Source organism: Cyprinodon tularosa, unplaced genomic scaffold (assembly GCF_016077235.1).
Source record: "Cyprinodon tularosa strain WSP-4 unplaced genomic scaffold, ASM1607723v1 ctg1089, whole genome shotgun sequence".
NCBI lineage: Eukaryota > Metazoa > Chordata > Actinopteri > Cyprinodontiformes > Cyprinodontidae > Cyprinodon > Cyprinodon tularosa.
This window is the reverse complement of record NW_024037881.1, coordinates 32,213-176,391: the sequence shown is the minus strand read 5'-3', so window position 1 is coordinate 176,391 and position 144,179 is coordinate 32,213. Positions and strand designations below refer to the sequence as shown.

Genomic DNA, 144,179 nt, shown 5'->3' with positions numbered 1-144,179 from the left:
AATTAGCCAATAAATACATTTCAATAAAACAACAACAACATTTGTTCTTTGATCCAAAGCAACTTAAAATGGAAGAATAACTAATGAGCATCAAAGCAGCACAGATTAATTGACATAAAAGGCAGTCAATATTTGAGGGAAAACGGTAGTTGAAAACAAATCTTGAAGTCGGTACTGTGTTTAGTTGATACATTTTTACTTTTAGTAACAATCTAAGTTTATTTATTTCATCTGTGCTGTGACCACCTGTTAGAATAATTGTATATAAATGTATCTGTGTAGCGTTATAATGCATAAAGCTGTGTGCTATGTGCATGTGTTTATAGCCACCTTTTCTGAAGTATACTGTGATTTGTAGATTTACGAGCAGCACTCGACCTGCTGAACTTTGGTGAACAGGTTCAACAGCTTAAACTTTGACTGAACCCTGACATTTATAGGATGTTTACTGAGATTGCAAGTCTGAATTCCTCATGTTGTTTCTAGTCTCTAGAGCAGTCTCAGCTGTTTTAACCAGGGACCCCTGATTTCAATAAATAGCAAGGAGAATGCTGGGACTGCAGAGTGGGTTGAAGATTTGTAAACTCCGTAGTCTCTTCCTACTCTCCTTGAGAGTAAACTAAATTAATTGTCTCTGTGCCTTCCCTCTTTCCCTGTATGATGTTTTAGGTGCTTAGACCTGACACCACCCAACACTGGTGTTTGATTCTATTAGTTATAATTCACAGACTGCAGCTAAATGGTTGAAACAAAGAGTTACATTTATAAAGCCATAGATAGAGATTCATCTACCAGTCACACTGAACCACTCTATGAAACAAATTTCACCATCATATCAAAAAGGAGTGTAAACATGCTGGTATCGGCCTATAGCTCTATTTATTGGCTACATTATCAGGAAGTTCCACTCGCAACAGGGAAAGGTGACCCTATTGTTCGTCTAACTAGGGAGATGTGAACCGAAGCTAAACAGTATACAATCGAAGCCACTGGCATAAATGTACCAGGTTGTTGCACTAATTGTTGTATTTACCAATATTCTTGGAAAGGGCTGAAGTTCTACCACATACCAAAAGGTAACTGGCTATTTCTGAGCTACCAAAGGGGGCCTTGGCTTCAGACTATAAGTTTTGTAGGTTGGACTGAAAACATTATCAGAAATGTTTTTGTCTGTGGGGCTCATTTTAGATCAGGCAAGATTCTCTATTCTTTAGTGTCAATAGCAAATTTATTATAAAATATAGACATGCAGTTCTATGCAGTTTAATTGGGATACATAGTATTAGTTTGTGGCTAATTAAACACGTATATGTTTGCTCTACATACTGTATATGCTGGCAGAGTATATATTTTGTGCCTTTTGTTTTTGTATACACTACAAAAAGCAAGAAACCAGAAGTCCCATCTACATAAAAGAGGTCTATACTATATACCAGCTATATCATTCAACATGTGACAATAAGGACCGGTATGAGAACCCCTACAGCACACAGGATGGTAAGTGTGCTCTATGCCATTTCCACACTATATATGCTTAAATAACTTTCTTTAACACTAAAGCTCAAATCTGGTGACATTATGAAGTGTGTCAAATTTAATTTTTTTTTTTTTTTTTCTCTATAAAATTTAAACGTTTATGATATTTTCACTCTTGTAATACAGCATTACAGGAAATAGCTCTAATTGTAAACTGACAGAGCAAGCCTGTATTTCACATTAAATGGTTATCAATTGTCATTGCTTTTTCATTCCAGACATGGATGATTTGAATAGATTGATTTTACAACTTTTATTTCTGAGGAGCCAGGATTAAATCGTAATGCTGAAGTTCCTGCTGTTGAGGCTCTTGCTGCTGCGGCTCCTGAAGTAAAGGTTGGATAATTAGCCTTGGCCTCTCCTATTGTATTTCAACTCACTGACTCTTATAATACCATCATATGGATCATTCAATGCTGGCTTTTGTAGAAAAAAAACAAGGTATCCAATCCAATCCAATCCACTTTATTTATATAGCACGGTTTAAATAAACACAAGGTTTCCAAAGTGCTGCACAAAAAGATAAAATAACTAAAATAAATAAAAGTAATAAAATAAAATAAAATAAAAGCACTGCCCGCACAGGATAAAAAAATGCATGTGTATACATAAAATCAACATGTGTACATAAAATCAACATGTGTACATAAAATCAACACTCTACATGGTGTTAAAAGCCAAAGAAAAGAGGTGGGTTTTAAGAAGAGTTTTAAAATGAGACAGAGAGGTGGCCTGTCTAATGTGCAGCGGCAATGCATTCCAGAGTTTTGGAGCTGCAACAGAAAACGCTCGATCCCCTCTGAGCTTAAGCCTTGCTTTAGGCACTGTCAGGAGCAGCTGATCAGCTGACCTGAGAGATCGGCTGGGAGTGTAGGGGTGCAGAAGCTCAGAGAGGTAAATTGGGGCAAGGCCATTCAAGGCTTTAAAAGTAAATAAAAGAATTTTAAAATTAATCCTAAAATGGATGGGCAGCCAGTGGAGTGAAGCTAAAACAGGTGAAATGTGCTCGTACTTGCGTGTGCCAGTTAAAAGACGTGCAGCAGCATTTTGAACAAGTTGAAGACGAGCAATTGAGGACCCAGCAATCCCCACATAAAGTGCATTACAGTAATCCAGCCGAGTGGTCACAAAGGCGTGGATTACTGTCTCAAAGTGCCGTCTCTGAAGGACTGGTTTGATCTTTGCCAGCTGCCTTAGCTGGAAAAAGCTAGATTTCATTTCAAGGTAGCTAGATAACTACAGTGAAAATGTTTGCTATCAATTTTTTATTTTAAACACTAATTTATCTTAACTTCAGGTGTCATAGGAAAAGAAAGAGGAAAGGCTAACAAGACACCAGTTCGACTCAGTCCTTGTAAAACCACAGAACAGCAAGTGCTGGAATCCAGCATTAAACCTGTTCTAATAGAGGTGTATAGACTATCGCAAAGGTTTTACTCTAAAAAGATTATCTCATCTTTAACATCTTAATTAAGTAAAAGTACCATAGAAGTAAAAGACTTCAGATTGGAGCTGGAACTAACTAACTTTTGCAACTCGCATTGATATTTATTACTTATTGGGCCTAATCTGGAAAGATCCCAAATCAAAGGGGCTAAATTGCACATACATTTTTTTTATTAATTTTTTTGCCAGTGCAATATGTGGGCATGTTGAGGGGGAAATGCTGGGCCAATGCTAAGACATGCAAACCAGTTTGGTTGTGCCCCATTACAATGACCATTTGCATGTTCTACTGGCAGTTTGAGAATTAACACAAAGAAAGAAGAGGTTCAAAGCCATGGAGATGAAGACAGTAATAACATAAATAATAACAAATACTAGTTGTTATTTATGATGCACTCTTGTCTTTGTTTGCTGATTCAAATGCCCATCACTTCACGCCTGCTTTAAAGATCAGCTCAATGCATTCTAACATGCATGTATATGTTTTCGAGAGGAGCAAACCCTCTGAAAATCAGGCAATAATTGATTATTATTGCTTCCTCACAGCTGGAGTTAACTATGCCTTCCATGCTGAGGAGTTACAGGGATAGACTGGATTTAAAGTGAAATGGGTGAAATCCATAAGAACAATTGGAATTAATTGCACTGATCAGGTTCCCTTTACTCTATGAGTTAAAGGAAAACTGACAGATATATTTATCATAATTAAGTTAGTAATGACAGGTTGTGTGATTTATTTAAAATCATATTCTGAACAAATTATATCACATTAATGGGCAATTATTTGTAAAAAAATAAATAAATAAATAAAAGAAAAACTAAATACAAAAAAACACTAAATTAGTTGGCGGATGGGTTCATTGAGAACAGCTTTGGGAGGCTTCAATTCCCCTGAAATAGTCCTAGGGATGGTACAAAACAATATTATCATTTAAGCATGACAATGTCTAATACCATCTTTTTTTTAGCCATCTTGTTTGTTCTTTAAATTATTTCTATGAAAGCTGGTCTCTTTAAAGTAAAAATTACATAAATAATTTGAATAATTTTCTCTTACCTTTCATCCAACAACAAAGGACTATGAGCGCTACTACAACAAAAACTACAATGGCAGCCACGCAACCATGTCCCCGTAGACATTGAGGTGGTTCCTTGGGACCTGAACACAAAAACACATATATTTAAAAAGTGGTTTAAACATAACATAGGAATAGATGTATATTAGCAGAAGTATCAGTATTGGCAAATGTTGGTTCTTTTTAAGCTTATCTGTGTCAGTTTGATAAGAGAAACTGGGCGGATATTAAAAAAGCAAACATGTATTTCCATGTATTTCAACGGGGGAAGAGATCGGGTTAATCATGTTGTATTTTTTTCTTCATGTGACATTGATTGTGGTAAAACTCAGCATTGTGGGCATTTCGCTAAAATAATGTCAGTGCTGTTATCTGCCTTTCATTATATCCAAAGGGAAGAGAAACATATTGGTAAATATCAGTTATCAACAAATCATACAGTTTAAAACATAATTTTTTAAAAACTGAGAAGTAATTAATGTTATACAATATTAAGAAAGGGAAATCAATTATACATTTTTAATGCAAAACTAAATGATCAGAAATGATAAAAAATTACTTCTTTGACAGTTATTAACGTAAATGGCCTTAAAAACCTAACCTGGTTATTATGTCTTTTTAGGCTTTGGTTTATGTTTTTCTCCTACACTTATAAAAAGCAGAAAACTCTGATTTCCAGCCAAATCTAAAAATGTTTGATCTAAATACTGTTTCATAGCAAAGATCTTTGTTATGGTGTTGTAGTGACACAGGGCCGAAAGTCCCTTGATTATGTTACTGATCTGGGAGTTGTAGCCTAGTGGTTAGGGCATAGAGCTTGGAATCCAAAGGTTCTGAGTTTGAGACCAACTCCCACAGACTGACACTCTGGCTCCCCGAGCAAAGACCCTTATCCCCACAGCGCTCCCCAGGTGCTGCACAATGGCAGCCCACTGCCCCCCAAGGGTATGGGTTAAATGCAGATAGTTCATGCTCTGTACTTGTGACAGTGTAATGACAATAAAAAGCTGGAAGGTAAAAAAATAAATAAATAAACGGCCATGGAAAACATCCAAAAGAGGCTTTTAAATTTTCAATCTTGGCTTACAGCTAACATACATGATATATGGTAACTGCCCACTTAACATACATCCTACAGTATACAGCATTTGATTGTCAGCTAACTTATTGATTTTCAAGGTTTTGACACCAGGTGGTGCTAGAGGAGCTCAGAAGAGTAAGGGAAAAGTTGTGCTTATAAGAAATGTGTAATAAGATTTTTTGTAATTATCATTAAATATATTATTTTTAAATCTGTAGTATCAACTATAACTTGTAGTAAAAAAAACATGTATTTTTAAAACCTTCTAAACATAAAAAACCCCCCAACATACTAATAGTAATAAAATACCTTTTCACTTTTGCAACAACATACTCATTTAAGTCACTTTTCAAGCTAGAAGCAGCTTAAATGATGCAGTGAATAAACCTTGTATCCAACTGACAGTGTTATTTTGACCTCTTAAAGTTAATTATTTTATTGGTACCTGCCACAGCAATGTAATTGCATGAAGGCACCTATTAACTGACTCTTTATTTCTATGTTTATTATGTTTATTCTTTTTCTGTCAACATTAATGCGGCCCGAACCATAGGACAAACCCACACAATATAGGTATCAGAACGTCCGGCTTGGTCTCAGCATGGGTGCCGGTTCTTTTATAGGTGATTAAGTTACAATACCATACATTAACCTAAAAACACAATTTAAAGCTCCATTTGTATATAAATCTTTCAAAAACTGGAAACTGTATATTGATCACTGCTACAGTTTTTCTAAAATCAGCCATCAAGTATGGCCTCAAACTCCTGTCAAATGTACTTTGCGCTTGTAAATCAGATATGTAGTTGTGATTAGGTTTGCTCACACAAAATGACAGAGAATTTCATTTTATAGATTCACATATATTTTACAAATTTGAAAGATATACAGAGATTAAATTAAGCCAAATCAAAGAAGAGGAATGGCTCTCACTCACGTTAAAACCATTTTTTGAATAACATTTATGGTTTTTGTAGGGCAGTAATTTGTGCAGAGGGGTTTTTACCCACCTGTTAACATACATCCCTACGAGAGATGAGCACAAACACAGGTATGACAAACTATATTTACATTATTCTAAATATTTTTCTATAGACATACAGGTATCAAATGAAGTAAAATTGAGGACATTCTTGGTTTTTGCAAAGCACTGATTTGTTTGGAGGGGTTTTAGAGTATCTGATCGGTCATCTCTAACATGGAACTCAATGTAATCTAACCACACAAGGATTTTTGAAAAACTTTTTGATTTGTTGTTCCCATTATGCTTGTGAATGAGCTACAGATATGAAATTAACCACAATCGAAGACAATGGATAGCTGTCACACTGACTGATTTTTTTTTAACACCATTTTTGAATGTTCAAAAGCCTACAGACTTAGGGGACCAAAGTGACTGCACTTTATCCTCTGTTATGCTGCTTTCACACCGGGCACATTCTTGGCATTAAAGCATCTGATTTACATGCATAGTCTACGGGAGACAGCGTTTAGGGGTCCAGCGGAGCATTCGAGCATTGGGAGGGGCGTATTTCAAGAGTTCTGGCGCCCAACCTTATAACCATGGAATTCACTAAATTGAACTTTTGCCGCTGGACACAGGAACATCAATCAATCAGAAAAGCTGATCCAGAGGTTTTTTTTTTGGGAGACAGACAACACCTGCAAGCTGTCATCGCTTCTGCAGAATTCTGTATATGAAAGATAAGTTCAATTCCAAAGGTTAAATAATAAAAGCCCGAAGAATGGATTGCTGTTGTCCATGAAAACTTTTCAATTGTATATTCCGGTACTTGCAGCTTTTGACTACAAACCTTAAAAACTCTATTAACTTTCAGCCACTATGAATGGCAGAGTGAAATCCTCAACAGGCTGGCAGTTGCAGAGAGCTCCCAGCTGGGATTTCCAGCACTGCATCCCGGTGGTATGCTGGAGATGTGGCACTCCGAACAAGAACTGCATAATTTAGTATGGTCATAATCCTGATGAACTTACTACACCCGAGGTTACTCTATGTCAGGAGGTACGTATAACGCTTAAAAACATGTTAAAATAATTTTTCCAACTCATAAAGTTAACTATGAGTTGGAAACTTTATGAGTTGGAAAAGCATGAAGCTACAGAACAGAGCATATAAACAGCGCCAAGCAGCCAGAGCAATCAACTATCAAAGCAACTTCACCACAGTTTGACAGCATCTGACCTAGCATTCAGATTTCCTGTTTGAGCATTTTTAATGCCTGTAACACCTTTGGTGTGAATGAGCATTAGAGTTCCGCTCGTTTTGATGTCATCAACAAGGGGAGCCGGGACCTTTGAAGTCAGTTTAAGCTGTTCTCTATTCATCAATAGCGCTGCAGCTGATCCTACCTAAAGTAAATGGAGGAATCTACTATATTCTGACACCTGTATGAGTTTACACCATGGCAGTTGACGCAGAATGGTTGCCAATTTAATAAAGCATCTCTTAGCCCCCGTCCACACGAAGTCAAAACGAACACGAAACGCTGATATTTTCCAAAACGTTTGCCGTAAAGACGGAGACGTAAAATAAATGTGATCGTCCACACTTATGCATGAAAACGCTGCAAAATGTATGCCAGGCCTGTAAGTGGCGCTGTGGTGCCAAAGCAAAAATAAGCGACGAAATGTTGGGCATGGCACTAATATTTATACATGGTTGCCCTGCGGGTCCATTTTCGTGGTTAAGTCAAATTCAGGTGCTGAACTATGTCGTCGATATTGCTCTGTTCTTCCTGGAGATATTCCAGAAGAAGAAGATTCTGTTGTAAGCCCGACAGCAGGGTGAGTAGCATGAGCAGCAACGGCGCCATTGTTGTTGTGATACTGTGTCGCGCATGCGTGTTTAGAGGCGACGCTATGACGCATGCGTGTAAAAAAAAAAAAAATGCGGTTAGAGCTTAAAGATGGAAACGCAAAAACGGCGTTTCGAAATCTTCCCACTCTGAAGGCTGAATAAAAAAAAGATCGTTTACAGACCCCCGAAACGCCGACTTCGTGTGGATGAGAGGCTGGTTGGTGAAAAATTTGTGCGTTTAGGCCAGGGTTCGTCTTCTTGTGGACGGGGCCTCAATCTAATTGTTGGGAAGAGACTTTTACAGTAACTCTCCAGGGACTCTAAGAAACAAAAGCCTCACATTATAGACATATTAATTGCACCATGTGGCTCATCATTATGACCCAAACTTAACCAGCTTTTTTATTCAGACTAAAGAAGTATTTTCAAAACACACCCCACTGCAAATTTCCCAATAAATATTTCCCATTTCTATTGTAATAAATCTGCTTTTGACCTAATAACATGGAGAGAGAGTGATTCAACAATTTGAGATGAATTCCATATCACTGTCTGACCTTTTCCTTCACAACACACTTTTGTGCACATTTAAAAATAAAGCTCTCCCAATTATGCTGTAATGGAGCATCTACTAACCTAATATAAAGAAAAATAGATTAAACCATCGTAAATAGATTCCCTTATGTTAAAGACACAGCTCTGATTGTCCTTCAAAATAAGACACAAGATACTCTACAAAATAAAAGCCTGAATAGTATAATCACCAATTTATTGTTTTATAGGGAGCTTTATTATGAACCTAGTCGCCACTAGGTCTGGCCACGTCAGTCAGCAGTAGGTTTGGAGATGCCAGTCGCCAACAGCTGTTTGACGTTGGTCGCCTCTAGGTATGGTGACTCAAGTGGCCATCAAGCCTGAACAACCAAGTTTCCTCCTGGCATGGTAACGTATGTCATCACATGGTTTCATGCTATTACCCGATCTCAGGTTAACTCAACTAACCACATGACATCTTTGGTGCCACCCTGGCTTTGCCACAAAACCAAGTGGCAGGCACCACCAAAATTGCCTTGGGGAATTTTCTAGTTATTTGATGTTGTGTCAGTGAAAGATTGGTGGAGTTGGGTAGCAACTACTTTTATGACTTAAGTCACCATGTTTGAAGTAGCTTTACTGTATTTATCCATATTATCACTTTATTAAAGATACAAGTATAAAAAATGTGACTAATATAATTGGAAAGTATATATACTTTTAGCTGAATAAAATCTCAGGCTACTCTATCCAACATGACCCACTTCATTGAACAAAATTAGTAATCGCTACATAAGGTTTACTTTGAAAAATAGATTTAAAGTTTTTCGTCTGCAAGAATGTTTCTTTTATATTTGTCTATTTCATTTGGTGCACAATGTATATTCTTTTCTGCTTGACTGCATAATTTCAAATAATACATCTGATGATATGATCCGTTACTTGGTGCTTAAGAAGCCCTTTAACTCTTCAAGTTTTGCTCTCCCTTTATTTTAAGTTTTTTTCAAAGAACACAATGTGTGCATATATCCACTAGTATGTTGTGTGTTTCCATACATTGTGCAAATAATGTTGCCTGCTCTGACCAAAAATCAGGTTTCTTTCTTTTATGTTTAAAAAGTGTGTTATTCAATGGGAATATAATAGACTGTCAAAACAAATGTAGTTGTTACTCGTATGCTTAACAAGCATAATCACATCTAAATTGAAACAAAGTAAGAAGGAACTATTGTAAAAGTTAAATTTTCTATACATATTTTGTATCCTTTTCTGTATTTTTACAAAGGAGGATCCTCAGCCAGAAGCTAAAGGTGTTTGGGGTGCTGCAGCATGAGAAGTTTGGGAACTCTTGTCCCAACATAAACACTCACCGTTACAATTTGATTGCCAAACAGCTGTTTTGTTCTCCTCTTTTCTCCTGGCAGTGCAGGTGACATTTACAAAGCTTGACGATAATACTACAAGCTCTGACGCACCAGTTTGGGAACTGCTCCAATGACGACGTGAAGGTTTAACATCCCAGGTGAAATCAACACCAACATCTGGAGAAGAACACTTGAGGGCGAAAGTACAGCCTTCTGTTGTTGCTGGAAAATGGATCTTGGTGATATTTGGTTGCTGAAGGTGTTCTGCAATTATTAATTAAAAGATTGATTTTTTTTAACCTGAACCTATTATCATAACAAAACAAAAATCACATTAATATGTGAAATAATGCAGTAATTATAAGAAAGTTTACAAGGAATCTTAGGATGATGTTTAGAAAAATATAAATATGACAAATTAAAATAGGCCAAAAAAGGCGAAACTGTTTTCCCTCAACAATTACCTTTCACAGTTAGAATAATCTTGTTGACTTTGTCCACATTGTTTTTATTGACGAGATCTACAGTGTAAGTCATGGCATCTCTTTGGGTCAGGTTAGAAATGGTTAAATCGCCTGTCAAGAGACAAAACATTGTAAACAGGAATGAACATTTCTTTGCATTGTGTCAAAATATAATTTCCATTTTACCTGAGATGCTATTAAGAGTAAGCCTCCCTTTGTATTCTGCACGACGTTCAGTATTTATTTTGCCGTTGTCAAAGGTGGCAATCCAGGTGTTGTTCGTGAATATTGACCAGTCAACTTTGGATAAAACCCAGGATGGGTCGGCTTTTGATGGCAATGTAACACTCTCACCTATGTACCCTGAGATTTGGATTTCCTCAACCATCACCCCTGGAGGAATAGATAAAAAATTATCAGTGAAGAAGCTGCATGTGCTTTACTTTTTACTTGGCAAACAATAAAAAGCAATGTTTTAAAAGCTTTTCTAAATACAAACATTCTTAATGGATCATTTCCTTGACAATACAGTCTCACTATTAAGTCTTCAATATTAATTCTTGGCAAAGTCCCCTCTGGTCATTTATTGATGCACAGCGTGCACGACAGATAGTGGCAGGAAAGATGGAATGAAAGATTTTCAATGAACTGTAAAGTAAAACTTCCTACTAACCCAAATCTCTAAGCCTGAAGAAACACTAGTACACATGTTACCATAGCCTTCTAAAGCTGCCAAACCAACATTGTAGGCAAAAAAAAAAAGTATTTGTTCTTGGACATGTGATAAAATGTCTACAATCTGCCATTTTCCCTTCCTGTCAATATATGACAAGAGGCCAAGTGTCAGTAGTTGGTATTTTACGAGTTGCTAGTGAGGATGTGTTGGTTAAGAACATGAAAACAATGCAGGCCATTTCGTCTGCATATCTCAGAATTTTTTTTAAACAGAAAAGAGCAATTGGTGAAACAGTATTTATGAAGTTGGTGTATAATTAGTAATTTCATCAATTCCAATTTGAATCATTTTAAAGCAAAAACATTATCTTTGGTATCACCTTCCCAGGGACAAACCAAAGTAAACAACATAATCTCTATCCACAAGGAAACAAATCAAACCTATCTATACATTATTCTAAGGGACACATTTCTTAACTTAAAAATCACTCCTTGGTCTTTATTCAAACATCCCTCAGTTTCTGTATTCGTTAAAAAAGCTTTTCTATTTCATCCAACAAATGAGCAACACCCACTCTTCAGACACTTGGTTAGGCACATGGGACGCAACTAAATTCTTTTTGGAAAAGATTTAACTAAGTATTGGGTACATTTCCCACCGAATTTGATTTACGTCGACATTATATTTTATCAATCACAGTGTTGATGCAGACTTGCATATTTTATCATTTTTATCCACTTGAACAGAGTCTTTTGGTGGTAGATGCTCACATAGAACACATATTGCATTAATTAACATGTTAAATGTCACAGAGTTTAGAAAGAACACAAGAGGAAGAAAGGGAAGAAGAAAGTAAGCAGTTATATCATAAATGAAATATGACTAATATTTTTTAATGTGCAGCTCTGCTCCAGTAGGAAGAGATTTGGGAACTTTGTTTGACATTGGAGTACAGTGCACTCACAAACATGATCAACAATAATTCTGATGTAATCAGAGCTTTGTATATGATACATTAACCTGCTGGAGGCAACCATCAAAATATGGGTGTATGAGGGCCTTTAAGACATGTACTTGCTTAGCAAAAATCCTCAGGTAGTCTGAGGTGTTTACACAAGCTAAGGATATACATGTGCTAAAAAAAAAAATCTTTCACACCATTATACTATCCCCATCAGCCGAAATCATTAGTACAAAGATGGTTGGATCCATCATAATGCCTTGATTAGGTTTGTACCAAATTCCGACCCGGAATTACGTATTTGAAATCAATATTCTTTGGGCAAATTATTTGTCATATATGTTCTTATGCCTAACTTTTTGGAGCCTATTTATATCAAAGCGTTACATTCCACCATCCTTTATACAATAAAAATTGTAATATGTTCAATGTTATTCAATATATCATTAATAATATTTGAATAATATTAATATAATATTAATTAGCAAATTTATAATATAATAATATAATATAATTAGTGTTGTATCGATACCGATACTGCACTAAAATGGTGGTATCTGCGAGTACCAACAAATGAGGCACCCATACCATTTTGAGAGCCAAAAGTTTATTCAACTATTGTCACCCATTCCAGGTAGGCAATAAAAAGTTCTACTTGATTCACTTTGTATTAGTCTTTTTCCTGCTTCACAAAGGTAGGCAGCAGGTTGACAAAGCCATGATGGCAATTATTTTACATCCAGGTAGTATGCAGTTCTTCATATACACACACACATCAATTTCAAGCAGATGGTATCGGTATGGTATCAGTAGCGGCCGATACTGCATAGCCAGGTATCGGGTATCGGTACCGGGCCCAAAACATGGCATTGGTGCAACACTAAATATAATAATATAATACCATATTATTAATATATTCAATGTTAAACAGAGTCTAAAGAACATTGTTTATCCATAAAAGAAACTTATAAAGAGCAGAGATGGATAATCCAAGTTCAGAAAGTAAAAAGCTTCTACAGAGATTACTTTTAACATTTGCATTTCCGGCTCTCAGGCCTAGGCCTTATCAGCTGGTTAAGTGAACATAATGAAGAACAATAAGGCTGGGTTTTTACTTTCTGGACCTCGATTATCAGCCTTTCCTAAAGAGAAAAGTTGTCACAATTAAGTGCAGAGTTATATTTAGTTAACACCAAGGCAGTCAAAGGGAGAAATCCCAGCCATGAAATTATCTATCTAGCCATACCAGGAACCACCAAAACTACCACAACCAAGAGGAGACTTAGCAAGCAGGAATCTTGCTCTTTAACTGGAATCCACGTCTCTCTGCTATAAATAGAGGATTTGTATTTGTTGGACCAGAGAGGTTTGCTTTTTGGCTCATCTTAGCATTGATATCTGTCATGCCCATACATGCAAAATAACACCACTATACTTAAACATCTTTACTAAACCAGAATTTCAGTACCAGATGTGGTCAAGTTGATTTTTTTACTAGCCTGTTGACTCATGAAGCTTAAGCAAAAATTCAATTTGGAAGAGGGTAAGGGATTGCAGAGTGCTAATTAGTTCTCGCAATGAGCTGGTTTTCCTTATATAGAAATATTTTTGAAGAATATGATTGTGCTACCTGTATCAATAAATGTAATTCTTTTTTATTTGTAGCTTTTTACTGTGTGACTCTCTCCAGGTTAAATTGGCTGCAAACTGGCAATAATTATGGGCTATAATTTGCAGGTTTCGCACAACTGTGTCTTGGATTGCGACAGATATTCCTCACAGACATGTGTTTTTAATATGCTACCTGACCTTTTAACCATAACAAAGCAAATTCAAGACCAACCAAGACCAAGACGATGACGATGGTTCAATAGTCACAACATGCCACTTTTTTAAAGCCAGATCATGGGGTAGCATTAGGCTTTCCTGTACAACATTAGTAGTTTTGATATAGAATTTTACACATCTGTTGTGTTAGTTTTCAATGTTCTATTCACTCGAATTAGATTATTTAGCAAAACTAATAATGGTGGTTCAATCAAAAATAAAAACAGCAAAAAGAAGGTGATGCTGTAATAACCTTTAGGCAGTGTTGTTTTTCTGTTCCATCATTTCAGACCTAATAGAAGACTTTGAGAGATCCTACTAATATAACTTAATGAAAATCTAGTTTGCCACTTTGTAACACTAGCATAGGTAACAATAGTATGTCTGCAGGAATATTCTTTATGGAACTACTGTATATATATTAATTTCATTCCATCATGAAACTCAGTGGCCATAATCTCATATTCATGTTTCCATGGAGTGCCAAAAGTGAGAAAAAGCTATTGGTTTATAGCTGTGCAAACTAAGATTTTGTTCTCTGAAAGCAGTATAAACTCTAATTAGAAATACATTAATAAATGTAAATATTTCAACTGCTAAAAATCGTTTTATTGATTCCCACTTGCACAATGTGCCGTTCATTTCATCAGATTGTGTTATTGTCAACATATATAAACATTGAAATAGAAAACAAATTTAAAATATAATTAAATGCATCCAGATGTAGCTTGTTTAATATAATTGTGATTGTGCTTAAAGTTTTTGGCATGATCTTGGCACTCATCCCTGGCATCCCTGGTTTCTCATTGCTGTTCATCTCATCCACCTGCTCCTGCCTCTATTTAAGCTGTTTTCCCCCCTCGGACATAACTCTAAAACCAAAGATTCCGGCATCTTTCGAGTCACAGATTCGACGTGTTGTCAATAAACACTTTTGTAGATAACCTCAGTCTGTCTGCCTAAAATTCTGGGTCCAAAGTTCTGACAGTATTAGCTTGGTTATTTTTTAAATGTTTCACAGGTCAAACTGTCAAAGCCAAAAACATTTAAAGCTGTATTGCAACTAGTGTAAGTGCTGATTTTGTAAAAAAAAAAAAAAAAAAAAACTTCTATGACAATACTTGTTTAGAATTTCAGAATTGCATACTCTGCCCATGACACGGTTGTGTTTTGTCTCTGGAAATTAAAGACAGCTGAAAACAAACGGACCTGTTGAGACATCGTCCAATTCAGAGTTTGAGTACTTAACAGGTTGTGAGTATGACTTCAAATTAGGTCTTTAGGGTTCAGGTTGGCATGGTTAAATATTTCCAAGAAGTTTTGAATATATGAGTAGTTACCGGGCCTTTGCTAAATAATTTAATTCAGTTTTTCACAGTTTTTCATGCTACATTCAAAGGCCTCAATTAATTTCAATTTCATAATCTCAGTATAAACTCAGCTATACTGTAAAACAGCAGTCCCCAACCACCGGTCCGCGGGTCATTTGGTACCGGGTCGCACAGGAAAAAAGTGTATATATATATATAATTTATTGACGATCAGAGTCTGAGTGATGTTTTTTTTATAAAAAATTGCGGTATTCTCTACCAATTACATCAGTCGGTGCATCTGTGCCTCTTGACACAGGTTAATTCAGTTCATGCCTCATCCTATCTATAACATCCTATCTTTGTGAAGAGAGATTTTCTGCGGTTACAGCGACCAAAACAAAGCTACGGAACAGACTGGACATCAGGAGCACACTTCGTCTGTCATTTTCTCCGATTACACCTAGATGGGACCGGCTTGTTGTTTTATTTTTATGCTGTTTTTATTTGATTTTATGCCCCCCCCCCGGCCGGTCCGTGAAAATATTGTCTGACATATAGCGGCCCATGGTGCAAAAACGGTTGGGGACCGCTGCTGTAAAAGACTCAGAGGCTTTCACCGAACATTGGTTTGCACAGCAATCTGAAAAAAAACAACAAGAACTAGCACTCCACCTGAACTGACACAATCTAATATAATCTCTTACTATAAATCCAAACTTTAAACAAGTGGAAACAGGAGAGCAGATGTTGTGACAAATCTATGAGAAGCCACAAGTCAGAAGCCATGTGTTAGACGGAACAAATATGCGGAGCATGAGGATGTGGTCAGGTTATTCAGTTAGGCAGTTGTTTATTTGTAAAGCACTCTCCCAATCAACAATAAATAGGACTGAAGTGTTGAACAAAGTCAATATATAACAAAAAACACAGAGGGTGAGAAAATAAAAAAAATCTGGTTAAAAACTGTTGAACGGAATACTGTGGTTGGCAAAAACTGTGGTTGAGGCTGCCTCAATTGGACTGAACCATGTGCTTCACTTCCCTTTAGCCTCATTGTTGCCAACTCCTCAGCAAGAAGCGCTCCTATTGGCTGTCCTTAAAGGTGCTAGATGATGTCATTGTTGAATTTGCCTATTTAATGTCATTCAGCTGCCAGTGGAGATTCAATTCCATTTTTTTTGGGATGTCTATCAAAGCAGGGCACATAGATATTAGGATAGTTGGAAGGGAAAAGTTGTGGATTGTAAGAGTAATAACCAGTGTAGAAATAAGTAAAAAAAAATAAAAATAAAAATAAAAAAGAACTCAGCTATTTAGTTCCAAACTCCATTCTGGTTAGAAAAGTATTTTCAAAAATCCCAGCTTGCAGTATAGTGCTGGATTAGCAGCAGCTTTACACATGCTGTATTTGAAGTGGAAAGGTTATCTCTCTGCTGCTGCAGCATGCATGCAGCCTGTCTTGTATGAACAACAGCAGAAAGTGAAAAGGACAGAGTGCAGGAAGCAAGCTATAGGATCCACTCGCTAATTGCTCAGGGGGACAGAGTTCAGTGATTTTATGTGTTGTCTCTAAAGTCTTCATTAACACAGAAGAAAGTTGTTAGATTTGGCGCTAGGGGCTTTTTTGCAATAGATATGTCTTGGAGTAACTAAAAGTAGTGAAAAGACCAATAAGTTGGCAGCACTGTTTAGCTTTAATTTCAAAATCAATATTCACTTATAAATCACCAATATAGTGGATGTCAATTTCAGTGTCAAGGTGCAGTCACAGAAAATGATTGGTCCCCAAAAAGTTGCCACCTTGAACAAAGTGTGACTGCCTGACCTGAAGGAGCTGATGAGAATCCAATCTAATCCATTTTATTCATACAGCACATTAAACAAAAAATGTTTCCAATGTGCTGTTCAGAAAAACAAACAAACAGAACTCAACACACACAAAAAATCAGTAAGTTTGAAATGAGTAAATAAATAAAAAGGACACAGATGACCACACAATTATGCCGTGTACAAAAAGTGGGCCTTAAGATGAGACTTAAAACACTCCACTGTGGAGGCTGTTCATATATGGAGGGGCAAAGTGTTCCAAAGTCTGGGGCCAACTACAGAAAAGGCTCTGTCCCCTCTGCCTTGTCTTAGGCACTGTTAGCTAAAGATGGCCCCTTAGACCTCAGAGAACTTGCTGGAGATTAAATCTAGAGGAGTTGGTAATGTAGTGAGGAGCCATCCCATTCAGAGCTCTAAACACAAACAATGAAATCTTAAAATTAATTCTAAAACAAACAGTGCAGAGACGCAAGAATTGGTGCATTGTGTTGATGTTTTCTGGTCCCCCTTAAAAGACGAGCTGCTGCATTTTGGATCAACTGCAGACGGGAGAGGGCCTGTTGGCTAACCTGAATAAAGTGCATTGCAGTAGTCTAGACGGCTAGAAATAAAAGAGTGCAAAACCTGCTCAAAGAGGTTAAAAGATAAAAATGGTTTTACCTTAGATAAAAGACAGAGATGATAATAAGACAATTCTAAAACGCTGCTTACTTTTTTGTTCAGTTTAAAGTCACTGTCTATAGTGACACCAAGGCTGGTTACTTTGGAAAGTACAAAATCCTTGAAAGATCCCAAGTCAGAGATGGCATTACCGAACACCATCACCACTGTTATGCTCTCATTTGGTTTTAAAAAAAAAATGGTTTGATAACCAAGCCTTAACATCAGCCAGAGTGTCAAGTAGGGGTTTCATGGGGCAGTGGCTGTTTTTATCAATTGGCAAATAAATTTGACAATCATCTGCATAGAATGGGTACTCTATACCATATTTAGTAAAACTCTCATTGAGAGGGAAGTGCTAAAGCACAAACAATAAAGGTTCCAGGATAGAACCCTGACGTACTCTACAATAAAGTGGGGCAGATGGCTACGTGGTGTCCCCCGCCCTGACAAAGAAAGACCTCTTTGACAGGTAGGATCTAAACCACGGCAGAGCAGTCCCCCTAACACCCACCCAGTCCCTCAGGAGGTCTAGGAGGTCTTAAAAAAATGTGTAGACCGACACAATTCCGACCAACCCAACACAGTCCAACTTTCAACACCAATTTCTGGACTAAATCAACACTATGAATGACCAACCAGATTTAGCCTAAAAACCAACATCTACATGGCACCTGGTGTTGTGGGAGGACCCACTGGGCAAAAATTGGTTTAAAAGACATTAAAACAAGGACATGATTTACTTCCAAACAATGTTTACATTGGGTTGAAAAGCAAAAAAGGGAAAAGCTGTAATTTTCAGATTGTTGAGAAGACTTTGAAAACTGGGTTTGAAACTAAGCACCAAAAAACAAGCTCTATTATCAATTATTTATAACCAGCATTGATACTGGAAGCAGCCCAGCTTCTCCAAACGAGCCTAGATTCGTACTCGTACTCGTCGTCTCCCGCTTTATCCGGAACCGGGTCGCGGCGGCAGCAGACTAAGCAGAGACTCCCAGACTTCCCTCTCCGCTGACACCTCCTCCAGCTCTGTTGGGGAAAGCCCTAGGCGCTCCCAGGCCAGCCGAGAGACATAGTCTCTCCAGCGTGTCCTGGGTCGTCCCCTGGGCCTCCTCCCGGTGGGACATGGCTGAAACACCTCCCGGGGGAGGCGTCCAGGGGGCATCCGAAGAAGATGTCCTCAACTGACTCCTCTCGATGTGGAGGAGAACCGGCTCTACACTGAGCCTCTCCCGAATGACAAAGCTCCTCACCCTATCTCTAAGGGAGAGCCCAGCCACCCTGTGGAGAAAGCCCATTTCAGCGGCTTGTATCCGGGATCTCTTTCTTTCGGTCATGATCCAAATTTCATGACCATAGGTGAGGGTAGGAATGTAAGACCGACCGGTAAATTGAGAGCTTTGCCTTTTCGCTCAGCTCTCTCTTCGCCACCACAGACCGGTGCAGCGTCCGCATTATTGCAGCAGCCGCACCGATCCGTCTATCAATCTGCCGCTCCATTCTTCCCTCACTCGTGAACAGGACCTCAAGATACTTGAACTCCTCCACTTGAGGCAGGGACTCTCCTCCAACCTGAAGGGGACAAGCCACATTTTTCCGGTCGAGAACCATGGCCTCGGACTTGGAGGAGCTGATTCTCATCCCAGCCGCTTCACACTCGGCTGTGAACCACCCCGGCGCACGCTGTAGGTCTTGGCAGGAGGGAGCCAGCAGAACTACGTCATCTGCAAAAAGCACTATTCACTATTTCCCAAACCAGACCCCCTCCGGTCCTTGGCTGCGCCTTGAAATCCTGTCCATAAAAGTTATGAACAGGACCGGTGACAGAGGGCAGCCCTGTCGGAGTCCAACATGCACCGGGAACAGGTCCGACTTAATGCGGCATGCGAACCAGACTCTGCTCCGCTTGTACAGAGAAGATGGATGGCCCCCTAATAAGGGCGCCCCCAACTCCAGCCTAAACTCCAATGATGGCCGACTCCTCTCCAGCACCTGGCATAGCCTTTCCGGGAGGCTGAGAATGGATTCCCCGTAGTGAACAACCTCGGTCCCCTCGGAGAACACCACCCAGTCTGCAATCCAGGAACTGTCCCGACTCCACGCGAGTTGAAGAGATGTGTCACCAGACAGCCCACAACATCCAGAGCTTGAAGATACTCAGGACGGATCACTTCCACCAACTTGCCGAAGCCTTGCCACCGTGGAGTATTGACCACCTCCTGATGAACATTTGGCCTGTAGTGATGGACAATCCAGCCCTCTAAGCACCCAGCTTCTTCTCCCCACGGGAAGGCGTGTGGTCCTGGTGAGGAGATCTCAAAGTATCCTTCCAGACAAGACATCTAATATCCTCGCTCAATATGTGTCAGCATGTCTGCCTAGCTCAATAACATCGAAAAACAGAATGTAGAAGCACTTTTCCCTCGTAGGCTAGAACACGACGGTTGAGATGATGATCACATCAAAAGGCAATTCCACGAGGTATTGATGTTGAAAGGGCGAATAAAAAGGTATGCCACACTTTTCAGATTTTTTGTTTGTCTAAATGACTCCCAAATTGTGTATTATTTCCCCTTCCACTTTTTAATGGGTTTTGAATGTGATTGTTAAATCGGATGTTTAGTGACAAATGACCTTAATCAAAAAATATTTAAAAGAACAAAACATTATGAGAGCATTTTTTCAATTCCAAAAATCTTAGCATTTATCAATAATGATTTGGACCAGCATTGAAGTTAAAAATAACAACAACAAAAAAAAAACAACACTTTTTCACCCACAGAGAAAATGAAGAACAGTATCATGGTTGAAAGAGAATTAGACACTGACACATGATTTTAAGATACGACTAACATGGAAAACAAGAGATAAATCATATTATATGAACATTTTTTCTCTTTTTTAATCGGCAAATTATTTCCTCTATTTCAAAAAGGCAGTCATACTACACTTATGAAAATATCAAAGCAAGTAAGCCCAGACATCACGAGATTTAAGGTTAGCTTCACAATTCAACTTCCGTATGTCTAACCTTTTTATTCTGAATCATTATTAAATATTTCTTTGACATATATTTGAGAAATGACATTTAAAAAAACCTGTTAAGCCTACCTACCTTGAAATGTCAGAAAAAAGAAGATAAAGAATCTCATTTCTGTGCCGTATAACCGATCGCTTATAGGAAGAACGAAGTTTCCCTGTTCAACTTCCTTTATATTACATATGCATAGCAACGACTTCCCCAGACGAAAACCGTCCCTTTGCGTTTCACACATTTAACATTTTAAACTTCCTTTTATCAGGACTATTTTTGTAATTCTTTGAAATGTGTCACACTCATGTCACCACTTGTCACAAGATTGTCTTTCTAATAAAACATCTACCGGTATTAAAAACTGTTAACATCAACTAGACACTAATACTAACCTAAGGTATAAAAGTAAACACACTTGGTTTCATCAGAAATCTTCCTCAGGAGGGTGTGAATTAGTGTTTGTGGGGTAAATTAAGTTGTTTGGAGCTTTAGGCTTGCAGTTACCTTAACTGGTAACTTCTGATTACCCAGACTCTAAAACAACGATAACTTAGTTTATTATGTATAATATATATCAAACTGCTTTGTAGGGTTTAAGCACCATAAATGTAGTGTACATCTTATTTACCAATATAGCTTTATATTGAAAAAAAAAGTTCAAAGATGGATCATTGCCTGGTTGTTTAACCCTAATAACAGTGATATTTAAAATGAGTTACTTTTTAGAACTCTTGAAATTACTTCAGTATATTTTAAAACTGAAGAAAGGTTAAGTTCTGCCTCATGTGATACCATCAATACTGAGAGCCCCACCTACACACTTCCTCTTCTCTTACTTCTCCAAAATGTTTTCAAAGCTGTTAGTTTCAGAATAACTTATGTTGTCAACAGAGTGGAAAACCAGGTCTAAAAAGGTTTAACCCTAGAACTTCTTAAGAAATTGCAATGCAGTATTAAGTTGCATTATCTTGGTAAAGAAGCACCATCTAAGAAACTATCTTTATATTCAGTGCTTCACAGATAATTTAAGATGAATCATTAGTTTCCTTGTTTAACTTCCTTTGTGACAGCTTCCTGCCACATGGTGGAAGGTTGGTTTGCGCAAAGAAATGAGGATAAATGAACTACTATCTTCGGTGCTGCTGCTTTGAATAAATAAAGGCAGTCACACTTTTTAAACTCAGTTTTGAACTGAAGTCCCTAGAGGGTTCAAAAAAGGTCATATAAGGTGTTGTGTAATATCTTGTGAAAGTTTTCTTTTTTTGTGAAGTTAGCTTATGAAAGAGAAAAACAATGAATTGGAATATTAGGTAACATATTTTGATGAAGTGACTAAAGAAAGGGAGGTGAGGTGTGGCCTCTGTCACTTCCCATCACAAATGCTTTGGTTCAATGTCATCTTGTTCTAAAATGATCAAATTAGCCACTCTCATAGATTCTTATCGCTTCCTGGATCGAAGTGTTTACTTCAGAAACAGTCAAATCTAGCATCACAACGCATTTGCTCCTCTGTCAATAGAGTAATTGAAGTATTGACTCACTTAAAATATTTGCACCCTCCTCCTGTCCATTAAGATCAACAGCAAATTGCTGCATATAAACCCTTAAAAATTTCAATATAAATTCAGTCTATTTATATAGCACCAATTCACAACACATGTCATCTTAAGGGTCTTTACAGAGACAATTCAACGATATCATGCAGTCAAAATTATTCAAAGTTTTCTATCTAAGGAAAACCATCAACTCATTGACTCGAAGGCAATCCCTCACACTAAGCATGCTTGCAGCGGCAGGGGAGAGGAAAGACTCCCTTTTAACAGAAAGAAACCTCCAGGAGAACCAGGCTCAGTGTGAGCGACCATCTGCCGAGGCCGACTGGGGTTAAAGCAGACATAGCAGATATACAGAAAGAAGTAGAGATAAAAAGGCAACTGTCAACCAGCTTTACAGGCGACCCCGTCCAGGAAACACATAGCAAGGCAGACGAGCTCCAAGCCAGCTCCAATGTCGGAGGAACAGGACTACACTGAAAAACAGGCCCAGCTCCTACATCTACAAACAAAGGTATTTATGGCAGTAGTCCAGCTGATATTTGTCCCCCGCATGGTGTCCCACCCATACAGCTAGAGATTGAACTAACAAAATTTGCAGAGTGGGAGAATAGAAATAAAATGAAGTAGAATGAGGAAAAAAGGGATTCCTATGTCCTTCAGCAGTCTAAGCCTATAGCAGCATAACTATAGAGATAGCTCAGGATAACCTGAGCCACTCTAACTATAAGCTTTATCAAAAAGGAAAGTTTCAAGCCTAGTCTTAAAAGTATACAGGGTTTCTGCCTCACTGACTAAAACTGGTAGTTGGTTCTACAGGAGAGGAGCCTGATAACCAAAAGATCTGCCTCCCATTCTATTTTTAGAAATTCTAGAAACCACTAGTAAACCTGCAGATTGAGAGCGCAGTGCTCTGTTAGGAACATAAGGAACAATCAGATCTCTGATATAAGATGGAGCTTGGCTATTTAAGGCTTTATTTAAAAATTGTTGGTAGATAGCATTTACTTAAGACATGCAACCGTGGGCGGTTCTAGACAGGAGCCAACAGGGGTCATCAGATGCCAACAAAATCTCCTTCCCACATATAAATGTGACTCAATGACCCATTACACCCCCAACACAGACTGTTATCCCTGCTGCCTTCCGGGAAGAGACTTCGAAGCATCCAATGCAGGATCATAAGATTCTGTATCAGCTTCTTCCCCACTGCCATTAGACTGCTGAATGTTGTATAAATAAATTACATTCATAACTATAATTTTTATTATATGATTATATATATATTATCTTTATCAACTTAAAGTTTGTGGCTCAGAGGTTTATCGTTCTGTTATGGCCGTTCCCAAACTGCCAGTATCATGCAGCTTAGCATACTTAGCATTGGCTTTAGCTTTAATTTTCTCAACCGATAAACCCTATATTTATTACTTTATTTTGTTTTCCTTTCCGTTTTATCTTTACATCGAACATCTCTCCTCCAGTTAGGGAATATTGTTAAAAAACTGACTGCATTCACAATGACTTTTAAGCACAGTGCTGCAGATATCATGCTTCAAACCAATCCTGTAATAAAAAAAATACCTGAATTCTGTGTTTTTAGATTATTTAGCTGTACTGTCTTTAGTTGTAATTTTAAAAACAGACAAACAGGAGTGGTGGTCACAGATTATACTAGTTTCAACTAATTTAGCAGCCTCTCTGCTACTAATGAAAAACTCCAACCTAAGTTAAACAAAACCTTTACCAGTAAAGTCCAGCAACAAAGATAAAAGAAAGGCCTAAACTAAACCAGCATTTGAACTTTTTGCTAGTAAAAGGGTTTAAACTGTTATTTTTATTTTTTTTTGGCCAGCAAAATCTATTAGCTTTACTTTCTTTTAAAGATTATTTTAGGCTCAGTTGGCTTATTTTTGATAGTGTGGAGACAGGAAATAGGATAAAGAGAGGGGGAGACATCTGCCAGGACTAGAACTTGTCCAAATTTATTTTTTTCCTCATTTTTCTGAATGAGATTATGTGTTGTCGTCTATTATGGGTCAGATTTTGAGAGCACATAGCCCCATTGAACAGCAGCTGAATAGCACAACTAACCACAGCCCCTTAAAAGATTGAGTGCAGCATTTAAGTCCAAGAAAAGCTGCAAACCTATTAAAAACCACAAAGAAACCATTGAAATACAGACACACTTTTATTTGCAAAACCACACTGTGAACCTAAGCTGCCAAAGTGCAGAATTCAGATGCAATGGACACATTGAATAAAATCTTAAAAATACCAAAAATCCACTGAAGTCCTTTGACCAAACCATTATGAATTACAAAACATATCATATTGTAAAAATAGAGTCAATTCACTTCCCTGTGGAAGTAAAGTAGGTCTGCTAATTTGATAAGGCAAAACTGGGAAAGCCATTTTTGACATTTCTCTTTGCCCTTTCCTTCAGACTGTAACACTAGATACAGGGTGTCTCAGTCTCTTTCAGTAGCATTTTACAAAGATCATTTCTGCTTTTTTAAATTTGCGCAAAAAATGGCTGAAAAAGGAACAAGGATCTGTTCAGCACAACAGATTTGATTAAAAGCCTAGAATCAGCTTCATAGACTGAAATGGTCAGTGTTAATTATAAAAAAAGAAAGATGATGCAGTATAAAAACACTCAGATCAGGATAAAAGCCTGAGGAACATTTTTCCACCAAAACTCTGTGACATTTGTATAAAAAATACGACTAGAGAACAGTGACCATCAGCAGGGACTATGACAGGCAGCAAGGACTCTTTGTTTTACCTCGCCATAGTCTATTTTTTTTCTTAGTATGGCTTCTTCAAATTTAAACTACAATGTTTTTTTTTTCTAAATACTTTAGAACCATGTATAAAACATGGTAATACTAAAAGGTATATTAAAAAAATGTCTTGATAGAAGCATTGTTCCACTTCCTCTTCTGTCCAGCTGTTTTCGTCCTTCTACACCGACGTCTCTGACTGAAGCTTCATGACAAACTTGTGACTTTTTGGGTCGATGAACTCTTCAGTCAAGCGCAGGAAGGGGAGGGGCATCACCTTGATGACCAGCGCAAAGTCGAGGCGTTTCAGGCAGAAGACCTGGCCTTGGCGCAGTGAGGCTGTCACCGGCTCCTCGCTCACTAGTGTCCACTGGCGCCCCCTGTTGTTATCCAGATACTGGAGGGTGGGACCAGGGCTGAGGTAGCGCTCCAGGAAGGCCTTTTAGGAAAAGAAAAGATGGATTCATTAACAGGATCCTAAAAATCTGAGCATAGCATGTCTATTGAAAGTATTCATACCCAGGGAACCTATTTTTTAACATTAAAAAGAGATTTATGTGTATTTTAATTCAATTCTACACTATGGACCAACACAAAGTAGCACATTATTATAAATTTCAAAGAAAACGATAAATAATTATAATAATAATAATAATATAATAATAATAAAGAATCTAAAACATGTATTTGTGTTTTAATTACAGCTGCGTGTCAGTTTTACACATTCATAGACCATTAAACTTCTTTTCTAAACAGCTGCGGCTCAGTCGGTCAGGCAGAATGGAGACACTGGCAAACATCTGCGTTAGTGCTGTTTAACAAATTATTTTTGTCCGAAATTTTGAAAATGATGATCCCCCTTTCTAATACAACACAATTGTGTATTTTTGTGTTGGTCGGTGACATGAAATCCCAATAAACTCCACTGACATTCATGGTTGCTATTTGAAAAAAAAAAGTGAATAAATGATTCTGTAAGAGACTGCTAACTTTTAACTCTTTAATATTGCAAAAATGATTTGTGATTTTTCCTTTTTTTAAAGAGGTTACAAACAACCTGGCAAACATTGATCATTTGTAGCACTCAGGTTTATTTCTATACATTATTCATCTGGGACTGCTCCCATTGAATGTGTTCGGGGAAAGAAATTACTCTCAGCAGAACATCCAGAACTAATTGGGCAAAGCGGCGACTCAAGGCCAGCCTGCTTAAGTTTGGTTTTAGCCAATCACAGTAAAAACTGAAATCGCAGCAGACGCTGTGACAAAAACACAACAACTGACGCTTTTACGTTCTTGCTGCTCCTTTTTCAAAGATAATATTGTAGATTTTAACAAACAGATTTGACAGCAGCAGCTAAGCCTATATCCTCCTGCGCTGCCATATTTATTTGCAGTATTACTTGCAATTTTGGTTCCGCCTTGAGCCCGAAGCAGAACCAAAATTGCAAGTAATACTGCAACTTGAATGACGCCATTGATTTAAGCTGGAGTGGTACAAAATGGATTCTTCTTCTCAGTTGCAGACAGTCTGCAGCATAGATCAAAAGAGGAAATCTTTAATCAATCCCACATCCACTAGCATATTAAATGAAGCCTTTTTGCAAGCAGACTGTTTCTAGAAACCTTTGTCAGTGAGCTCCAGAACAAGTCCTGTTGTGAAATTTCTTTTCTCCTAAATATTCTATGGTCAACTGTTAGTATCATTATAACAAAGTGGTAGCACAATAGATGCTGCCAAACATTTTGTGCAGAGATTGCCAACTCTCCAGAGAGTCAGCCGCTGCAGACCACTAAACTTCATGTAGCCTTTAGATTAGCTTAACCCTTCATAGGTACCTCAGTGAAATACTGAAAATCTAAATTTCAAGCCAATAGTGTTATTGGAATCCAGGACAAGACCTTTTTACCTTTGTAACATTCAAAAAATATGGATATTTTGATGGCAAAAATGTATGTCAATGTAATAACAAGAAATGCCAACTGGCCCAAATATATTAAGAAAAATAACAAATGTGCTTCTATGAGAAATTCATGAAAAACACTCTGAGGGTGAAAGAAACAATTTTTTTGGTACAACATAACCTTAGAGGCCTTAATGCTGATACGGGCCCTTACATTTTTTTTAGTTTATAAACCTAAATACCATTGTTAACTAGGCTTATTAACTTTACTTTTTAGCTTTTCAATTAACGTTTTACCTTTTTCTCTTGATTTTTCAACTTAATTTCCAATAGGTAATATATGATCAGGGCTCATTTAATTGGTAAAATGCCAGAATAAGATGTAAAGTCATGTAGCAGTATCTTAGCTGAATGGCTGGATATAGATCTTGTGTTTCTAGACCTCACTGAGGGACGGGGGGGGTGTGGGGGGGGGGGGGGGGGGGGGGGGGACTCCATTTGTACGCAAGGGATCAAAAACGCTAACTTGGTTTCTCCGACCCATTCAAATATCTATGTTTATATGCATCTCAAGGTGGGACAATATAGTGAATAAGGACATAGAGTATGATATAAAATAAAACTTCAGTCCTTCTTTTTCTGGTTTTATTTGTGCAGATCTTGTTTCTGTGCAGCTCTTAAGAAGCACGCCTCCTAACCTTGGGCGTCATGTTGTGTGTGATGCAGAACTGCAGATGGTTGATGATGCTCTCCATGGTGTGATATGACTGCTGCCTGGTGGCCCGCAGGTACTTCTGCATGGCCCGAGCCATGGGGGCGAAGATGGCCTGGGCGGCTTCCCTGGGATCCATCACCTCCCGTGGGTGTTTGGGAGAGGAAGACGGCAACTCTTCATCCTGGTGGCGTTTGATATGTGTGAAGGCTTCTTCTACTGCCACCACCAGTCTGAAAGTAAACATTGCAGGATCCACGTCATGTGGAGTTTTTTTCGGTTAGTTATGACTAATTAAGATGAATTTAGATACTACTTTAACTTTTTAGGTCTATAGGACTCATTGTCTATCAGTACAGTAAGACATCATGCATCTCTATAACTACCTGGCTCTGCGTTTGCGGACCCTCCTCTCAATCTCTGCCTCCTCGTAGTAGTATTCATTGTGGCTGTTGTCTCTTCTCCGAGCAGCGGCTGCTATCATGGCTCTAGACTGGCCTGTGGAGTTGTTGGTGTTCTCTTTTGGAGAAAAAGACTTTTAAATTAATCCGGCTAAGGAATGAGAGCCTCTAGGAGCATAAAGTAGAATCATGTATTATATTTACTGATTTAAAAATGACAAATTAATACAAAATTGGCTTAAAGTTATCCAGCGAGGACTTATTGTGTGTTGGAGGGGAAAGGTTACCTTCTTCCAGGTTGTAGACTTTAAATGAGGAGATCTTTTTGGTGAGGATGGACTTGGGAAGGTTAAGCAATGCAGAGTTATAGACCGGGAAGTCACTGTAGTACTGATCCAGAATCCACACTGCGGCCCTCTGGATGCTGCATAGCAGCAGAAAGAGGAAAACATGAACGTTTAGCAGCACAGCAGGAAAACAGAGTTCGTTTCAGAGTGTAGCATTGTGAGCTGCACACTAGTAACATGTCAGAGGAAATGGTAAACCACAGAGAGCAAGAAAAGGGCTTGGTAAGGCTGATAAGAGGTCACAGGGAAGTCCAGTTTTACTACAGGATACGAGGTACTTTAAAACACAAACATTTTTATTTCTTATATCTACACTTATAAGCTAAAATACTTTGTATGTAGGTAGTGCTTAGCTTGGACGGTTAAAACTCTTTTTTTTCTTCCCAGTACTGATGTAGGTGCACAGTTCAGAAAGAGGTTTCAGTTGCTCTGATGGTGAAATTTCATCATCTTCCTGCTGCAGCAATGTTGACTTAAAAGATCAATGCAAGGAAATCTGGTGCAGCGTCTTTCAAACTGCAAATACGAGGCAATAGTTTGGTTAATAAACACCTGCTTCACTGATGAAGCATGCAAATGAAGATGACGATGATGATGCATGCAGTGGTGGTTTTAGATGAAATCTGTGGGGGGCTGCTTTCTGCTTTTTTTGCATTAATGAAGCAGGAAGCAGCCCCTAACAGCAATTTCTAAATAATTGTGGAGGTAAATAGTGGAGATGAAACATTAAATTGGTCCAAGGGAATAATTAGATAATGATTTAGTATTACACTGCAAAAAATAATCGACAAAAAGTTAATATTTCTTCAAATAAGTTGATTTGCTCTTAATTTGAGCGGGGAAATAAGATGTTCTCCCAAAGGAATGAGTATGTCTGATTTTAAAATAAAATTATTAGATTTGATGCACTTGAAATAAGATAATGAAGATTAAATCATCTTATTTCCTCTGCAAATGGTCTTACCTCTTTAAATTAAGGGAAAATATACTTACTCTTATGTAATGCTTACAGTACAGGGGCCATAAAATGGGGGAGGACCCTTTTAGCCCCTGTTGGCTTTTGTTGGCTTCTTTCTAGAACCGCCCATGATTGCATGACTTACGTAAATGCTATGTACCAACAAGATGTCTTTTATTTCAATGTCAATCTGGTTTAAAATCTCTTTGTTTAAACGCCCCAAATCAGAACCCATGAAGTTTTGTTTTTTATTAATTTAAAAAATGTGATAAAGCAATATGTGAGTGGATAGCTTATATGCAAGCGTGCAAAAGGGATGTTTGTTCTGATGAATTGCCAAAGCGTTTGCATGTAAAGGTGTTACAAATGGCAAGAAGTTCTGCATTAATCTGCGTGTTAAGTAGAAGTTCATTGTTGCATATATAGTTTCCGAGTACAATCTGGTTTTGCAGACTAATTTCTGATCAAGGCGTAGACATGCTATTGGTGGCCTGAAGAGGAACTATCAAAAAGCTTTTCAGAATCCTTTAGACATAAATAATCTTCTTAGAGCTAGCTAGACATCTGTTTTAAAAATAAAGTTTGGCCTCTTTACTTCCCTCATTAGAATATATATTAAATAGAATTAATCAAAAAGATAATGGGACCGAGTCGACCTCAATCAGACTAAACTGTAAACTAATTTGGTTTCAGACGGAGATAGACCAACCTGTTATTCTAACCCTGGCTGCAGCAGGAAGGACATTTAGCATAAATATTGGCCAATTCTGAAGAGCAAGTCAGGATGACTGAATAAAGGATGTTACAATCTACATTGGTTAATATCACTGAGAATTAGATCAGCACATTTAAGGAAATCAGCCACATCTGGGTATCACATGGTTTGTTTTATTTGCACTAAATTGGCTTAACATCCATAAAAATGTTCAGTATGAAATAAATGCAGCCTTTTTCACATCCGACTGAAGCTATATTTCTCCTCTATCTCTGTATATCTATATTTTATTTAGGAAATATACTCCAGTTCTTTAGATTGACCAGTACAATACTCAAAAAATGTTTTTGTCACTTTGTTATATAAAACTATTCTTAGTAATACCCTCAGTTCCCAGAGAGGAATAACAAGTTAGAGCATCTCTTTTGGAGCTCAGCAGTTACCAGGTTGAACCTTTCTGTTTGTTCTTATTCTGGCAAGAATTTTATACTTAGAGAGCCCCGTTGATTATTTTTTTTTAGATCTCCTTTGTTAATTTAATTCATTTGGGTGCATTATTTTATTTTCCATTTACAGGGAGCAGCAAAAATAACATAAACAAACAGTTTATTAAATGCTGCTACAGGGGTTAGCCCTAATTCACAGTACTTTTGGTTTATTAACATCTTATTCTAAACCACCCTTTGGAATTAAAAATATTAAAATGTTTAGAATTGGCCGGTCCGATCTTTAACAATGTGGAAACTGCTGTCCTTCAGGTAAAGCCTCAATGGTGAACTTCCAGCGTAAGTCAGATTTTGTTCACTGTTAATGGTTTATGTTTAGGTGTGAATACTTTCCTGTCTGCAGGATGAATTTATTTTATTTACATATAAGTCAAGTGTATCTTTACCGATACTAACCTAAGATGCCCCACATTGTAGAAGCGGCTGACTCCATCAGTGGTCCTGACAACTTTCAGACAGAAAGCGGGTCGAAGGTGTCGAACCTCCAGCAGAACCAGAGCCAGGTACTGAATGAAGAGCAGCGCGTCCACCAATGATGCAGCGTATCCCACAATCCCCCTGTAGTCCGTCTCTCGAGGCTCCAGGACTCTGACGCCATAGAAGAGCCAATAAGACGCGACGAAGAGGAAGACCAGCGCCAGCAGCAGGCAGCGGAAGACAAAGAAGCGTGGTAGAGTGGCTCTGGGCGGGCGGAGAAACAACGCCCACGTGGAGATGAGGAGGATCAGGAGTTTGAAGGCCAGAGAAATGTAAAGACCCTCACACGGCGTTCCACAGGGGTCCAATGTTTCCCGCCACAGGAGCTGCGGGAGGGCAAGGAAGGCCAAAGGAGTGATAACAGAGATGAGGCCCAAAATGCCTCCTAGAACAGGGCTGATGTAGCGGCGACAGTCTAAAGGTAGAGAGTCCTCCAAGTCTTTAGAGGTCCGAGTCAGATCCTCATTGGAGACGCTGTCCACAGAAGTACCAGTGACCACAGTGGTAGTTTCCCCCCAGTTATCATCCTGTGGAAACAGCAGAGGAGGTGAAGGTGAGGATATTTCCACCTAGAACAACACAGGCAGCACCAAAAAATACATAGATCTGACCCTGTCGTCCACTATAGTCGACTCAGGATCCAGCAGCGGCTCCCCCGGAGCCTGGATCATCACAGATTTATCTCCACGGACCGATCCATCCCGGTTCTTTAAGCGATGACGCTCCCTTCTTTCTCTGAAATACAATCGAACAAGTGGAAAAGCCAGGAGTGGTTAATTATTCCCCAATAAAGGTTTCAGCTTAAAACAAGTATTTTCAAAGTAATCATTAATTGTTACTGCAGGGCCATACAGTAATATGACCCTGGCTTAGTTTAAGGTTATCAGGGAAATACAGTCTTGATCCGAATAAAGACCAGTTATGATGTTGTCCTACAAATATTCTGGATCATCCCTGCAAATAATTCTTTAGTGCTCATAAAAATATGAGGTCGATATGATAACCATGTGCCATGGCCAGTGAATACATAGCTTTTCTACCTTATTTGCATATTATTTTACTTTACAAAAATATATAATATATTTGGGAATCTGATTCTTGAAAACCAGTCCTCTCTGAAAATACAGTTGAAGAATACAGCTGTAAGTGACTGTAAGTCTTTTTACACCAGTGCCTCTGGTGGCAAAATAAAGTATTACAAAAACAAACAAAATTGTATTTTTTTTTACTTTTATTTCTTTTTTTTTTTTCTTTTTTTTTACTTGCCTTTCAGGGCAGAAAATAGGCCTAATACAAGAAAAAAAAAAAGAAAAAAAAAACCTTCCAACTTTGTTTTCCAGATTATTTTTCCCTCCTGCCTTTCAGGCCTACCGTAGAAGACGTTACGTCTAATCAGAAATATAATATAGATTACCTCGCCTACCCAGAATCAGCTGGTTACATTTACACTAATCCATTACTAATCCAAACTTACTTAAAGTAAGAAATTAACTTTCACTTCTTCTAAGAGGAACTTTGTTTTCTATAGAATAAACAAAACTAGAAAAGGGCTGTTATAAAAATCAAAAATAATTAAAAGAAATTAAAATGTAACATTAAAACGATTCAAAAACCTGAATTGATCAAAATCAAAAATGCCTGATAAAAGTTTGTATTAAACAAACGCTAAAAGAGGTTATAGTGACCTTTTATTGTAAATTATTGTAGAATAAACTTTAATGAGTGACAACGTTAAAGCCTTAATATAAGGTATTATAAAAACAACATGATAGACTCAAGAGCTGCCTGAGTAAAAAGTCTATAGAGTAATTTTAATCTAAAAAAAAACAGAAAGGACTTTTCATTTATCAGCAGGTTGTGTTGCTGTAAGACAGGAAGTTCTATAAACTAGAGTCACCTCAACTTTTGTCGGGTCAAAGACCTAACATATCATTCTATGATTTGCCTCCAAAGGTTTGCTGTGATGCCTGGATTTAGATAAAACCTAAATCTAAACCTACATTTTATCTCATCAATAATCTAAACACACAAATATTGAAAATGAGAATTTTTTTCCTTCTATTTAACCTTTTCTTCTTTACTTTTACATCAAATGCGTTATTCTCAGCTGTTCTATTTGGAAATTATTATTTAACTCTGGGATTTTCTTCTCCAATGTCTTCCATGAAGAACAAAAACTGAAGTCATGGTAGTTTGATCCCATTTTAAACATTGAGGATTTTGTGCTGCAGAGGTGCGGATCAACTACATTTTATTTGGTGACATCTAGTGGAAATTATATAGAATGCAAACATCCAGATGAACCCATCACTGTATCTTCTACTTCCAATGCTGTAAAGTGGTGGTATTTGGTAAATACTAAGGGAACCCAGTCATTTGATACAGGTGTGCTAAACAAGAGACTCATAAAATATATACGGGGTCCAGAAGGTCTGAAAACCACTGCTGTAGAGAAAAATCTATTTTCTAAACCTTTTGTTTAAGGCAAGGCATCTTTATTTATATACAAACAAAAATAACAGGTTACAGTTTATCACTCAGGATGTCCAACTGTACCCATTCAGCTGACACCTAAAGTAAATCTAGAACAGCCCAAATTACCCTAAAAGCATCCAGTAGTTCTGCATGGTGGTTAAAGGATTCTACCAGCTTTGTTCATCCTTTCTTTTATTTTTAATATTTATTCACAAAAATATTTGTTAAAGTTGAGTCAGGTTGGATGAGGTGTCTTTGTAAACATTCATCTTTTAAGGTATTGTGGAGGGTTTTTGCGAATCTTTAACAAGACCCGCCCACTCCACTTGTGCGAGAGCACGCACAAGCCCATTTCTCCCCGTGCACGCTGTGTTTAACAGTTGCTGTTCTCATAGCTCATACAAGCTTACTGTGACTGAATGTCCGCCCTAACCCCTAAATCCCTCAGTCCCTCCACTATATAGAGCGGGGACTATATAGTGGTCTTTATAGTGAACTCAGGTAACTGACTATTCGGACAGATGATCACTGCTTCTTGCTCTGTTGGTCACGTAACTCCTCTCCCACCGCACGTGCCTGCGCCATCTTTGTTATTAGTCGCCATTGTCAGGTAGCGACAGCCTGTGGCGACAGTGGGCGACTGTGACAGTAAATCCCATCATGCTTAATGAGGAGAGCTCTCCTTTGGATATATTTGCCTCTTCTAAGGCTTCTCTTTTCTTCTCATACACCTCATAGACACTTTTCTCTTACGACCCTCTGCCACTTTCAAAGAACCACGGTGAGAAAGGTGAGCTTCAGTGACTGAAACCGCAGCTCACCACAGATATGAGCCTGAAAGCGCGCATGTGCAAAAAAAGATAGCTAACGGGACGAGCATGTAGGACGGCCTTACGTAAACATATCACCAGAATGACTGACAATTAGGAGGTACACTTATGATGATCCACCCGCAAAGAAAGATCGTCCTCTTTACCTTTAAGTATTGTTACATAATGTTATTTGACTTTAAGTCTCTATTATGGCCAGGTTATTCTAAGGTTATTCTTCTCTAATCTAATTTTTCATTCTAGCTCTGGCTGTCTATGTAGAGTCGAGAACCTGCTAGAAGTTAAAACTTAATATCTCTCAAGTTTTCTCACAGCATTGTCCTTTATTTAGCTGCATCCACCCTAACTAGTTTAACTGTCCTTTCTAAACAAAAGCAGCCTGACTGCAGGATGCTGCCACCTCCATGTAGCATGGTACAAGTCTGGTCAAGGATATATCCAATATTGATCAGTCAAAAAGTTATATTTTGGTCCAATCTGAGCATTAAATCTTCTTTAACATCTCTGCTTCACAGGTTGTGGCGTATTACTGCTGCTAATGCATCTCACTCTAACGTAACAACAACAAAAATCCTCCCTTACCTGTTTTTGCGGGAGGTACGCGAGTGCGACGACTTGTAGGAATAGCCCGAATACGTTGACTCGTTGTCCATGTCGGAGGCCAGCGGTGGGGGGAGTTTCCGTGCCACTCCTGTCCCCGAGCCGCCGCCCTTCTCCCAGACCACACCCAATTGGCTCTTACGGTTGCTGATGGACTCTGAGGAAAGAACCAACGGGAGACGCAGCAACTCCACTTTACTCCTGAGGGAATCTATCTTGGAGGCCTGCGGGAAAATGAGCAGCGATGAGAGAGGAAGAGAAGATGTAGAAGCTGTATAGAGCACACTGTGTGAACCAGGAGACAGAGGAGAGATTAGGGAGACAGGAAAAAGTGCAAAGGAAGAGGAGAATTTGTCATGTGAGACAAGTAAAACTGTCTTGAAAGGGGCACATACCAAGCAGGAGCAGAAAGAAGAGAGACAGCATTGTGAAAATGTTGGCACCGTGCGCTCTGTTGAAAGGCTGTGTGCCGTCTGAAGCACAGGACATAGCTGAGCCCATTCGTCTCCTTTATGGGAGACTTTTTCATGAGAAACCATAAGGCCATTGGCCCCGAGTGTGTTCTCAGCTTGATCTCACCTTCTATTCTGGCCCCAGCATCTCAAACAAGCTGCTATTACATTACATTTCCATAGATGGAAGACCAAAAAAAAACCAACATTTGATATATTTTCTAACATTTTTCAGTGTAAAGTTGATGCCAAACACAAGCGTCACATTCCAAAGGGTCCCCTGTGGTTTCTCAGGGCAACACAGCTCAGCTACAATGGGGATGAATGGGAGTCTAGGGGTGAGAAAAGACAAAGGAGGGAGGAGGTGCTGGGGTGTTGTCATGGAGACCAGAACAACAACTCAGCGCTCCTTCTCCTCCTCGATCCCTCGGCTACACACCCCAGAAAACAAAAACAGGCAATCCTTTCACCAGAGCTATGAATCTCACTTCAGTTTAAAGATGTTTTCTACTTTATCTGGAATCTGTTTTCTGTTCTCAGTCTTCATCAGGACAGGACCGTCCTTGTCTTCTCAGTACTTCACCGTCCAGCCTTTTAATGTAATAACCACTGTCCTCGTGCTGTCTCATTTGGAGCTCTAACCTGCTGTCTCTGCTTTCAAAATCAGACACTTCAATTAACTCTGAGGGATTTCATGTGGTTTCCACGTGGAGTTGATTATCTCTAACAGAGGGATGTGCTGCACAGCAAAGAGGCGCAAACGCTCAGCAGATATGCATTAAGCAGAAAGATTGGTGTCTAAAGTGCTACATTAATATCAGTGTGGTATATGCTTCCTGTGTCTGTCCTAAATAAAAATATCAGAGGTTGTCCTCAGAATCAAATTAAAAAGATATATTTTAATAAAATGTGGAATATTTTTCCCCCTTTGAAACCTATTTAGGCAGAAAAATAACAAATTCCTGTCAACACATTGCTAGAAGATAATTCCTTTATCTGAGCAACAATTTTCATTTTAAATCAAACTTACACCATTTCACAAGAAACAATCATCTTAAAACTGACAAATAAGCTAAACTATTCATCACCTTCATGTAGAAGGCTTTTAATCAGAGGTGTCCAAAGTATTAATGTTTAATACTCAAGTAGAAGTATAAATCCTACTGTTTAAAAACACTTTTTAAAGTATCAACTTAAGCTTTTTACTCCAGTTAAAGTACCATTTTTAAAACTACTTAAAGTACAAAAGCAAAAGTAAGACAAGAAAAACTGATCAGGACAGATGCTTTGCTGCAAATCCCTATTGAAGAATGATTTCTACAATTCAGGGTGATAACTTCATTATACTTAACATTCTTAGTTTTATAACTGATGGTAACAGTATCCAATTTAACTTAGCATCATCATTTATTTTGGCATTGTCGAACAACATGTTGGTGCAAAACCGAGTCCAACTACAAAGAACTTAATTGTCTGGATGAAACAAGTTATTTTGATGGTTTTTATCTTTTTTTGAATACCAATAGGGGCTGTTAAGTGCGCAGTGGGTAGCACTGCCGCCTTGCAGTTCCGTGTTCCGGGGTCTTTCTGCATGGAGTTTGCATGTTCAGTCATGTTTTTTTTTTGGGACTGTGTGCCGGGATCCACAGTCCCCCCCCAAAAAAAGACTATTGGGTTAATTGGCTCCTCTAAATTCTCCTTAGGTGTGAGTTTGTCCTGTTTGTGTCTGTGTTGCCCTGCGATGGACTGGCGACCTGTCCAGGGTGGACCCTGCCTCTCGCCTGTAGACAGCTGGAGATAGACACCAGCACCCCTTGTGACCCCAGCAGTGATAAGCGTGACAGAAAATGGATGCATGGAAATACCGACAGGCCATAATGAAATGAGCTTAGATGAAACAAAACTAACGGGTCTGTTTCTAAAATGTAAGACGTAGAAAGTAGAGATAATTCCAAAATAATGTAAGAAGTAGAAGCAACACGTTGTCTAAACAATAATCACTCCAGTAAAGTATAGATAGCCAAAGTGTCCACTTAGGTAAGGTAATTACAATATTTGGTAAGTTTTTGTTCTTTGTTACTTTACACCGCTGCTCTTAATAAATGGTTCTAATCCTCAAACTTATATAAAATTATGTTCTTAAGAACTACAAAGGGCAAAGTTTATTAGAATAACAAACTTAACGAGTTCCTCTTATACAGAGAGGGACAGAAAACGAATGAAACAGAAGCAAAGTACTAGCTATTGATAGAAGTCCACTTTAAACTGTGGTCTGTTAAAAGTCGATCCTAAGTGCTTATATTAAAGGCAAATGGATTCCTGCACTTATGTTCCAACCAAGAAGCTTTTGTAAGATACAGAGCAAAAACGATCTAGAAATAAGTAACATTTTTTTTAATCAAATGTATTTACCCTTAAGCTGAGTAGGTAATTATGATGATTTTCCAATGGAATGAGTATTTTTACTTTTAAAATAAGGTCATTAGATAATGAAATAGTTTTTTTTTTCTTATTTTAAATGTAAATTGTCTTTTTGCATTGGCAAAGATTCTCACTTACCTCCTCATTTTAAGACAAAAAGGCCCTTATTTTAAGAAAAAAATACTTTTTGATTTTTTTCCAGCGTACATGTTAGAAGTACCAGGCTAATTTTCCAAAGTAGGAACCATCAGTACAACTGCAAACATGTCCAAAACAACAATAGTTGATGGTTTAGACCATCTAGTGACAATGAACCAAACACCAAAACAGAAGGTAAGGTTAGTTATTCATGACCTTTACCGCCTGATTATTGACCTTAGCAGCCCTGTGATGTGGGTTAGCTCTTTTATTGCAATAAAATTAGAGATTTAAGGTTTTATGGAAAAATATTAGAAGATCTAATGATAGAGACCCATTGACCTGCATTCTTATTAGGAACATGGGGATTATTTTTAGAACTTTGCAGCTATCTGCCAAACACTATCAAAAAAAGAATTAAAGCCTTTTTTTTAAAGATTTTAAATGTAGTCATGGAAAAAAAGGCAGCAACTTTTAACAAGTCAAAACACTTTTAAGAAGTGTTTATGGCTTGGTACCAGAAAAAAAGAGCTATTTGACATGTCAAATATCTGCGAACATAAAAGAATGTTCTGCAGAAATGAAACAGCGCAGCTGAGAGAGCAAATATCTGAGTAGAGAAGAGAATAAAAAGGAGACCAGATGTGTCCATCTTTCTCTTTAGTCAGGAGAAGGTAAATCCTATTGATTGAACCAACAAGCTTTCTCCTCATAATCCAATCAATGCATTGATTTCCTTTAAAAACCAGGGTTAGCTCAATGTGGGGCATGATCCTCACATGTAGTCAGAAAGTGTCATAGAAATAACTGTTAACTGTTTTATTTCTTTTCAGTCTGGAATTAATAAAGTGGTTTGGAATGGAACTGAATTACAGATAAATGTTCATGATTCTTATTGACGGAAACTAAAGTTTCAGATCCTCCTTCAGTCAGTGAATGCATCATGCATAAGTGCTAGGTTGAAGGGAAATGGAAAGAGGAGAAGAGTTTATTATTTTATAAAGGAAATTTGATCCAAGCAGTGCTCCGTGGAGGCATTAGAAAACGAATCATAGAAGAAATATGTTTAAAAGAAACTAAACTGTTTTCTGTGCAGCCATGTTGCTGCTATAACATTGTTTAATTCAATTTAATTCAATTAAGTTGAATTATATAGCGCCAATTCACAACGCATGTCATCTCAAAGCACTTTACAGTTCACCAGATCATACATTCAGATTGATTACAAGTTTTGATCTAAGGAAAAGCAGTTGATTGCATCGTCTTATTGACTCAAAGGCAATCCCTCACACTAAGCATGCTTGTAGCGACAGTGGAGAGGAAAAACTCCCTTTTAACAGGAAAAAAACCTCCATTAGAACCAGGCTCAGTGTTTAGAAGAGTCTAGTTCTGCTGTTCAAGCATCCAGACAAAATTATGATGAAATGTTTACAAATTTTAGGAGATTTCAGTGCTAAAGTTCTCCAAAGAGCTCACATTGGAAGGTCCTGGTAGCAATAATAAATATATTAATTAATAATGACACATTCATTATCAGGCTACAAACATTTAATTATGAAGAATGACTGTTAAATGTTCAGTTTATCCACAAAGTACAAAAACTGTTTTACTTTTATTCTTAGATAAAAGATTGATTAAAATAATAGAAATTATGTTAGAAAGCCAAAGTTAATAAAAAAACAAAATAATCTAAAATCAGCCAAAGTTATCTCTGGAATCTGCATCTCTAGTTACAACTCTTGTCATTAATACCTTATATAATAACTAATTAGTTACTTACTTAGGTCAAAAAATGTGAAAGCCTAATTATCATTTCAAGGAAGTAAAATGTTGGAAATAACTGTTTTTTGCATTAGATGTTGGTGCTGCTTTAATAGCAGAATTGGTGGTTCTTTTTTAAAGCCTTTCACACAGAGTTTAAATAATAAACTAAATAAATACAATAAATAGCAACTTTGATTACTTGTCAACACAGTCCAGAGCCAGATGTGGCCTGAGGTGCAAGGGGGGGACCGAAAGGTCAGAAGTTTTATGACGTTGTTTCTGGATAAAAGGGGGTTGGGGGGGAAAGGGTCTCCTTCTACGACAAAGAAGAGGGTTTGATTTATATTGTAAAATAACAAAAAGAGCTATTTTAACAGACGGCCATGGTGAGCTGTTTTACCGCTGATCATTTAAACTACGAAACTGAATCACAAAAAAAGATGTTATAAAAATATGCTCACATGACTCATGAGAAATTATTTTTTTTTTTTATCTAATCTCCTTGCGTTTGGTTGTTAGAAGCTTGTTTGCTCTGCTGTTGTCTTTGCCAATAAACCTCATGGGAAGAAATTTCAATCTTAGTGAGACTTCCCTGGTAAAGTAGATTTTAAAGAAATAAAAAATGATGCTTAGCTACAAAAAGTTTCAGTGTTTTTAAAGGGATCTTTTTAAAGATTTTTAGATTTAAGATTTTTAAAGGGACCAGATAAATGAAAGATGTATAACCTGTGAATTAGGCTTTAGTTTTCTCCATTGCTTTTATGCATTTACAGGTAATAGGGAGTGGGCCTAACGTTCTTATTGGAAAGAAAACAGACTCTTTATCCAATCTATCAGGGCAGCAGTGTATTTCATCCCACCCCCCAGGATATACATGATTTCCTATATATTGATTTTTCAGAGGGAGCAGAAGGAGGGGCCCGCTGGGCCGCCAATCATGTATCACCTCTGACACTTGACACCATTGCATAAATAAATACACATTTATATACGCAGAAATAAATCCATCTGTGGGTCCCCTCTGGTCCCCAGGAGCCATGGTTCTTCAGCACCTGAGCTGAACTTTAAACAACAGACACTCTTTGGAATATGATCCAGCTGAGGCTGTATCTCCTGCTACAACTCAAAAAGGACCAACTTCAACAGGAGCAGGAAGTCATCTTCTACAGTAGCATTGTTCTGATCACTCCATGTTTGTCAGTCACTGTGTGGTTTGACTTGGTGAAAAGGCAGTGAGAACAAGAAGAAATCAGGTCTGCAAAGAAGATCATCAGTAGGTGACCTTCCCTCCATCCTGTAAAGCTCTAGAGTCAGGAGGATGGCTGTTAACATCTCTGAAGACCACACTAGGCTTGTCCCGATCCGATACGTGGATCGGATCGGGACGCCGATATTGGCAAAAAAATGCGTATCGGCAAAGCATGTAAAATGCCGATCCAGACTGCCGATCCAGTTTTAAAAAAAAATCCGGTGCGTATTTTCCAGTTTCGCCGATTGAAACGATCCATTCCACTATTTTGCACCAGTGTTCCCCTGTTTTGCATTTTTATTAAAACTTACAGTAATACTTGCACCTTTAACTGTTTACGGTTTTACTGTCCACTGTGCAATTTCAGATTGCTATTCATAATTTCGTCCAGTTTGTGTTTATCTCTTAATAAACAGGTAAGTTTGTTGTTACCAAGCATTGTGTTTTATTCAATCTCACCTAATTCAGCTGGCTAGATGTTATCAAGAGTACTAAAACCCTTTTCAACATGAGTCTTACAACTAAAGCTAAATACTTTAACTTAAACTTAAATACATGCTCGGATAGGCTGGTATCGGCCAGTATCGGTATCGGATCGGAAGTCCAAAAACAATATCGGTATCGGATCGGAAGTGCAAAAACCTGGATCGGGACATCTCTAGACCACACACATGCTGGACACTAAAGGGTTGGTTATCCTCCCGCAGAAGTGTGTCGCAGTGAGCTTCTGGAGATATTTTTGATTTATGCCAATTATTGAAGCATCGTCTGCGCTATGTTATCCCAAACCGCAATGCAAGAGGGACAATCACGAATTAACTGGGATCCAGGTGGAGAAAGGGTCCCAGTGTTCTCGTGCACCTCGCTCTTCTAGCTGGTCCATCTTCATGAGTCGTTTTCCACAATGATGGTCATACAAACCAAACAAGCCGGTAAGCATAGGCGGATCTACTGGGGTGGCATAGGGTGGCAACTGCCACCCTAAATGACAGCCTTGCCACCCCAGCTGCCACCCCAGTTGGCGGTAGGGGTGGCGAGGCTTATAAATTATGGATCATTTGAGAATTACGACCGCTAATTTCCAATGTCGGACTGCAGTGAATGCAGCACGAGATGACACGAGAGCGACTGAGACTGATTGTTTTGAAAACCGAATGGGGCAAAGCGAGGGAGCACGGGGTGATGGGGAGAGGAGAAACGGGATGAAACAGGTAAAAACTGATTAACTATCTATAGAGAAATGAAATCATAATGAAAGCACAATGTTGCTAGCATAGCTGCAATGCTGACTTTGAGATGATAAAAATCAGGTTGGAGAACGTTATTTCTCTAACTATGATGTTAGTTAGGCCTGACGTCTCAGGCTCATAAAGACGTATTTGCGGTCAACTATGACAGAAAAGAGACTATCAAGTTTGGTTGTACTCAAATCAAAACGCACAAAGGCATTGGATCTAAATACATTTGTGAAGCGTTTTGCTGAGCAACATGGAAATCACTGCATTCAGCTGTTATAGTCATGTTAACTTTATGTTATGCTCTCTGGTGAGCCTTTACAGAGCTGCTACATTTTGCTTTGGCACCTGAGAAAATCTGATATTTCCTTTAATAAAACCAAAAGTGTTAAAAGTTAAAAATGTGATACTGGTGTGAATCCTGCTTAATATGAAGCAGTGTTGTTGTTTCTTTTTTTGTATATATAATATGAAACTATCCAGAAATGACCCGTATGAACCTACTCACAAGCAAAATGTATTTTTATGTTGCTTCTTTTCAGATTTGTGGAGATTTTGATGTAATATACAGAACCCGCCTTTTTGTTGATTTGTTGATACAGCAGTATGGAGGACCAACTCTGCCATATTTAAAAATAAATACAGAAATAAATAAATGCTCAATAAATAAATAAGCATACAATTGATTGCCACCAAAAATACAAACAACAAATAAATGTAAGTAGAAATTAAATTATACAGCTAGTCATAAAGGTATATAACTCTTTTAATTGGCTTATTTATTTCTTTGCCTTTTTAATATTTACCTTATTTATTTTTTTGTCATTTATTATCTTCAACTTGATTTTTTAATTACTTATATTTTTAAGTATTTATTTATGTGCATGTTATCATATTTTTGTCTGTTTTATTCTTCCTTTGTATTTTTTTACCCTAGTTATTTCTTCGCCGCTATTTCTTTCTGCATGCCCTTTTAACATTTCTGCCTGCCATTATAATATAATTTCTACTTACATTTATTTGTTGATTGTATTTTTGGTGGCAATTAATTGTATGCTTATTTATTTATTGAGCATTTATTTATTTCTGTATTTATTTTTAAATATGGCAGAGTTGGTCCTCCATATACAGCTCTATCAACAGCATATTTACATGCATGAAATGTCCCTTTCATGTTGCCTTAACTGCTGTATGTCAAGTTACTGAGGAACAAATGGGGTAAATGTGTGTTCAGAGTAAACAATACATAGATGTCCAGTACCTTGTTCAGGTGCCTTGACCCATTTATTTCTACTGTGTAGTGATGCTCACTTTAGTACAGCTCAGTCCATAGATCTCTGATAGGTAACTTTTTCTTTCTATAGTTTCTTCTTGTGCAAATGCTGCAAAGCTGCTTCTCTGACAGTCAATCTCACACATCTGAGACTCAGCACCTGTGTCTTACCTTAATACCTTTCCTGTCATAATGCCCCTCTAGAAGTAGTGTCATCATTCTTCTATCTCCTATTAAGTGAGATCTCATTGTACGATGTATTATTAATATGAACTGCTTCACATGAAACACTAGTACTGTACATACTATTCTCACCAAACTGTGATAATTGTGATTAAATTCAGTGTAAACAAATGCCATATGTTGCCACCCCTAAAAAATTCCTGCCCCCCTCTTGCCACCCCATAAATATTTTTCTAGATCCGCCCCTGCCGGTAAGGTACCAAACAGGAAATATGCATAGTGTAAAGCGGATGTAGATTTAACCAATCAGAGGCCTCCTGTCTGTGGTTACCTACAATTTTGGAGAGGTGCAGCAGAGTGTCTGTGGAAGGGATGGAGGCATATCTGCTTTAACTGCGACACACACGCAGACAACCTGGTTTCTGAGCATAAATCAGCCTTAATGGTTTAGATTTTACCTTCAGATCAACAGGCAAAGAGCTACTTGCTTAAAAAAAACAAAAAAAAAAACAAAGAAAAAAACTCTGAAGAACCCAAGGAAGATCTAAGAGCCATAGCAGTCAGCCAGTTTTCTTTGAAACAAATAAACTCATTAACACCATCACAACCTGTCATTAGATATATATGAAAAAGATGCAGCCTACATACACATATATGTATGATTAGCTTTTGTTTTACTTTATTCTCTTAAATATATATAACCATTCCTTACTTGTGCAAAAAAAATGTTCCAATCTGATTTGTTTCTAAGGGCTGGAGGATTGCCCCCCCACCAGCCCCCCATAGGGACGGCACTGGCAGAGGAGCAGGTTTAAACAAAGCAAACACACCCAGCATGCAGAGGAGCGGCTCGGTGCAGCCAAACGCTAACTGCTCATATAACCCAAAGTTAAAGTCACTGATGAGACCAATGAGTCCAGATTTCACAGATGCGCGTTTAAAGCTGCGGTGCGTAAAGACGCACAGGCTGCGCAGGAGTCAGGGGGAGGAAAAAGCGCACAGAGTTCAAGCAGGAAACAGAGATTATTGCCAGCCCATTTGCTCAACTGGTACAGAAAATGAAATTAAACAAATGTTGAAATGAGTCACATTTATACACTGGTAAGATGTATTTATATTAATTATAAGGGTATATAGAATGACTGTGTGACTGCAGCCAAACAGAGTTAAAGTCGTGCCTTTAAATCCTGCATGGTTCTTACCTTACTGCCCAAAAGAGGAGAAAAAAACGCCTCCAGCACAAAGAGTCAGTCAGCAGAAGAGTCCCTGACTAAAAGTCCCTTCTCTGTTTCCTCTTTCCTCTGATCTCTAATTAGGGCAGAAAATTAAAGATCTCCATCAAAGCTCTAGGCGCTGAAAGTTTAGATTTTAAAGCAAAATTCCCCAAATCGCCTCAACAGGCTGCAGCTGAAACCCTCATCCTGGCTCCGCGCATCTGTTGTGTCCCGGAGTCCCGCTGAGATGGGATGGGAAGGAGATCCATGGCTGAGGAGGAGGAGGAGGTGAAGGAGGAGTCAAGATAGACAGCTTACAGGCAGCTTCCGGCGAGGGCCTTTCAAATTAAAAGCCGTTTTCCTTTTGTGTTTCTTATTTTCTAAATTTCATTCACATTCCTGGGTATATCCGTTCTAAAACATCCATTTTTTTAAATAAAGTAAAACTATTGCTGTATGATGTTAACTATTTGATCTAATGCAACAACAAAAATAAAACAAAATGAGTAGGACATCGTTTAAAAGGAAACAAAAATTGAAGATGAATGAAATTAAAATCTTGACTTATTACAAGAGTTTTATTGATGTGATGCACTGAAAGCTGTTTTCTCAAAGCTTTACAGGCCTATTAGAGAACATTAGTGAACAAACAGCATAATGATCAATGCTCACAATTGAAGCTGGTTGTATGAAGCAGGGTAATAATCGGTTTATTACGCCTATCCTAGCTTTGAACCTTTAACAGACCACTGGACAAGTCCAAAGGAAAAGAGTGTGACATGGAAACATGAACATCCAACTAACTTAATGATTAATGAGTTGCTACAAGCATGCTTAGTGTGAGGGGTTGTATTTGAGTCAATGCAATCAACTGGTTTTCCTTAGATAGAAAACTTTGAATCAATTTGACTCTATGATCTGGTTGAACTGTAAAGTGCCTTGAGATGACATGTGTTGTGAATTTGGCGCTATAGAAATAAACTGAATTGAATTCCAGCTCCAGTCTAGAGCTGTTGCTCTGCAACCTTTGGGTTTATTTCTGCTCCAAACAGCCCAATCAGATCATCTATTATCTCTTATTAAATTGCATCAAGAATGGCAAAGGCCTGATAATGAGCGAATCATTTACCGTATATTTAGGTTTTCTGGAGCATCTGTAAAATGCATGGCAGAGGCTCTCAGTGACTGGAGTCTGACACCACTGGGCTAACTAGACTAACCAGGAAATAACCACAGAACCTGAGTGGAAGCAGCAAATGAAAGATCTGGAAACACCTCCACTGTGAAATGACACAAATAAATCCTTTTTCCAGTTTCTCACTGTGTTTCCTCTATCCTCCATGTTTAAAATGCGTTTCTGTTCCTGCACATCTGATTAAAAAACTGACCTCCACAGCAGTGTCGTGCTGCAGAATCCTGTTAATCACTCCATATACTGCGAGCCCAGTGATTAGGAAACACCTAAAACATCCAGGAAATCGGTGCTTGAAGAGGAGGTTTGGAACCACTGATGTGGGATACGCAGATGATCAATCAGATGAGAGGATGATGGAACATTTTAGGAGATGTGAAATATGTCAACACCTTGAACACATTATCCCAATAGTAAAACACGGTGGTGTTAGCATCATGGTCTGAGCGCGCCTCAGTTCAAGGAGATCTAGATACAGGATAATAAGACGTATAATGACGCACTTTAACCTTAACAAGTCCGTATTTAAAAGCACAACCAGAATTGCAATGGTTCAGGTATAGGCAGAGGGCCTGAAGTCCAAACCACAACAAAGGCTAGAACTTATATATTCCCCAGATGCCTATTATACAATCTGCCTGGAATTGAGCTATTTTGCAACAACAAATGGCAAAAAGAAGGAAATCAGTCTGTAGATGTGTAAAGTTAACGGATACACACCTGACAGACATGAAGCTTTATCTGCAGCAGGTTCTACCAAGTAGCCCACTGACACAGGAGACAATAAATGCATCAATATTATAATTGTTACATTGCTGTTTATTATATAGAATATGTTTATTTTCATGTTTGTAATGTAATTCAATGTTAACTTTAGTGCAATAACGAATCTATGTTTAAATTTTCCTTTCTTTACCAATGAAATAGCAACATTGTTGGACTGGAGCTTCATTCACCATCGCCCTCTAGTGGCTGCCTTAGCTAAATGCCATCATTTCAAATAAAAACACAATTACTGTTCTGAAGGTGTAAATAATTAGTCCTACATCAAAATACGATAAGGCTTAGATTGAAAAAAAAAACATTTCCTGTCAGTAGTTAATCTCCAGATGCGATTAAAGATATTCAGCTTTTAGTTTGAAGGTGCATGTCAGTTTTTTGCCAACGCTGTGGATGATTTTCTGCTCTGTTGAGCAATCGGCTCATCCCTGGTTCTCTCCTTAATTAGCCAGCAGTAGAGGACACACTGGCTAATCAAAGAATAAAGCAAAATAAATACAAAACATTCCATTAAAAATATATGATTGAAAATCAAAGCCCACAAGGAATGTTCTTATTCCAGTTTCTTCTTTTTAATCTCAGAACACAAACCAAAAAAAAAAAAAAAATCCAAAATGTGTTTGCCTTCTGTGCAGCTAACTCACCCTTCTTTTAAAACAAAACAGGAAATAATTTATGCATCCTTTTATTAAAATCATGTCTACAAAAATAAAATCAAATACGAGGACTAAGGCTTTACAGAAAAAAAATGAACATTATAAAACAAGTGGGCTGGATTTCTCTATATTACACATGACTGAGACCAAATAAAAAGATCATGAGATGGAAATTAAAAATGTGTTTATGCATACAGTAGTTTGCACTGTGCAGGGAAATCTATATGTGCAACATATATATTTATATATATATATAAAAAAAACAAATGTAATCATTTTGAGCTGCTTTTAATCCAGCCAGTTAGGGTCACAACATTGAAGTCAATGTACAAGTTAATGCTTGAAAAGGAAGATGCACGAAGTGTAGAGGTAGAAACAGGAAATACAACCACTGTAGTTGACTAGTAGAGGAGGGGAGGAATAAAGAAGAGATGGAAGGTAAGAGATTTAGATAAACTGATCCTGATTCATCTGATCCAGACCAGCGATGATATTTATTGTGCTTTCAAACTGACAAAACAGAAAAAAAAACATCTCTGCTGGTCTGTGGTGCCGAAAAATCAGCAGCCGAAATGGTAAATAAAAGATTTTCCCTTCAAAGCCCCACTTTGGTAGATCTCTGTTCAACTTTAGCAAGTCTCTTCAGGATCAGCTGTGAATGTGATTTTCTGCTGTTTTCCTGTCCCTCCTTCAGAGAATGTAAACACCTATTATTTTCATTTTCTTTCCAACAGCATAGAGATAGGCTGCTAATCTGGCAGCCTATCTCTCAGCCTATCAGCCTATCATTACCAAGAAATCAGCTGAGATTCATTAAAATCTCAGTAATAAACAAAGAACTTAGTGAAATTTAAACAAAAAAAATGTAGCTTGTGGTGTTTTAGTAAAGATAAAGTTAAAAGAAGGAGAAAAGTACTTGGATTTAGTGTTCCTTACTGTAACCCAGGACTAACAATAATATGTAGGTTTAACAACAAAAAAACAAACAAAAACAAAACAAGCACCCAAACTGGGAGGAAATGGGACTGATGGGGCGTACTTGGGGCTAGCTCAAGATACAAACCGTTAGCATGACTCTAAAGCTATGCTAACATGGGGCTTAGCTGTTTTTATTAAGTTTTACTCTCTTTTAACAAAAGAAGCCCACAGTCGGCTCAATGTTTTGCCTCTTTGCCATTTCGTACTTTTTATTTTAGCTGTGAGCTCCACTTTTTTGGAGGCATTTTGTACCGAATACATTCAGAACAGTTTGTCAACCAATTCTTTGTAATGAACTTCTATAACCTCATTAGAATTTACTACAAGAAAAAGGCTTTGATTAATGAGACTGACAGGCAGGATTTCTTTTACGTTGTTTTGGTTTGATCCGGTGGAAATTAATTATCTGCATAAATGGTCCAAATGCGGATCTGAACCGCAGTTTTAACGGATATATAAAATATTTAGCAAATAATATATTTTTAATTCAAAAATATATTAGATTTAAACATTTCAAACCTATTTTTATTAAATCCATTTATCATTTTAAAAGTACAGTTATAGAATGATGTCTTTATGGGCAGAAACTAGAGTTAGGCAAGAGAGAAATGGGCTTATGTGTTAGCGAAGGTATAATAAACCATTACAGATTTTTACTAGTATGTTGCCAAACCTTGATCCAAAATAACTGACACACCAATAAATTGAAAATAAAAATCTATGCTGGTCATCTTCATCCCTTTAAGCTTAATGTATGTGTAGGAAAATGGCAGCCATTTTTTTTCCCTCTTTTAATGGTTTAAAGTGGGCTTCTGTGAGGCGTCTGTAAGTAGTCATTATCTGACTGCACCTACATGAAGTTTTTGAGTTAAAGTGAGTCTGCATCGTATGTACAATCTAACGGTTAGTTTCTAGCATTCATGCAAACTCATGCGAGGATGACATGGAGGGGTTCGTGCGTTTCTGATGATGTTCCATCAGAACGCCGGCTTCCGCTCTGCGTTACTAACAACCCAACAGAACCCTACTTTAGCTAACCAGAACCACGGCTTTAAAGAAAGGTTCTAAACAGGTTCTGGTTAAAATCTACAGCTATTTGTAATCAAATAACGACTTGTTGGCTGATGTAAAATAGATGACTTTTTGAAGTGGTTGTAGATGAATTTCATTACTTTTTACATGGGATTTTGTTCTAGTTTTATGCTAAGCTAACAGGCTAACATGCATGAAAGCAGTTGAGTTTACCAGACGTTTTTTTCTGGACTTCTTCCTGACACTTTAAACTTAAAGGCGGTCCAGCACAAAATGAGACGTAAACATCTTGTAGTTTTCTACCTACTTGAACCAAACACTGAGTTACGACTGAGGGTTGTAGCATGAAGCACCGCCGGTGCTCAGATTTGGTTGTGACTTGTTAAACCTCCGTAATGATGAAAGCTGGCATGATGTGAGCAGCTGTGTGTCTCTGCAGAGATCCCTCCAGATAAATCAAACCTACCTGCTTTTTCAGTAGTAAACAGAGCAGTAGTGTCTCCCAAAGTAAAGTAAAATGTGACGTTAGTAAAAGTTCTGCCGTGGGGAGCAGCCTTCCTGTAGCGCCTGTAGAAGCTGAAACCACAGTGATTCAGTGAGTTTAGTGGTGCTCGTGTTTCCTTACGCAGTGCAAATCACCTGAATTAATCAGACACAGTCCTTCGGCCGGGTTGGAAGGTGAACGTGGTGTCCGCCGCTCCCCGGTCAGGGGGAGATGCATTATGGGTAAAGTGCTGGGGTGACGGGTCCCTCGGAAAGTTTCCTTAAATTAACATTTCAACACTTCTCTGCTCCGTTCCTTCAACCAGCTCACCAGAACCAAACAAAAGTCTTTTTTTTTTTTTCCTTCACAATAATCCAACTTGTCTTTTTTTTCCTCCACTTCAATTTCTCACACTTCCTTCTTCCTTTTCACCAGCAAACTCTTCATTTCTCTTAGCTCTCTTCATGCTTTTTCCTTTAAAGTCAACCATCAAGCTTTCTCCCATGTAGTCTGGATAAGCGGCGCACAGACCTGCATTGGAATCCCCAGACTAATTAGTGTTCAACATCTGTGCATGTGGAGATCAGCTCAGAATCCAGTCGACAGGATTTTGGGCTCCGCTGTCGTTCCCTCGTTCCCTGTTTGGTTCAAATCCAAGCAGAAAACAAGAAGTTAAACATCTAAGAACTAAAACTGGGTTAAATGGTCAAAGATCCAAATAGAGGTTTTTCTCACAAACCGTCTCCTGAGCTGCGGTCCATGGAGGGCGTCCTGGAGACGGTTGCAGAGGGACACGGTTGGTCCTCTGCCTCATCTCTGAGCGACTCTAGCAGCTTATTATGGGCCGTCTCGATCTCCTGCAGAGGCGTCAAAACATCAATAATCAGCAGAAACACTAAGAAATATTCTTCTTGTCATCCAAACCACCAGTGGAGATTCTAGATGAGTTTTACAAGGAAGGCCAGTGATTCGTCATGGAGGCAAATAAAAGAATAATAGAAAAAAATATATAGTGAATTTTAGTTAATTAAAGGATCCACAGATCTGTAGCTTCTTTAGCTTTAAATGATTAAATACATTCTAAAGTCGTAGGGAAGTGGCGGTTCCAACCATTGCATTTCTGAATTCTCCCGAGTGTTGCAGATTGGTTGTTTATGTGGCGGGATTGTTTTGGCAGAAGGTTCGCAAGCAAGTTTGGTTGTGACCGGTTTGTCTGAAGCATCTTGCTAACCAGTTAGCAACGTGCTAGTAGGTTCCCAATGCGAAATTCCATTGAAACCAAGTAGCACTAAATTGGTGACTTAGCAACGACACTGTCAAGGAACGCTATGGACAGCGGAAACATGCAAGAGGAGGAGAATTTAGTGTCGGAGGTCGTGGATGAGTCTCCTCTGTCGTACATATTTTATTTAGAGGAGGAAAGCGGGACAAAATTGTTGTTGAAAAAGACGCCAGGGCGGCAGAAGCTTGGTTTGGTGTAGAAGGCTTCCAGCCGTACATGTTTGAGCCCTCGCCTCGCAACGTTGCCAGTTCTGTTAGCTCTACGCCTGCTGAAGACACAGACGTCCATCCCTGTTAAAACTGGGACGGAACTCAATGGGAAAGGAAATGATTCTTATTTCAACCGTTGCGTATATTAGCTGCGACATATGAATCAAGATGCTATGACCTAAAAAATCTGATTGACAGGTGACCGTTGATATATGATTGGATGAATTTAAAGACAGGATTTTTTTTTTTTTAAGTAGAAATTTTCTACATTTTGGGACAATATGGTCTGATAAAGAGTATATTTATAGATACATGTTTAAACCAAAATGATTTGACATTTAAAGATGATTTCCCTATGACTTTACAGGAGAAATATAAATATTTGCTCTTAGCAGCTAAATAAGATGATCGACAGGAGGATTCTGAACCTTAAAACTAGATAATTAGATAATAGTTATTTTTTTTTCTTTTTTAAACAAAAATAATTTTATTCCATCTGCAGATGATCTTTAACCTGGCAGTAGCCAGAATGAAATGTGTAGAACTGAGTTGAGTTCTACATTATCAATCTATGATGGCTGCCGTTTGGTCCCCCCATGAAAAGGAGAGACGTTTAGTACAATACTTTGAGCTGATTGGATGACATGCCAGCTAGTACCAGCCTTCTATTATACGCTTTCAGCCAATTTATTGTGATTTTATGTTATTGGCATCTTATCTGTTTGTGTCCACTCTGTTCTCTCATGTAGTGTCTTGTTTAATGTTCACTGTTTTTACCTGCCTTAGGACTAGGGTTGTCACGATACTAAACTTTTCAACTCGATACCGATACTAAGGAAAATATTCGATACTCGATACCATTTTCGATACCACAAGGATAAAAACAAAGACTCCAAAATTCAACAGAAATATTTTCATTAATAAATAAAATACAATAAATAAATACAATAAACAATAAGAACAATGTTTTGAGGTTGTATGATGTGCACAATATTAAGCAAGCTTGATAAAAAACGTATAAAATTAAGTGTTCCTTCCTTGTCTATGCTTTGCACACATAACAATGACACTAGCCAAACCGGTTAAGAAACAAAAATAATTCTCAGCAGCTGCACCTCATACAAAAAAAAAGTCTGAAACTGAAAAGTGCACAAAATTATTCAATCACACAGTGTTCTGAAAGTGCATTGTCATCTATTCTGCACTTAAGATGAATGACTGCTTAGGTGCCACTAGTGGTGGCACTGTATCCATACTTTTAAAAACGAGTATTGTATCCGGATACAACATTTCAGTATCGATACTTTTTTGAGTATTGATACTTTTGACAACCCTACTTAGGACAGCGGATGCAAACTAGCTGTTGTGCTAATCCTGACATATTTACATTGATGCTTTATGCTGACATGTTGATGAATGTACATTGTCCTAATTCAGATTAAAAAAAATAAAAAAATTGTAGCAGCGAATCTTCATGTTTTGTAAGCTGATTAATCGAACTTTTTCCAAATTCTGTCAGAAGAAAAGCCCAGACATCTTTCCCATCTAAAATTTCACAAAGTGCTTCTCTTTGTTCCTTTAAAAAAAAAAGAAATTGTCGCTATTTTAGCTAAAACAATTGCGGTGTCAAGTGAGTGAGTCCTCCAGCTGAGTCCTCCAGCGTAGCCATGTTTGTTATGCCCCAGCAAGGCCTTTTTCACTGTCCAACCCATAAAAAACACTGCTGGCATGTCATTGGTCCAACTCGTTATGAGATGGACGTATTAGCGGGAATCTTTCAAGATGGATTTGTTGTGAGACTGAAACCTCAGATCTCGTGACAATCCAGCTTTCAGCGCAAGGTTAGATTATCTGACCTTCCTGCCTAAATCACAGTAATAAACACCTATTTCAAGAAAAAATTATTTTTCAGTTTGGTGGCAGAACCAGTTTTAGATATTTGATTCTAGTTTAGTTTTATTTAGCTGTAACTTTTTATTAAATAACTCAGACCTCAATTTCAGTCAAAATAACAACGATCATATTGAACAGCCATAGTTTTAGTTAGCTATAGTTTTATTTATTTTTTTGTTTGTTTGAGTTTTAACTATATAACCCTGGTAAAGGCGTGAATATTTTAGCAAGGATCTAAATGATCAAGCTTTCTGCTTCTTAGAGACTAAAGAAGAAAAAAAAGAACCTCACCTTCAGTTTGTGCAATTTGCTCATCAAACCCTCGATGGTGAGAAAAATCTCATCCACGTTTTTTATCACGTGGCTTTGCTGTGCAGCTTCTGCTGGGCCCGTTTCTTCTTCTTCTTCTTCTTCTTCTTCTTCTACATCTAATTCCAATTGCATAGTTTCTGTCTCTGATTGGCTGAACTCTGAGCAGCAGGCTGCTGCTTCATCCTCTGGTTGAATCTGTGCCGACAACACTTCCTCTAGACGCAGAGGGACACCGCGGTTGGCGGTGGGTGTGGCAGGGTCACGGACGTCATCGGTGACGCTCTCTCCCTGCTCTGAGGGTAACACCAGATAGAACATGTTCCCTGGAAACCAGAGAGGCGATTTTAGTTTGACATTTTCACCTCAGCTGCAGGTTATTTTTGATTACTTCAGTAATTTAAGTTTGTTTGTGTCATAAAACTGAAGCAGGCGACTCATTTTGCCTCCATTACCCTGCTGGTTGACCTCGCCTCTAGACTGGGACGGCAGGTGGGAGGGGAGGCTGACATCATCAGTGATGCCATCAGGGGCAGAAGAAGAAGGAGTAGGAGGAGGAGCACCCGCAACCACAGCTACACATAGAGGACCAACGTGTGACGAAGAGTGAAAGAGTGAAAGAAAGCGGAAAGGTGAAGAAGAACAAAAAGTTTGTTTTTTTGATTTTTGCAGGCAAATTAAATTTAAAGAATAAATAATCACAGGTTGAAAAGAAACATGCAAAGACTCCCAGAATTCAAAGACTAATCATGGTCAGATAATAGCAGCGTTTCCATTACCCCTCAGATTGCGTGAATTGTTAATTTAATGGACGTACCGCAATTGCGAAACTCTGAATCTTTCAAATTAGAAGAATATTATCATAGTTCTGCGCACATTTGCATCGGAAATGCAGCTAATATCTTTAATTTTAGTCATCATCACCAGTGAGGATTAAAGGATTAAATATAAGAACAAGATCATTTAACGTTAGACCTCGCAGCAGTTTTTTTTACCTTTCCTCACAACCTTGACACTGGTTTGCCTGCTGAGTGTGGGCGGATCTTCTGGAGGCGGAGATTCTGGAGGCCTAGCTTTTGGGGGCGGAGCCTCTGGCTCCAATTCATTGATGCAGAAGTCGAGCACCGTCTCCAGGGACTCCTGTCGTCTCCTCTCGGCATTTCCGTTGCTCATGGTGTTGGTGGGGGTGTCGTCTGTATCGTGGCTCCACCTGTCCTCCTCTACATGCGGTAAAATGAGCCTCCGTAGAGTTTCCACTGTGGAGGAAACGAAAAATAAGAAGGATTGAAAATGTTTATCATCATATAAAACCTTCAGAACTTCCGGTTCTGATTCTTTCTCACCGTCGTGTAAAGCTGCTTCCGCTACGCCGACTGCCTGGTCCTCATCGCTGCCATCAGCGTCAGGTTGCTCTGTAGGAAGGTCGCCCAGCTCGTGGTCATTATGGGATGGAAGGCTCTCCATGAAGTCTGACTGCTCCTCTACAGGATGGACTGATGGATTAAAAAAGTAGAAGCATTAAAAACAACCATAGAAGCTTCAGTCGCAAAAGGAAGAAACACAAAGTTTTATCTATGGAGAGAGAATAAAGTATTAGAGGTAAGGAAAGGAAATCCTTACATTAACACCTGAACTAAACAAAAATTAAATAAATGAGTAAAATAACAAAAACGATTCTCTTTAAAACTTCATTTAAACAAGGTTTATACAGGAACGACTAACTCTAATTTAATGTTTTTTAATGCTCTTAGAAATAATTTAATGCCATCAACAAGTACCCATGATATATATATTGTATATATATATATATATATATATATATATATATATATATATATATATATATATATAAAACATAACGTATGTTATTTGCTTTTAGTGTGAACATTTGTTCTCTTGAATAGATTTATTTTCAAAATTATTTTCCCCTTTCAGATCACTTTTTTCTTAACTTTAATAAAAACCAAAAAAACAACTTCATATTCCTCTTTAAACAGTGAAAAAAAAAAAAAAAAGTTTCTCTGGATTCTTTTCTTGAGCAAAACAGATCAGTGTTTTTTTTTACCTTCAGTTAAAACTGGTGAACTTCTGTTTGAACCAGGAGAACTAAAAAAAACAACCAAACAAAAAAAAAACATAATCAATTATTTCATAGAGCTGTGCTTTAAAAATGTAGCATTAGAAAGTAACTGCCAAACCTACAGTAATTAAAGATATTTTCAGTGACAGCAAACATTTAATCACAACCTGATTCTGAACAGGAGAAATACTCACGGAACAGGAAGTGATCTGTGATTGCTCTCTTTCAAACCACTGGTCGTCTTTTCAAGTAAATCTATCCAGCTGTGAAGCAAACAGCAAAAAGTCAGAAACTCATTCAGATACAGTGAAGAAAAAGTTAATTTTTAAAGAAAAGAAGAAGGAAGCTGGTCTGTGATCTGAAAGAGTCAAAGGAACCAGCTTACGTGTCTTTCTCAGATGGAGAAGCTGCCACCAGCTCATAGATCTGTGTCTCCGTGGTGCTGATGATGTACAGAGCTTTTTTATCTGGGACCAAAACAAACAAAAGCAGGTATTTGATAAAAAAAATGAACGAGACGTTCATCTAATTTGGTCCAACTCCTCCTGCAGCGTACCTGTAGCTACAGAGCGGACGATCAGAGAGTCCAGCTTCACCAGAGGGCTGAATGAGGTCTTGTTGTCTATGCTGCCCCCGCCTCCTCCTCCCAACCAGCGGGACGGATAGCGCAGCTGCAGCCGATCATCCGGGCCTTTCTGGAGGAGGAGCAGGCAGTCTGTCAGCAGCAGCGCCTGGATCTCTGTAGGAGGAGCACAGGAGGGGTTAGCAGGTCTGACGAGGCGGCGCTGCGCTGATCGCCGTCAGGAAAACCCACCTATCTGCTTGTCTTTGTTTATCTTCCAGATGAGCGGACCTTCGTGGATCATCGTCTTGGCGGTGAGGTCCAGACTCTAAACGACAGAGAGGCGAAGTTGTCAGAAATATCTGGTGACAGAACGCCGTTGCCAGGCTGAATGAAGGCCTTCTGTCCCACCTTGAACTGAGGTGCGGCATCCAGTCGGCGCTGGTACTGACTGAGGCGCTGCCGGTGCTCCGTCTCCCTCACGTCCTCGTTGACCGCCTTCAGTATCCCACGGAAACAGGCCTGGGCGCGCTGAAGCGACGGGAGGTCCGACGACCCGGCTGCAGGAGAAACGGCAGCAGGTTTCTTTGTAAATCAGATTGTTTCCATGGAAACGGCGTCGCTTAGAGAGCGTCTTGCTCACCCTTTGTGTGTTTGATGATCTTGTCGAGCAGCAGAGGGTATTTGGTGAGTCTCTGCATCTCAGACACCAGCAGGTCTTTCAGCTGCAGCCTACGACACTGAGGACTCGCCTCGCACTCCTGATTTGGAAACATTACGTCAAAAAGACGCAAAGCTTCTACGTTATTATGCTTTTCATTTATAACCAGTCAAGAAATATTAACTTTATAGGATAAAGAAAAACTAATAAGATAATATTACATAGAATACATTTTATCACTGCTGCACTTTAAGAAATGGAAATGTCTTGAGAACGTACTGAACAAAATCTGTTTTTTTATACATCCTGTGTGTACAAAATGATGATAAAGTTTGTCTAATGCTACGTTCACAAGCAGCAGAGGCAGCAGAAGCAGCTAGTTTACATGCAAAGTCAACGGTTGACGCGCATCTTGGCGCAGCAAAAAGTCTAGAAGCGCGTCTGAGCAGCTTATGAAAATTCTCATGAGCTTCTGAGCATCTGATGAACACGACCTGCTGCGAACGCAGCAGCTGCTGGAGTAAAAAAATTAAACTTTTTCTGCTCGACACGCCACATCAACCAATCAGAGAAGCTAATCTGGGAGCTGGAGGAGAGACAGACACTGCTGCTGTAGATCTCTGTGATCACTGAAACTGTTGATTAAAGTCGTAGGGAAATGGCCGTTCCAACTGTTTCTCCCAAGTGGTGCACGACTTTACAAGAGTGAAGTGTCAGAGGTCGTGGATGAGTCTCCTCCGTCATACATTTTTTATTTAGAGGAGGAAAGCGGGGATGAAGTTGTTGTGGAAGAGGACGCCAGGGCAGCAGAAGCTTGGTTTGGTGTAGAAGGCTTACAGCCGTACATCTTCGAGCCCTTGCCTCGCAACGCTGCCAGTTCTGTTAGCTCTACGCCTGCTGAAGACACAGACGTCCATTCCCGTGAACACTGGGACGGAACTCAATGGGAAAGGAAATTATTCTGATTTCAACCGTTGCGTATATTAGCTGCGACATATGAATCAAGATGCTATGACCGAAAAAATCTGATTGACAGATGAACGTTGATGTATGAATGGCTGAATTTAAGTGCACAAGCTGACGTATAACTAACTGACCAGCATAAGATTACAAAAAACCCCCACAGATTTAAAGACAGGATTTGTTTTTTAAATAGAAATTTTCTAAATTTTGGGACAATATGGTCTGATAAAGAGTACATTTATTTACATTTTTAAGCCAGAATGATTTGACATTTCAATATGATTTCCCTATGATTTTAACTTACAACCTGCCAGCAAAATATGTTTGATTTTATTATCCTGGTGCCTGCAGTTTGGGTTATGTACGTGAAAAACCCCTTCCAGCCGCCGTGAACAGTAGCGGAAAACCGCACAAAGGTGACCGGGCCAGAGGCTATTGAACAGGATTCCTAGTGAAAGCGCACCGCCGGTGTACGGAGGTCTGAGCGGCCACAATAGCGAAATATTATTTGAAGCTAGGATTGTAATCTGGATGACTTTCTCACTTAAAAACATTAAAACTACTTTTATTACCCACTGATCAAAGCAAATATAGCTGCCATTGTTACAGGCAAAGAAATGATAGAGTAGCTCCACCCAACGAGCATCACACCTGCTTTTCCACCGCGCAGCTAGAGCAGCAAAGATGCTTCAGCTGCAAGCAGAACTAAACTTGTACAAGCATCAAAAATGAAGCAGCACGCCTGTTTTTGCATCTTCTGCTGCTTGTTGTGTGAATGCAGCATAAGTGTCTAATATATGTAAAAATACAAAAAACAAATAAAGTTTTATGCCAAAGATGCACACCATACACCTTACAGGTTGAAATAGAAATAAAATCAATGCATTCAGATATGCTAATAGGAGCTGGGCTAATATAGGATGTCTGAACTCGCTAACATGTCATTAATTCAGACGGTGCAGAGTTTGAGGGACGCTGACCTGGATGATTTGAGCAAAGCGCGACTCTTTCCGTTTTTTGTTCTTGATGAGCTCCAGAGCCTGAGTCTGCTGGCAGCACAGCTGCGACACCTGTTCCTGAAACTCGTGTCCGGCTGCACCTTCGACCTGAAAAAAACAGAAAAACCGCAGTTTCAAAGTTAACGATGGACGACGGCCTTTAAAGAAGAAAAAGGCCCAGAGGATTATTCACCCTCCACCTTACTTAACAATGGGAATGCACGGCAGTTTTCTAACAATTATCCTTTTCTGAACACTCAGCCTGTAATTTACCCACATGGAACGTTTGTCACAGAAATACTGAATCTATTTTAAGGCTGAAACAATAATTGGATTAATCGATTACTGAAACAATCACCAAGGGGAAACGTTTTAGTCTCACCTGGTTTAATTCTGTAAAAAAAAATCTTCTTTAAGGAACCTTTTGCTATCTGATTAATCAATTAATTGAAAACGCTAATCAACAGAGTAATCAATTAACAAAATAATCATTAGCTGCAGCCCTGATTTAGGCTCCATTAGCGTTTAGAGAAACAGCTCAGCTGGCTCACCTTGGCCAGCAACACGTCTCCGATGTCCTGAACGATGGGACTCTCTCTCCTCGTCTTCATCTCCTCACAAAGACTCGCTGCAAACAAGTCAATCACAGAAATAGATCAGCCAGAATGTACAGGTATAATTCCCCATCAGTGGTGGAAGCATCAACACAGACGATGCTGCAGAGCCGCTGATTCCAGACAGCCTTCCTGCAGTGAAGCTCTACTGAAGGCTAAATGTTTCTGTGATTTATTCATTACGAGCAGAAACAAAGATTTTCCTCACATCATCTAAACACTGATGGATCGCTGGCTGCCTTTCATCAGGTTGTTCTTTACTTTCTCAGATCAATTTTACTTGCATGGTTTTACATTTTCTCATGCAAACATGGTGGGATCATTCATCCTGCTGGGGTTTTCCTTTTTTCTGGAATAGTGTTTATTCCGCTGGTAATTTCAATAACAAATGATATATTTTATCTTTGTTAAATTGTCTGAAAAGCACAATTTTTCAGCTTAAAACCTATTTTATAGCCAACTGAAGGTGGCCATTTTCAAAAATAGTTTTAAAATCATATTTTTCCTTTATCAAAAACAAGAAACCATCACATCCGACGTGTTGAACCACAAACAAACAGAGTGCGGATTAGTTCTCACTGTTTTTAGATGTGCAGACCTTTAACTGAATTATTTAATTCATTCATTAAATAAAGCCAGGCACGCACTGTGTGATTTTTTTCAATCGTTGCACGCAGCTATAGCTCACACTGTACAACAAAACCCTGCAGTTTCGTGGTATAGTCAGAGTTAACAGCTCACTATATATGTTCTCACACTGCCGCCAGATGCTCTGATGTGATCTACACTACCGTTCAAAAGTTTGGGGTCACAAATACCTTGTATTTTTTTATTTTGTCTTTCATTGTGTGCGATACATGTACACTGGCACCTTAACCCTTATTTATCTTGATATACTGTATATACATGGATATACTGTATATACATGGATATACTGTATATACATATATATATATATATATATATATATATATATATATATATATATATATATATATATATATATATATAGTTTATTCTTCTTAATGCACCTTTTTCCTCCTTGTTTGCACATTCTTTTATTACCATGCCAATATGTGACAAGTGAATTTCTCCGCTGTGAGATCAATAAAGCTCATCTAATCTAATTGAAATGTCCTTATTTTTGAAGGAAAGCACTGTACTTTTCAATGAAGATAACTTTAAACTAGTCTTAACTTTAAAGAAATACACTCTATGCATTGCTAATGTGGTAAATGACTATTCTAGCTGCAAATGTCTGGTTTTTGGTGCGATATCTACATAGGTGTATAGAGGCCCATTTCCAGCAACTATCACTCCAGTGTTCTAATGGTACAATGTGTTTGCTCATTGGCTCAGAAGGCTAATTGATGATTAGAAAACCCTTGTGCAATCATGTTCACACATCTGAAAACAGTTTAGCTTGTCACAGAAGCTACAAAACAGGCTACTGCGGGTACTATTTAATGAAGATGCCAGTTAGGGACCTGTAAGGCGTCTGTTTCTCAAACTAGAGACTCTAATGTACTTATCTTCTTGCTCAGTTGTGCAACGCGGCCTCCCACTTCTTTTTCTACTCTGGTTAGAGCCTGTTTGTGCTGTCCTCTGAAGGGAGTAGTACACCGTTGTAGGAAATCTTCAATTTCTTAGCAATTTCTCGCATGGAATAGCCTTCATTTTTTAAGAACAGCTAGAATAGTCATTTAACAAATTAGCAATGCATATAGTGTATTTCTTTAAAGTTAAGACTAGTTTAAAGGAATAGTACACCCAAAACATGATTAGCCTTCATTTTCTACTCACCCCCATGCTGAACAAAACTCTGGAGTACTTTTTTGATATCTCAAATGCATCTGGAGATCTGGGAGGCTTCTTGCTGTCTGCTGACATTCAAATAATGGAGGTCTATGGTGCCCGAGACAGAAAGGTCCATAAAAGTCCACAAAAACGTGTCAATATTCCTCCATACTGCTCGTCCAATGTAATCCAAGTGTCCTGAGTGGGTAGCATCCAGAATTTACTCGAAACGAAGTCATTTAGAACGTTTTAGAGCCTAAACAGTAGTGTATAGGATTTCCTAATAGCGCCCCCATGCGCGCTCACGATTCTACGGAAGCCGGCAGACCAAACCAGCGCATTCAGCTCGGCAAAGAACTCATGCTCTTCCTCAACACTGAAGTCCTCAGACATTTTTCTTTCGTTGTTTCTTTCTTTGCACAGGTAAACAGCACATTTCTTCTTCTACGCTTGCATTATCGGCAGAGCAGACGCTGAATGCGCACGTTCTTCCGGTTTGGTCTGCCGGCTTCCGTAGAATCGTGAGCGCGCATGGGGGCGCTATTAGGAAATCCTATACACTACTGTTTAGGCTCTAAAACGTTCTAAATGACTTCGTTTCGAGTAAATTCTGGATGCTACCCACTCAGGACACTTGGATTACATTGGACGAGCAGTATGGAGGAATATTGACACGTTTTTGTGGACTTTTATGGACCTTTCTGTCTCGGGCGCCATAGACCTCCATTATTTGAATGTCAGCAGACAGCAAGAAGCCTCCCAGATCTCCAGATGCATTTGAGATATCAAAAAAGTACTCCAGAGTTTTGTTCAGCATGGGGGTGAGTAGAAAATGAAGGCTAATCATGTTTTGGGTGTACTATTCCTTTAAAGTTATCTTCATTGAAAAGTACGGTGATTTTCCTTCAAAAATAAGGACATTTCAATGTGACCCCAAACTTTTGAACGGTAATGTATCTGCTCACACTGCACGTCTAAAAATGAACAACAATGTACAACACGCTGCCAGCCAGACTGACCGTGGAGTTCGTAAACCTGCGGCAGGTTTGGGAAGATGCAGGCCAGCTCCTCCGGGTTCAGCACGGATTTCAGCTTGCGGTAGAACACCTTATCCAGAACCCGTAAGGTCCGCAGGTGGGACACCTCGGTGGTGAAGAGCTCTGAATGGCACAGAGGAAACTCATAAATGAAAGACGCCTCAAAGTTTAGCCTTAGATCTCGCTAAAAGTGAGCCGTACCGTAGATGACGGCCTGCCGCTCCACCTCCTTGGGGCTGAGAGTTGCCAGGAGCTCAGGAGCAACCGTGTCCCTCCAGTTCTGACCGTCACACACCTCGTCCTCCAGCAACGCACCGTCCGGAAGCAGGGCCTGCTGGGAGTCCACACTCCTGATGGAGTAACATGTAGAGATGAGAGCCAGGATGAAGACACAAACAGGAAAAAAAAAAATTATTGACATTTTTAAATTCAGATTAAAAAGTGAAACAAAAAGCTGCTTAAAGACAGAATAAATAAACCAAATCCCCATTTAATTCTCTGTCTCTATTTCCTTATCTTCTGTGATTTTCATTCATCCTGAGCGAGGATGATGGGGGGGGACTCACCTGCGCCTGGACCGGGGGGTGTATGGGGGTGTAGGGTTCTCTAGAGACCTGAGTGTAGGAGAGCGGAAATAGACACGGCGTGAGGAGAGACGCTAAACCTCAGGAGCGGAAAGAGAGCGGCTGTGAGGCTGAACGTGGCGCCTGCAGTCTGAGCTGATCAGGAAATAAAACCCCAGCAGGGTTCAGACTGACGGATCCTCACCGAGCCGAGCTGCTGGATACGGATGACGAGGCGCTGTGATGGAGCAGCGGCAGGCCAGGCTGCTCCCTCTCCTCGCAGTCCTCCATGTCCACGTCGCTTCGAGAGCGAGGCACTGAGTCCCCGCCGGGGACGGCGCCCCGCCGGCGGTCCTCTCCCTGAGCTTTTAACGAGCCGCTGCGTCTGGGACGCACTGCGACCTTAGGACTGTGGGAGAAACCAGGGAGACGTTAATGTCCTGCTTCAGGGGCAGGAAGGACGGGACGGACGAGCGGCTTCACCTGTCCATGTCTTCCTCTCCCAGGCTGCTGGAGGACAGCCTCTGGGGGTCCGCAGCATCCCCCTCGTCCTCTCCTGGAAGGTCTGTGTGGTTCTCAAACTGCTGAATGATGTTCCTCACGCTGCCAGAACGCACTGCGAACACAGCAGTCATCAGCGGGACAAGAAAAACAACAACACAGATCAACTAGAGAGAAGATTTTTAGAAAGGGACAATCTGAGATTAACGGTTGAACTTTAATGGATTTGAAAAATTAAAGAAATTGGATTAAATAAAAAAAAGAGGAAACAATAAAATACCTTCTGTGGGTGACAACGGGATGTGGAATGCTAAAAAAAAAAAACAAAAAAACAAGCCAAAAAGAAAGAATCGAATTATGAGTGATGAGATTTGAAGACCCTTAAATTAAAAACCATTTTAAAAGAAAAGGACGACATGATTGACGCAGGCAAAAATCAAAACAACATGATTGGAGGTGAAGAGACAGACAGAGGGAGCTGTGACCTGGCAACCGTTACTAGGATACAACATGCTTAGAGCATAATACAGCAAACATCAACACACTGGAAAAAATTGAAATCTAGATAAGTCAATTTTTCTTAAAATAAGTGAATTTGTTCTTGGATTGAGGAGGTAAGTGAAACACTTTTCAAACGGAGCAAGACAATTTACATTTAAAATAAGAAAACACAATTGCATTGTCTTATTTCAAGTGCATTTTATCTAATTATCTGATTTTAAGAGTAAAAATACTAATTTCACTGGCAAATCATTTCATTGACCAACTCAAATTAAGGGAAAATACCCTTAATTTAAGAAATGTTTATTTATTTCTAGATCGTTTTTTCAGCGCATATGTGGCTGCGGACTGGAGGTCAGCTGGCTGAAAGACGGGTGCTGCACTTTTACTTCACCTGCTAAATCTGATGTGTGAAAATACTTCCAGGTTTAGAAAAACAAACTTTATCTTAACAGTAACGATAATAGAAATTTTTTCTGCATGAATTAAATCTAACATCAGGTTTGACATTTTCATTCAATGTTTGGTTGTAATTTTTAGAATCTCTCTCAGCCATAAACACTTAAAGACAACAGAAAGGATAATATATGTGTGTGTGTGTGTGTGTGTGTGTGTGTGTGTGTGTGTGTCTTTACTGGACTGGGATGTGCTCCTGGGTTTGCCGATGTACTTCAGGATGGGGTTCCTTGTTTTGCTTTCTCCATCTTTCTCTTTCTTAACGCTGCTTGGCTGCAGAGGACAAAAACAAAGAAACATCAAACACATTTTGTCTTTTTTCTTTTTCTCATACTGACAATAAAATTTCCCCTTTTACATCAGAACGCCTCAAACGTCTCCTTAAAACATTTAAATGCCAGAAAATCCTGCCTTTATAAGTTTCTCCTTCATGTGAGAAAAAAAAAAAAAAACTGAAAACCACCATAGAAAGACTGAAAACAGCAGAATATCCAGTTCCGCCCTTCATGCTGCATTTGTTAGTTTTATAAAGAAAGAATCATCCAGACTGGTTTTGTAACCAGCAGAGCTTAACTGGCCTCAGGAAACAGGAGATCTAAAGTGGAAACTTTGACATGAACGGTTAGTTTTCCTTCCAAAGCGCTTAAAAATGTTAGGAACATCCTAACTGATGAGTCAGTGTAACTATGCACATATCAACCGTCGCTAAAAAAAGAGAAAAGCTGCTAATCGTGGTGAAAAATGTGCGCTGGTTGACGCATCGGTAGATCTAAATAAAAGCTAGCTATTAATGCTAACCCCACAGCACCATAATGTTACAACTAGTGTTGCACCGATACCGATATCAGGCGGGGCCCTGATCCAGTACTAAAATGGTGGTATCTGTATCAGCGAATACCAACAAATAGAGCACTGATACCATTTAGAGAGCCAAAAGTTTAGTCAACTATTGTCATTTATTCCAGGTAGGCAATAAAAGGTTCTACTGGATTCACCTTGTATTATGCTGTGTACACACCCAACGCAGCAGGAGCAGCGAGTTTACATGCAAAGTCAATGGTTGACTCGCGTCAAGGCGCAGCAAAATGTCCCGCAGCGCGTTATGAGCAGCTGAAGCAGCGCGTCGGGAGCATTTAAGCATCTGACGAGCGCCACGCTGCAAACTCGTTGCTGCTCGAGATAGAACAATTGAACTTTTGCTGCTTTACGCGCCGCATCAACCAATCAGAGAAGCTGATCTGGGAGCTGGCAGGTAGACAGACACATCGCTGATGATGCAGAGCGCTATGATCACTCCTCTGAAACAGTTTATTGACGCATAAATTAACTTAAAATGCTGAAACCTGCCGACAAAACATGTTCGCTTTTATTATCCTGATGTCTGCAGTTTGGATTACGTACATGAAAACCGCCTTCCAGCCGCCGCGGCGAGGAGGTGATCGCTCCATAGGCTGCTGTAGAATGGGATCCTACTGACAGTGCACCGTCGGTATGTGGGGGTCTGAGCGCCTCCGACAGAAATAATATTGGAAGGCAGGATGATAATCTGAATGAACTGACGGCAATGATTAAGTTTTCAGGTGGATTTTCCCACTTAAAAAAATATTAAAACTACTTTATTCCCACTGATCACAGCAAATATAGCTGCAGGTCAAAGACAGGATAGAGTAGCTCCGCCCAACATGCGTCAGACACACTTTTCACCGCTCAACCGGAGCAGCAAAGCTGCTTCAGCCGCTCGTCACCACTAAACTTGTACAAGCAGCAAAAAGGAAGCAGCAGACGCGTTTTTGCTGCTCCCGCTTTAGTCTTTTTCCCGCTTCATACACACACAAATCAATTTCAAACACATGGTATCTTTATTGGCCAATACTACACAGCCAGGTATCTGGGCCAAAAAATGGCATTGGTGCAACACTAGTTTATATATATATATGAATAAATCAAAATAATGCTGCCCCTCTGACAGTTAATACTCAGAAACAGGTCGTCTGCGTGCGTCACAGTGAACGCGACACACGCCCCTTCCACAGACACTCTGCTGCACCTCTCCAAAATTGTGGTTGACTACAGACAGTGCCGCAGACAGCAGGTTTCTGATTGATCAAATCTACATCCGCTCTACACTATGCATATTTTCTGTTTGGTACCTTACAGGCTTGTTTAGTTTGTATGACCTCCATTGTGGAAAACGACTCGCGAAGATGGACCAGCTAGAAGAGCGAGGTGCGCGAGAACGCTGAGAGTGTTTTTCCACCTGGATCCCCGATACTTTTCCCCCTAATATCCCTCCGTTGTCGCACAAACTTGCCCCTTACATTGTTTCCACTTCCTTACCGCCTCGGGCGTATTTAGAACCACAGCTAGTTCCTGATTGTCCGTCTTGCGTTGTGGCGTGGAATAACATAGAGCAGACCATGCTTCAATATTGGGCATAAATCAAAAATATCTGCAACAAACTGCTGCGAGAGAATAACCAGCCCTTAAGTAATGTTAATCTGTGCTACTAATCTAAGAAATTGAAAATCTAAAATCCAAACTCAGTGAATTTTTCACCTTTTAAATCAAACGTTAACTTTTTACAGGGACTTCCTTCCTTATACACCAATATCATCTTTGCTGTTGATGTAAATGTTCATAGCAGGCAAAAAAAGAACTGTTCTTTTTTTCTCTTAAATAAAAATCCAACCAGCTTAGATGAGATTCCTATCAGAACCTCAGAAACATCCTCCCAGCTCTGCTGGTTTCCTCTCTACCTACAAAGGTTCATATCCAGACAGTAATCTCCCCCATTAAAGGCAAACTGAGCGGCTCTCTAGCCTCCATTCAGCGGCCTGCTGACTGAGAGCAGAGTTCAGCGACACTCAAACAGCTTAGAGTGATAAACAGCAGCAGTTTAAAGCTTTTAAAATGAAAACATCAATTTAAGTCGGGGGCGGATTTAGATCCTTCCTATAAAAAGTGTTTTTATGTGGTTAAAGATGAATGAAATGTGCAGCAGAGGCGGAAAGCCGTTTTACCAGCAGACGCTCTGGGATCTTTACCTTTTTGGATTTTAAAAACGGCAGCCACTTCTCCTTCTCTGTGCTCAGGCCGGGGAAGACCTTGGAGTCTCTGAGCTTGATGCCGGAGTGACGCAGGTAGAGGACGACGGCTGAGGCCAGAGGAGAGCTGCGGCCAAGAGGAGGAGACAGAATCAACCACGGCGAGGAGACGAAACGAGACGGCAACAACAAAACAACACGAGTCCGCGATCACGTCTGCACGCTTTACGTGTTAAATTTGTCTTACCTCCTTTCCTCTTCATGCTTTGATCTGGAACAGAGAGAGAAACAGAAAATGTTGCTGAATATCTTATAGAACTTTAGTTACATCTCCAACAAACAGCAGCCCTGCCGTCTGAGTCATGTGACGAGGATCTGACGGGGTGTGTGGAGCCAGAAGAATAAATGTCACATGTTTTTCTAGCTTTAGATCTGCAGCAACGACCTTTGTTATCATCGCTTCGGCCAAGCGCCTTCTGCCGCTTCGTAATTAACTATTTTATTGGACTCTAAAGACCTGAGCAGGAGGAGACACTGCTGGGTTTCATTTCCTCCAGAAAGAAAGAAAGTCTGTCTTTAAAGGAAGGATCCCTGATTTCTCCTCATTATTAAGTTAGAATTTGGTTCATGAAGGCAGGAAAAACTAAAAACCAGGAAGTGACTCACAGTATCTCCCAGAGAGCGGTGACCTGTCTGTCCACCACCTGCCTCTCCTTCTGAGGGTCCCCGTCCAGCAGCGCCAGGTCTCCCTCCCCAAACAGAGATCCCAGACCCATCATCTGCTTGTTCCTGAAGAAGCAGTAAACCAGTCACAGTTAAACTAAACTTAGCCGTTATTTACAAGGAAAAAACTAACTAAACATGGAAAAAAGAAATTAACCTAATGTAAAAAAAATCAGGTTATTTTCCCTTATATTATTCTTTCTGCGGGTAAGGAATGATTTACATCTCACATAATGATTAAATAAAAACCTCTATCATCTTATTTTTAGTGTTTAAAATCTAATTATCTATTTTTAAGGGCAGCAATATTCATTCTAATGAGATATGATCTAATTTACCTGCTTGAATTTAAAGTTCTATTTGTTTTACTCTTTTTAAATGAATTTCTATGTGAAATTAAAGAGCCTGTTATAAAAACCACTGAAGCATCTTCAGAGGAGTTTTCTTTATTGAGCAAATATATTTTAGATGATCTCCATTTTTGAGAATTACACATAGAATATCCTCTCCTTTATAAGATTATTATTCCCTGGTTTTGTAAACCTTAAATCTTTCCTTTAAGATTTTTTAAAACGATTATGATTTACATCATATATTCTGGCCTTGTTTACCTCAGCAGCAGCAGAGGCCAGAGAGAGCATCATGTGTGAAAGCAGACGCTCTAAACTTTTAAGGTTTATATTGTAAGTAGGTTACAGTGTTTAACTTTATCAAGTAAAATATTTAAAATATATTAATTATTTTAGTGATCATTGCAGCATAGATAGAATCACAGAAACATCTGGTTTTGTGGGTTTTTCCTTTAAAACCCTGTAGATGTAAAACTCTGCTTAGATATTCCTAAAAGGCTGACAACATTTCTGACTAAAATTATTGAAGACGGATGCTAAAACATAAAAAAGCACACAAAAAAACAAAACAGCATTTCTACTAAACTTCACACAGCCTTCCTGTTATCTGCTAAAAATCCTGCTCTCTCTCTCTCACAGTCTGAATCACAAATGTGTCACATTTTTGTAGACATTAGTTTCTGTTTTAAATAATTTCTCACACATGTAGTCTTTCTAATGGTTCTTTTTAAATAAGCTGCTAATGAAAGCTGACTTTGAGTCACCTTTATTCAAGGCTATGAAACATTAACATCCTGGAGCAAAACATATAAAGAACTTTAGTGTGGCAGAAAATCAGAATTAAAATTCAGTTTGGAGTGTGGAGAAAATTGTAAATGACTTTTCATCAACAAAAAAAAAAAAAAAACAATAGGCACAACTCGGCTGCATTTTATTAGATTTTTTAACCAGAGAAAATTACCGTATTTTCACGACTATAAGGCACATATAAACGTCTTTTTCCCTCAAAATGTGCGGCGCGCCCTTTGGTGCGGTGCCCCCTATGTGTTGTTACTGCGGACTTCTGAGACCACCATGCACCATGCAGAACTCATCATCTCCTCATTGAGGAGATGATGAAAGAGTGGCTGAGGGAGGTGAATGTAAGGAGACCAGGTGGTTTTTTAACACTCATCACCATCTCTGTTAATCTGTGACTCCATGCGCGCCCATCTCACAGCTTATGTGGAAAAACATGGTGAAACAAATTGCTGTGCTTACTGTTATTCAACCTCTCGACATCGGTGTGAAATGGACGCAGCAGATGTAGCAGAAGCAGCGAGTTTACATGCAAAGTCAATAGTTGACGCGCGTATAGGCGCAGCAAAACGTCCCGCAGGGCGTTTTTATGGCAAGAAGGTTCGGCGCATCGGGAGCGTTTAAGCATCTGACGCGCCGCCAATGTGCTGCTGCTGCTCGAGATGGAAAAATTGAAGTTTTGCTGCTAGACAGCAAATATAGCTGCAAGGCAGAGAAAGAATAGAGTAGCTCCGCCCAACGCGCGTCAGACACACTTTTGCACCGCGCAGGCAGAGCAGCAAAGCTGCTTCAGCCACGAGTCAGAACTAACTGGTACAATCTAAACTGCAGGCAGCAGGATAATAAAAGCGAACATATTCTGCCGGCAGAATAGTTCCACGATAAGTGGCAGGCAGCGCCGGGCAAGTTACGCCACCGTTTGCGGATGGATTTTTGATGCTTGGACTAACGTGTCTGCTGGCTCTGTTGTTCAAGCTTTCGCAAAAGCCGGCATCATTTCCAAGGAGCCGGCCGGCACGGAAAGTGACTCTGACAGCGAAGAAGGGGAAATTGGCATGTCTGATTTAGCGCAGCTGTTTAATTCAGAAACAGAGGATGATGACTTTGATGGGTTTGATTAATACTTTGTAATAAATACATGAATAAAGCACAATCATACTCAGTTTTGCTCCCTCTCTATTTTTTTCTACCTGAAAACTTAATTCAGCAGCAGCCTCTGGGCCGCGTTGCCCCTGGGTTCACCGCGGCGGCTGGCAGGTGTTTTTCATCTAAATAATCTAAAGGATTATAAAAGGATAATAGGAGAATAAAAGCGAACATATTCTGTAGGCAGATTTCAGGATTTTAAGTTAATTTATGCGTAATAAACTGTTTCAGAGGAGTGATCACAGCCCTGTGTCATCAGCGATGTGTCTGTCTCACGGCCAGCTCCCAGGTTTGAATAATACTTTGTAATAAATACACCCTGCAGATATATTTTCTGTGATCAGTGGGAGTAAAGTAGTTTTAATATTTTTTAAGTGAGAAAATCCACCTGAAAACTTAATCATTGCAGTCAGTTAATCCAGATTATCATCCTGCCTTCTAATATAAGTTCTGTCGGTGCCGCTCAGACCCCCACATACCAGCGGTGCGATGTCAGTAGGAATGTCTCACGGCCAGCTCCCAGGTTTGATTACTACTTTGTAATAAATACATGAATAAAGCACAATCATACTCAGTTTTGCTCCCGCTCTATTTTTAAATATGCAGTAGAGGTATTTAAATGTAGTAGAGGACATGTACATAATATGTATAATACGTATATAAAACCCGCGCCCTATAGTCCGGTGCGCCTTATGTGTGTGTTCAATACAGAAATGGCACACATAACTGAGAGTGCACCTTTTAGTACGGTGCGACTTATGGTCGTGAAAATACGGTAAGCTGGAGATCAGCGATTTCTTGTCCTTTGCAGGTTTCTTGGTTCATTTCTATCTACAGATTTTTCAAAAATAAAGGTCGAATGATAATGTTTTGATCCGATTGCTCGTTGTTTTAATATTTCAAGCAGTACCGCATCTTAAACCTTGAACAGATCAAAGCAAACACTGTAAAACACCTTTAACCATATTATCATTAAACCTCACTTTGTTTAGAAACATGTTATAAACGCTTCTAAATCATCTTTAATTCCAGATTAATTAAATCAACATTTGTTAGTTTCATATTCTAGGAACAATGTCAAAGATCATATTAGAGAAGAAGCACAGCTGAAGAATAAACGGTTAATGTTGAGTTTCCTTCAACTCAGTCAGTTTTCTCTGTCTCTGAATCTAATTCAGTATTTAAAAAGTCGGACTAAATGAAGCTCAAAGGAAAATTCAGAGTGAGGTTTTAAACAGATGGAGTTCGAAAAAGCTAAAGAGCTTTAATAGAAATATCTACAGCTTTTTAAGTGAATGTTTAACAGATTGATGTTTGTATAAAGGGTCAAAATTAACAGTGGTTAAAAAAAAGGCAAAAATTTTAAAGATTTATATGTTGTGGAGTTAAACTGTGTTTTGGATGGAGAACGAGCAGCATTTAGCGTCTCCTACCTGTAGTCTTGTATCAGCTCCTGGATGTCTGGCAGCACCAGCTGCTGCAGCTCAGACAGAGGCCCTCTGATGTCCTCCTGGGCGTGGAGGCGATTCTCTGTAAGGAGGAAGGCTCATTAATAATATGACAAAAAAACTAGACACCAAACAAACACGGAGATATATCCGATTATTCATGAGGCTTTCAGGTGTCTCACCAATATCTGTTAGATATTCCTCTTTCACTCTGATTTTCAAAGGCTGGAAGAAAATCATTTCAATGAAACAGTTTACCTTCAACAATAAAAAATGTCACTGGTTGAATCGATTTTAGCAATTAATGAAAAGAAACTAACATCAATCTCTACAAACTCCATTTACTTATTACCAAACAAACATTAGTTCATACAGTAAAGTAGAAGATGGCTACATACAGCGTCTGGGTCCAGGAAGTGGGAGCAGATCTGAGGGGCGAGCGCCCGAGCGTCTTTAGGGCTGGAGCCTAAATACGCCTCCACAGACAGATAAAACAGCTGTGGAGGAAAGAACAATAACAGGAATATAAGAAAAAAGATCCTAGTTTATCCCCAGAGATCTTCACCATCCAGCTGTACATCAAAGTGGCGGTGAGGAGTGATAAAATACAAACACAGCTTACCATAGCCTAATTCTAACCATAGCAGAAAACAACTCAACTTAACTCAAACTTTATTTATAAAGCACATTTAAAACAAGCAGGGCTTGACCAAAGTGCTACAAGTGGAACATAAGATAAAAACTGAAGGCTAAAATACATAAACACATAAAAATAGAATAGGATAAATGTTTTAATTAAAATACATTTTAGAATAAAATAAAATTTAAAATAAAAGTTTGCCAAATGTCCACTTAGACATGATTAAAAGCCAGGAAGAAGAAATGTGATTTTAAAGAGGATTTAAAACCCTCAAAGGAGCCTTTGAGGGTTTTAAGCTGATCTAATATGCCAAGGCAAGTTATTCCAGAGCCTCGGTGCAAAACACACACTAAACATCACTGAGGATAAAAAAAAGAATAACAGTAAAAAAACTAGAACTGATCTGATAACTGTTGTTTATCAAAGGTAATCCATTTTTTGCAAGAAGGTCAGGAAAAGTGTAATTTAGAATATAATCTAAGATAAATTAAAAGAAAGCTGAAAGTTAAAAAATGCACGGCAGCAGAGGTTTGACGATGTTGGACACTCAGTGGGGTTCTGGTTTATTTGAATTCCTGTTTAAACCAGATTATGTTGCGGAGCCGAGACCATGTAAGGTATGACTGGGCAGTTAAACCCAGAGAGACTAGGGCTGTTTCTCAGTTCACAAGAACGTGAGTACAGACTCATGTCCTCGACAAGTATGTTCTTTAGAAGAACACAGGAAAGTCTGAACTCTGGGAGAACGGGAGCATGCAGCATAAATATGGGTCAACCGGAACAGAAGCTGCTGATGAAGTCAACACATGCTCAACTCGTGTAGAGCTGCATTTCACCTCCTATTATTTTTAGTCTCTAGATATTAATAAATTCTGTTTTTTTTTATTTAGTGGGGGAATAATAATTGATCAGATAAACACAAAACAAATCAACATTTTGCCAAATAAAACAATAAAATTGCCATCAGAGCATGCGGTCCTTCACACACGGCTATGCCAAGATAGGGCTGATGAAGACGGGCTAACGTTAGCCCTAGCTGCCGTTAGCCTCAGAGGTCGGCTGGTTGCCACAGTCCTCTCAACTTCGGAATTTTCTTTTTTAAATTACGCATTAAATTGGTAAATGAGCCATATAGTGACGCTTAGATGTATAATGTTCTCGCCTCAAATGATCTTAAAACTTTCTTTTATTGAACAACAGAAAATAGAGATTTTAACATTCAATGGAGCGCTCCATTGAAAGCTTCTAAAGCCGCAGTGCATGCTGGGACTGCTGTCAATTTGAAGAATGGACAAATCTGCTCTGATGCATGCTGGGTAAATAGGGAGGGGCGAGAACAACATCCGGGGACTTTGTCTGTTCTCGGCCTTCTTGCCCTTGTGAATTGGAACAGGCTGAGGACGTTTCACGAGTGCACGAGAACGCACAAGTACACATATTGAGAAACGGCCTAAATCTTAGCTGACCAGAGGGTTGGGGTCCAGCAGCTGGGTGAAAACGTATCTCATGAAGACCGTCATGTGTGCCGGTCGGGACTTTAACAACTCGATGTCCTGGAAAGGACTGTCCATCTATAAACACAGGAAAAATAACATGAAGGAAGACAGAAAAGCAGCTACAGGATCAGACAGGTTCAATTAAAAGACCCAGACCTCGTTAAAGCGGTAGCCATCAACATCATCATCATCCACCTCCTCAGGGCTGATGATCTGCGCTTTTCCACCCTGTGATAGAAACAGATGAATAAAGATGTCGTTTAAATGGCTGAAACATCACAACTACTCGTTTATTTATTGCTAACATGCAGGAAACAGGAAAGACTGAGAACGTAGATCTATTGTTATAAAAATGTGGAAAAGACGAATGAGAAAAATGAAGGAGAAGGAAACATGGCGGCGGATGTGTGTCCATCTCACCGTGTCAGACAGGCCGTGTGTGTCCGAGTTCTGGCGGCGGTGATGGGGGGTCCTGAATGGTGATGGGGGGGAGGAGTTGGGAGTCTCAAAGGGCTGGGGGGGGGAGGGAGGATGAAGGGGAACGGGATGAGTGGACGATCACATGCACCAACAGACTCTGCTCTGATTGGACAGACAAGCTCACCTCCGGGTCTCCTTCACTCGAGTCCATGGACAGCCGTCCTGTGGAGGAACAGGACGCCTCATTAGAAAACATTTTAACTATTTAACATTTAACTAAAGTATTCACACCCCTTAAACATTTTACGATTATTAATGCGCTCCACTGAGATCGGATTGGAAATAATTAAAGACTTAAGTTAGGTTGAAATGTGTCGACTCTGATCCCTAAAAACAACCTGCAGGCCTCATACCAGCTAATTAACAAACATAGAGGTGCTTAGTGTTTAATTCAATCACTAAAATAAACCCTTAGAGGTCTGTTAAAAAACAAACTGCTTCATGAATACCAGAAAAACATCAGACGCAACAGAGAGACGCTGAAGAGCTGTTAAATTAGCTTTAAGTTGATTAAGAATAAGCTGAGCTTTGAACGTTTCACAGAAACCTTTTCAAAAATCACCTAAAATAAAAAGACGACCACAGGGCTGCAGATCTACCAAGATGTTAATGATCCGATAGAGAATATGAGTCAGAGCAGCTGCCATGGTAACACTGGAGGAGCTGCAGAGATCCAGGGCTCAGAGTCTGTTGCCAGGACAACTATCAGTGGTCCATTACAGAAACTGACCCAGAATAACAGGATAATCATCGGTTAAAGAAGCTGTCTGTAGTCTGATCCAATAATGAAGACAATGTGTGCGAGGTGCTGATTTGATCACAGCAGACCAGAATGGCTGATATTCCTGAACACAGCAGCAGCAGCAGCACATAATGGCAGAAGCATCTTTATAACAGCACATCTTTCTCGTTCCGTTTAATCACTGCTCCGTGCTGGAAAATCCCAGAAAAACTTGGAGAAGATCAAAGGGTGTGAACACTTTTTTAAAGGTGCTAAGCTAAACTGTTAAGTCTCATTTTTTCTAAAAGCATTTGCAAAAGGGCAGAGACAAACCTTCTCCTGCTTGGATGTAGCTTGTGACGAACTCTGACCTCGTTCCCTCCTGAAAAAGAAACAGGAAGTGATCAACTCAACAAGCAGCCATCCCATAATAATCCAGGACAGAGATCTGCTACCTGTGGCTCTTTAAACACTCTTCATCACCTTGGCTATAAAATGATGAAGATCCTTGGAAAAATTAGATGCTAAACAATGCTGGTTAGCATCCTCTGCATTGACAAATGGTTTTTCTAAAAATAAAAGGACTTTAAATATAACAGATATGTTGTTTTTTAACTTTCTAAGCAGGGATTTCTTTTTTTTTCCTTTTTCTGCAAACATTTCAGCAGTCCATTAAAATGCTTTTATTCTTTTTTTGTACTTTTTTTCCCTACATTTCAAAGATTTGAAATGGTGTGGTGATCATTACGAAAGAACAAATCTTTTGTGGATATTTATGATATTTTTTCTCTCTTAAAATGCTGCAAAAAAAACAAACATATATATATATATATATATATATATATATATATATATATATATATATATATATATATACACACTCACCGGCCACTTTATTAGGTACACCTGTCCAACTGCTCGTTAACACTTAACTTGTAAGCAGCCAATCACATGGCGGCAACTCAGTGCATTTAGGCATGTAGACATGGTGAAGACAATCTCCTGCAGTTCAAACCGAGCATCAGTATGGGGAAGAAAGGTGATTTGAGTGACTTTGAACGTGGCATGATTGTTGGTGCCAGAAGGGCTGGTCTGAGTATTTCAGAAACTGCTGATCTACTGGGATTTTCACGCACAACCATCTCTAGGGTTTACAGAGAATGGTCCGAAAAAGAAAAAACATCCAGTGAGCGGCAGTTCTGTGGGCGGAAATGCCTTGTTGATGCCAGAGGTCAGAGGAGAATGGCCAGACTGGTTCGAGCTGATAGAAGGGCAACAGTGACTCAAATAACCACCCGTTACAACCAAGGTGGGCAGAAGAGCATCTCTGAACGCACAGTATGTCGAACTTTGAGGCAGATGGGCTACAGCAGCAGAAGACCACACCGGGTGCCACTCCTTTCAGCTAAGAACAGGAAACTGAGGCTACAATTTGCACAAGCTCATCGAAATTGAACAATAGAAGATTGGAAAAACGTTGCCTGGTCTGATGAGTCTCGATTTCTGCTGCAACATTCGGATGGTAGGGTCAGAATTTGGCGTCTACAACATGAAAGCATGGATCCATCCTGCCTTGTATCAACGGTTCAGGCTGGTGGTGGTGGTGTCATGGTGTGGGGAATATTTTCTTGGCACTCTTTGGGCCCCTTGGTACCAATTGAGCATCGTTGCAATGCCACAGCCTACCTGAGTATTGTTGCTGACCATGTCCATCCCTTTATGACCACAATGTACCCAACTTCTGATGGCTACTTTCAGCAGGATAATGCGCCATGTCATAAAGCTGGAATCATCTCAGACTGGTTTCTTGAACATGACAATGAGTTCACTGTACTCAAATGGCCTCCACAGTCACCAGATCTCAATCCAATAGAGCATCTTTGGGATGTGGTGGAACGGGAGATTCGCATCATGGATGTGCAGCCGACAAATCTGCGGCAACTGTGTGATGCCATCATGTCAATATGGACCAAACTCCCTGAGGAATGCTTCCAGCACCTTGTTGAATCTATGCCATGAAGAATTGAGGCAGTTCTGAAGGCAAAAGGGGGTCCAACCCGTTACTAGCATGGGGTACCTAATAAAGTGGCCGGTGAGTGTGTATATATATATATATGCCATTTTTTTCTTAGAATAAGTGAATTCGTTCTTAAGTTACTTTGCCAAAAAAAAAAAACTGCATTGTCTTATTTCAGTGGCATATTATCTAAATTAGTAAAAATACTCATTCTATTGACAAATCTTTATTTACTCAAATTAAGGGTAAATATACTTAATTTAAGATTTTTTTTTTACTTATTTCCTAATTTTTGCAGTGAAAAGACAATTTTTGTGGCTCTAAATGAGTTTTATTAGCTGGACTGATTATAAAATAGTTTCTGTGGATTTTAAACGTTGCAGATTGCTGACCCTAGGAGATGATCTCACTCAGGGAAGGATAGAAAAATACCAAAATGTTGCAAAAATGATCGAACGCCTCCTGATATTATTCGTTACTTTGAATCTTTCTTGTTAGTTTCCTCGCAGCAGGAAGGCCTCAGTCCACTCACCTGATTCTGGATCTTGACCCTGACTTGGTGAGCTCTCCTCTTGGCGCTCTCTATCCGCTCCTCCAGCGACGGCGACGGGTTCCTCAGCTGTTGGTCCATCAAGTCCTTCCGAACAGTAAAGTTCAGACGGATTAAACGGAACAAAGCTTCTAAACATTAACATAATGAAGACCTGTTGGTCTGAAATCCTACCTGGAGTTCGGCCTCCTCCTGCTCCAACATTTTCCTGAGTATCTGACATGCGTGTTTTTGCACCTCTGGATCCTACAGACACACAGAGACATTTTTAGAGAAACATGATGGTTCCGTCCTTTTTTTAATTCCTCGTTGTCTGAGCTTCAGCTCACCTGTAGCGGTTTGGGTCCAGTGATTCTTTGGGATGGCGGTAGAGGTGGGGGTGGAGGGGGCTGACCCTCCCCAGCCAGGGAAGACCTCTGACTGGGTGAAGCGTCTGTAGGAAGGGGCTCCAGGGGAACAGAGGATGCTGAGGAGGCCGGTCCTTGTAGCGTCAGAGCAACATACGGCCCAGCTGGAGGACAAAAGGAGGAGCTCAATAAAAGATATAAACGCTTTAAAAACAGAGTGAATCTGGCATCAAACTCACATTTTATGAGCTTCACCACCTCCTGATGAGTCATGGAGGAAACCACTGAGCCGTTCACCTGACAGGAGGAGATGGACACAATCACACTGAGATCAGGAGGTCAGCGTTTAGTTAGAAAACCTGCATCAGAGGGAGCAAAGCAGACCTTAATGATCCGGTCCCCCTCCTGCACCCCGGCTTTGACTGCAGCGCCACCTGGAGGAGAGAGCAGACATGTCAGGGCTGGAGGAGAAAGGTTTATGTATTTTAGGAACTAAACGCCACGCCTGAATTTCTCACGCCGTTCAGACAGATTCACTTTAGGAAAGAAATAAAATATGTGACCTCATTGTTTAAAGATGTGTTACCGACTTGAAGCCGACATCCAGACTGGAAGAGGAACTTTGCTTTAGAGAGGAATGCTTAAACACTTCACACCTTCAGTTGCTTTGATATCATTTGACACTTATGTTTCAAAGGGAATCAAACTTTCTGAACATCTGTAGTTGGAACAGAACCTCCTTCTGAGAGGAGCTCAGAGAACCGACCGCTGGTTCCAGTGAGGGATCCGATGGAGACTAAGTATTCTATCAGGAGCAGATGGGGAGTTAAATGTGCTCAGGTCACATTTATGTTCAAACCAAACCCATTGTAGACATTTTCTGGACATCACTTTAAATTAGAGTTTATTTGGAAGCGAACTAAAAAAGGATGACAGGAAACCCAGAACCTCCATGTTGTTGAACTCTGGTCCATTTGAAAAGCTTCCTGAAGGCACCACATCAGGTAAAGTAACCAAGCAGGAGGGACACAAAAAATCAGGATATATTTATGCCATTCTACAACAGCACATGGAAACCAGTCTGCTACATCGCTCGACATCGTCTATTTTGCTCTTTTTTATCATTTCTTTGGTTTATTTGATATTTTTCTGGTGGAATTTGTTCTTCGTTTGAACTCTGGGACATTTAAAGATAATACAAAAAAAGTACAGGAGGAACCTGCTGAAGTATTTAGCTTCTCTTCCATCTGCCTTCAAGAACACATGAAGGCTGAGAGTAGAGACAGAGGGACTGTTCAAGAGTATTCATTTCTGACAGGAAGGATGTAAAAAGCTATTAAATGTAAAAAGGTTGGGATTTAAGTTCATATTGTAAAGTAGAAGGTTCACTTCTAAATCCTCCAAATGATGAAGATGAAGCATTCAGTTTATAAAGTCACAGTTTGGTGAAATTTAAGGTTTTTTCTTCTAAGGAAGAAATCTTTAATAGATTGTGTTTTTTAAAGGACTGGACTTTTCCTCTGAGAATGTTTCCACATATATCCAGGAGTTTTTTGCACCTCTGTCTGCTGACCGATGCTGTTTTTAAGCCCCTGAGGGTCGATCCTTCTGATCACATTCCAGGTCAGAACAGGCTTTAAAGGTGCTTTAAAACATCCAATTATAGGTTATTCTACTGTGAACAGACAAAAAGCCCCGGACTGATGTTAAACCACTTTCAGAAAATTTGTCTGGTAGCTTCAGACATGACCAGGATCACCCAGAATTTATGCAGGAAGCTGTTTTTATTTAATTCATCAGCAAATGAAGAATATTTTTTCAATTTTTAATATATTTACAATGTTCCTAAAATTATGAAAACAATGTAATGGGATAAAAACTGAGTGGGTATATGTATTTTTTTATTTTTTTTTTTTAAAGAATAAAGTAGTTTCGGATTCCTTAACACTGCCTGAATACAAAGCTTATACAACCAGAAAGGCAGTGAGGAGGTTTAGAAAAATGAAATCTGAATCAGACCAGGTTTAAAAAGCTGTTTTACCAAAATAACACCCTAATAGGAAGCCGCTCACGCTGAGACTGGAGGTTTTTTTTATGTTAAAGGGGAGTTTTTCTCTCTACTGTCGCAGCATGCATGCTCAGTGTGAGGGATTGCTGGAGTGTCATCGACAACATGCAGGTGAACGACTGGATGCAATCAGCAGGTTTTCCTTCACAGAAACTTTGAACCAATCTGAGTGTATCGTTTCCTTAATGTGACTTGAGATCACAGGTCTAGTGAATTGGAGCTAAATAAATAAACTGAATCTCCCAGCTGTACCTGAATGCAGCATGTTTAAGACTATGACCTGATATATGTTCAGAAATGTTTAAATCCTTTCTTCAAGAATCTTTTTATTCTACTTTGGGGTTTTCTATAGTTAATTAGAAAAAAGAAAACAAATATTTTTTGCAGATTTGAGAAGGTTTGGAAACATAAGCATCTGTTGAAAGAAGAGAAGAGAAAAAAGACCGAGGAGCTTTAAGAGAACTGATCAAAGGAATTCCATCAGCTAAAGTAAAGAAAGCACTAAACTGATAAAATAATCAATCATTCAGACAGCTGTGTAAATGTTTGCTGAAGTGTAACTTAACAGGTTTTCTTTGACAACTTTCTCTCTTTTTTCCTTTCCTGTATAATAATGCTTCCAGTTAGTTAAAAAAAAATCTGTATTTTTGTTTTGTTCCATAAAACAAGCAGCTTCTCGATGATCTTAATATAAGTCTGATCATAAATGCAGAAACAGCTGATCTGAAGATGTTGGATCATTAAGGGCAAATCTCTCCTGCTGTCCCCGCTTTCCACCAGCAGGGGGCGATAGAACTCAGCAGGAATAAGGATTGCAAACAGTGGACTTTGAAGCCTCAGGAAAAATTGGGTGATAAGAAGGAAGGGGGAGGGAACCTGTGATTCTGCTTCTTATCCGCTGCCCTCCGTTTCTCTGAATCCACTGAACTGATTAAAGAAAACTGAAAGCAAAAGGCAGGAGAAGAGCAACCAGCAGGAGAGTAAAACTAGACACGTCAGAGATATGTTAAAGTCGTAGGGAAATCATATTTAAATGTCAAATCATTCTGGCTCAATGTATATAAATGTATAAAAAGGTTTTCTATTTAAAAAAAAATCCTGTCATAAAATCAATGTTTTTTTTCTTTCTTCGCTATCTTATGCAGGCCAGTTAATTATACGTCAGGCTGAACACCTAAATTCGGCCAATCATATATCAACGGTCATCTGTCAATCTATTTTTTCGGTCATAGCATCTTGATTAATATGTCGCAGCTAATATACGCAACTGTTGAAATAAGAATAATTTCCTTTCCCATTGAGTTCCGTCCCAGTGTTCACGGGGATGGACGTCTGTGTCTTCAGCAGGCGTAGAGCTAACAGAACTGGCAGCGTTGCGAGGCAAGGGCTCAAACATGTACGGCTGTAAGCCTTCTACACCAAACCAAGCTTCTGCCGCCCTGGCGTCCTCTAACACAACAACTTCGTCCCCACTTTCCTCCTCTAAATAAAAAATGGATGACAGAGGAGACTCATCCATGACCTCCGACACTAAACTCTCCTCCTCTTGCATGTTGCCTCTGTCCATAGCGTTCCTTGACAGTGTCGTTTCTAAGTCACCAATTTAGTGCTACTTGGTCCCAATGGAATTTCTCATTGGGAACCTACTAGCACTAAGTTGCTAACTCGTTAGGAAGATGCTTCAGAGAAACCAGCCACAATCAAACATGCTTGCAAACCTTCCGCCAAAACAATCCTGGCACCTTGATAATCGACCAATCAAATTCAATTTATTCACTTGTGTAAAGTCGGGCACCACTCAGGAGAATTCGGAAATGAAACAGTCGGAACAGCCGCTTCCCCACGACTTTAATATTAAACATTCTTTCGTTTCAGCAGTGCTTTGGACCCAAACCTGCCCACATTATCCCTGACCTTTAGACTTAGTCCTTTTCTTCTGCTCAGGCAATAGGGGGTTTTCAGTTGACGTCACGCTCACGTGACTACTCAGCGCGTCCGCCATATTGGGTGGCAGCCTTAGGCAGTATTGACAGTGAAAAATGGTGAAAACGTGTGTAATTGTTGGTTGCACGGCCCGTGGAGGTGGAGATCAACGCTCTATCGCATACCAGCCGTAATCGTGAATCAATGTGAAAAAACAAAACAGCTATCTGAACAACGCCGTCACCTATGGCTGACACGGATATCCAGGTCCGATTTGGACGGTGTTAAGCTGGAACACGCCAGAGTCTGCAGTGCTCACTTCGTCACAGGTAATTAACTGTCAAGCATTTAAAACATGTAAGAATATATTAATAATAGGGCTTGGGCGTCATGACGTATTACTTTCCGTGGCCGCAATGTTGACTGCCTCCGCCGCTGCTACTCAGACTACTGCCTATGACTACCGCGTACTGGACTCCCTCTCTCAGCCGTGTTTTAATTTGATTAATTTCACCTTAACTTGATTTCAACCAGCGGGAAAAGGCTCAAATATGTGAGAAACCCGGAGGGTTTAGGGAGGTTTGGCAGTTAACGTTACTAACCAAACCTTTGAAACACATAGCAGCTAGTTAAAAGTACATTACATGCCTGAGTGGTTGTTAGCACTAACGGTTAGCACTGTTTGCTGGCTTTATGAGCTGCAGCTCCTGAACCCATCCATTCGTAAACTGCACATGAGACTCCAAGGACTTGTAGCTTTGGAACTGTTCGCGCACCGCCGGCCGTTAGCCACCTAGCATAGCGAGCCCTGCGTCGGATTGTTTACATTTTTACCATCTTATTAAAACTCACCCGTCCACGTATGATGGCGATTTCCTTCATGTACATCACTTCGACATCTTGTACCCAACCAGATGTGAACTGGTTGTGAGCCTCTAGACCCTTGTACGCTCTCATTTCCTCAAGAGTGTGCAGAGGGTTTTCACTGAACACCAGGTAATGAACTATGTCACCATGCTCTACATTTGGCCAATCATCTGGATTAGTGCTAAACAAGGCACCGTGGAGGGCATAGGGGTCCATATGGTCGATCACGGAACATTTCCTCAGATATGTTCCATGATCTGGTGGCTCTAGCGTGCTGGCGTACTTATCCATTCGCGACATGATATATATGATATACGATAATATGTCACCCAAGATGGCGGACCGGAAGCTGGCCAGTGACGTCACTGAAAACACCCTATTGGGTGCACTGGATTTTATTAATGGGCATCAGAGTAAATGGGGGGAAAAATTGAAATACAAAAATAGGAAAACTGGTCCATGTTGATTCTCACCTGGTCGGACATTCTGCACAAGCTTGACTCTTTCTCCGCAGACGGTGAAGCCGAACCCCAGCTGGTCCTTCTGCACCACCACACACCTGTGCACCAAACCAGGACCTGACCCGGAGGGAAAAGCATCGGCTCAGTCCAAACAGAACAAACAGAACCACGGCGCTAAAGCTTAGAGTCCGTAAGGAGCCAGAGGAAGGAAGCTGTGGTTACTTGCACTCTCATCCAGCGTCGGCTCCCTCTGTTGGCCAGCCGGGGCTCTGCGCTCCGAATCGCCAACTGTTAGACTGCTGACCCTGAGTTTGAAAGGAGGAGAGACAACAGAACATCTAAGCAAAGAGCTGAACCCATTATGAATACATAAATAAATGAGGTGTGGAGAGGAAAGAAAATAAAGCAAAGGGGAATGAGAAGTGACTGAAACAGACCACAGAGTACAGATTAGGAAACCTAATGAATAGAAGAAGAAGAAACAATGCGAAGGAGACGAGATCTGAGAGGAGAGGATGAGCAGAACATCAACAGGAAAACAGCAGATGGGAAAAACTCACCAAGCAGCAAAGGGGCTGAAAGCCAAGCGTGGTTAAAATGAAAAGGAAGAAAACAGAGAAAAGAGATTCAGAACAAACAACCTAAAACAGGGAAACACCTGATCAGACTGTTTTCTTCTTCTACAGAATAAAAGAAAGAAGGGCAGTCAGAACGTTTGATGAATGAAGAGAAAAAAACCTGCTGCTGAGAACAGTTTGGTTTAAGGGTGAAGGTTATTTTTCCTGAACACAGTAAATGTTTTTGGCGACGAGTCAATTTGATGTTTAATGAGTGAGCCGAGGTTGGGGGGGGTAGTTTGTTTTCATTACAGGAGCAAAGCGAGGCAGCAGGAAGCAGCAGCAGAGTCCAACAAACCGTGAGAAACTACTAAAAAAAATTACTCTTCTGCAGAAAAAAAATTTGATTAATCAGTGATGAAAAAAAAAATCCGAAAGAACAGAAGATACTAAAAACTTTAAGGGCAAAACATAGAAATAAACGTACATAAACTTAATGCACCTTTCTGATGTGATTAACCTGAAATAAAGCGCTGCAGTCTGGAATAGATCGTTCCAGAGATCATATTATATTAAAGTATCATTCAGGAGGAGCCACATCACTGATCAAACCAAAGGATCCTGCTAGAAGACTGGCTGCTATTTTAGAATCAGAAGCTGCTTTAACAAAGCGCTACTTTAAACTCTCATCTCTTATGTAACAAGTTAATTACAGCTTTTTGGTTTGCGGCATTTCTCTCTCCAAGACATTTGTTTGGTTTTCAGTAGAACAAGACATATTTCACTATATAGAGAGTGGATTTTTTTTTTATGGTTTTACCGTAACTAATTTAGCTCATTAAACTGGTCTTTATTTCACTACTGAATCTCATGGAAATCTAGAATTTAAACCTTACTTCTATACATTTCAGATTTCTTCATGTGTATGAAGAACAATGACGCCAATAATCCAGTACTTCACAAAACCCTTCACTTTATATTTATGTATTTCAACCTGTTCAGCCTCTGAAGCTATTTCACATCTTTTCTTTGCCCTTTGGCTGCTTGTCCTCCGACTCCATTTATTTTCCACTATCTGATTTGTGACTATTTTCAGGTTTGATCTATTTTCTCCATATAAATGCAGTGAGGCACAAAATGTCATCATCTAGAGCCATCAAATGGTCATCTGAAGGACTATAGATCTCAGCTCATTTTGCTTCAACCAGACTATTTTTCCTCATTCTTCTATTTTTTTTTGCATATATATATATATATATATATATATATATATATATGACAGTATTCTACCTTACTCGGGTAAAATGGCTGGATGGGTAAAGAGTGAAGAAGCAGCACAGGTCTAAGATAGGCCAGTAAACAGATTCCCTTCATAGAAAATATCTTATGCCACAGAAAAACAATCATTTATATGAGAAACATTTTAAAAGATTATTACAGAATTTGGACCCCATTTGACTTTTTGCTTGTTTGCTCAGATTAAAATATCAAATATTCACTTTTTAAACTATTGAACCAAAGGTTCCTAGAAAAGGACAATCAGACATGGTTACCATGGAACAGATAAATATTTATTAGAGAACTCCCAAAGTTTTCAGCTAAAAATGAAAATGAGTCTGTTAAATTTGTAAAGACAAAGCATTGCTGGAAGGGATGTTTTAGACCATGATTCACGTCACTAATAAAGCAGACATTTGCAAATAAAAGGACCCAGATGGGCTCATCATAAAAATGAAGATCCTCTATTGGTTAGAAAGCTCAGTAGTTGACTACAAACTATTTTAGAGCCGATTAAAACCAGCTTCTCCTCCAGCTTTTGTCTTCACATAACAACCTGGAACAACACAAAGATATGAGGCTCAATGCTAGAAGGTCCATCCGTCTCTTTCTCTCATGCAAACTTCTAACACTCTGTAGGCATTAGCATGGTGGACACTGTTAGCATTTGGATAGTGGACATACTGTAAGTATTAGCATAGTGGACAGGCTTTTAGCATTAGCATATTGGACATGTTGTAGCATTAGCATATTGGAGAGGCTGTTAGGATTTGCATATTTGACAGGCTGTTAGCATTCCCATTCTGGACAGGCTGTTAGCATGAGCATTTGGATACATTGATTGAATTAGCATAGTGGACAGGGTTAGATTTAGCATAATGGCAACTGTTAGCATTAGAAAAGGGGACATGCATTTAGCATTTTCATAATCGAGAGGCTTTCAGCATTCACATACTGGACACGCTGTTAGCTTTAACATATTGGACAGGCTATTAGAATTAGCATATTGAACATGCTGTTAGCATTCGCATATTGGACAGACCTTTTAGTATCTGCATAATGGACAGGCTGTTAGCATTAGTATGTTGGACACACAGAATTAGCATATTGGACAAGCTGTTAGCATTTGCATAATGGAAAGGCTGTTAGCATTAGCATTTTGACACACAGTTAGCATTAGCATATTGAACAGGCTCTTAGCATTCAAATATTGGACATGCTGTTAGCATTCAAATATTGGACATGCTGTTAGCATTCAAATATTGGACAGACTGTTAGCATTCAAATATTGGACAGACTGTTAGCATTCAAATATTGGACAGGCTGTTAGCATTCAAATATTGGACAGACTGTTAATATTAGCATATTAGACAGGCTGTTAGCATTAGCATATTGGACAGACTGTTAATATTAGCATATTAGACAGGCTGTTAGCATTAGCATATTGGACACGGTGTTAGCATTCACATATTGGATAGATTGTTAGTATTAGTATATTAGATAGGCTATTAGCATTAGCAAACCTGTAGGGGGAGCTCTACATACAGCCCCTATAGTAGGATCAAAGAAGAATGCTAGCACCCATTAGCTTGCTAGTTCGCAGCAGCAAGAGCTTCTAATGAAAGACGGAGCTTCGTCAGTTCTTTAATTCAGCTCTTGAGCCCAGTCTCTTCATTGGTATGACAGATTTAATGCGGCAAATAAATATCAAAATGTGTGAATTGAGACATTTGTTGCTAAATGAAAATTTGCCGCTTCTTTGATTTCCAACTTTGACATCTGACCCCAGCAGTTAGGAAAAATCCACACCTTAGAATAAGTCGCATTGTTCAAAGCAATGTGGGAAAAAAGTAGACCCTTATAGTCTGGAAAATATGGTAAACAATCCATGAGTTATATTAAAACTTAAAATCAAAACGCTAGAGATAGCCTTATGCCTCTTTTCCTACATTCCTACACTCCACCCCACCAGTTTTCTACAATAGCTGTTTTTTTCTCATTTAGTACTTGATTATTTTAGTCAGCCCTGCTCAGAAGTAGGAATGACCAGAGATTAAATAGTAGGGATGAACAAAGGGCCATTACAATTAATCTACAACAGAAAAAATGACTTTTTGTTGATCTGTAGAGGTGCAGAAAGAAAGAAAAAAACAACACACACAACGTGGTGAAGAAAACCATTGATTAATAAGTTAGCTGGGATGTAATCCTCATGGACTCTGATAATAGAAGAGATCCATCACTGAGGTTTTTATTGGTTCATCCGTCAATTGTAACCTAAAAAGGCCAGATGAGACTGATATGAGCAACACTGCTTCTTTCATTAGAAATAGATGAGAATCAATAACTTTTAAGGCTGAATGTTATGGCCAAAATTTATATCACCCTATATTAATTTCAGTTGATCAAATACAATCATGATATCAATTTAAAAAAATATTACATCCTCAAAAAACAGGCAAGAAAGCTTATCTCTCTGCCTCAGTCCCTGGCCTCCTGCCTCTTTCAGTTAGTTTATCTTCACCTAATTCATTTTTTCATTATTTTTATCCATCCAAAACAAACACAGCTCAGTCTGAAAGTCTAGGTTCACAAAGTTAGCAAAATAACTCATAACTGCTCTTGAAATACAAAAAATTCCTCCCTTTCTCTCATTTTTAACTTCACATATCGCTGTTATTCAATAAGAAAAACTAATTCTGTGTAAAAATCACATCCAGGGTTCTTCAGGGCTCCATTCTGGGGCTCCTCCGATTCAACATCAACATGCTCTTAGCTCAAATTATATCAAACGAAAAGATCAGTTACCATAACTATGCAGACGACACACAGCTTTACATCACAATGTCACCAGGTGACTATGAACCCATCAGAACGTTGGTTAAAGTAGATCAATGTGTTGATGCACCATCATTTTCTACAACTGAATAAAACAAACTGAGGTAATAATCTTCAGACCAACGGAGCTAGCTCACAGCTTCAGCTACTACAGCTAGAAACCACTGATTATGGTTGAAATCTTGGTGTAATGATGGAGTCAGACCTGATCCTTCAGATGCTCATAAAGGCAGTTACTAAGTCAGCCTTTTATCACCTGAAGAACATTTCCAGAATTAAAGGAGTAATTTTCAAACAGGATCTAGAAAAAATTATTTATGCAATTATCTTTAGCAGAGTTTACTGCAGTAGTGTCTTTAATGGTTTGCCTACAAAGTCCATCAGACAGCTGCAACAGATCAGAAACGCTGCGGTCGTGTTCTCACTAGAACTAAGATAGTAGAGAACGTCAGCCTGGTTCTGAAGTCCTTCAATGTCCAACTATATAAAGACCGTCCTGGGTCCAGCACACCTGAATCAAACAGCTGAAATACATCCTCAGTATGCAGCTTCTCCATAGGCCTGGTAATTATCTAATTATAGGGTTCAGGTGTGCTGGAGATGTTTCTTTTTCCAGATCCATATGAAGCTCTTAAAGGAATAGTACACCCAAAACATGATTAGCCTTCATTTTCTACTCACCCCCATGCTGAACATCACTTTGGAGTACTTTTTTGATATCTCAAATGCATCTGGAGATCTGGGAGGCTTCTTGCTGTCTGCTGACATTCAAATAATGGAGGTCTATGGCGCCCGAGGCAGAAAGGTCCATAAAAGTCCACAAAAAACGTTTCAATATTCCTCCATACTGCTCGTCCAATGTATTCCAAGTGTCCTGAGTGGGTAGCGTCCATAACTTACTCGAAACGAAGTCATTTAGAATGTTTTTAGAGCATAAACAGTAGTGTATAGGATTTCCTAAAAGCGCGTTCACGAGTCTACGGAAACCGCGGCAGACCAAACCAGATGAAAGTGCGCATTCAGCTCGGCAAAGAACTCATGCTCTTCCTCAACACTGAAGTCCTCAGACATTTTTCTTTCGTTGTTTCTTTCTTTGCACAGACAGCACAGTTCTTCTTCTACGCTTGCATTATCGGCAGAGCAGACGCTGAATGCGCACTTTCATCTGGTTTGGTCTGCCGGCTTCCGTAGCGTCGTGAACGCGCTTTCAGGAAATCCTATACACTACTGTTTATGCTCTAAAAACATTCTAAATGACTTTGTTTCGAGTAAATTGTGGATGCTACCCACTCAGGACACTTGGAATACATTGGATGAGCAGTATGGAGGAATATTGACACGTTTTTTGTGGACTTTTATGGACCTTTCTGCCTCGGGCGCTGGGCACCTCCATTATTTGAATGTCAGCAGACAGCAAGAAGCCTCCCAGATCTCCAGATGCATTTGAGATATCAAAAAAGTACTCCAGAGTGTTGTTCAGCATGGGGGTGAGTAGAAAATGAAGGCTAATCATGTTTTGGGTGTACTATTCCTTTAAGGACCGGCACTGGAAAGCTTGGTGAAATCTAAGAAAACAATTACACTAGAGTATATTGTGACTCGTTGCATTTCATTAATCATCAAACTGAGCTAATTTTAACTGCTAAAATAAATGCAAAAAATTATGTTTTTCAATGTTTTTGCGCTTTGGTAAGGTAATTTTTCAGTTGCATTGAAACTCTTAATGGCTTGTTATACTCCCGTAGCAGTGTGTCGCAGTGAGCTTGTCGCAGACGACCTGGTTTCTGAGCATAAACCAGCCTTCAGGCTACGTTCACACTGCAGTCCTTAATTCTCAAATCCGATTTTTGTGAGATCCGATTCATTGCGCGGTTGCAATCACATATGTGAACAAATCCACATATAATTGGCTGCATTCACGCAACTTAAGTGTCCCACATATGCAGTAGAGGACGCAATGACATCACAAGCAAGCATGCTCTGTGTTTACGGAAGTAAACTTGGATGGTAGTGCTGGAGAACATCTGGCAATCTTTCAGTTCTTTCCCAATCCCAGCCAGTGCATTAATAACACAATCTTTTCAAGAACGTAGCAAATAAAGACTGATATCTGCATTATCGTCCATCATACTGCCTTGTAAAAAGACGAAGACCAGATGCAGATGGAGGATGATGCCGCCCACTAGAGCTGTGGCTGAAATACAGATAGATCTCACATGTTTACATCCGAGTTACTGTGTGAACAAATGTATTCACATGAAATTTAAACCATATTTTCTTATTTAATGCAGGGGTCTTCAACGTTTTCCAGGCCAAGGACCCCCAAACTGATGGCGAGATGGAGCTGGGACCCCCTAATTATATCTATGGTATGGAATTCTGTTATATCAAACTGGTCCTATAGTCCTCTATTACAGATGGGAGTCATGTAATGTAACTAAAGTAATTTCTCCCTGGGATTATTAAAGTATTTCTGATTCTGATTCCCATTGATGGGACAGGTGTTGTGAATAAAACGGTGCCCAGCTTGAAAGAGCTCCTGTGTGTTGCTGAATGTGTTGATTGATGACTGAAAGACATCTGCCTCCATTTATCTGTTTACTACAGTGTGTTGAATTCATGTTGATGTGTTTTTAAAGACATTTAGCTAGTGGAAAAAATTGCAAGGGGCAATATAAAAAAAAGTCAAATCGGCAAAGAATTTTGCGACCCCCATGCAGTACCTCTGTGGAACACCTCTTTAAGATCTCAGATTTAAAAGAAAATCTTCACGTTTTAATTTTTGTTCAATTAGAATATCAACATTGTTTTGTGCACATTTGTATACAACTACCATCATTCAAACATGATCGCACTTAAACTAAAAAAAGTGGATAATTATTTATGTTAGAGATTATCTTTAACAGAAATCCAAAGATATGTCAAACTAAAATCCTTAAAAGATCGATATCCTGCAACTTTTAGCAATCTCTCTGTTCCAACACACCTGGATAAAATGGGTGAATTACCTCCTTAATTGAAGTCAAGTTCTCCAGAGTCCTCAAAATTACCCATTTACCTCACTGCTGTTTGCCAGCCGCCAATTAAATCAAGGAGAAGAAGAAAGGACCAAATTATTTGATCCAGGTGAGTTAAAGCAGAAATGACTCTAAAAGGCGCTTTGCGGACTGGATCTGACCCACTAGAAGGGAGGTCTTCAACAGGGGGTCCACGGAGGTACTGTATGGGGTCGCGAAAGTATTGGTTGATTACTTTTTTTATATATTCCCCCTGCAATTATTATTTTTTTTATTGAAATGTCTTTAAATGCACAACATTCATTAACATGAATTCAACACACTGTAGTAAACAGATAAATGGAGGTCGATGTCTTTTAGTCATCAATGCACACATTTAGCAACACTCAGGAGCTCTTTCAATCTGGACACCGTTTCATTCACAACACCTGTCCCATCAACCAGGAATCAGAAATACTTTAATAATCCCAGGGAGAAATTACTTTAGTAACATTACATGATTCCCATCTGTAATAGAGTGACTATAGGACCAGTTTGATATTACACCATTTCATACAATATTTATAATTAGGGGGTGCCATCTCGCCATCAGTTTGGGGGTCCTTGGCCTGGAAAACGTTGAAGACCCCTATTATAAATGGGTTATTTTTTCTTTAAGGGAGAACATGTGGTATAACCTGAGGGCATCACTATCCTCCACACACCTGACGTGAACAGTCTGTAGTTCTACCTGAACAGGTAAGTGATTTTTACTTGCTGTCACGTGACACATAGTAGTAGGAAGCATTGGAATAAATCATTAGAATAACGAGGGAGAAGGAAGGAAATAAATATGGCGGTGATCAGAAACACAGCAGGTGGTGGGAAGGATAAACTCCAAGGCAGAGTTCCAGGATGCAGGATAGAGAAAGGTGAATAAAAGTGATAGTGAACCATGAAGCCAACACTGTGCTCTGTGCTTCCAGGAGCCAGTTTCACCATCCCTACAGTTAACCTGTCTGACCTGTTCTGAGCCAAAGCGGACGTCAGTTTTTATTATTATTTTACAGGAAGGCCCTGAAGTCAGCCTGACATCAGGACCTTCCAGACTCTGAGGATCTGAGGCTCATACCTGTCCAGGGTGGATGTGGGCTGGCGGAGGCTCATGGCTGCTCTCCTGTGCTTCCTGTTGTGGATCAGTCACTGAGCCTCTCTTATCATCACCATCTCTTTCCCTCTCAGTTAGCAGTCCGCACAATGGGGCTCTCTGTTGGGCTCTGATCAGTCCTTGAAGCGGCTTGGATGCTGCTTCAGATCAAACAGACAGTCCCTCATGTTCCCAAACACTGCAGGAAGTCAGCAGGGCTTTAAAAATAAAGTGCTTATGGAAAAAAGTCTGAGTTTTTACCCGATGGCGAGAAAAAAAAAAAAGATTTAAAGCAGAAAATGTGAGTGGCTTAACGCTGTGGGTGATAAATGATGGATGAATGGCTGATATGTCTGACAGGACTGCAGAGCAACAACATCCAGGACTTTTAAGCTCATTACTGAACTCTCTGAGCTTAACTTTAACACCTAGCGCTGATGTTCCGGATAAAAACAAAGGATTAACTGGAATATTTAGTGGTAAAATCCAACCAGCCACTCTCTATCCCCCCCAAACACACACAGCCAGGCTTGTTTACATGTGGAGCCTCCAGCAGGTGATTCCCAGTCGAATAAATCCTCTTCATTTATTTTGTTTTCAATTTTATTGCAGGTCTACGAACATATAAGCCTGTTGCTATCCTAAAAAGCAAGAATTAGCGACGAGCTGCTGGACACCGCCAACATTAGCTGAGAAAAACAAACACTACCAGTAGGCCGCTTTCAGACAGCGGCATGGCGTTAGAACGCACGCCGACCTGAAGCGCTGCGTCCCCGGCTTGCAGCTGCACGAGCGAGCCGAGAAGCTAGCTAGCTACTAGCTAGCTAACCGGGTAGGTCTGCGAATCGAAAGCGCCGCATAGCTTCGGCTGTATTTGGATAGACGGGTGATGCAGGCGGTGGACTTCTCCTGGCTGTGTGTTAATCCAGACAGATAGATCCAGAAGTTTAGGTTTGTTGCAAATTCAGTCGCAGAGATGCATGTTAGCGAGGAGAGCTGGACGGTATTCCTATGGAGATCCAAATCACAAGCAGGTCCCGGTTCCCAAAAACATATGCAATCTGGGTTTGCTCTCCTGTCAGGATAATACAGCATAAAAATCAAATGTAGTTGTGTTATCCGTCGCTTTCGCTTTAGTCCCGGTCGTTAAAATAATGATATCTGCTGTCCTGTTATCTTGCTGTCCTGACTGTTGATCGACCAACGGCGAATCATCACAGATCACTAGTGCGAAAACAGGGGAAACAGCGACACCGTGTGGCGAAAACTGGAAGTGATGGTAGACCGCTGTGGAGTTCACTCTCTGGGAGCAGCAGCAGATTGAAGTTCAGTGCAGTTTAATGGTCTGTTCAGTTTTAAAATTCTACCAGAAAGAATCTTTGTTAATCTCACAATAATTATTTTTTTTCCTCTCATCATATATTTACATTTTTACAAGGAGTGAAGAGCAAGACTTTTCCCAATGCTGTCTCCTCTCAAGTGAAATACAGTTTCAATCAGGTACTTCAAGCCATAATACCGGTAATAAAAAAATAAATATATGTCACTCTGTGCATGCGTTGATTCTCTCCGGGTACTCCTGCTTCCTCCCACAGTCCAATAACATGACTGTTAGGTTAATTGGCTTCTCTAAATTCTCCTTAGGTGTGTGTGAATGGTTGTTTGTCTTGTTCGTCTCTGTGTTGCCCTGCGATGGACTGGTGACCTGTCCAGGGTGCCCCCCCGCCTCTCGCCCATTGACAGCTTGAGATAGACACCAGCACCCCTGGCAACCCTAGCTGGGATAAAGCGTGACAGAAAATGTATGGATGGATATAACCACATGCTGAGCTTTGATTGGCATGCAACCTATGACTGGTAGTTAAATTTGATTGGAAAGGTGTAAAATCTGATTTCTGAACACACCATAAAGTAATAAAAACTGGCTGCTGTGTTTTTATGGAGTTTCAGTTTTGAATCATCTCTAGTCCCTTTAAGAAATGCATGGAGGCGGGACCAAGGCACATCTTGTTACTGTCTCTGTGGTTTGTGAAAGCTTCCATGATTTAGGTGGGGTAGAAGTCAGAGAGCCTTTGTTAGATCTCTGACTTGCCAAGCGAGGCAGTTCCAGCCACCCATCGGCTGACTCACATGGCCAGCTCTGCAGGTTGAGAGGGTGATGATGGTGTAGTGATGACATGTTTTGTGTGACCTGCAGACCAGATGAAGTTACTATGAGGAAAAAGTAGGGAGAGCATAGTGTTAGAGATTGAACTAACAAATTCTGCAGAGTGGGAGAATAGAGATAGAATGATGAAAAAGGGGTCCCTATGTCCTCCAGCAGTCTAAGCCTATAGCAGCAATTACTTTCCTTGTAATTCCTGAACCTGTTGGACCGATTTAAATTGTGATGTTAACTCCTTGTTGCAGTAGGAGTGGATAATGTAGCTCTCCACATTTTAAGTATTCAAACCCAGAAGAAAGATGGCAAAAAAAATTAAGGATTTATCTTTGAAGGGGTAATACACTAATCAGATGGGATGATCATTCTAGGTTCTCTTTGCTTTACATGGCAGACTTATTGTATATTGGAGGCATTTCAATTCTTAACCTAAGGAGATGTTCTTGTATTATCAGCTGGTATCTTTAAGCTCAGAATAACATGTATAGAACAATCTTTGGTTTTAAAACTTTACATTTTTACTGTAAATAATGGTCCCTGACATTGTTTTATTGTTTTAATACCATCTGCTAAGGGAATTTCTGTACGAAGTGGCTGTGTTGGGGAGGAAACATTTAACAACAATGTTTACATCAGATTACGTAATTAAAGAACATAAAGAAATCACAATAACCAGCAGGTTCTTTGGTCATTTTTGATTTAATTATTTTAAACTTTTCATAATGTGTAATAGATCTAAAATATGTTTAATACATGTGGAATTTCAATTTTTTATGGAAAAGTTTTATCAAATTCAAAAGAAAAAACATGAAAAGATAATTAATGTAAAAAGGAAGTAGGTAGTTGGCACCATAACAAGAAGGTAATCCCACTTCTTCTCAGAGTCTTTCAACTAGTTTTCTCTTCCAAAGTTAAGCAGTACAATAATCCTAACCAGTATAGCGCCTCATCGTCCTCGTTGTTTTGTGCACATATTCTCATCTCTTATCAATTATACTTTTGCAGAAGAGGTGGAGGACAGTTTTAACAGGGGGTGCAAAATGGCCACCCAAGTTTCATCCAATCAGAAAGAAACGAGGAAAGGAATGATGACATACTGCATGTGAAACTGCTCCACTCATCCAGAGGAGAAAAAAAAGTTTCTAGAGCTGCTCCAGGATTATATTAAAAACATGTTAAGAGAGGATATCAGAGAGGGCTGCACAGAGGTGCTGTTTGCAGCACTGTTGCCTTGCAGCATGAAGGTTCCAGATTCAGTTCCTGGCCTGGGGGTTCTCTCTGGGTACTCCGCCTTCATCCCACATAAACATGACTGTTAGGGTGATTGGCGTCTCTAAAGTGTCCTTAGGTGTGAGTGTCTGTGTTGGTGGTTGTATCCCTGTGACAGTTAGGCGACCTGTCCAGGGTACTCTGACCTTAGACTACTGGAGAAAGGCACCGGCCCCACTGCAACCCTGATGGAATAAGCAGGAGAAGATGGATGCATAACAGTTTGCTCTGCATTAGCTTGTTCATTTTTATACTTTGTTTTTGTGGTTCAGCTCCAACCTGTGCTGTTTAGATGAGTAATAGGTTTTAATATGGTTAGCTCTTTGAAGGTCACCTACTTTATAGCACATGTGGTTTAATCAGAGCTGTCAGAAAAGGGGACAGTTGTAACAGGTGTTTGAGTTGTTCTCATTATTATGAAACAGACCAAATAACAGGATTTCTACCATTGGTCCTGTAGGTGCTTTAAAAAAAATCAATTTCATCTGATCAGGTTAGAGCAGGATGCGTGTTTCTGCATGCAGCGTTGTTTCTATGCTGTTGCCTTTTTACATCTGTGGGTTTATGTGCTAAGGACGATACAGAAACTAGTCCAATCTGGCTCTACTGGCACATTTAGAGCTACATTTATGATATAGTTTTAATTTCTAGTGTTGATGTTTTCCAAAATAACTTTCGGAAGCCAAATTTTCTCAAATGTATATATTGAGAGTTTCTCGTTCTTTTCCAAATGTTTTCTGAGTAGCAGGAAAACTGGTTTCCCCTTCCTGACAAACAAACACTGAAAATCATCAGTATTTTTCCAGAAAGCAATGAAATACCAGAACATTTAACCTGCTTTTGGCAGTCAGGCAGTATAGGTGCAATGGTTCTATGAAGGTAAGCCTGAGAGAAGATGGAAGCCTGCGTTATACTGATGATCTATTGCAGCCTCAGGTCATAAGGGGAAATGTTGGGCGTCTAATAAACTACAATGATGAGAGCTAAAGAAAATTAAAAAGAGGGAATTGTATGAATAAGAACGGAATCAACAGCGTCTACCATTTAGATCAGGAGTGTCAAACTGGTTCCAGAAAGAGACGTGTGGCTGCAGGATTTCTTTCCAAAAAAACAAAAGCACATCAGACTTTATTCATCTCATCAAGTCATCATGTTCAGATTGGACTGACTTAATGAGATTACTGGAGTCTGGTTTGCTATTGCTTGGTTGGAAAGAAAACCTGCAGCCACACGGACCTTTCTGGAACCAGTTTGACATCCCTGATTTAGATGAAATAATGTGAAATAAACTGTTCACCTAAAGGTTTAAATAACCAATATAAAACCAGAAAATGTTCCTGATGTTCATATTGGGTATGCATTACTGTGTTACTTAATATGAAAAAAGATGATCAACCAGTGACTAATCTTGGCTCTTCAAAATAAAACACCTTGTAGTTTTGTGGGAGTCTTAGATCATCGTCGTACAGTCAGTTTCAGTTTTCTGTTTTTAATATCACAATTTAGGCAAAGAAATAAAGAAAACATGACCTCTTTGTCCTCAATGGTTATTACAGTCCTGAATACAAACATCTGTTTTACAGACACACCTTGTACTGACTTTAACTCATCTTCAGTCGTTTCTATAACCTAAAGCTAAATAATCCTTCTTCTTAGTTCTGAAACGATCCTCAAAAATGTCATCACTTTACTAGTAGAATATAAAAACATGTTGTAACTAAACTGTAAAGAAAGTACACACACACACATTCTGTGATCTTCTATACTTATGATGACCCTGCACTGACTTCTATTTATTTCTAACCTGAATCTAAACTTCTGGGCCCCATCAGAACCACTGGGTCCTCACAATGCAGTATGTATGGAAAGCCCTCACTCTTAACCATGTATTTTTATGTTCATTAAACAAAAAAGAAACACATATTGTGGATCTAGTAAAAAAAAAAAAAAAAAAAAAAAAAAACTAAATCATTTTAAAAAGTGCAGCATGAATTAAATCTGCTCACTTGGTTTTGAAAGGGGGGTCACATTATAGGAACACCTTTAATAACGCAGCGGTCTGTCTGCACCCAGTTCAACCATATTTCCATGTTTCATTTGTCTCATTCTTCTTCTCTTTCTGATTCTCTTTGCTCCAGGTGACATCTGGATATTCTAAATTCGCCATCTAATCTAAATTGTCTTGGTAAAAGCTATTTCCTGTTGACCTGTATTCTCATCCATCAAAGCTTTCATCAGACGACCCATCCTGTTAATCAATATCCATCTGTCCTTTCTTTCAGTACAAAAAGACAACAACAACAAACCCTCTGTAACTTTATTTTCATTGCCAAAGAAATGTTTTGAATCTGTACATTGGCATTAAATCAGAACACAGATTTCGTCATCAGGATCATTTAAAATTAATTAATATTTAAGATATTTATTAATTAAACAAGGGGAAATTTGGTCCCAGTAGTGCTAATATTACAGTTAAAACAACTCTGATGAGAGATTAATGTGTCCTATAATAAGGTAGACGTTTTGCATTGAGCCCAAACTAAATGCAAAACATTAGCTTAGGATATTAATTATGTAACACGTCTAAATTTAGTATGGGACATTGCAAGCTAACAAAAGAAGCCAAACTTCCCCCATTCCAAAGGGGTGGACCCCTTCGTCCGTTGCAATTAGTATGTTTTCAAAACAAAAACAAGGCGTTGTTCGGCTACTGTATAAAACCTCGAACTCAACGCTATTCATGACATTTTGTCATGGTCCTGGTCTGATTGTTCCTGTTTTCCATTTGTTGTCCTCTGCTGCCCTCTTGTGTCCTCCCTTCCTCTGTTTCTCCGTCCTGCCAAGCACCTGCTTCCAATTTCCTCGTCAGCTCTCTCTCTGTCTCTGTCCCCTTTAAAAGCCCTCTCTGTTCAGTTCCTGTTTGCTGGATCCTCGTCAAACATCCTGTTTAACTTCTGTCTGTGTACCTCCTCTCTCCCTGGCTCCTAGTTTGGATTTACCACTGATGTCTCCTTGGTTCAGGTTCGTTTGCTGTTTTCTTTTGGACTCTGATTCCTGCTCCTGGATCTGAGAACTTTAATAAAACCATTTTAATTCACCTCTGCCTACTGGTCTCTGCGTTTGGGTCCTCCATACAAACACCGATTCATGACAGAAGGATCCAGCCATAACATGGACCCAGCAGAGAACCAGGCATGTGAACTCCTCAGCCCTCCCCATATTCAGGAATCTGACCTTTGGAGCTTTTTTTATGGGGAGAGAGAAGATTTTTTTTTGTTCCTGCCACTGCCATCAGCTCCAAGAGCCCCTCGGCGGGGGCTACAAGCCTCCAAGGCCCCTCTGCGAGCGCTTCACGCCTCCAAGGCCCCTAAGCGAGCGCTCCAGGCCTCCAAGGCACCTCAGCGGGCGCCCCAAGCCTTCAAGGCCCCCTCCATGGTGGTTCCTGAGCCGCAGTGGGCGGCCCCTTCGGAGGCTGTTCCTGAGCCGCAGTGGGCGGCCCCTTCGGAGGCTGTTCCTGAGCCGCAGTGGGCGGCCCCTTCGGAGGCTGTTCCTGAGCCGCAGTGGGCGGCCCCGTCCGAGCCTGATCCTGTTCCTGAGCCGCAGTGGGCGGCCCCGTCCGAGCCTGATCCTGTTCCTGAGCCGCAGTGGGCGGCCCCGTCCGAGCCTGATCCTGTTCCAGAGCCGCAGTGGGCGGCCCCGTCCGAGCCTGATCCTGTTCCAGAGCCGCAGTGGGCGGCCCCGTCCGAGCCTGATCCTGTTCCAGAGCCGCAGTGGGCGGCCCCTTCCGAGCCTGTTCCAGAGCCGCAGTGGGCGGCCCCTTCCGAGCCTGTTCCAGAGCCGCAGTGGGCGGCCCCTTCCGAGCCTGTTCCAGAGCCGCAGTGGGCGGCCCCTTCCGAGCCTGTTCCAGAGCCGCAGTGGGCGGCCCCTTCCGAGCCTGTTCCAGAGCCGCAGTCGACGGCTCCTTCCGAGCCTGTTCCAGAGCCGCAGTCGACGGCTCCCTCTGAGCCTGTTGCAGAGCAACAGAAGCGGAGGCGGCGTCCTCCTCGGCACATCCTGCTGAAGCGGAGGCGGCGTCCTCCTCGGCGCATCCTGCTGAAGCGGAGGCGGCGTCCTCCTCGGCGCATCCTGCTGAAGCGGAGGCGGCGTCCTCCTCGGCGCATCCTGCTGAAGCGGAGGCGGCGTCCTCCTCGGCGGCGCATCCTGCTGAAGCGGAGGCGGCGTCGTCCTCGGCGCATCCTGCTGAATTGGAGACGCCGGCCTCCAGAGCGTCTCTCTCAGCTCCGGCCCCACGGCCGGCCTCCAGAGCGTCTCTCTCAGCTCCGGCCCCACGGCCGGCCTCCAGAGCGTCTCTCTAAGCTCCGGCCCCACGGCCGGCCTCCAGAGCGTCTCTCTCAGCTCCGGCCCCACGGCCGGCCTCCAGAGACTTTTTGTTGCCCTCGCCCACCCTGGGTGGGTTGTTTTGATTTTTGGACTCTGTTCTGTTTTTGTGCCTGGTTCCCCCTCCGCCCACCCTGGATGGGTTGTTTTTAGTTTCTGGACATTTTAGGGCGTCTGGGATCCGCCCTTAAGTGGGGGGTACTGTCATGGTCCTGGTCTGATTGTTCCTGTTTTCCATTTGTTGTCCTCTGCTGACCTCTTGTGTCCTCCCTTCCTCTGTTTCTCTGTCCTGCCAAGCACCTGCTGCCAATTTCCTCGTCAGCTCTCTCTCTGTCCCCTTTAAAAGCCCTCTCTGTTCAGTTCCTGTTTGCTGGATCCTCGTCAAACATCCTGTTTAACTTCTGTCTGTGTACCTCCTCTCTCCCTGGCTCCTAGTTTGGATTTACCACTGATGTCTCCTTGGTTCAGGTTCGTTTGCTGTTTTCTTTTGGACTCTGATTCCTGCTCCTGGATCTGAGAACTTTAATAAAACCATTTTAATTCACCTCTGCCTACTGGTCTCTGCGTTTGGGTCCTCCATACAAACACCGATTCATGACACATTTTGAATTGAAAAAGTTTCTAGGATGAGAAACGTCTTTAAACTTGGAAACTAAGTCCAGTGGATTGTTTTTAATTTTCTTTTTTTTGGAATGACTATGACCTGGATGACTGAGAATCTTCATCAGCTTAGGATATTAAATTCTGACCAAGACAAATGTAATTTATTTGTAGACTGAGAAGTGAAACACTGAGTAATTAATTAGGAAGTGATGTATAGTTACCAGAGCAACAAAGAATGTTTAGTCAGGAACTTATTAAGAACCAATTGGTGGTTTCAATTTCCTTAAGGGTACATACAAACATTAGTTAATGGCCAGGTAGTGATTAGGTTCCTTATCAAGTATTTAATATAATGCTTGACTCCATAAAGACCAGAAATTAATAGACAGGCAATATTTTTTTACGAAGTAAGAGGCAGGCATAGGTAAATTAGGAGACAAAAGGGAGAACCAATAAACCAGGTTATTGACAGGAAACAGGTTTTCTGGAAGCTGTGCCCTCACAGGTGTAGGGTTTATTCATGGTGCCTTTTGCTGCTTTTGAGGTAACAGTCATCCCCTAAAAAGTATGGGTTCACCACTCTTTAGGTCCTCAATAGTCCCTCCTTGGTTTCCGTGGTGACAACCCATTAGTTCCTCTTTGTTTCCTTGGTAACTACACATCAGTTCCTGAGTTCCTCTTTGTTTTTGTGGTAACTTTTCACAAGGTCACATAGTTCAAAGTTCATCCGTAAAAACAGCTATTCTGGATGTTTTAGTTTCCTCTTCCACACCATTGGTCAACTGGCAGCTTTTTAGCAGGAATCTGCAGATCTTTGACATGTTGAGGATGTAGCTAGCAGCTTTACCTCAAATGAGAAGAATTAAAACATGTGAGATAGCAGCGGTGGAGGACTGAATTTGTACCCCAGTGTTTTAGAGATCTGCATGACATTCTGAAAATGTAGATGTTATTTGTATATTTGAATTAGACAGAGTTGTTGCCATGTGGCCAAGAAAGCAGAGCTGTGGTTTTTTATAGTAACAGATTCAACCTTAAACCTGGATTCCACTGTTAAAGTGTGAGTGGAATAATAACTCTCCCATTTTAAAAATATAAATTCATAATCAAATTAGCTTTCCTTTTTTTTTGTGGCATCTTCGAAAGTAAGAAATTTAGTACTTTAACTTGAGTTGATTTTTGACTGAACAACTTTTACTTAAAATTGACTAAGATCTGAGTAAAAGTAATACTTTTACTCAAACACTATAGTTGAGTACTTTGTCTACCACTGTTGACAAAGTATTTTATTTCCTTGATAACTACTTAATCATTCTTTATTTGTTCCTCTTTGTGTCTATGGTAACTACACATTAGTTCCTGATGAGTTCATCTTTGTTTCCTTGGTAACTATACATTGCTTCCTGTTTAGTTGTTTCCTTGGTAACTAACTAATCATTCCTGATCATTTCCTCTTTGTTTCCTTGGTAACTACCCATTAGTTCCAGCAGGGGTGGATTTAGGAAATGTGGGGCCCTAGGCATAGACAGGCAGGGGACCGTCTGAATTGAGAAGACATCACATAAAACAGACCCATTATACAGACACAGACATTTTAATAGAATAGGTGTACATTATTTTTTCTATGTTTTGACCCTCTCTTCCTGTCCCTTTTTTTGTTGTTTTCCTCTTTATATTTCGAACTCAGCTTAAAAGAAAAGATAGAGTAGAGCAGGAGTCGGGGTTACCAATCTGCTTGCTCTGGAGAGCAGAGTTTGGTGCCAAAGTGTCCAGTAGCAGAAAACAGTCACTAGATTTGGCGCTAGGCGCTTTTTAAAAGTGCTAGAAAAGAAATAAAGCAACAAAAGGTCTGCTTTGTGTGTGTGTATGTTTACATATATTTTTACATATATGTAAAAATACATATATGTTTTATGTTTTTTAAAAACATATGTTTTTTTTTTTTTTGTGGCACTAGTGACTCGTTTTCCTGACAGTAGGCTGACAGGAAAGTGGCTATGAGAGAGGGGGGAGTCATGCAGCAAAGGACCACAGGCCGGAATCAAACCCAGGTCGGCCGCGTCGAGGACTACACCAGACGAAAGTGCGCATTCAGCTCGGGAAAGAACTCATGCTCTTCCTCAACACTGAAGTCCTCAGACATTTTTCTTTCGTTGTTTCTTTCTTTGCACAGGTAAACAGCACATTTCTTCTTCTACGCTTGCATTATCGGCAGAGCAGTACTGAATGCGCACTTTCGTCTGGTTTGGTCTGCCGCGGTTTCCGTAGACTCGTGAACGCGCTTTTAGGAAATCCTATACACTACTGTTTATGCTCTAAAAACATTCTAAATGACTTCGTTTCGAGTAGATTATGGACTCTACCCACTCAGGACACTTGGAATACATTGGACGAGCAGTATGGAGGAATATTGATACGTTTTTTGTGGACTTTTATGGACCTTTCTGTCTCGGGCACCATAGACCTCCATTATTTGAATGTCAGCAGACAGCAAGAAGCCTCCCAGATCTCCAGATGCATTTGAGATATCAAAAAAGTACTCCAGAGTGTTGTTCAGCATGGGGGTGAGTAGAAAATGAAGGCTAATCATGTTTTGGGTGTACTATTCCTTTAAGCAAATGTAAGCTTTGCTTTTATGTTCAAAGGATAAAAATCCAGATCCAGTTATTCACGCATCAATCCAGAGAGAGCAACATCTTAAAGGAACATCCAAGCTATAGACTATTGTGTCTATGCCTCTGGACTTCTTTTTTTTTTCTTAACTGAGGTATTAAAGAGGGGAAGTGACTTAACCAGCGAACAGTTTACCAAATATGGCCACTGCGGGGCGTGGGATACATTCCCCTGTGATGCTGCTGCGCCGCCGACACGCAGGAAACTTCTGGCTTTACGGCAAGAACAGTAATCTGGATCTACGATTCTACCAACAGGTAAAGAAATAAGATCATTCTCCCAGCAGGTTGGGCTTTTTCCTCCTTTTCTCACACAGATCTACTGTAGAAGTTTGCCGATCGCTTTATTTACGCTCTTATTTGTGGAGCAGAGGTGATTACAGCTGGAATGGGCGCGGCTGAATCCGCTATGTGGGACAGAAACCTCTATCATACTCCTTAAATGTATGCAATATATATGTTTACATAACAATATCCTCTATCAGTAGGTGTTATATTCCACTTTTCTTACCAAACAGATTCGATAAAGGATCTAAAAGCAGCATATTATAGGACTTCTGGAGAGCACATGTTAGTAAAAAAGGACCATAGATGGAAAAGTAGGGAGGAAAAACATAAAAATAGCTGCTTTTCAATACTCAGAGACAGTTTGTTTGATATTTATATTTGCAATACTTCATTTGCAACATGAGGTTCCAATGAAAGGACCTGTAGGTAATAGAGGTTATCCTGGGTTGGTGGAACTTGTAGAAATAAAACCTCAAAGTTGGTTTCCTGTCAGCAGCGTTCAGGCCACAGCCTCCACCACAGCAGCTGCAGCAGCTGAACCAACTCACCTCTCTGAGCTCTGAAACTAGAGGTGGAGATCACCGTCTGTGGGTAGCAGGGAGCGCATTTAAACCTACAAACCCACTGAGTTTGTGCGTGGAACGGAAACGAGACTATAAACCTTCAAACTGAAGTGTTGCTCATGAGGAAAGGAGTGTAAGTATGGCTGCTGTTGCTTCCTGGAGATATGCTTAGATCCACCCAGCTTTCTATGAGTGAGTGTGTGGTCAGCCATAACAGGAAGCCAGCTAACGGATCTATGGCTGATAGAGTTAAATATCTTTAAGAAATGCAAAGGATTTGGAAAATAAAATAATCAGAAACACACCTCTAACCAGAGGAAGATAAATAAGAAGCATGCAGCTTCTGCAGGCAGGGGCGCTGCTAGGAATTTGGGGGCCCATGAACGACATTGATATTGCCCCCCACCCCAAAGGGGAAAAAAATAAAATAAAATTTACGCAAGCTATACAACTGCTATAAAGATGCACGGGAGATTATCACGGGAGATTATCATTTACATTTACATACACATTGATCAGAATGTGAAAAAATGAAATATACATAAACTTTAAACTTGACATTTACATGCTGTCTGCAGCGCGTCTAGATAAGGAGGAGCAGCGCGTCGCTGATCTGGGAGCTGGCAGGGAGACAGGCACTGATGATGCAGAGCGCTATGATCACTGCTCTGAAACAGTTTATTAACGCCTAAACTAACTTAAAATGCTGAAATCTGCTGACAAAACATTTGCTTTTATGATCATGGTGCCTGCAGTTTGGATTACGTACATGAAAAACGCCTTCCAGCCACCGCGACAAACTACGAGGAGGCCGGGCTATAAGCTGCTGTTAAATGGGTTTCCGAGTGGCAGTGCACCGCCAGTGTACGGGGGTCTAATTGGCTCCGACAGAAATAATATTTGAAGGCAGGATTGTAATCTGGATGAACTGACTGCGCTGACCATGTTTTCAGGTGGACTTTCTCACTTGAAATAGATTCAAACTACTTTTTACCCACTGATCACAGCAAATATAGCTGCCATTGTTACAGGCAAAGAAAATATAGGGTAGCTGCGCCCAATGAGCTTCAGACCCACTTTTTCTGACGCACAGCCTGAGCAGCAGAGATGCTTCAGCCGCGCGTCAAAACTAAACTTGTGCAAGCATCAAAAATTAAGCAGCCTATCGAAAAATAACAGGGAAACGAGGCTGCTGGTGGATCATCTGTTTACATGATGAAGGAGGGACAGAGACAGTTATTTAATGTAAATATCCAGGTAGCGTTTAGCTGATGCTAACCCTCTGATGACGTTTTCCTTTTGCCTGGTCTGGTTGATAAAGTTAAATTCTCAGCTCTGTGAGGATATTGGCTCAGTTGTTTGGTCTCTGTGTTATTTACACACTTTAGGCTCAAAACATGCTAGATTAATTAATTAATCTTGAAAACTAACAATGAAACACAACAAAATAATAAAAAAAAATGGCATTCATGTCCGGTCTCAGGCAGCACCCAGCTGGGCGGCATCATTAATGATGTGATTCCCCTCCGACACTGAGGAGGATTAACTAAGTAAACCTGGGTCACGGTATTAGATGCCTTTTCCCCCTCTCTTCTTTCTCCTTCCTTTCCTTATTTTTGAAACCCAGACTTTACAGTGCTGCATTATCATTACGTCAAAGGACGTACGCGTGGCATTTAGGCCCCGGTACGATATAACTGGCGGTGAGAGATTGGAGACCTGATGCGATGCAGGACCTAAGGACAAAAAAAGTTCTTGCAATTTCATGGGAGGGGGAATGTCAATATATTCATGATTTGTTTCACCGTTTGCTGCTGAAAAATGAGAGAGAACATGAAGATGATTTATTTGACTGCTGGATTTGTTTTATATGTGAAAAATATAGTTGGGCAAATCTTCTCTTCTTATTTGGGCCCCCCTCAGTCAAGGGCCCTTAGAATTTATGCTCCCCCCCTACGGCGCCCCTGGCTGTAGCAACCCTGCTTATTAGTATAAACTAATTTTCATCATTTTCCTTTTATGGATGAGAGACATGTTTACAGTAAGATATGTTTTTTCTATTCCAGTCATATTAAAGATAGAGATGGATGTTTAAAACTAGTGAACTTGAAATGGAAATATTTTTTAGTAAATACGGATAAATATGGCAGCAAACCGGGTATGGAATCATATTGGTATTTCCAGACTTGATTCCCATATTCTGTATCTGTTGTTGCTTTAAGTCCTTTGCTTCTTTTGTTCTTTCCTTGAAATTCAGAAAAGTTTGATAATTTCTCAAAATGTGGACATTTAAGGCAAACGTTTTAACCTGAGATGCTAGAACTTAAAAGAAAAATGCAAAAAAACTAGATATTTTTGTTTTAGCCATAAGCATATATATGGTATTTGTGTGAAATATGTTAATAAATATTAGATGTAATAAACGTTCGAAATAGAACAATAAATACAATAAAATAAAGAAAATGACCAGGGGCAAAGCTAGAGGCTAGAGGCTCTATTAAATTTAAATACAGCTTGGTTAATATATTCAACAAAAGGATGACCATGTGGGAAGTTTGTTGACCTTTTTCACTATTGAGAAGCTTTTACATCAGAAATTGTTTCTGTCTGCTGTTAGAATGACCATTAAAAAAGAAATGTAAATGTATTTTATGGCACTTTGCTTTTTTCTCCTGAGCCAAATAAATTCTTGTTTCTGTCTAAAGACCACTAGAGGGCGGTAGCATCAAAGCTATGAAACGTCACTTGGTTTGTTTAATATTTGGGGCTCAGCAGCCAAACTGTAGCTTCCTGTGTAATCAAGTCATTTCATGAACAGGAAGCCAAACCCATTTCTACCTCTTTGCCGTGTCTAGGCTTAAAATGAAGCTTGGGACTGAAGAATCAACACCTAATCTTTTTAATGTGTTTGAAGCGTAGCTTTAAGTCTGGTTTTATAACAATTTAGTAATGATTTAATTCACACAAAAAAAAACTTTGTTGAAATCAAATGTAAATGTGTTTATTATCTCTACCTTTTTTTCCTGTTTAGGGTGAGCTGCTAACCTGACAACAGCCAGATGCATGTCTCACTCCGCCTAGCTCCGCTCACATACATCTGGGAACCCGCCATAGGAATTGCCTTTACTGAAGGCTGGGCCTTATCAAAACTCCTTGCATATGATTGGATAAGCCACTTGTCTGTCATCTTTATTGACGTGCTATTTCAACCACTCACACCGAAGCTAACCCGTGACGCTGTGAGAGGAGGAGCCATTTGGTAGATCAAGCTCTTGCCAAATCCGGTCGGGAGAAGGGCGAAAACATCGTTTCCACCAACAAAAGCCTTCAAAGCCGTTCTCTGATGTTCTTTTAATGAAACAATATCAGATAGATTGGACAACACAGAAGAAATAGCAGCATCAATGCTAACGCTTGCTTCCTCAATGCGAGCCGCCATTGTTGTTGGAATCTCACGGTCGCTTCTCCACTCCAGGACACACCCACCCTGCGTCCTGATTGGACAGACCATAAATTCGGTTGGGGAAATCACTTTCAATGAGCGGGTTCCCAGATGTATGTGAGTGGAGCTGGGCGGAGCGAGACATGCATCTGGCTGTTGTCAGGTTATGAGCTGCAGCCTTTCCTTAAAATCAACTCTACAGGCAGGAGCCTATTTAATAAGTACGTCTCCCTCTTAAAATGTTTTATACTAAATCTGTTTTTTTTTATATATATAATAAACATTGAACCGGTCTGATTAAACTGTATCTGTAAGGTGCCTTGAGATGACGTGTTGTGAATGTGAATAAATAACCTGAACTTAAATAAGTCATATTACAGCTAATAACTAAAGTTGATTTTCACAGGGTTTTGTTCGTGTTTGTAGGTTAGTCTGAGTAGAAATCCAGCAGTGATTTGAAGCCCTTAAGGCTGATTAATACTCAGAAACCAGGTCGTCTGTGTGTGTGTTGCAGTGAACGCAAATGTGCCGCTGCCCCTTCTGCAGACACTCCGATGCACCTCTTCAATATTGTAGGTGACGGCAGACAGTGTCGCAGACAGGAGGCCTCTGATTGGTCAAATCTACATCCGTTCTACACTATCCTGTTTGGTACCTTACCGGCTTTTTTTGTTTGTATGACCGCCATTGTGGAAAACGACTTGTGAAGATGGACCAGCTAGAAGAGCGAGGTGCGTGAGAACGCTGGAACCCTTTTTCCACCTCGATCCCCACTCTTTTTCGCCCCCATGTCCCTCTGTTGTCGCACAAACTTGCCCCCACTTCCTCACCACGTCGGCCGTATCTAGACCCAAAGCTAGTTGGTAATTGTCCCTCTTGCATTGTGGCATGGAATAACATAAAGCAGACCATGCTTCAATATTGAGCATAATTAAAAAATATCTGCAACAAGCTCACTGCAATACACTGCTGCGGGGAGGATAACCAACCCTTATGGTGGTCAGTGAACATTACTGATCAAACAGCAGAAACCACAGAACACAGTTTAAAGCAGGGCTAAGTAAAGAAGTATTATTTTGGGTATAGAACAATCACAGACCTACCAAGACAGAAATATGTAGAAATAGATCACTGCATGTCTTGCTGGCTGATTTATGTATATTTTGGCGGATATTAGCGTTTTTTTTTCCTTTATCAGTATCAGCTAATGCATGCATGTATTAATGCAGATTCATCAATGCTTTCTGCAGCCATGTGTCGAGGTCACCTAACCTCCCTCTATTTGCAAGTCCTTGTTAATTTAATCTTTGAAGCATTATTGTTTCATCTTTGTTTGAATTGTTTAAATTGATATGTATGTTATGTTGCATGTTATTAGCCTCGTGAAAGCATCCTGATCTGGCGAGCTTTCAAGATTTTGCTCGCTAGTCAGTCTGGAGAGTCTCTGTTGAAGAAAATTTCAAGCCGTTCACCAAACGAACGTCCAATCAGCGTTGGCTTCGAGGCGGGTTGAGGTGTGACGCAACGAGAAGCGCGACAGTTCAGTCTAAAGAACATGGCGGCTTCAGCTGATGAAACTAGCGTTAGCGTGGCTATCGAGCAAGTTTTATCGGAATTACAGAGTATTTCTTCACTGAAAGAAGAGCAAAACACTGCTCTGGAGGCTTTTCTCAGAGGAAAAGATGTTTTTGCTCTTCTCCCGACTAGTTTCGGCAACAGTAGCCTGGCTGTTAGTACGTCATATGCTTCGTTGATCTGATTGGTTTATTTGGCCCGTCTATCACCAACATAGGCCAATCAGCTAACCAGTATTTTCGCCCCTTCCCAAAATTACTCCAATCGAAGGTTTCCAGATGGATATGCGGAGCAAATCCATCTGGCGGAGTCAGGTTAGCGTGTTATCCCTACTTCCCTGTTTCTTTGTCCCATATTTGCTACTGAAATCCATCAAGAAAAAATCTAAGTGAAATCTAAAAAAGACCTCAGCACTGTAGACTTGAAAGCTTTCTAAAAGCATTAAAATTGTTTGCTCTAGAAGTAGATTTTAAGAATTAAAATAGACATTATGTGCTTTTTTACAGAAAAATATCTTTGAAATAGCCTTTTCATTTGACCCTTTGTGACTAAAACATCATTTGATGTGAACACTGACACCTCATTAGTTCAGTGCAAATGCATCTATAAGCCTATTTTCCTTAATGTACTTTGGGTCCGTCCATGTTAAATGGGTCTGACCTAGCAAACAATGGAAGCGTTAAATTCAAGATGATTTATATAGATGTAGATACTCAGAAGCGATTAATATTCACCTTAACCCTGATACCAATGACCACTCCACATAACTGGAGTCCAGGTGTGAGTAGATTAGATTAGATTAGATGAGTTTTATTGATCTAACAGTGGAGAAATTCACTCGTCACATATTGGCATAGAAGTTAAAGAAGGTGCAAACAAGGAGGGAAAAAGGTGCATTAGGTGCATTATGAATAAACGATATATAAGATATATATATATACGAGTACGAGAACGAATAGAAAAATGTTGCAGTTCTGTGTTTTGGCCACAGGTGGCAGCGTCATAAAAAAAAAAAAATCTGCAATGCCTCTTTAAAAATGCCATTAAACAAACAGTTTGTTCTCTTCTGGATGTACAGATCGTGACGCCAACAGAGGGAAACTACCTGACAAGATCTCAGCACAGGATCAGGCTCAAGACTCATTGTCATCGAAGACGTCCCTTTAACTTCCCAGGTGACATCCCATCATGCCACTGACCTGGTTCCCCACCTCCCAGCTGCTATGGGTGCGTGTCGCCGCCGTGCTGTTCACCTGCACCGCGTTCAGTGTCACGGCACATGGCGGCGGGCTGCACCAAGCAGGCATGGCGGACTGGTGCATCTTCTGCTGGGCGTTCAGCTTCGCCTGTTCTGTGCTGGTCCTGCTGGTCGAGCAGTGCAGCCTCCAACCCAGAATCCCAGTGTCCTGGTCCAACTTCCCTATCACGGTCGCCTGCTACGCTTCCCTCCTCTGCCTCTCAGCTTCAATCATCTTCCCATTGTATTTTATCAAAGGCCAGAATTCCTACGGCGAGCAACGTGACCATCGGATCGCCGCCACCGTCTTCTCCTGTCTGGCAACAGTTGCCTACATGGTGGAGGTGAGCCTGTCCAAGGCCAGGCCAGGAGAGGTGGCGGGTTACATGGCTACAGCTCCAGGTCTGATGAAGGTGTGCCAAACCTTTGTGGCCTGCATTATCTTCATCCTGGTGAGCAATCCAGTGTCATATGACCATCACGCAGCCCTAAAATGGTGCATGGCGGTTTACTGCATCTGCTTCATCCTGTCCATGGCTGTGGTGGTGCTGTGTGTGGGAGAGTGCACCGGCTGCCTCCCTATCCCCTTCTCCAAGTTCCTGTCAGTCTACGGACTTTTGGCCACTGTCATGTACCTGACGGCCACCATCCTCTGGCCCGTGTTCCATTTCGACAGGAACTACTCAAGGGGAGGAGATAAGTCCAAATTGATCGCCGTGTCTGTGCTCACTGCTCTTAACTTCCTGCTGTACATCGCTGATCTGGCTTACAGCGCCAGACTGGTGTTTGTGAGCGGCTGAGATGCAGGGAGACGAAGAATACTCTGAACAGATGAGGCTGACAGAAGGGACAGAGCTCTTTTTTTGTAAGTTTAGACGACACAGACATAGTCCTAAACACCTAAATGTGTGTATGTGTGGTATATGTCTATGTTTGCATAATCACATTGCTGCCTTACAGTATGTGCTGCTTAATGTGAAGTGGCTTGTTTTGAATGTCTAAAACAAGTATATGAATAAAGGGAAAAATTATTTATTTTTTTTCAACTGTGCAACAAAAAGGAGTGAAAAAGTGGGTCCAACATTTAATCTCCCTTAAAGTTTTTTTTTTAATTGAAATGGACTAAATTGAATAAAACCCAAGAGAAACTCATAGGAATAACTGGATAAAAATCAAACAGCTGCATTGAAACCTCTGTTCACATTCAGTTTTAGTGCTTAGTTTCATGTTTATGATAGATTTACTACTGAATAGCAATGGTTAGAACTGCCTCAGTATGATGCAACAAATCAGGAAGTAAAACCTTTGCCAGTCAAAGAAATAGAGGAAACCATCTCGAACACACTCAACCTTGCCGGTCCTTCAGTCAGCTTCTCTCTCACAATGAATGGTAAGTCAATATTTTCTCTTTGGAAAAAAACCCTGCTGTTTGTGAGGTTTAAATAGTAACTGAAAAAAAAATGTCTCCCACACATGTTTTTATTGCTTCTTGTTCCTCTTTAATCCCAGTAAATCTCTGACTGTCAATAGTTTTTTTTTTCATTGTATTATTTGCTGGTTCAGCAAAAATAAGTTTTATCGAATGTAGTTAAAGCAAAGAACAATAGACAGGGAGCTGTAGGTGATGTGAGAGGGGTATTTGATGGGGTATTTCTCGCCACTGCTTGTACGATGGTTGTTTCTGTATAAGGAAGTAACACCCGCCAGATTTTCTTCTCCTCATGTTAGTTTAGCAGAGAGTTGCCCGCTCCTCCAATGTTTCTTTACAACGGTTTACATTTTTTTTCTACACTTTTTTTGGATTGTTGTCAACAGTTTGCTTTAAATCTCAACAAAATTCTTCAATCATTTTACAAAATGAACTTAGATTTATTTGTTTAACACCAATTTTCTGAGTTATTTGAAACATTAGAAGTAATTTTCCTGTTAACCTGGGACAAGCTTCAGTTGAGATTATCACATTGCTTTTTTTTTCTTTTTCCCGTGTCCTGTTTGCCAGTATAGAAGTGAAGATTTATGTCACAAAAAGTTTGCTTTCACAAGTAGACCATAAGGTCTACTTGGTAATTGTAACATTAAAAAAAGAATCGCTTTGGCAAGAATAAAAAAAAAAAAAAAAAAAAAAAACATGCAATGGGAAAGAAGACAGAATGGGAGGATAGAAAGTGAGAGGGGATAAGAATTTACTATGTATGCGCTGTATATGCGCAACTGCTCTTGTATATAGAAGTTTTATAAAGCTTCTTTAGCAGGAATTTATGCTTAATAGCTGGTGTGAAGAGTCCCAGACCCACCCCAAATAGTCCAGGGCTGATGAATAGGAGACTGGTGCCCCAGAAATCCGAAGACACCCCAGAGTAAAAGGATACAGGGATGGCAGTGCCCTCTCAACATGGGCAGACGAGATCCCCAGAGACTTTTAGACAACCACCTAACTCATTCCTAAGGACATTGATAAAAACCCAGTTTGGGAAGACGTAATTTGTTAAGATTTCCCATTGGGCATAGCTTAACAAAACACTTTCACATTCTAGGTAAAATAAATACAGATGTGATGGGATGACCTCTGCCTCACCCCATTTGCTTAGGAGTGAGTTATTATGCACTCAATCTGATCTTTATCCACAACAGCCAGTTGGTGGCGCCACCTCCCCGCTTCTTACAAGAGTAAACCTTTCCAGTTTGCAGCTGACACATAAGTAGAATATAGTGCTATATGCTGGCAGACACTTAATGAATATTTCAATACCACTGATCAAGGTTGTATTGCCACCAGTGGTGTCAAAAGTACACACATTTGTTACTTATGTAGAAGTATAGATACTGCAGTTTAAAACACTCTGGTAAAAGTTGAAGTATCAACTTGTCCTCTTTACTCAATTGAAAGTTAAAATTTATGACTATTTCAAAAAAATTCTTTGAGATAGGGCCAAGGATGAGGGAGGTCTTGTTGGTCTCTGTCTCCATCTTCCGATACGCTTCTCGCTTGTGTCTGAACTTTCAGACATTTCAACATCTTTTTCTGAATCCAATATTGTAGCATGGCATTGACAACTCATGTTTGCAGTTTGAAGAACACCTGCTTGCTTCTGATGATTTCCTTTAGCTAACCATTTTTGCGTTTTGCGTTATATGACTCATCCAATTACACTAGTTTTCACTAGATCTGGATGGTGCCAATGATCTGCATTGGATGGCGCACATGACGTGAAATAAACAGAGATGGCAAAAGTACTCACTTTCCGTACTTGAGTAAAAGTTCAGATACTTGTGTTAAAAAATACTCTGGTAAAAGTGGAAGTACTGATTAAACTTCTTTACTCAAGTAAAAGTAACAAAGTACAGGCTTGTAAATTTAATTAAAGTATAAAAGTAAAAGTAGAAACCACTTTTTTCATGCCGTTGCCTACATTTTAAATGGATGTCTGCCAATAGGACTAGATCTCCGTTGTGTTCATTTTCAATCATCTTGTCGTCCATGCTACTATGCTAACGCCACCGCCACCAAGCTGCAATGATTTGCCGTGAATGAATACAGCCGAATCTGTGGATTCATCTTGTAGTGGTGCGTCAAATGCAACGTAGATTCCCATCCAATTAGACTGAATTTGGTATTGATGACGTGAAAAATAATAACGGTAACTCCATTGAAATAATTCAAAACTAAAGTAACGAGCCAATTTTTTAAAATGTAAGGAGTAGAAAGTACAGATATTTGTGTAAAAATGTAAGGAGTAGAAATAAAAAGTCGCCATAAAAATAAGTAGTAAAGTAAAAATATCAGAAAAATCTACTTGAGTACAGTAACAAAGTATTTGTACTTCGTTACTTCCCATCTCTGGAAATAAATATTTATAAACACTAAACCAAAGCTAAGAGTAACGAGAAACTTTTGTTTTAAAAATTTAAGGAACAGAAAGTACAGATACCAGTGTGAAAATGTAATGAGCAGAAGTCAGAGGCAGGAAGAAAAATAAGTAATGAAGTAAAGTATAGATACCTAGAAAGTGTACTTAAGTACAGTAACAAAGTATTTGTACTTCGATACTTGACACCTCTGTCTGTTATAAGTAATTTTCCATAAAGTAAGGTAACAATAAATGACAAAACTCAATAAAAGGTAAAATAACTCTACTTTTCATCAATTCACTTATTGCTCCATAATTTTTTAAATGCTGAGTGTCCAGGAAGTAATACACAAGTGAAGTAATCATGGTTATTTTTCTATTTGTTCCAGACTCAATTAGAATAGTCCTCCTGGGAAAAACCGGAGCAGGGAAAAGCAGCCTGGCCAACACTATATGTGGAGATGAGCTGTTCTCCATCAACCATACCATCAGCTCTGAAACAAGAGAGTGCAAAGCCATAACCAGGCCTGTCAGTGGAAGAAACCTTACAGTCATTGACACCCCAGGTTTCTTCGACACAGACCAGCCTGAGGAAGACCTGAAGCCTGAGATACTGAGGTGTATCACTGAGTGCGCTCCTGGGCCTCATGTTTTTCTACTTGTTCTCAAAGTGGAAAAAAAATTCACAGAGCATGAGCAGGCGGTTATTGAGAAAATCTGCACATATTTCTCTGAAGATATTCTTAAGGACGCTGTGGTGATATTCACCCATGGCGACCAGCTGCCTGATGGGATAAAGATTGAGGATTTCGCTGCTAATAACAACCTTGTGAGTGAACTGGTGAAGAAGTGTGGTAACCGCTGCCATGTCATGGACAACAAATACTGGAACAGACACCAACAAGGTGAATACAAGAGCAATAAGCTTCAGATGGAGAAGCTGCTTCAAACAATTGACACAATGATAAAAGAGAACCAGGGCAACTGCTACACCAATGACGTTCTGCAGGCAATGGAGCAGGAAATAAATAGAGAGGAGCAGAACATTCGATTGGTTCAAGAAAATCTATCAAATGCAGAGATCAGAGAAAGGGCAAAGAAAGAAGTTTTAAGAAAGCTCCTCATCAGCTTCACAGCTATTGGAGTAGGTACTTTGTTAGGAGCGCTTTTTGGCATGGTAGTCATGGTTGGAGCAGTCCTTTCTATTTTAAAGAAATCTTCCCATCCATTAACCCTGAAGCAGGCAGTAGGCCAATTGCAGCTACAGCAGGGGTAGCGGTTGGAACAGGAGGAGCAGCACTGGCAGGAGGTGTTGTACCAGCAGCAACAGCTTTGAGCATTACAGGAGCATGTGCAGCAACAGGAGCAGTTAAAGGGGCTTTAATTGGATACGATGTGGCCGAAGGAGCTAAGAGTCCAAAAGAAGCTGCCCTGCAAACGGCAGAGGCTGTGAAGTATGAAGCACAGGTTCACTTAAATAAGGTCAGCCAAGTTTGGAATAAAGCAATGACAACAAAATCCAAAACATCAGAGCAAGAAGAGGCTGCTCTGCTTGATAAAGAACTGAAAACAAGCTAGCTGGAAGGTTTATTATCCTGACATAAAGATCTGAACCTTCAGTTTAATGTGAAAATGTATTGTTCACATTAAACTGAACAATACATTTTTTCCCATTCCGGGATTAAACGATAAACTGTTAATCGGATCAGTTTAGATGAAACATCATTGAAAAAGACAAGTTTGCTTAATCTGTGTTATTATGTTAATTTCTGTTACTACCTGCTCAACTGCTTTTCCAATATTGTTCATTTTTTTCTACAATTATATCATGTTAGAATGTATAAGACTGTGAATTCATAAACAATTTTGGTGGACAGAGATTTTGTATAATATAAAAATAAATTCCTGAAAAGGTCCCTGTGTTAAATGTCATTTACCCAATCATTCAATAGCCTACATACACTTATGCTCCTCATTATTCATGGCAAATGTAGATATGCATTACGATCAGGGCTTCGTCATCCACATACCATGAGAAATTTGATAGAAAAGCATGACAATAGAGCCAGGAACGCTGGCAGTAATGCTAGGGGAAAAAAATGGTACTCAAATTAAAATCCTTGCAGAAGCTGAAAGAACCATTATCAAAAAAAAAAAAAAAAAAAGAACCATTATCAAAAATTTGACAATATTGAGATTTATTTTACTTTTCTTTTGTGGAGTTGATTTGTTTATAAGAATTTTGTGTGATTTATTAAAAACAAAAGAAAGAAATATGAAGTAAGAGATTAAAATTACCCTTTTGTTTTATAGGCATAAATGAAGCACGTTTAAGAATTCTCTGTACATTTCTAAATGACCACAAGAGATAGCAGCTCATTAATCACACGGAAAACTTGATTGATTGGTTGACTTTATTGATCTCACAGTGGAGAAATGTGCTCGTTACATCAGCTCAAATAATCAGAGAAGTAGAATGTGCCTAACTAAAAAAAAAAGTGCATGGGAAACTAATCAAATATACCAGTAAAGACATTGAATTATTTTTTTTTTTCTTCAAAAGATGACACTTACATAAGGAGTTTAATTTTATAAAACTGATATCCTTGCAGATGAAATGAAAAGTAAATGAAATGAAAAGTACAAGAAAGTATTATTGTTGTTTGTGCAGCAGAGTGATCTGATGCAGCAGAACAAATGTTGCTTTTTCTGGTTCACAATGCCGATGCAAAACAAGGTTCTTAGACTGAAGGTAGTGATCATGGTAATTTATGAGAAACAAACCAAATGTTGCTTAATTTTTAATTATGTTCTTGCCCCACAAGAAAAAAAAAAATACTTTCTTTACACAAAAGAAGGAAAAGAAATAAGCTCCCACCAGCTTTTACTAAGATTTTTTAAAATCCTTTTATATGGTGTCAACATTCTTAAGGCAAATTAGTGTATCTTAACATTTTTACATATTTTACATTGTTAATAATCATATGCATTTGTGTTGCTTTTAAAACTATATAGAAATAGAACTTTGTGCAGTGGATGCCATGACATCAAACATAAACATACATCAAAAGAACAAGTGAAATGACTACGTCAACCAAAGAAGTAAGCAATTCAAATAACAGTAGTGAAATGGTTATGTTACTAGATTAGCATAATATAAATAGCATAACATAGCTTGCAGTGTTAGTATTAAATTACTAACAAAATAAAAATATTTATGCTGCATATTTATACAATATTGACATATAAGAATAGTGCATGTTATATATTTAAACATAGATGTGATTCTTATTCATTGCAGTTTTGCTAAGGAAGCATCTTTTCTGTTTCTATTGTAGTTTTTTCCCAGATTTAGACATTACACATAAGCCATAAGGTTTAAATACTTCACTTTAACTCAAGTTGCAATATAAAAAAAGAGATTTTCACACATATTACAAAGCTTTTTTGTAATATATCTACTTTAAAGGGACACTATGCAACATTTTTCTGTTAATTAATGTGTTCCATAACGTTTTGGATGACTAAATGAGTCATTTCAGGTTGAACAAAGGTATTCTCGGCCGCCCTGGTGGTCTGTGGGGGAAATACTGCACTTGCAACTGCAGGAGCACCGACCCGCACCCACAGGCTCAGAAGTCTCGTGAGAGTCAGTCTTGCTTTACGGCGAGAACTGCTACACCCCCCAGTTAAAAGCATTCTCGTTGCTAGCACAGTGGCGATCTTTGTGCAGTTATGCTACGTTCACGCAGCAAAAGCAGCAAAATCGTGTCTGCTGCTTCATTTTTGCTGCTTGTACCAGTTAGTTCTGACGCGCGGCTGAAGCAGCTTTGCTGCTCTGGCTGCAAAAGTGTGTCTGAGGCGCGTTAGGCGGAGCTTCACTATCCTTTCTTTTGCCTTGCAGCTATATTTGCTGTGATCAGTGGGAATAAAGTAGTTTTAATATGTTTTTAAGTGAGAAAATACACCTGAAAACGTAATCATAGTTGTCAGTTCATCAGATGATTATCACGCATCAATATTTTTTTGTCGTAGGTTCACCAACCAGACAAACCAGGTTGCGACGAAGTATGGACCATTCATCTAGGATTACAACCAAGGCTGTTTGATTTTTTTATTCTAAATAAATCAAAACTCTTTCTTTACCAAGAGGAGAATTTCTCATTTTAAGTAAGGATTTTTAAAATCCTGTTTATAGGTGCAATCTAGGCAATTATTATCTTAAGCGTTTACATATTCACATGTTAAACCATCGCATGGCTGCTTTTAAAACTAAAATAGACTTTGTGCGTGGAGTCATGACATCCAAAACATACTCAAAGACCAAGTGAAATGACTTGTCAACGCAGTAAGCTCAGTGTGAAATGGTTTGTTTATACATTAAAAATACATACATAGCTTGCAGTGTTAGTATTAATTGACTACAAATCAAAGTATTTATGCTGCATAGTTTATACAATATTGACAAGAATAGTGCATGTATATTTTAAACAATGATGGATTCTTGATCGGTTTGCTAGAGACAGCTTTGTTCATAGTTTTTACGACATTCCATCCCAATTTAAATACTTCACTTTAGCAGTTGCATATGGAAAAAATTTACACATAACAAAGTTTTGTATATACTTTAATCCGGCTACATTTTTCATGCATATTACCTGCTAGATGTATAAAGGGTTTACAGAGAAATCTGGTTAACATGAGGAACCTTCTAGTTTTTCCAGGCTTTTTAGCTACATAATTGGGTCATGTGTGTTTTGTCATATCTGATGTCCTATTGGATAAATATTGTGCTCTACTATGTATTGTTTTAACCTGTGCAGCCAGTTCATGCATATAGAACTAATATACAACCCGCTTCTTCTGTAAACGCAAAAACACACATTCTTATAATTCTCCCTTTCACTTTACTGGTGGTACATGGTTTTGTTTAGTGTTATTATCATGTATTAACAGTATAAGCAACACCAACAGTGAAAACAAAAACAATGCAACAAATGAAAGGATTGTTTCAACATTTACACTGAGAACTAATGATATCATTAATAGTAAGTAAAACACAATTGCCAGCAGTATTTCTCTGATGTGCTTCTTGATTTGAGAAATGATTTTTACAACCCACACAATTATTTCAATAAACTTTTTTAATGCATATAAGCCTCCAGGTGCCATGATTCCCAGTGATGTCAGAATGTGTTCCCATGTCACGCTTGTACCAGCTATCGCGGCTGTTGCCTCTGCTGCGATAAATCCTTCAGTAGCTTCTGCTACAACTTGTGCTCCACCTGTGCCTCCCCCACCTGTTGCTCCACCTGTGCCTCCCCCACCTGTTGCTCCACCTGAGCCTCCTCCACCTGTTGCTCCACCTGTGCCTCCCCCACCTGTTGCTCCACCTGTGCCTCCTCCACGTGTTGCTCCACCTGTGCCTCCCCCACCTGTTGCTCCACCTGTGCCTCCTCCACGTGTTGCTCCACCTGTGCCTCCCCCACCTGTTGCTCCACCTGTGCCTCCCCTACCTGTTGCTCCAGTTGTGCCTCCCCCACGTGTTGCTCCACCTGAGCCGCATCCTCCACCTGTTGCTCCACCTGAGCCTCCTCCACCCGTTGATCCACCTGTACTTCCACCTGTGTCTCCAACACCTGTTGCTCCACCTGTGCCTCCTCCACCCGTTCCCCCACCTGTTGCTCCACCTGAGCCGTCCTGCCACCTGTTGCTCCACCTGTGCCTCCCCCGTCGTTGCTCCACATGTGCCTCCCACCACCTGTTGCTTCCAACCGTGGCCTCCTCCACGTGTTGCTCCACCACTGTGCCGTCCCCTACCGTGTTGCTCCAGTTGTGCCTCCCCCACGTGTTGCTCCACCTGAGAGCCGCATTCCTCCTCCTGTTGCTCCACCTGAGCCTTCCTCACCCGCTTGATTCCACCTGTACTTCCACCTGTGTCTCCAACACCTGTTGCTCCACCTGTGCCTCCTCCACCTGTTGATCCACCTGTACTTCCACCTGTGTCTCCTCCACCTGTTGCTCCACCTGTGCCTCCTCCACCCGTTGATCCACCTGTACTTCCACCTGTGTCTCCAACACCTGTTGCTCCACCTGAGCCTCCTCCACCCGTTGATCCACCTGTACTTCCACCTGTGTCTCCTCCACCTGTTGCTCCACCTGTGCCTCCTCCACCCGTTGATCCACCTGTACTTCCACCTGTGTCTCCTCCACCTGTTGCTCTACCTGTGCCTCCTCCACCCGTTGATCCACCTGTACCTCCTCCACCTGTTGCTCTACCTGTGCCTCCTTCACCTGTGCCTCCTCCACCTGTACCTCCTCCACCTTTTGCTCTCATTCCTGCTCCTCCTATTCCTGCCGCTCCTGAACTGAATGTTCCTGCTGCCCCTATAACTGCACCTATAGATCCCAACACTGGGTACCAAATTCCTCCAAACTCTCTTCCTTTAGAAGTTCCTCCTCTCTGAGCTTGTCCACTTGTTGTTGCCTCATTTTCTTTTGCATCATCTTCTCCTTTTCCGTCTATGTTTACAGATTTTTCTGCTACTTGTAAAACTACAAGGGATGATCCAAAGAAAGCATTGGATCCTGATCTATCTGTGTTATCTGTTAATTTGATCCATGCATTTACAGAAATACACTTGCCGTATCCTTCTTTTGTTTTCTTCGCTGTATTGTCCAATGTGGTTAACAGCTCCTGTAACTGAACCTCGATGCTTCTGCGGCACTGGAAATGATACAGAATGACCAGAAATGATTTCTTCAGGATTGAGTCGGTGACTATTAATGTTTAATTCATCCAACACACATTTATCCCCATTAAAGTAAAACATTATTTTGGCTGCATAGACATTTAGTTGAAGATTAATCTGTTAGGCAGATAAATTTAAAAATAAAAATACAATTCTGTGAAAAAGTTCCATATATTTTTTGTTGTCCTTAAAAAAAAACGTATTTAGTATTCAATTCCTTACACATAGAGTTATTTCAAACCTTTATTTCTTGTGATTTCTATCACAATGGCTTACAGATAATTGGATCCCTAAATTTAAGGTCTTTTCAGCCAATGCTAATTAGCCTAGCTCTAAATAATTTTGCCCAAAACATTTTTCAAGCATTTCTATTTTTTTTCTTTTAGGGTATCGAAATTGCTTTCTTGTTGAAAAACATAATAAAAAACAAACCCCAGCTATACCCACCATCAGAAATGAACAGGACTGAAAAAAGTTACAAAAAACTATTAGACAAATGATCAAATAGAGAAAGTTTTTATCAATCCTAATAATCCTTAACATGAAAAAAGAAGTTTAAATTGATGTAATGCAGTGAGTAAAATTGTAATTTGACTTTTCATTCATTGTATGAAAATACCCTTTTAAACTATATAGAGATGATACTTGAATGTGCAATGCAGCAGTTGGTCATTCTGTTTCTAGTCAGCTGACTATATCATTTACTTGTTCTTCTGTTTAAATGTAGATTATTATTACAATATTGCTATCACAATAGTGTATTAAATCATAGCAGTTAGTTCTGAAAAAGCCTGAGCTGTACAGGGTGTAAAGGGCTCATATCACTGTTTAATATAACTAGCAGCAAATATCTTGTGAAAACATATTACATTATTTTGTAAAAAAAAATGTATTTTAGCAATTTAGAAGCTCGGGAATAACGGATCCTATAGAGTTTGCTAGCATAATTAATAGCATAACTTATTTGGATTCTTTGACATGATGAAAAGCTAATGACTTAATCATTGTTACCGGGTTAAATTTAAAAATATACAGAGGTAACTATAAGGGAATATTCATCAATTCCTTTTTGTATTGTTAATAAATCTCTGCTTATTACCTGAGTAGATGTTATATTTGGTTGGAGGACAATGCGAACCAAGAGTGGTTTACTTCTATCTTGACTCCACTCAAAGGACTGGATCTCCTCTCTTAACACCTTAGCGACCACACTTTCTGGAAACCGCAAGGCCATTCCGACTCCAAGTACAGGGAGTGAAATCGATTCAAACCCTTGCCTCTTACAGGATGTTAGGATGCTGTTGATGCCCAATCTAAGAACCTTTGAGTCAACAATAAACATTTAAAAAGACAAAAATTAAAACATACAGATTGTATCACTTCAATAGCTCTATATAACACAATGTGAGATAAATTGTTTTACCTGAACTGCTGTTCCATCGTCATCATCATCCCATGGAATAAGGTTGAGGAAGAACACAGCACCAGAGGGAAGTCTGGGCAGTCCCTTCAACAGCACTGAGTCTCCAGGCACTGATTCATTTCCTGCTGTGTTTCTGAACCTTGACATCAGCTGTGGTCCAACTATTTCATTCAAAGTTCTTCCCAAACCTGAAGAAAGAGGATTATGGCCAACCATAGGAGAAACCACAGCATCAACCTAGAAGGGAAAGAATACAGAGATCTGGGTCTTTGTTATTAACTCATACCATTTGGACATTTTCTTCCCATCAGGTGGTATAAAGATTTGTATTATTATATGACTCTTCTAAACACACAAAAAAATAAAAAACAATATTTCTTACCTGTTGGGTCTCAATTGTCCCCATGAAAACCTCAACATAAACACTATCTCCAGCAACCTCAGCAACGCCTTCATCACTTGTTCTCACTGTGTCTTCTTCAGCAGGGTCAATCTGGAACCTTCCACTACTGAATGAGCGGCATCCATGGCTTATTCCTTGAAAAAGGTTGTCACACACTTCCAACATGCCCTTCACGACATGGTTTCTGTTATCTATCAGAATGATCCTGCTCACCATTCGCCCTCCCTGACTGCTGTACTGCCTCACAGCATTAACAATAGCCTCAGTGCAAATACTGAGAGGAACACCAAATGGCCCTGAGCTGTAAAAGGGCATGGTTAAAGATTTGGACCTAAAGGCTTCTGATAGTAATGAAGCTCCATTGGAATGGTCTAAATCATCCACTGGAATAGTCATCAAGGTGTCTGTATCCAGTCTAGTGATATCACCTAAACACACCATCATCTGGAGTCCATTTTTAAGGTTATAAGCTACAGCTGGGTCTCCTTTATTACTATTTATAAATGGCATTTTTTGACTTAACCCTGAATCATTGATACCAGATTGTCTGTGTTCCACCGGGTCCATGGTCTGGCATGCTTTATCATTGTTATTAGATCTCTTATGCTGGGATGTCAAAACCTCATGATTGTTATCTGCCTTAGATTTCCAATATCTCTTGACCAAATTCCTAGTCTCTTCTGGGTTAATACGATGAAGCCCCAGCATAGTGAGAACTATTATCTTAGCTATGAGTCCTTTAATGTCTTGTTCACTGTTTTCACCTGTTGGTGGAGCAGGTGAGATGGAAAATGGCGTTGAATGCTGTTTTGAAGAGAAAAAAATTAAAATGGTTACTTCTTTAGTTTCAGTTTCACTCCCACTCCATATTCCCCACCCCCAAGCAATGCAAAGTTCTTACTACATTATTACATTCTGGTGTAGACATGAACTGACCTGTTGTATTGCAGTCAGTGTCACATTGGAAGGTGAGGAGGCTGCTTTTAAACTGTTCTGGACGGTGAAAGTGAGGCTGCAGCCATCTGTGAGATTCACAGTGTGCTTTGCTTTTCTCAGGACTGCTTGCTGATCTAAACAATAATGTGCAACAGTAGGTTTTGCAAATTACCCAGATAAATATAATGTAACACAGCAAAATCAGCAGGTGGAAGAATAACGTTTTTTTTTTAACATTAATATTCCTCCTATGTAAACACATTTGCAAAAGTCAAATACAGTTAGAGATCGAGACACAAGTAAATGTTGCAGCATTTAAAAACAAACTAATAATTACCAACCCTCAGAGTTATGAAATCTGTCATATTTGATGTTTGTTTTATACAACTAAATATTTTGAGTCATATTAGGAACTACATGAATATTAAATAAAGTATGTTTGAAAATGTTCACACATTCCACATTTTAAAGATTATACATTCACCATTACTTTTGAAAAGAAAATATATTTTTACCTTGACAATTCAGAATTTCCTGATCAAATCAAACAAAAATGTATCACAGGATTTATGGAGCACTCTGTGCACTTCAAATGTTCTTAAATAAACATGTTCATAACATTCTTTTCTTATTAAGTCATCAGTATCTTAGATGCAATCAAAACATTTTACTGCCTACCTTTTTTGTTTCGGAAAGCGAAACTGTAAACATATTTTAATTCCCTCTTCAGTGATTCACAGCTTCCGCCACTTGATGTCCAAGTATGAAAATAGTTTTCTATTTCCTTCTCCTGATCTGGGTGAAGGTTGTAGCACTTAAAGAAAACAGGGTAAGTGCTACTATTACCCATTATCTATATAAAAGAAACCTAGAACGAAAAAACTAAATGGTGTCCTTAAGATCAAGCAAGAAAAACGCTTTACAAATCAGCTGCACAAACATTATGTAAGTAACAACGCCCATTACATTAGAGAGAACCAGGAAGTTCTTTTGTTCAGTGACATGCAACCAATCAGAAATCAGAGTCTCTTTGTGAGGAGCCCTGATCCCTTCTTCATTAAGATGGAAGTTTGACTGCGCAGTAAAATGAAATTATTTACTTTTTAGAATAAAATAAAGGAATTTTAATACAACTGTTAAAAGTCCGTCCGTTTGTTTAGTACCCACATTACCCATGATGCATATGTTCATTTTGTAGTTCTAATTTCACGTAGCTGAACAAGTTGTGTTTCCCATGCTTCTGGCTGGTTCGGTGGCATTAAATAGCATCCACCATTAATCCTTCTTTAACCCAGTGTGTATGAAACCTGTGTGCGTTCTTTACGATGTAAGTATACATTTTAAGTCCGATATTGTGTTTTTCTGTCAGTTATTATCCCAGGAGGTTAAATTGTCCTTTAGTTTCTCTGGTTACTGACAATGCAAGAGTATACTTATAATAACTCAAGTTCTTTGTTACACTTTGCTAGATATATTGCCATTTTATTAGTAAATGAGGGCATTGCCATTTATTTTATATTTTCCAACAGTTCTGTCAGTTAAATGTTTATTATGTTTGACCAATAATGCATCTGTGATGTTATCGAGCCCTCCAGTGGATTTTTTTGGTATTACAAGCCAATTTCATCCTGTATCTATATGCACCCGTTTTGCCTGCATGGCTATAAATATGCATCTTTATTGTTTATTTTGTTTCAGATAACCACACATCCATATACATATCCCTAAGAAACCTTCTACAAGTGGTCCTTCGAGCTGGATCTCATTGGTCAAATCAACAACACGACATCTTCACAAGACAACATTCCTCAGGAGAAAAGTCATGAGTATAGTCCCCGTCCACGCAGGAGCAGGAAGCTTCCAGGACATCTGGCGGAGTATGAGCATGACCTACCTGATCCAGAGGAGTCAGAGTCATCAACAAGCAGCAGCTCAGAATAATCTTATAAGGATAAGAAACGAAGATGGAACAAGATGGAGGCAGTATGGGGCAGTGTTTTAGAAGCAATGAACGAGATGCAAGTTACCATGAAGGAGACCAGTGGTGCATTATCCAAGTGTGTGGAGCAACTAGAGGGAACATGTAGGGCATGCAGCCCTCTTGTGCCATACAGTCACGCTTAACGGCATAATAGAGCAGAATCCCTTCCTGCATTCCTACCACAGTCTAGCAGTATGGATATACACAGCAGTAACACCAGGGATCAGTTGAACATCCTGGCACCAGCAAGGTAGGACAACAGAACACCTGCAAATCTACTAAGACCAGTAGAACCTGCTGCATCCCTATCATTGCTAAAGGCAAGCCCCACGGTACAGACAGCACCATGGCCAGTTCCACAGCCAGATGTACTTGAAGCACCTCAGCATACGTTTCAGCCACCACCTATGTCCCAGCCTCAGATAGACACGGCCTTCCAGCCAGTAGGTCAGTCTTTACCATTACCTGTTCAACAGCTGAGAGGCCCTCCGGTTTATCCAGGAATCCAGCCAGCATCGTTACCAGCTCCACCTCCTAGAGTGAGACATGTGATACAGCCTGCTCTACAACCTGACATCCAAGTATCACAATCTAAGCAGCTTGGGAAGCTCGAAACACATCAAACTGAGTCTTTATTCAGTCAGAGATACCAACATCTGCAGTTACCAAGCAGCACCAACCAGGTGCACTCTGCAGCATCATACAACCTTGCTGCGGCCTCTGCTACGCCTCTGTATCAGCCACTACGGGGAGCGGCAGCACAGCAGAACTACAGCCAGCATTATGCTGCTCCACCTATTGATTTTCCCAGCCATTACTCTGCTGCCTATCCAACACCTCCAGATGCATACCAGGCAACAGCCCCACTACCTTTGCCAGAAGAAGTCAACCAGCCAAACCTATTGGAGATGATTGTGGAATCATCATACGGCATCTCAAAGCCTAGACTGGTCGCATTCAAATAAGGCCAAGAGAGTGAATTTGCACTTCATAAGAAAGGATTGGACAGCTTCCTAGGGCCTCATGCACACCTCACAGAGGAATATAAATATCACATCCTGCTGGATCATTTAGAGCATCCATGTGCTCTACAAGTTGCTAGGCACTATATTCATGACCGCACTCCCTACACTAGTGCAATGCTAGCCTTAGAGCAGAGATATGGACAGCCTCGACAGTTAATCCAGAGTGAACTCAGTGCTATCCTTAACTGCTCTCCTGTTAAAGTTGGTGACCCTCAAGCCTTTGAAGATTTCTTCCTGGCAGTGTCTAGCCTTGTAGGTCTCCTCAGTACTATGGATGATGTAGCAGCCAGTGAGCTCCACTGTGGTTCACATGTAGACAGGTTACTCGCCAAACTCCCTCCTAGCTACAGAGACAGTTTCATCGAGTACTGTATCACACGTGGCATTATACGCGCTGGGAGCAGCCGCACATACAACATGTATGACCTGTCTGAATGGCTCGAACGCAAGTCAGAAGTTCTTCAGCTATCCAGGCAAGCCACTCAGCCACAGTCATCAGACAGACCATGACCGGGGAGAAGTAACTCCATAACATCTACAGGGTCCAAAGCACAGAGTAAGTCTGCATCCATATATTATGGCACAGATCCTTCTCAAACGCCCACAAAGACATACACCAAGGCAGAAGCTGTTAGTCCTTCTTCCCCTTCCAAGAAGAAACAAAAGTTTAAGCCATATTGCCCATACTGTGAAGGAACAGAACACTACCTTAGTGGCTGTGTAAACTTTAAGAAGTTAGACCTCACAGCTGTCGCCACATGGCTAAAGGATAAATCCAAATGCTGGCGCTGCGGCCGTAAACACACTCCAGAACAGTGCACTCTGAAGAAACTGCGCACCACCTGTGGAGAACAGCACTTATTAGTGCTGCATGACCTGGCTGAGGCTAGAAGACGGGACCCTAACATTCTAACAGTGAGTGCCAGAAGAGTATTTCTGGATCCTGTCAGTCACTCTGGTTGTGTAATGCTCAAGGTGGTGCCCATTCAGTTATACCATCAGATAGAAATCTGTAGACAAGTATGCTCTCCTTGATGACGGCTCAGAGAAGACCATCATACTCCCAGCTGCAGTTAAGTTATTAGGCTTATCCCCAGAGGAGGAAATTCTATCTCTGCGTACCATCCGTCAAGATTTGATCCAAATAAAGGGAGGCTACGTCTCATTCCAGGTATCCCCGAAGGCCCAACCAAAGCGCCGTTATAAAATAGCATATGCCTTTACTGCTGAACAGCTCAGCCTAGCTGAACAGTCATGTCCAGTGGAGCTCCTGAAGGAGAAGTACTATCACTTACAGCAAGTGCAGCTGGAGGGATTCAACCAGATACAGCCTCTAGTGTTATTCGGTTCAGATAACGCTCACCTTATAACTCCTGTCCATCCAGTCAGGCGTGGCCCAGCCCATGCTCCTGTCACTGTTTGCGCCAAGCTAGGGTGGGGCATCCAAGGTCCAAGAAGTAGTATGCCTACACCGCAGGGAGACGTGCACTGCCTGAATATATCATGTCTTTCTCCTGCTGAGGCCCTGCATCAGGATGTTTAACGTCTGTGGCAACTAAACGCTCCCATACATAGACCTGAGAAGGAGGTCACACGCTAATAGGAGGACAGAGAAGCCATAGCCATGTTGGAGGCTAAGACAATCAGGGTTCCTGTAGATGGTGTGGAGAGATACGCCACTCCTCTGCTGAGGAAGAATGATTTCCCTCATATGCATGTCCCTCCAGAAGTAGTTAAAGGCCTGCTAAGGTCCACAGAGCGGAAGCTGATTAAACGTCCAGACCTGGCCCATACATACAACAAAGAGATTAAGAAGTTGGTTGATTCTGGTTATGTGGTGAAGTTGACTGCAGAAGAGATTAACAGTTCTACTGAATCTTGGTATGTACCACACCATATGGTACATCATAACAACAAAGCTCAGGTGGTCTTTAACTGCTCCTTTAAGTCTTAGGGCACCATCCTCAACAACTACCTTCTGCCAGGCCCTCCTCTGGGGCCTACACTACTGGGTGTACTCCTCTGCTTCCGTCAGTATCCTGTGGCAGTGAGTGGAAACATAAAGGCCATGTTTCACCAGATCCCTGAAGACTGTCCCCTGTTATGGTTCTTGTGGAGAGATGGTGAAAGAGAAAGGTTGCCAGATGTATATGAGTGGAGAGTCTTGCCCTTTGGGACAACATGTAGCCCCTGCTGTGCTACATTTGCCCTCCAGAGACACATGAGGGAACATCAAGACACTCATAAGGACATCTATGAATCCGTCCATACAGCATTTTATGTAGACAACTGCCTGCAGTCCCTTTCTGACCCACAAGAGGCTAAGTTGCTTATTGACAGGATGAGAGAGTTACTCCTCCAAGGTGGATTTGAGATAAGACAGTGGGCCAGCAACCTCCCTGAAGTGGTTGCCGATCTGCCCAGTACAGCCAGGTCAGACAGCTGTGAACTATGGTTATATTTCTGTAGCCTTGATCCCCAGGAGTCAACATTGGGTCTCAGCTGGCACTGCCCAACCGATGTCCCGGGATAAAAGCACCGCCCAGTGTTCTATACATCTGTCACAATCCGCAATATTTATAAGGTGCTAGCCAGTCAGTATGACCCACTGGGTTATATCTGTCCTTACACCACAAGAATAAAGCTCATTGTGCAGGCCCTGTGGAATACAGAGAGAGGATGGGATGAGCCCGTAGAAGGAAATCTTCTTCAGTCGTGGATTGAATAGGAGGAAGAACTGTCTCATCTCCAGCATATCATCATCCCTCGCTGCTACAGCCCTCACAGCATCACAGGTGCTACAAACGAGGTTCACATCTTCTGTGATGCCTCCGAGAGATCCTATGGTGCTGCACCGATGGAGTTGACATATTCCTTTTGTCCAAGGAAGATTCAACTGATGAGATATCTGGAATTAGTGCAATTTAAATGTACACAGTCTTCTACAACAACCAACAAAATTAATGATACATGTATTAAGAACACTCTGTACTTAATTCCAGTTTTAATCATTAATTGACAAATAATATTAAATGACAATAAATAATTATTGTGGCACTCATCGCCTTCCATAAAAAATAAGCCTACATTTTTTTTTATCTCTTGATGAATAGCAAGACCAAATTGTCATGCAAATGTAAAATCTTTAAATAGATAAACTGCATCTACAAGGCGAGCAGGTCCCTACAGTCAGGTAGAACCCCATTAAATGCCACGGGAAGTGGTACAACAACACCCTCAGTGACAGAAACAACATCTCTGACACTGCAAATCAGGCAGAAGAGTGGCTAAGGAGGATTGACAAGTCAGGCCTATCCGACAAATTCAAGTCCTGGGTGTACCAGCATGGGCTCCTACCAAGGCTTATGTGGCTGCTGACAGTCCATCAGATCCCAGTGACTGTGTGGCACCCGAGAGGTGCGATCATCTAAAAAAACAAAAACAAAAAAACCCATAAAACAAAACAGACTGCGGCGATTGTGAGCAGAGCCCTAAAAAGTTTATTAGATTTAAAAGTTCAATAATTTATTTTAAAAGAGGAGCTCGCTAAAAGGGTTTGCTAAAAAAATAAGTTAAAAGGAAGGGATTAAAAAAATAATAAAAATGCAGGGCATCAGGAGCAGCAGAGTCAATGGAATAGTCCTAAGATGCGCTCTAGCTGGCACGATGGAGGGCGCAGTCCTTTCTCCAACACGCTGTCCTCTCTTCAGCATGCTGCGCGTGTGGGCCTCGCCAGCATAGCTGGCACCAGTAAGGTCACCTCCAACACGCAGTCCTCTCGCCAGCGTGCCTCTGCGCCGCTCCCCAATGCGTCGCTCTCCATTGCGCCGGTCTCCATTGTGCCGCTCTCCATTGCACCGCTCTCCATTGTGCTGCTCCCCATTGGGCCGCTCACCAGTGCGCCGGTCTCCATTGTGCCGCTCTCCATCCTGTCTTCCCCACTCCAGGGCGGCTCAGCGCCTCGCTTCAGTACGCCCGCTCCAGTGCGCCTGCGGCAACCAGTCTCTAGAAATCTCCTGCTGCTTCTCCCTCACCCACTCTGTTAGACCCTTCTCAAAGTCCGGCTTCGGCTTTCCATGTCCGGTCTCTGTCTTCCCATGTCCAGGGTCTCTCTCCTCCAACCAAACAGCTGCCTTTTTATCAGTGTCCCTGCACGCTGCTTGGCTGATAGGGAACACCTGTGCCGCTGCTGTGGGCGTGTCCAGGTGTGAGTGGTAATGTGACCTCCAAACAAAATCAGAAAAAAACACATGCAACACACAAAAATGAAAACAACAAGTAAATCAGTTAAAAAATAAAGAAAATCCAAAATTAGAAAACATGCAATAAACTTGACAAAAAGGCCACATTACCACAACTGCAGTGGAGGGAGTGGAGAACAAACATCTTAGGGTGTGGCTTGGTATCCCTCCTAGCTTCCCTACAGTTGGGCTCTGCGTCTTTTAGGACAGCTCCAACTTCCACTTTCCTCTGTGGTGGATTTCAAGGTGGCTAAGTGCAGGCTGGCAATGATGCTCAGAGACTCAAAGGACAAGCAAGTAAGCAACGCAGGGGTCACAACACCAACGGGCCGTAAGTGGGCAGCAGAAACTGCAGTTAGACAAGCCGAGAGCTCTCTGGAGTTTAGAGACATCATTGGCAATGTTTGGACGGGTCGCAAGGACTGGGAACATCTCAATTCACACAGTGGAGGAAGGCAAGCATCCAGCAATGGCAGGAGATGGCACAAGCAGAAGTTTGTCACCAGGAGGAGGAGAGGAACTGGCTGTGGAACTGGCAACCCAGGGAACATGGAGCAGAGGGTCTCATGGATTGAGCTCTTGAGCCTGGAACCTTTCTGTGTTTGCTTCCTCACTCATCCATCTGATTTATGACACACTTCCATCACCAGTGAACCTAGCCAGTTGGGGCTTGAGGGAGGACCCGCTCTGCAAGTGTGCAGAGCAGGAACAAGGGGACATCGGCCCAAATTTTAGCAGGGTGCCAAATCACTCTGGTTCAGGGGAGATATAGGTGGCGACATGACCAATTGCTCCGAGTGATGGCTGACATTTTCGAGCAGGCCACAGAAGACCACAGCAAGTACTATCAGTGCAATTCGTCAGGGCAGGAGAAAAGCCATCATCTGATAAAAGAGCCAGGACCAACATCCTCCAGAGGACACAGAGGTGGGAGATGACAGTTGACCTGGGGAAGAAGCTCACTTTCCCACCCATCGTACAGACCACTTTAAGGCCTGACATTGTCATCTGGTCAGAGCAAGCTAAGAAGATCATCCTGGTGGAACTGACTGTGCCTTGGGAGGAAGGCTGTGAGAGGGCCCATGAGAGAAAGAACCTAAAATACCAGGACCTCATCATGGACTGCAGAGACAAAGGCTGGCAAGCATGGCTGTTTTCAGTGGAGGTCGGGTGGAGAGGATTCCCAGCACAGTCAATGTGGTCTGTGCTTGCTGCACTTGGAATGTCTTGCAAGGAGAGGAAGACAGCTGTGCACAGGATTGGGGAGGCAGCAGAGAGAACCTCATGCTGGTTTGGGTTTAAGACCAGAGGTGTCAAGTAACGAAGTACAAATACTTTGTGCTGTACTTATAGTTACGAAATAGTTGAAAAAATTAGCTTAAATTCATAAATTGAGATCTGGCTGTTTTTTCTAAAGGTTACTTTATACTTTTAGACTTTAAGTAGATTTTGGAGCACATACTTTTTAATTTTTACTTGAGTAAAGAGGTCAAGTTGATACTTCAACTTTTACCAGAGTGTTTTTAAACTGCAGTATCTATACTTCTACTTAAGTAACAAATGTGGGTACTTTTGACACCACTGTTTAAGAGGGAGGAGGGGAGCTGGAGTTCTGGAGATGGTGGGCAGTGACCTGGCCACCACTGCTGACCCACCAGCTGGAGGGTGTAGAGGTTAAGGGTCGAAACACCCAGTGAAGGTTGGGTCTGATGACATCGGCTCCAGGTCAAAAGCCACCCACAGTCACATAGGGGAGTGACTGCATGTACAGGTGCTGGTCATAAAATTAGAATATCATGAAAAAGTAGATTGATTTCAGTAATTCCATTTAAAAAGTGAAACTTGTATATTATATTCATACATTACATACAAACTCATATATTTCAGATGTTTATTTTGTTTAATTTTGATGATTACAAATGACAACAAATGAAAATCTCAAATTCATCATATCAGAAAATTAGAATATTGTGAAAAGGTTCAAAATTGATGGCCCCTGGTGCCACACTCTAATCAGCTAATTAACTCAAACCACCTGCAAAAGCCTTTAAATGGTCTTTCAGTCTAGTTCTATAGGCTACACAATCATGGGGAAGACTGCTGACTTGACAGTTGTCCAAAAGACGACCATCGACACCTTGCACAAGGAGGGCAAGACACAAAAGGTCATCGCTAAAGAGGCTGGCTGTTCACAGAGCTCAGTGTCCAAGCACATTAATAGAGAGGCGAAGGGAAGGAAAAGATGTGGTCGAAAAAAGTGTACAAGCAAGAAAGATAACCGCACCCTGGAGAGGATTGTGAAACAAAACCCATTCAAAAATGTGGGGGAGATTCACAAAGAGTGGACTGCAGCTGGAGTGAGTGCTTCAAGAACCACCACACACAGACGTATGAAAGACATGGGTTTCTGCTGTCGCATTCCTTGTGTCAAGCCACTCTTGAACCACAGACAGCGTCAGAAGCGTCTTGCCTGGGCTAAAGAGAAACAGGACTGGACTGCTGGTGAGTGGTCCAAAGTCATGTTCTCTGATGAAAGTAAATTTTGCATTTCCTTTGGAAATCAAGGTCCCAGAGTCTGGAGGAAAAGAAGAGAGGCACTTCATCCACGTTGCTTGAAGTCCAGTGTAAAGTTTCCACAGTCAGTGATGGTTTGGGGTGCCATGTCATCTGCTGGTGTTGGTCCATTGTGTTTTCTGAGGTCCAGGGTCAACGCAGCCACATACCAGGAAGTTTTAGAGCACTTCATGCTTCCTGCAGCTGACCAACTTTTTGGAGATGCAGATTTCATTTTCCAACAGGACTTGGCACCTGCACACAGTGCCAAAGCTACCAGTACCTGGTTGAAGGACCATGGTATCCCTGTTCTTAATTGGCCAGCAAACTCTCCTGACCTTAACCCCATAGAAAATCTATGGGGTATTGTGAAGAAGAAGATGCAATACACCAGACCCAACAATTCAGAAGAGCTAAAAGCCACTATTAGAGCAACCTGGGCTATCATAACACCTGAGCAGTGCCACAGACTGATCGACTCCATGCCACGCCGCATTGCTGCAGTAATACAGGCCAAAGGAGGCCCAACTAAATACTGAGTGCTGTACATGCTCATACTTTTCATGTTCATACTTTTCAGTTGGCCAACATTTCTATAAATCCTTTGTTTTTATTGGTCTTCAGTAATATTCTAATTTTCTGATATGATGAATTTGAGATTTTCATTTGTTGTCATTTGTAATCATCAAAATTAAACAAAATAAACATCTGAAATATATGAGTTTGTATGTAATGTATGAATATAATATACAAGTTTCACTTTTTAAATGGAATTACTGAAATCAATCTACTTTTTCATGATATTCTAATTTTATGACCAGCACCTGTATAGCATCGCGTGATGTATTCATCAAGTATCAAAAAAAGGAAGTCAATTAAAATATTATTGTAAACTCTGTAAGAAATTCTTGTAGAAGCTGTTATGATGGACATTTTTAGGTTCCTTAAAAGCACATGACTGATTGTTTGATTTATTTTATTGACCATATTGTTGCAGAACGGATACTAAATGAGGAAGTTTTAGGTGAAAGACAAGAGGACCAAACAGTTCCAGATTGTTTTATTCAAACCACACTGTCAGGTCTGTCTAAATCAGGATCAGTTTCATTTTACTGTCTCACCTCAAGAAAATTCTCCTTACAGCAAGGTGGGACAAACTTAAACAAGACAATACCCATGTATACAGAAAACAATCAGCAAAAGTAAAATCAATAACATCTATATACGAGCATTAATTAACAAAGGCTGAACAACAAATCAGACCAGATTACATTTAAAGTATATCTCAAAAATAAATGTTAAAGTTTTTTTTTCTCTTGTTAACTCAACATTATCAAAAGTTTAATCAAAACATAATCAGATGTCAGATTTCATAAAAAACCACCAGGTCTCAGAAAATATACAAGCAGATTAAACAGGCAAAAACTCAATAGATAAAGGATAAAAGGAAAAGATTGTGCCCAAGATGTCAGGTAACATCTGTTTTATATGATGGCTGATATGATCAGACATGATGAGAGAAAATAAAACATTTTATCATTCATTGTGATAGCCAAGTAAACAAATGGAAACAGGAGAGTGTAATATACAATACTGCAAATAATGTCAGATTAAAAACGTGCAAAACCAGCATAATGGTAATTTATAAAGAGTGCAGCAGATTGAATCACCTCCCCACCCTAGGGTTTATATATACTAGTGTGAATTAATGAAAATTGTAAACAACCCCTAACTCACCCCAAGATCAATCTTTTTTGGAGATAAACTGTATAAAACAGGGTCTGCGGGGTGCTATTCCAATGTTACTGTGTTTTATTAATTTTTTCAGTTAAATATCTTTAGTTCTGTAGTCTTTGAACCATCTTACTGTTGCCCTCCTGGGGTTAAATGGCAGCTATTTTAGATTTATTTCCCTGTTTCTTCAAACAATACATGCTGGCACAGGCTTTTATTCATAGCCCTGCATACAACTCATTCAGAAACATACCTCCACAGTCCCCTGTCCTCCACTGCCTTAGCTGCTTCGGCTTTGGGCATTGCTGAGTCAGGACCATCTAGCGGCATAAACTGCTTTGGTTTCTCATGGCTCCACAACGCATCCCTTAACATCTTGGTTCAGGGATGTGAAGTGGTGTAACCAACAGTGTCCTTCTGCTCCCTCTCCATGCCTCAGTATGTCTAAGCTTGGCTTCCCTATTTATTATCTTAGGACCATTGTACTGCCTCTGCTTGTCCCCACACTTAGCCCATGATTTTGGTGGCCTTTTTCAAAATTTGGTCAGATTTTTTTTTTCTATATGGGGCGAGTTACTCTTTAAGAAAATTGAGACTCTTCTAATAAAAATACAAGTGACCCTCTAGAAATTGAAATGACAGAAAGCAAATTGACATGAAAAAATAGACAGACACATTTCTCCTTATAAAACGGGGGAATAATAAAAGTATATGTGCTCTGCTTATACAGAGAGTTTAAAACGCCTTCAAACATTTGGTTTTTTTCTTTTTGTGATATTTTTTGATAAATGAAAACATATTTAAAAGCTACATATTTTTTCACAGCTCTGTAGATCAGCTGTAATAAAAACGACTATAAGCTAGAAAAAAAAAAGTTTCTATATATATCTAATTAGTGTTGTTCCTTTTTAAGGAACAACACTAATTAGCTGAAAATTACTGTTCTTATAAACTTCCTTTTATAAGAACAGTAATTTTCAGCAGTCATAATAGTTTGTTATATGTCAATTGCAAGTGTCAGTTTGAGGCACTATTTATTTAACTGTTTGTTTCTGACTTCAGTCATAATGGGCTCTAATCATGTCTGTTATTATACATAACTAGTTGTTATATTTACCTATAGTCAGAGGTTTAGACACTGTGTTGGCTAGATTTGATATGAAATCCTGAGATGTCTCCAAGAATGTAAACCCGGAAGAACTCACAGACTTAAATGCCTCTGTTGCAGCTTCCCACGGTTTTTCTGCTTTCTCTGCTGCTTCATATCCTTTGATACCACCAAGTATTGCTCCTACTCCTGCAGCTGCAGCCAGTACTGGCATCCCCACTCCCATGCCTTCTCCTATACCTGTTGCTTGAAGACCTCTTGTTCCTTCAGATCCCTTTCCTTCTTGCTCTGTTGACACTTGGTCTGCTGCTGTTGGTTTTCCTGCTGCATCTAAAGCCAGTTTTGCAGCGGTTCCAGTCCATGCTTTAAAGACTCTTTCAGATGCTGCTCCCAATTGAGAAACCCCTTTTAAGACTGCTAGTACACCAAAAATAGCTCCTGTCACAGCACCTGTAGTAAAGCCTGCTGCTTTCTTTAGGATATTATACACTCTTTCTTGAGCAGTTTCTCTGACTTTTTCCTCTGGTATGTTTCTTGAAGACTCTGTGATGTGTTTCTCTTCTTGTTTAATGATTCTCTCTATGTCTTGTAGTATTTTATTTGTATAGCAGCTTCCATTGTTTGCTTCCACTGTCTTTTCTATACACTTGAGAAGTTTCTTCACCTGATACTTGTTGCTTCTGTATCTATACTTTGATCGCTTGCTCCAGTGTTTATTATCAACGACGTGGCATCGATTTCCACACTTTTCAACTAAATCTTTGAGAAAGGAATTGGTCTTCACAAACTCTTTGACTCGTTGTCTTCTATGGAGACTATCACCATGAGTAAAGACAACAACAGCATGTTTAAACACATCCTCAGAGAGGTATTCATTCATTCTGCTGATGACATCTTTGCCTTTCTCAGTATACTCCTCAATGTTGAGCACAATGAGAAAAGCATGAGGTCCAGGTGAACACTCTGTGATGCACTTAATTAACGCTGGCTTCAGCTCTTTTTCTTCTTTTTCTGGATCAAACAAACCGGGCAAATCGATCAAAGTGATTTCTCTTCCATCAATATATTTGGTCTTTGTTTCAAAGACTCTCATCCTAGAGTCTGGATAATGGCTGGCTTTGAACTTCTCATCTTTAAAGCTGAAGTCTGTAAGTTTTTAAAAATCACTTTTTTGTCATATTGGCTAAAACTGTCCCTATGCCCAGACAGCAGTACATGTGATATGTAACCTGTGAAAAAAACTGCTTCAATTGGTCCCGCCTACTGCCTGTATTGCAATCTGGAAAAATATTTCGGGACGAGACAAAACAACCAATCACAGCCAGAGGAGCGTCTGATGGAGTGTCAATCACAGCTCACACACGCTGAATCCCGCCCCCTCCCTCTCACCGCTGAACCTGCCGCTGCCACCCGGCTGCTGCAGTCAGGAGGACGCGCGTGGAAGTCATGGCGGAGCGACAGCCACCAGCGTAAGAGAAACTGCCCTTACTGCCCCTGCCGACAACTGCTTACACGGCAAAGACTTCAAAAAAGAAGATGTCAATGGAAGAGCTGCCGCGTACGCTGCTTGGACGCTTCTGGTCGCATGCGGTAGCTGCGCAGATGCTGTGAGAGGGGTGGAGCTTGGAGGTGGGGCATGAGTGAAGCAGAGAGGGTGGGGGAGTAGCGTGAAACCTGTTTTTCTTCAAATTTTCAGTCGAAGTCTGCTCTCTTCTCAATGTAACAGACTGCAGCTTTAAATAGCGTGTTTCCAAGACTACTTTTTTTTAACTCCAGTTTGTCCAACTAGGACGATTCTACTTTTTGGTACAAAGAGACAGTTTATTCAGAGAAAAAAAGAAGGTTTATTCTTTGTGATATAATTAAAACCGATATAACAAAAAAAAGTGGCTGTATAAAAATGTGTTTACTAAGCAGGTGACGGTAATAAAGGTCACAGTTATCTACATAAACTCACCTGAAAGACAAAGAGAACCATATAATTCAAAGTTGGCTTTTTATCATGTATAAAGTTGCCAGTTTTATCTACAGACATTTAGATAAAAAAACACTTTTATTGGGCAGTTATATTTAAAAAAAAAAAAACAAGCAAATACCCTAAACAACAGATGCAAAGACCTTTGCAATGCTCCATAAAAGAAAAAAAATAAGCTGGCAAACACACAGCTTTGTATTTTTTCAACTGTATTCTATAGAAACATAATCGTCATAGAAACACATCTAGAATATGCTCACTTTTGTAATGGTTCTCCCATTTTGGACTTCTTATTGTTTTTATTTTTGAGTTTAAGTTATTTATGTCATTCTGTTTTGTTAGTCATTGGTTTATTTTCTATTTTGTGTTATATTTAAGCTGTGTTGCATTTTTTAATCCACCCTCTGTTGCCCCCTTGTGCCAGTCTCCTTTCTCCTTCTGGTTATTTCTATTCACACTTGATCAATATCAGCTGATTAGCCCATCCCATTAGCCTGATAAACCAGACTAAATGGGAGATGAAAGGTGTTATTTAGTCTGACACCGATGAATGAGACATCAGAAGATTGTTGATGAGAACAACCCGTTGTTTTTCAAACCATGTCTGTGCCTTTTGGCCAACGCTCTGACCACTGAGCGCAACTGACTGTGACGTAGGAAGCGTGCCAGAAAGCTGGTGGGGGTGTGTAAACAAACAGCTTGTCGGTAAAACAGCAAATACGTCCATCTTAAAAATGAATGAGCGTAGAGCCTCTTGCTGCTCACGTTTCAACGAAAACCCCAAGTCTAATCCTTCCAAACCTGATTCCAAAGCTGAGTCAAAAATCGCCATCAGAGCCAACGGTCTTTCACACACGACTATGCCGAGAGAGGGCTGCTGTAGACGGGCTACGGTTAGCCCTGGCTGCCGTTCGTTAGCCTCGGAGGTCCACTGGTCCTCTAAACTTCGGAAATAATTTTTTTAATTATACATTAAATCGATAAATGGGCCATATAGTGACTCTTTAAAGTATAATATTTTTTATCTTAAAACGTACTTTTATTGAACAACAGCAACAGAAAGAGAACTTTTAACTTTCAATGGAGTGCTCCACTTTGCACGTTTTGTATCCAGACATTCAAAACACATCTCTATGTGGTGATTGGCACACCAGATTTAGGGCCTGGGGCATTGATCAGGGCTAGACCAACACACAGACAAAAATTATATTGGCCACTGGCAGGTGGGGCTAGTTTACTAGGCAACTATCCCATTGGATTTTTTTTTCTGTTGCTTAAATCAGCCAAGAGTCATCTCTGCCTCCTTAACTCTGCATTTGGGTCCTCAACCAACCTCCACCCTACATTGACAACTGTATGCTTTTGAGCAGATGGTACCAGTAGGGGAAATCCTATACCTACTATTTTTCTCATTCTTTTTGGAAAATTGTTTGTGCTTTTAGAAATTAAAACACAATGAATGTGTTAACATGCTTCGTCCAACCCATACAACAGTGCCTAATTAGAGTTATATATGACTGTTACTTTTCTGTCAGACTGTTTTATTTTTGCTGTTTTTTTTTTTGTTTTTTTTTAACTGACTGATTACCAGTGAGTGAAACTAAAATAAGCAGACAACAATGGAGGAAAAGCATATATTTCATAACATTTATGTCCCTATAAGCAATGGCGTAATGCCACAAAAGGCCTGTAAGTAACATTATCTGGGTGGGCCACATATGTAGTACAACAACCCCACGGCTCTCCTCCTCACCCACGCTCTCTTCATTCATCTCCTGGTCGCAATCTTTACTCACTATAGCAGCAGCAACGTCCACCTCTCCCTCTTTGATTCTTTGATAGAATGTGTTTATTTTGGGAAGTTGTTTCCGTTGTTCCAGCAGCTCTTCTTTGCTTTTTCTTTTCTGGGATCCGCTTAAGTACCTCTTTTTGGTATCCATCTTCCCTAACACATTGTACGTAACGTTTATGATTTTAATCTACGCTCTGGATTACCCATAATTCCAAGTCGTGTTGTAAAAAATAAAATACTCAAATACATTGTTCTTTTAAGATCTTTATTGCGGTTTGAAACATATTATATGAGTATATTTTCTACCAACCGTCTAATGAACTATACAGAGTTATCTTCATGGTAATTAAAAGCACCACTGTCTGCTTTGCTATTGGTCTTGTGTTTAAATGGCTCACCATCAATCTGCCATGTCTTGGGGTATAAATAATGTCCGGTCAGTTGACCTACTATCAGGTGGGTTTAAGAGGAATTTTTCGCACCATTACATCTGCAAAGAGACATATGGTCCACAATTGTGCAGGGGGCCAACTACTTGTCAGGGACGGAGCCCCTAAGAGGTCGGGGGCCCCTACGCAACTGCAGTCTCTGCCTATCAATAGTTATGCCATTGTCTACGAGTACCTGATAAGTCATATTAAAGTGCAGAAAAATACAATATAGCCATTGAGAAAACAATATGGGTACTGGGAAATGAACAGATTTTAGCATACCTTGTTAGCGATGTCATTAAAGAGATGACAATTATTAAAGTAGATGAAACATTATTAAATGTGTTAAGATCCCGGGAGCAGTAAAAATGACCTATGTTCTGTCCTTTTCCTAAGCACAACAAGCAGCTGAAGAACCTATTTATACAAGAGAAACAGTTCAAACATGGATTCCTAAAACCAGAAAAAATACCCAAGCGCAACATAGCCATTAATGTACAGCTCTGAGTTTTGGTGTATTAGAGAATATATATTGCATTTTCTTACATTCATGTATTATCCAGAAGTCTTAGGATTTAATATTAGATCAAAGTTTTATTTTAATATTTAAAATTATATTAAATTAACCAGGTGGTTGCCAGTGGGGCCATGGTCACTCTTAAACAATCATCAGCCATGCCTGTGGCCACCTCTACCAGTTAACTGATTGTTCCAAAGATTTGGAGAGAATTCACCATCTCTGGAATTAGCAATTGACCTCTAAAGCTTGGTTTATGCTTGACAAGTCCGCAAGGTCCGGACAAAATATTCGCATGGAGCACCTGGGAGAATTTGTAACTACGCAGACGGATCTGCATGGAAAACATTGCGAGCGAGCAGCAGCTTCTGCTGCCAAGGCTTTGCAAATGTAAACACCAGCAAACATCCTGTGATTTAGCTTATAGATATAACCACTCTCAATAGATTGTGGAAAAATTCCAGAGTATTTTGAATAATTAGACATAAAGACGTACTCAACTTATTTAATGTGGATATTAAGCAAATCCAACATTTTTGTATATTTTAGGCAGGATTGATGTATATACATATGTTAAGATTTACTAAAGGCTTCATCAAATATCTGTCCTGTCTCAAATGATTTATTTGAAAATTTAGATGTTTTACTGTCATAATCTCAGCACTGATACCTGGTCTGTCTCAGAAAAGAAGGATCCAGTATTCAACGTGGACAAACAGGCGGAATTCTCAAGACGTTTATTGAAAATTGAGCGGTGTCTGTGTCTAAGGCACTCTGGTATTAAATTTCTTTCTGAGGCCCATAGGGTGAGGTTGGTTCCAGCTGGTCAGCATTCAACGTGGTGTGGTGGTCGCCACACAGAAAGACACAGACTCCGATGTATCGGTGGTGGGAGGACATGCAGGAGATCAGAACCAAGCAGACAAATGTAGGCAGAATAATCCAGAGGACGAAGCCAAAGCCAATATCGGTGACGGGCTCAGTTGTCAGACCCAGGAGGTCAGAGATCAAGTGAAGTTCCGAGGGAGAATCCCGGATGGAGTCGGGTAATAATTCTAGGTATGGTACACAAACAGGCAGAGATCTGACAGGTGTCAAAAGACAGGTCAGGCAAACAGATGGAACAGGAAAAGGCAGGATCAGAGGTCGATTATTCATTTCACACACCTGTTTACCTCCGCTCAGTTCTCATAACCCCTATTAGGGTATCCTGCCTGATGTCTGCCTGCTTGTGTTCCGAACTGTTTCCTGACCTCTGTGTCTGCCTGTCCTCACTGGATCTCTGATCTCCTAGCTCTGACAACCGACCACGTCAAAGACATTGGCTTTGGCTTCGCCCTCCAGATTATCCTGCTTGTATTCATCTACTTAGTTCTGATCTCCTGCCTGTCCTCCGAACAACAATATATCAGCGTCTTGGATCCATTGGGAGCTAGCCGACTGGAACCATCCTCTATCTTTGGATTAGGACTGAACCAGAAGACCAGGTTAGTGGCTGGCACATTCGTGATCGTTGACTTCTAGAAATACGTGGTTACTAAGCTGTTGTCTAAACCCACAGAGGTTTCTGCTGTTCTTCCGTCTTGAATACTGGGTCCTTTAGTTCTGAGCCTGATATGTACTCATCATTTTCTTGTTGGTACCTTGAGATTAGTGAAGACTGACTGTTTTATGGGCCTTTGAGTTTCCAGCAACCCTCAGTGCACATTTAGTCCCTGAAAATGTTGTATAATTTCTTTTTTGTTTGTTTGTTTTTGTTTTCTATTGTAAAATGAAATGATGCACCAAGAAATACTAATAAAGACTATTTGTATTTTTATCAGCACTATGCAATACAATCGTTAGTTAGGAGTCAATCCTGGTATTATATTTCTTGTGTGCAGCAGAAATAATCTAAATTATCCTTCAGCTATTTGGTTGTCGCTGAACTTGTCAGCAAATCACCTATAAACATTAAGATGAGATCAGGTAAACCACCTGCCCACTGACTTGATTCAATATGACTGATAAAAAAAAGGACAAGTTAATCGTTTCGAATTTAGAATCTTTTGATCTAAAATAGGAAGATTTAATATTGTTACCAACTATTTGACTATAAATTATTAGTAACCCTAGTTTAAGATTTTAAATAATTTTTGTCTAAACAAAACTTTGTTTCTAATGTGGTAAAGGACAGAAATATCTTAAAAGATGATTTATAGCTACTGTATGAGGTATTCATGTGCTGAAAGAGCTTGAAGAAATTAGAAAACTATTATATATTTAACCCTTAAAATATTAATATTATATAGACAAATATTGGACATATAAAAATAAAACCACATATACAACTTTAGCAGATCTACGTGGAGGGTTTGTTTTGCCCAGCTGTGTTCTCTAACATAGATGGTTTTACATGTCACAACCATGAACCCTGAAACAGAGTTTGAATCAAAAAGAAACTTAAAGAAACTAAAAGTAAGCTGTCTTTCAAGCTCTCCCCTTGATGAAATGACAACAATGAAAAAACTGAAAAGTCCCCATCATGCATTCATTCCAGGGTGCAGCCCCAGGCTCAGCTACAAGGATTTTTCAGGTTTAATGTCCATTCAGTGTACTGCTCAGGCTGCCTACCCAGAGCCTTTGTGTCTCACATTACCTAAAAAATAGAAGAACAAGGTGCAGTTTAAATTTCCCAAGTACATTTTCAAAGACTATATACTATGAGTGAAAAAGTGAGTAAAAATACCTTACAGTAATTGATGAGAAACAGTGTACACTGATAGCCTCTGCCAAGTTAACCATGTTAAGTACATTGTACTAATATAAATGTTTTACTATTAAACAAAACCCCCAGATCAAGTTCTGCCTATTTAGAATTTTAGTCTGAAGACACGCAAATGCAAAATACCAAACTGGATCAGATCTTTTCAGGTGCTGCGCTCGGCGAGAGAGACAGGTAGATTCAGGGATTTGAATTAATTCTGATTTTAATCTGTGCTGGTTATAAAAGTTGGTTCATTTGGTTGAAGTAAGTG

General features: G+C 40.0%; 5 protein-coding genes across 15 annotated transcripts in view; 2 read left to right on the top strand and 3 right to left on the bottom strand.

Moving 5' to 3' along the window:
* si:cabz01074946.1 (CD48 antigen) overlaps positions 1–20,793 on the bottom strand; it is a 21,292-nt gene extending 499 nt beyond the window's left edge. For both annotated transcript variants that reach the window (XM_038292568.1, XM_038292574.1), the window contains exons 1-5: positions 20,702–20,793; positions 10,506–10,712; positions 10,320–10,430; positions 9,862–10,119; positions 4,040–4,141 (exon numbers count right to left, since the gene is read on the bottom strand). In XM_038292568.1, coding sequence (XP_038148496.1) covers positions 4,040–4,141; positions 9,862–10,119; positions 10,320–10,430; positions 10,506–10,712; positions 20,702–20,738 — 715 coding nt within the window. In that variant the 5' untranslated portion in view covers positions 20,739–20,793. The remainder of the gene's footprint in view (positions 1–4,039; positions 4,142–9,861; positions 10,120–10,319; positions 10,431–10,505; positions 10,713–20,701) is intronic.
* A 3,552-nt stretch (positions 20,794–24,345) lies between these two features.
* On the bottom strand, positions 24,346–45,091 carry LOC119788376 (vang-like protein 2). Of its 2 annotated transcripts, none has more exons than XM_038292696.1 (8): positions 44,802–45,091; positions 34,867–35,108; positions 31,591–31,714; positions 30,899–31,506; positions 28,264–28,400; positions 27,962–28,094; positions 27,562–27,808; positions 24,346–25,398 (listed from the first exon to the last, which is right to left on the bottom strand). In XM_038292696.1, the coding sequence occupies exons 2-8, from the start codon at positions 34,935–34,937 to the stop codon at positions 25,141–25,143; spliced, it is 1,578 nt and encodes a 525-aa protein (XP_038148624.1). In that variant the 5' UTR covers positions 34,938–35,108; positions 44,802–45,091; the 3' UTR covers positions 24,346–25,140. The 2 variants fall into 2 exon arrangements, with proteins under 2 accessions (XP_038148624.1, XP_038148616.1); XM_038292688.1 differs by lacking the exon at positions 44,802–45,091 and adding an exon at positions 35,280–35,438.
* Positions 45,092–49,604: 4,513 nt separating this feature from the next.
* Positions 49,605–93,490, bottom strand: arhgef11 (Rho guanine nucleotide exchange factor (GEF) 11). 7 transcript variants are annotated; one of them, XM_038292625.1, is made up of 42 exons: positions 92,242–93,490; positions 84,001–84,015; positions 83,663–83,745; positions 83,453–83,557; positions 78,506–78,555; positions 78,361–78,418; positions 78,104–78,285; positions 77,949–78,020; positions 77,757–77,861; positions 75,541–75,589; positions 74,611–74,648; positions 74,427–74,519; positions 74,163–74,234; positions 73,977–74,081; positions 72,269–72,367; positions 72,053–72,095; positions 71,856–71,952; positions 68,072–68,194; positions 67,653–67,676; positions 67,406–67,532; positions 64,541–64,634; positions 63,685–63,714; positions 63,387–63,519; positions 63,109–63,312; positions 62,907–62,954; positions 62,542–62,690; positions 62,323–62,463; positions 59,444–59,520; positions 58,875–59,000; positions 56,914–57,031; positions 56,682–56,830; positions 56,523–56,598; positions 56,265–56,447; positions 56,094–56,175; positions 55,903–55,971; positions 55,694–55,734; positions 54,972–55,121; positions 54,624–54,884; positions 54,084–54,203; positions 53,611–53,954; positions 50,671–50,792; positions 49,605–50,573 (listed from the first exon to the last, which is right to left on the bottom strand). In XM_038292625.1, the coding sequence occupies exons 1-42, from the start codon at positions 92,274–92,276 to the stop codon at positions 50,519–50,521; spliced, it is 4,347 nt and encodes a 1,448-aa protein (XP_038148553.1). In that variant the 5' UTR covers positions 92,277–93,490; the 3' UTR covers positions 49,605–50,518. The 7 variants fall into 7 exon arrangements, with proteins under 7 accessions (XP_038148553.1, XP_038148563.1, XP_038148592.1 ...); XM_038292635.1 differs by having other exon boundaries at positions 50,675–50,792; XM_038292664.1 differs by lacking the exon at positions 54,084–54,203.
* Positions 93,491–103,466: 9,976 nt separating this feature from the next.
* LOC119788332 (myeloid-associated differentiation marker homolog) lies at positions 103,467–111,520 on the top strand. 3 transcript variants are annotated; one of them, XM_038292605.1, is made up of 2 exons: positions 103,467–103,596; positions 110,285–111,520. In XM_038292605.1, exon 2 carries the CDS (start codon positions 110,395–110,397, stop codon positions 111,241–111,243), a length of 849 nt encoding a protein of 282 aa, XP_038148533.1. In that variant the 5' UTR covers positions 103,467–103,596; positions 110,285–110,394; the 3' UTR covers positions 111,244–111,520. The 3 variants fall into 3 exon arrangements, with proteins under 3 accessions (XP_038148533.1, XP_038148527.1, XP_038148543.1); XM_038292599.1 differs by lacking the exon at positions 103,467–103,596 and adding an exon at positions 107,795–107,852; XM_038292615.1 differs by lacking the exon at positions 103,467–103,596 and adding an exon at positions 108,344–108,362.
* A 37-nt stretch (positions 111,521–111,557) lies between these two features.
* On the top strand, positions 111,558–117,319 carry LOC119788324 (GTPase IMAP family member 7-like). Its single transcript, XM_038292588.1, has 2 exons — positions 111,558–111,833; positions 114,681–117,319. The coding sequence occupies exons 1-2, from the start codon at positions 111,827–111,829 to the stop codon at positions 115,565–115,567; spliced, it is 894 nt and encodes a 297-aa protein (XP_038148516.1). The 5' UTR covers positions 111,558–111,826; the 3' UTR covers positions 115,568–117,319.
* Positions 117,320–144,179: the final 26,860 nt, after the last annotated feature.

Excerpts from the sequence above, each read along its gene's own strand:
- LOC119788376 (XM_038292688.1), bottom strand. The coding sequence starts at position 35,423 with ATGGTTTCTCATGAAAAAGTCTCCCATAAAGGAGACGAATGGGCTCAG. Across the intron at positions 31,715-34,866 it reads CGTACCTCCCGCAAAAACAG|AGAAAGAAGGGAGCGTCATC; the intron begins GTAAGGGAGGAT and ends ATTGTATTTCAG. Across the intron at positions 31,507-31,590 it reads CGACTATAGTGGACGACAGG|GATGATAACTGGGGGGAAAC; the intron begins GTCAGATCTATG and ends CTGTTTCCACAG.
- arhgef11 (XM_038292625.1), bottom strand. The coding sequence starts at position 92,276 with ATGAGCCTCCGCCAGCCCACATCCACCCTGGACAG. Across the intron at positions 83,558-83,662 it reads GACGCTGGATGAGAGTGCAA|GTCCTGGTTTGGTGCACAGG; the intron begins GTAACCACAGCT and ends CCTCCGGGTCAG. Across the intron at positions 59,521-62,322 it reads GCAGGTTTACGAACTCCACG|CGAGTCTTTGTGAGGAGATG; the intron begins GTCAGTCTGGCT and ends ACTTGTTTGCAG.
- LOC119788332 (XM_038292605.1), top strand. The coding sequence starts at position 110,395 with ATGCCACTGACCTGGTTCCCCACCTCCCAGCTGCTATGGGTGCGTGTC.